The following is a 144179-nucleotide window of genomic DNA, read 5'->3' as shown; positions in this document are numbered from 1 at the left end:
CACAGTGACACATTGGCGGTGACAGAGGTCAGACGGGCTGGCCTGTTGTTTAGAAAGGGAAAATGCGGCATTGTCCTGCTGTAGTCTTCTCTGGCTGGGAGGCATGCTCTAATCAGGACGCTCCCCTTTCACTTCGGCTACAGAGGAGCGAGAGGCGGCCTGCTGTCTCCGAAGAGACCTGCCTTCACCCATCCTCTGGGACCCCTCAATGGGCTTTAGAGGCCAAATGAGGTGTAAGTCTATTAAAAGGGGGTTTGTCTGTAGATTTCAAGCCCATTGAGGGTGTTTGCCATGTCAGTCAGGTGCAGTTAATTCAAAATGCATCGACTTTACCTTCACAGAGGAAAAGTGAAAAACAATGCATTGACAGACTGAATCAAGAGGGAAAAAATTATAATTTTGGTCGCTTGTTGAAACTTGTAGCCTTGTATTTAAATGAGTAGTAGTATAATTACACACACACAAAAAACAACTGAATGAATGAGCACTTCAACGATTGTAGTCTGGACCATATGCCCTACAAAGAGATGTGGGAAAGATAGATTAAACATGCTCTGTTTATTCATATGGAGTATCGAGATGAAGAATGGTCTCCAGCAAGCGGTGCATTTTGGAGGACGCTGTCGTCACACTATTCATTATATAGGAGTGCCTGTGGGTCATCATGCTTTATCTAAATCAGGTTCTAGCCCATTTTCCCCCAATACCGCCAGGCAAGAGCCATGTGTTCTCTGATTAACCTACTTCAGGTAGAGTCTTCAAGACCTGCCCTTCCAATGCGATCTCCTTGAGAATATAGTCCTAGCGTGATCATTCTGGGTCATGTGATATAACGATGAGAACAATCTGACACTTCAGTTCATTAAATCTCAAAGACATGCAAAGAAGCTCATGGTTTGATGTGCGGATACTTCTGACAGACGAGTTTCACCAAATGTAAGTCGAATCTAAAGATCTCTATGGCAAATAAGCTGGCTTAGTGGGAGTAAATTTCCATTTTCCTTTAATTAAGAGTCTACAGATGCTGATAGTTGTTGTCAGTGTTCTCTTGGTTAGTGCCTTACATTGGGACAGATGTTCTAGCCTTGAAGCAATGATAAACAACACAGCCACGCCACTGTTTTTGTCGAGAGGCACTGAAATGCACCATAAAGCGTTGACGTGCCCCCATCCAAAGTAGACTTAAAAAACGGGTTACGTGACAAGAGGCAGCAATCTAATTCAGCCCGGGATGGACTGTCAGGGCTAATTACACGTGATTGTGAAAGTGTGCCTCAGAGCCGAAAAATTTAATTTGCTATTGATTTGCTACTTAAATGCCTCACGTCCATTCTTATCATTATTACATGGAAGCCACATTGCCAATATGCAGAGGCCCAACACATCAAAGCACAAGTCCAGGCTCAAGGTGCTTTCCTTAGCAAAGGAAAAAAACATGAAACATTGGATTAATTCCTTTATATCAACTTGCCCCCACAATATGAGACCTCAGTCTGTCAGTCATACATGTGTGGGACAAGAAAACAAGCTGATTAATATTCATGTAAATTAATTTGACTACATACACTCTGATCCTGTTTCTCAGGGACCCCTCACAACCCCGCCATACCCAATTGAGCACAGCATATATACAAAGAAAAAACGAGTTTTTAATATAAGAATATCGCATGCGGAATTCGTCCAATCAGTGACACTGACACCGGAAGTTAACCCTGGGTTAGGAATGAACAGTGTGAAACGGCAGCGTACTACGAATACCCAGGATTAATTGTTAACCTCAGGTAAATTATGAGTAATGTGAAACATCAATCAAGATAACCCAGGATTCGGTTTAATCCGGGTTTAGAATGACCCAGGGTTAACTAGTTCAAGTGTGAAAATCCCTTATACGGTAACCATGAATTTGCCAAGTAAGACATGTTCCGGATCAACATATTCTGTTGATCCTGGAACATTCCTGTCAGAAAATTTAGTAAAACCAAACCCTAACTTATCCCTAAAATCAGAGAGAATGATAGGTGAAAAAGAATGATGCAGAGGCCCTTAACCCTTGTTGTAAGCCTAAACTTGACGTAAACTTGTCCCTTAAATCGGAGTGGTTGATTTGAATGTTGTTCCAGGATCAACAAACTTGTTGTACTTGGTGAAATCACGTTATACACACACACACAAAAAAGTAAATTGTGCCTCTGTGGTGTTATCCAAACTATACAGTATGTTTCAGCTCAACACAGCAGCAGCAACACTGGCTCAACCAATAGCATGACTTTGGGTGTGGGGCAATACAACCAATGGCAGACCGGGGGAGTGTCAAGTAAACCCATTTATAAATGGTCATATTTTTTGCACCATATTCTTTTGTTTGATGATGGCGCTTGAACAACTGAAACTACTGTTAATTACACAACTGAGTTGTAAAATGAGCTTAACTAGTTTCTAAACACACTTAGATTTGCAGGTTGCTCTTAAATACTGTTAGTTCCTTCAATTCTTCATCTCGCATTGAAGACTTACTAGCTTCTTGGCAAGTTTATTACTCTTCCTAATTACCTAAACTCAACACATACTTGCTGAGGTTAAACTTGTAATAAAAAAAGGGATACTATCGCCAAAAATTGTGACGTGTTGGACTAGCATCATTGCTAGCTTGACAAGATGAGTAGTGTTAATTGTACAGCACTGGAGAGGACACAAGCAAGTATGTGAGGGGATGTGTTTTAGAGAAAAGATGAGGTGGTGGGTGACACTTGGGTGGCTGTGAATTAGAGGCATACATTGACTGGTATAAGAGCACTGGAATGATGTTCTACCAGTTATGAGCCTTAAAGATTTCCCTTCAGCAAGAATCTCCTTCCAAGTCAACTCTTACCAGGTGAAAATGTTCTTTAAAAGGGACAGTTCACCCAAAAAGTGTAATTTACTCACCCTAATGTCATTATAAACCTTAGAATGTCTTTATGTCTTCTGCAAACACAAAAGAAGATATTTTAAAGAATCCTGAAAAACAAACTGTTTTGGTGCCCATTGACTTCCATTGTAAGGACATTTCTCAAATATCATCTGTATCTTCCACAGAAAAAAGTAATACAGTCTATATATTACAGTTTGTATAAATTAATGTATTATGAATATTAATCTTAATTAATTAAACAATAGAATATTTATAAACATTAACTTAGACTAATAAATGCTATAAAAAATCATTCATTGTTAGCTCATGATGCCTAAAAATTAACATTAACTCATGTTAATGAATGAAGTCATACTTAAAATTATTTTATATAACTTAAATGATCCGTGTAAAAAAAATCAGTAAAATAAAATAAGTGTTTTTGCTAATCTGCAGACACAGCTACTACTACATGCAACATCCATTCAGGACACGTTCTTCTCTTCTAAACAGAAGCACAAAATAATATAACTACTTTTAACTTGACATGGTGTCTACTGTGGCACTCATGACAAAAAAATAGCCAGCTGAAAATAGCCAGAAGTGACAACCAAAGACATCCTGCAGCATGTAGTCCAACAACCTAACCAAAAAGAAAGAAAATGCCACTAGACGGATTTGAACTAGATGCTTTTTTCAGAAAATAGTGATTAATTTGTTTAATGAATCGGCATATGGTTTTTAAAGAAATTACAGCCTTAAAATGGTAAAATTGATCTAAAAAAGAACCTACAGAGAACAATAATGATCAATGTCCACAGAGTGTAATTAATTGTAATATGCACTATACAATGTGCATGATTTATCCACCAAAAGTAAGGCTCAAAACATTGTGCTATTTTTGTTTGTGCGTGGCTGTGTTTACCCCTGGAGACTTAGGCTGCAAGTGTAAAACCACTCCAGTCTTTGTAGCTGGGGCTGAGGTCACCAGACCAACATTGACCTTTGCAGTCCTATTTCAGTGATGGGCATTTGTCACTCTGTGGAGGCCGATGTGTGGTAATAGATTATTGACCATCGCACAAGTCTCATCTCAGCATGCGGCCAGAGCCCCGCTGTTTTCTTTATCACCAGAACGGAAGCCTGCAGCCATGAAGAGAAGCACCTAATCCACATTTTACACTTCAAATGCCGAATTACACACATAATGCAGAGTAGCTGTAACATACAGAGTACTCTGCAGAAACACGGACATCATGTAACGCTTCTTCCAGCATCACTGGAGACATCTACTTGCTGCATTTGACTAATTTAACCTCATACTCTCATCCTGGCAATGGATTTGTTATGCAAACACAGCCAACCGGTATTGTATGTTACTCAAACACAGTAAGCGATTGCAAATGTCTCATTACATTCTATTAATAAAGTAGGATTATGCTTTTTGACTAGCGTTATTTATTGTTTGATATACGAGTCATTTTCAAAAACCTAAAGAAAACAAAGAAATAAAGATGAACTCCATCATTCAGAATGTACTGAGAAAAGGCATTCATTTATTACAAATGACGCGAGAAATCAGGATTAATATTTCAGCAACATTTTTGTTTTTACATAATCTAACAAAACTTTTCAAAATGTCCACTCTCTTTTAGGAATGCATTAGTATGGAAATTTTAGCCAATAACAACAACAATAATAAATATTTTAAAGCAATAATTTATATATTGGCCTATATTCGATAATCAATCTATTTTTTGTAAGACTGATTAAAAATGGAAAATGCTCACATTAAAACTCCAGATCACTATACGCTTCAAATGACAGCAAACATCTACTATGAACCAATAAAGAAATTATAAATGTCTATATAACAAATAATCTATAACAAATAATAATAAAACAAAGAATAAAGCAAAGTGCCAGTGTTCAGTGATGAATATAAACATACATGCTCTGAAAAATCAATTTGTGTTTAAAAAACAGACAAACTAGAAATAATTGTCTATATTTATCGTTATATATATATATATATATATATATATATATATATATATATATATATATATATATATATATATATATATATATATATATATCAGCCTATTTTACCTATACCAAAAAAAACATAAAAAAAAAACATTTGTCAGTCAATACCATCTCATTTCTAGTTTTTTCAACTTCTGTAAAGGTCAAACTGTACACATGCACACTGATAACATGAAAGTGAGCTTCCGCAATCATAAAATAAGCTTTTGATGGGTTATGATGTCTGTTTTTTTATTCACTCAATTGTAACTTAGCAACAATGTTACAAGATTAACAAAAATTCTGAAAACAGCAATTCTGTGTAAATCACTCAGATTTTGTATGTAAATAAATACAACAAACAAAAAAATTAACTTACAATCTAAAAGTGACGAACTGAGGAATGAAACAGCGATGTGATGTTGTGTATTTTGTTTTTGGCGCAGCCTGGAATTTTGATTATATGATAATTCATCTCTGAGCTCCAATTTACCCCCTGCTGCACGCTTTCTATGTTGGACCATTTTGTGAACGGTCTCCCAGAATGCTAAATGAGCAACTCGTTAAAAAAAGCCTGTCTTCCAGCTAAACCACATATTTATGGACATATTTGTTAGCTTTTTGTCAACATTAAACCTTTGGGCAAATGAGTGTCCATATGTGTTATTTTATGCTCAAAGAAAAGTTCTGCTCTGAACTTTGTCTTGGAGTTCTCTCACAATTTGGGTTTGCATTGTATCTAATGACTTATAAACGGACAGTATAAACGATTATACACTGAAGGTTTTGACTTTGGCCTGGGCTTTCTATAAGTGATCCCCTGCATTGTAATGGGTTTGACGTGGGACCTGAGGTCTGCGATATGTCCCTCTCTAGAACACTGTGTAATAACTACCCGCTGTTCTGAGTCTCCGGCCCTGTCTGTCAAACAATCTGGGGACATTTAGTGTTATTTCACCACTGCTTATTTATCCACAGGAAGCCTATTAATGTCAGCAGGCTCCATCCTCTCTGAAAGATATCAAAAAGAGAGCTTGTGCCCCATTGTTTTAATATACTATATGTGCATTTGTGGCCACTAAAACAGGTCAACAACTTTCTGTGCAAGTCATATTACATACATTAAAGATTTCAAACATGGATCCCCAACGCAAATACCAATAATGTAGCGTATGACATCTAAATTTGCTCGTTTGCTTCTTCAGGGGTATTTCTGGCACTATCCCAAACATTTCTTACCCTTTAAGTGAACCGCATCCTCGACTATAGTACGCAGGTAATGGAAGACTATATTCTATTGGATGATACAATCTGCTGGCACAGAACAAAACACTTTGACTGGTTGTGGCGGCAGTGCCAACACAAAACATCATAGAATATTAACCCTTTTTGTTGTCTGGCATTAGTAGCAGATGGTGCCGCACATTGGAGCGAGATAACAGCTGTCAATTTCAAGGCACTGCCTCTAGTGGAGCAATTCTTTTTCTTTTTGTTGCCACATAGGGAGCTGGAGATCATTTTTAAAAACATAATAACCAAAACCGATACACTTCTTCAGCCTGACGAATTCCCTTCCCTGAAAAACCTCAGATGTATCAGTCAGCTGGACCGGAGGTGGTGCACTATGGGGAGAAGCCAGTAGTGGCTGCCCTAGTTGTCTTGAACATCACATAAGCCACAACTGTTCCCTTGAGTCGCCGACTCCTTTTAAATTAAAACTGAATACTCCTAATAAATTCCTCATTGTGGGTTCTCAAAGCGCAGGAAAGTTGCATTTCACCCAAGTGGCGGCTTGGGAATTGTCCTCCTAACCCACTCCCGTTCTTCTGATTTACATGAGAAAGGCACAGGGGCTCGGAGAACTGGCCCCAGAGCTGAACTGCTCCTCATTTATTCATTTCTTTACCAACATCACTCGCTTTCCATCAGGGGCTACTGAGGAAATCATAGTAGCAATTTAGATTTAGTTTAACATACTCCCGGGGAAAGAGGACAGGGAATTGCCTCTGTGTAGCGTGTCTGCTTCCCCACATTCAGCACAGGCGATATCAGTCGAAAAGGTAAGAGATCAGAGTGGTGTTCAGCCTCAGGTAAACAGAGAAAAAGCTGCTTTACAGCTAGATTTAACTCCTCAAAGTACCTCAATACCCACATAACGACTTTAAAACCGAGTGACAACGTAGTTAGGCACATTGGCTGATAGCCGATCATACACGCTACGTGGCTCAATTGCACACCTGGTTTGAGAGCGCTTCGACACACCATAGTCAATTCTAATACAAGCTCCTGAAGCAGATATTCAATCACAATGGCAAAGTTTCATGATCAAATGGAATGCATCAATTCAGCACTTGAAGGAAATCAATTTGGAATTGACCTCAGCTCTCTCATCATCCAGGGTGACATTCCCTCTTTATATGCCTGTCTGCTTTTGCACTCATCAGCACCACAGCTCAGTACTGGAGTCAGGCTGGCCTCAAGATCATGCAGAATCAGTGTTTGTTATGCAATGGCTCTCTTTCAAGACCTAGTGAGCTGCCGTGCTATCTCCTGCCAACATAGGGAGCTGCCTTTTGAGAGTGCATCCTAACTGAAATGGAACCTCAAGCGATTTGGAACGCTCTACATAAGCACATACACCCCTTAAAATACATTACATGTGCACACAGTAGATGCAACTTACCATTGAATGTATTTACATGCATGTTCTTATCCTTCTAATAAACTGAACAAGAGGAGAATATGAGTCAATGCAAGATTCCTGGTGAAACTTTGCAATACTGTACCCTAGTATGGGGTTTTTAATGCTTTATTTATTAAACATGACAACTAACATAATAAATTGAATATTCAGAGTCAGATACACAAATTATTACATTTTGACATCAGTAATGGAGAAAATCCTAATTTAAAAAAAAAAATTTTTTACCTCAGTTATCTGTTTCCTGCGTTTCCTTTGTTCCTAGTTTCCCGCCCATCATTAGTTGTCATGGACACTCATTCAGTCATCACACCTGTTCATTATTTTGTCATCATCACAGTGTATTTAATTTTTTTATTTGTTCCTCTTTGTGCCCCATTTAGTTGTCCGGTATTGTTGTGTACTACATGCTGTCAAGTTGCATTTCTTCATTTGGATTGCTTGAGTTTGTTTACATCAAGGCTGCCGACTGTACTATCAAGTCCATCCTGAATGGACTTGTCGACTATAAAGCTAAGAATGAAATGGTCTCTTCACTCCAATTGTAGTATTTTCTGCCACCATTTGACATTTTTCCACTCAAACGCTGAAACAACTGTTTTAACATAGCACAGTGTTTCCATGACTGTCCAAAGCATGTGAATATGAGGCACGCAACTGGTTGTCTTTTGCCAATGTGGGGTTAACATTGCAAAAGCTGATCTAACCCTTCTCCGGAGCAGGGTTTCATTACGCTGGGTAAAAAAGCGTTGCTATCCCTGCTTCTAAATTTCAAGTGTGAAACATTCATTTATAACCCAGGGTTATACACAGTGTGTAAATCCCTAATGAGAACAGTCTTCATCTCATGCACGTGTACACAATTCAGATGAGTCTTAACAAAAACACAATTTGTCTTAAATGTGTAAAACTTTAAAAATTAGCACCAAACTAATGCACCATTAACATGCAATATAAATGGGCAGCTCACAAGGTTTTGTACCTGCTAATATTGTAAATATTCCCAGTGATGGATTTTTTTTTTTATGTTTGAATACTAGTTACTATTAATTTGCTGAATGTTCAAGAACTTGATAAGCAATGTGACCAGACAGTACAAGAGTACAATATTATATACATACATTATCATAAGCTGACCTGGGTATAAATACTCCCTGTGCGGAGGGCTTTGGGCTACAAATATTTATTTGCTGCATAACAATGAAAAAAAATCTCTCTCTTTCTCTCGTACTTAGATGCACAGTACAGCTTAAAAGAAAAAGCATTTAATTTACATAAAAAAGGTTTTCATTTTCATAATTAGCTTACTTTACTGTTCAGATCCTCAATACATCCTCCTTAGCTCCCCCTGTTATTTATCTTAAATGGTATCCTCCCCCAGAAAGATTAATTGAAGCTGGAATAAAACAAAATGGCTCCCAGGGGGTGGACGACTGTTTGTTATTCATGTTGGTCTGAAAACGGCAACAGTAAATCCTCTAAGTTGTTGTTAAGCTGGGGTATTACCATATGTGTGCCATTTCCACAGAGTGACAGCCCCCTTGGATCAACTGGGGACTATTGATCCTACAGCACTCCATTTCAAGTTAATTGTGCTTGAAATGAGGTGCGCACTCTCGAGCATACCTTTGTTTGAAAGGTGGTTATTTATTTTTATTTGGCCGGATGTTGATATCTGGGAAACAGGAAATATTCTTTTCTCTTTCTCTTTTTTTTTTAACCGTGCAGTCCTAGAGCTGTGATTATCCTACTTCAATCTGTCAATACCTGAAATGCATCTGAAGCTCTTTGTTGCTTATCTACATCTGTAATAACATAATTGGCAAAACACTTGTCATAGCTAAACATTCACCCTCCACCAATGGCAAATTTAAAGACATTGTCCTAACTACCTCACTCATGTGTATATTAAGTTAATTAAGCATAAATAAAGAACTGATTCAACTAATTTAACTTCCAAACTTTTACTGCTTTATTCAATTTTGTGAAAGTAAATGGATCAATTAAAGCTTAAACAGCATTTTAGGAAAAACATCCCCTTACTTTGCGATGCAGTAAAAAAAGGAGAAATCATTTTCCAGCCATGAGGAACAAATAAATTGCACGTAAACCAGGCATTTCACTAAGAGGAAGATAATGTGCAGCCATTTATTGTATACCGTTTCTGGGGATTTTCCTTCTCCAGCCGAGTTAAACTTTAATTTCTGATCAGAGTATAATGTGTCTCATGCAGGTGGGTATGAGACACCACCCAGAGACTGAAAGTCAAAGCTCTATACGCTGTATAATCTCCGTCATCATTAAGACCAAAGCCGATTAACGTATGCGCCGCATGTGAGGCTGCGTACCTTTGACTCCTAACAAGGCGTACAGTAACAGGATGCAAAGAAATAAGGCAAAGTACACTCTCATTAGTTACAAAAAAGGAGGAGAGGAAAGGGGGTGGGGGTGTAGGATAAGCTCAGTTACAGAGCAAACAGTGGCACTTGCTTGGATTAGAGTCCTAAGTGGCTGGCGTTTCTTAATCCCCACTGAGAGATGGTGGTGAATAGAAGGGAAATGAGAGTGGATCTAAGAAAGAGAAATGACAAAATATGACTCGCTCCTACATGATGATCAGGGCTCGTCCTCAGGCGTCCTGAGCCCCAAAACACACTTCATTTTCCTCAGCAATTACTGCTGCTCCTCGGGTTGGCTGAAGGTATGGGGGCCGTATTTGAAACAATATTACATCTAAACAAATAAAGGGGATGTAACAGACTACATTAAATAGACAAGCATATTGAGGTAGGATTTAATTTGCATGCTAGATTATAGTGATACTGGTGGCAGAGTGGCCTCAGGGGCGGCTGCGTTATTAATAGGATCTAGTCTCTTTAAATCCATTAAGGCAATTGAGCGGACCCATATATAATCTGATTTCAAATCCACCATGAAAATGCTTAACCAGTAGCCTCTGCCCCAGGCTGGCCTTCTCGCCAGCTGAATTCCATGCCAAGCAAAGACGGGTGAGGCAAACCACCCACAGGCACAAGCCCACACAGAAAATATTCTCATTCGCATAAATGAGACAGACAGATAGATAGATAGATAGATAGATAGATAGATAGATAGATAGATAGATAGATAGATAGATAGATAGATAGATAGATAGATAGATAGATAGATAGATAGATAGATAGATAGATAGATAGATAGATAGATAGATAGATAGATAGATAGATAGATAGATAGATAGATAGATAGATAGATAGATAGATAGATTCAAAGCCTTGAATTGACAAATCCCAGAAAACTATTCAGATAGTTAAGGACAATGACCAAAAGACTTTTACTTTATCAGGTGTGAAAGGAGTAAAATAGTGAAAACGGACAAATTTTCACTAAATTAAGGTTTAGATGGCGCAAAGAAACCAATTATTAGTGAATAATGATGTCAATTTAATTTGTTCCACATATTAAAGGGATAGTTCACTTTGAAATTAAATTTTGGTATCTTTTAGCTTACCTCAAGGGCATCCAAGATGTAGGTGTCTTTTTTTCCGCAGTAGTTTCAATTTTGATATTTTTAGGTCAAACAGTTCTTGTCTATCAGTCGTATAATGCAGGTCTATGGTCACTGTCTCAAAGAGCATGCACAGAGTCCAAATTAAAACAATTCCCCATCATCCAAATTAAACAATTCCCCATCGTAAGTACACATTGATGGCCTAAGACATGAAACACTAGATGTCGCCTTAAAGACATTCGTTCCAATGAACTGCCGTAGACAAGGCAACATCTAGTGTATATATCTATGCACCAGTCTGCGTACACGTCACACACCAGGATGCGCGCGCGCCCTCAGATCACTTGGACGTGGCTGTGTATAAGAGGTAAAAACGATATAAATACTGTTCGTTTTCTCACACAAACCGCTCGTTTCGTGTCTTAGGCCATCAATGTGTACTTACGATGGGGAATTGTTTAATTTGGACGATGGAGAATTGTTTTAATTTGGACTCTGTGCATGCTCTTTGAGACAGTGACCATAGACCTGCATTATACGACTGACAGACAAGAACGGTTTGACCTAAAAATATCAAAATTGAAACTACTGCGGAAAAAAAGACACCTACATCTTGGATGCCCTTGAGGTAAGCTAAAACATACCAGAATTTAATTTCAAAGTGAACTATCCCTTTAAGCTTTTGTACAGCTTCAGCAGATTCAAAATATAGTGAAATGAGTCATATGGACCACTTTTATGGTGTCCCCCCATCTACTTTTTTGTAGTAGATAGTTTGCAGTATAAACTGCTCTTGTACAGAAAAGACCTGTGTTTAAATTTCATTAAAAACATGAGGATGAGTATCAATTTAAAAAATGGTTTGAGATACTGGAATTACAACAGGCTCTGTTGTTGCTGTCGTTCACATCCCAAAGGCAAGAGATGCAAAGCTGTGTGAGAGATGAGCAGATCTCTCCGGGCTGTGTGTGAAAGAAGGTGGAGAGGTTTCTGCTGGCAACTAAATCCCTGTTTGTGAGCTTGGTAAAACACACCGCTGGAGGCACTCAGTTCTATGCCCCCAGCACACACGGCCTGACATGGTCAGGGTCATGCCTGAGTGCCTCGGCCTGCCGTCCTTTTGCAGCCACTCTCCTCTCTCACAGCTGGGGTGGCAGGGGGATAGACAGCTAGAGAGCAGAGCTTCACACCGGCCAGCTGCACGGGGCAGGAGGATGCACCCGCTTTGGGGAAAATTCATGTTGTTTATAATTGGGGGCACAACCAGAGGGGGATGAGAGAAAGGGGAAATGAACGTCAACCAGCAAGACAGTGAACATTAATGCATTGTATATATTCAGCCTAGACCAAACTGTTTTTATTATTTATAATAATATAATATAATTTAAATGTATTATATTTTATGTTTGAATATCAAGTGAAATAAAACATTTAAATGTATTAAATATAAACACAAATATCTAATACACTATATTTATATATGTGTGTGTGTGTGTGTGTGTGTGTGTGTGTGTGTGTGTGTGTGTGTGTGTGTGTGTGTGTGTGTGTGTGTGTGTGTGTGTGTGTGTATTACAAAATATACAATTTACATAATAGTGTATCTCATTGTATTTCTCTTTATTATTATTAATCAAGTTTTTAATGTTGTTTATATGTCTATGTGGTGATTTTTAATGTGCTTTAAGACAAACCATGTACAACACCATTGGAGTATTTTCTCCTTAAAACTGCAGTGAAAAAACAGTCTCAAAACGCGGTTTGAAATCACTGGTGTTTCTGACGTCACAAACTAGGCTACCTTGTAACCAATCACGTCAACGTGCCGGTGGGCTTTCGCATATCATTAACACCGATCTAGCAGGGGAGTCTCGAGAGACGCCAGGTTATCCCGTATATATTTTTGTTGCTATGAAAAATCGAGAAGATTTATAGCTGGTGAATTGTGTATAATGATGTTATGATGAACTATATGCCTTTCTCCACTGACGGTCTGAGTTTCTGAGGATTGTTAGAAGGCAGCTGTCTGACTCTGAGGTGGCGAACGGGAACATGGTTTGTGTAGCATTAGCAACACATTATTAGCTGTTTGATAAAGTAGTCAAGCAAAAGGATAATCATATTAATTACCGTTAAGTGACATTGTAAAGACCGATACCATTGTGCAGCATTTACCTCAGTAAGCTGACATAAGTGAATCTCTGAGCTGGTCTGAGTGAGTGGAGGCGGGGCTAATTAGCATATTCAAGGTTCCGAGTATACTAAATGAAGCAAGGGTGTAAAGTTGCATTCAAGCTATTTTAATGCATGAATAATTTTGTTTTGCAAGAAAAAAACGTGTCATTTTTTGACAATATGTCATTTTGGTGATCAAAGATGAGTTTTAAGGGATAAAATGATTGACTACATCAGGACATGGATTATTTTGTTTCTTACATTTCTTACTGCAGTGCTGACTCTAAGAACTTTGCTTAAAACATTTCAATGCCCTCGTACTGTCTGTGAGTGTACAAATGACAAATAACATTTAAATCAACAAATCAATCAATAATATTAGATGGATGGATGGACGGATGGGTGGATGGATGGATGGATGGATGGATGGATGGATGGATGGATGGATGGATGGATGGATGGATGGGTGGATGGATGGATGGGTGGATGGATGGACCTAAACTTTTAACATTTTCAGATTCATGCAAAAAGTTTTCTAAAATGTCTACCAGGTGCTTCCCTCTCCAGTGACACATTTTGAACATAACAAAGGCAGTCCTAAATTACAGTCATGTTCTTTTCCTATCTGAATCTCATTATCCGATATAGCAAGAGCAAGGTTTGCTAACAGTTCATGCCTTAACACACAAGGGAGAGACAGCGCGTAACCGCATTTCAAACACAAACGCTCCCGAGTGCCATGTTGTAGCAACAGTCTCTTGAAAAATAAGAGCGGTTTTGTCTGCTTCCTGAAGGAAGCCCCCGCCAGACCCTCCCTCCTGACAGCTGACCGTGCTGCAGTTTGCCCATCACTGATTAATAAAATCTCAATTCTCCCGGCCGGCACCCAACCGGCACATACCTCGTCTGTGGATGTTGACAACAACATCACTGAGTGAACCGTTCAGCGTGGATACAATAGCATTAAGTACCGAACAAGGCTCAACGGCGAACACAAGCGCAGATTTCATTTGTAAAACACAGACCACAAAAAAAAAAAAAAAAAAAACTTAATCGGACGAGGCAATTAGCAGCGTTCTTCCTGAGGATTTTGCTTTACCCCTAACCTTTACACAACAGTTTATGTCAAAGGATTTGTCACCTCCACTGTGAGGCCGTCTTGGCTTTTCAAAAATACATAATAGGAGGAAAGAAAAGGGGGGTGGAGACTCTTCCAAGCCTCCGCTGAGGATTTGGACACTTATATAACTCCCAATTATCAAAACTTCTCCAGGCAGCCTCACAGTCCTCTGCACTGTTTATATGACTCACAAAATATCTAATACTCAACTGTGTATAATGCCACTGTGGCCACATGACTGCAGAAAAGGCTCTTGCGCTTTCTGCCCCACTGAGTCAGGCATAATAGGTGTCTTGAAGGCTCCAGGCTCAGGCCAGCAATGCTAACAAAGCCTGGGTGGCTTGCAGGGAAGAGCATGTCTTCAAGCAACTTGCCAAAAACTCATTTTCAGGAGCACTCAGGGATTTCCTCAGGATGCTTTGGTGGTGCTACTACATGGCAGGCTTTAGATATCATAGCGCATGAGGGATCTAGGGATGCATCGCATGGAAATGACCAAAATAAAAAGCTGAAAAGCATAGAATAGAATGAAAATAGACTTTTCTAAATTTCTAAAATGCGTTTTGTGTGAATTCAACACAACCTCATGGCAATTTGCAACTATTTTACATCTTAGTGAATTGGTGGCTAATTCTCATATAGATCTCATTATACGTTTTCGTACAATCTTCGTGATAAGTATGTTTAGGGGCGGACCTTAATGCATACTTTTTTTTCTAATAATTGTACATTTTTTGTACAATTAACATCGTACAAATTTACACGAAATCGCCACCTTGTAACGTTTTCCTATGAGATCAAGTTGGTGAATTCTACAAATCAGACAACATTTGCACCTACCTCTGTATTAACTTTTGATATTATTGCACATGAGGGATCTGATAGGGGTGCATCACATAGAAATGGCCAAAATAAACACTGCAAAGCTGAATTTAACTAAAGAAAGTTGTTTTTTTTTCCTACTTTTCTAAAATTTGTTTTGTGTGAATTCTACAACACCTGCCTCTATAGGTCAAATAACACAGTCCCTCTGGATTAAAAACATTCTGTGGAAATCAACAGGGAAAAAAATGAGTATTATCCTCAATAGAGACCGCCCCACCTATCGCTGACCGAATCTTTCACTTTTCCTCTCTCGATCGCTCTCTTTCCCCTTGACTCTTGCTCTCTCTCTCTTTAGGCCCACGTTAATGTACCTGTTTACCTGATGGGTGGTCTTGAGCTGGGCTCAAATAAAGCCCCTTTCCCTGCAGATCTAAGTGTAGAGTAGCTGCTAATCCGATTTCAGGAAACAACCAAGCCGCCCTCTAGCTTCCCAGCTTATTTCTACACCGCCAGGGGGAGGAGGTGAGGCGGGGGTGCGAGGGGGGTGCATCATTCAGCAAATATTCCGAGCCAGACTTTGGGACCACCTAACCTGTGGCTTTTATTGCCGACCCCGTAATGAGGAGGGGAATATTACCTTTTCACTGCCTGTGCTTTCTTAACTATGCTCTGCCCTCGTGGGGACATTACAGTGGCCAAATATAAAGCCGGGTTTCATGGAGCCCGGGCTTATCTGGCCTTAGAAAGTATGTGAGACATGCCAGTGAACAAAGGCCCGTCTCTCTGCCAGCAAGCAGGGTGAGGGGATCTCTTTCAGTGGCCACAGATTGCCCTGTGTTCCCTTAATTGACAGACCCTGGCTGGCTGGGACAAAAATGACATGCAGCTGCCCCTGGCCCAGCCTGCACAGGTAGACCACCTTTCAGCAGGGAAATTGTCTCCAATCCTCTATTCTGCATGGGGGTCCTCTAAGCCTGAAAACCATGGCTGAGAATTTATGACTGACCAAAAAGCATTCATTTCTAATAATCAAAAACAAACATAAATAAATAAAGTATAAAAACAAAATCACATAAAACTGATTTATAACTCAGTTATAAAAAAAACATTCATTTCTAATAAACATTAAAAAATGAAAATAATTTTTTTTTTTTAAATGATGCATGATTGACCAAAAAACAAAACAAACATAAAAGCTAATTTCTTTAAAAAAAAAATCAAAAATAAAATAAAATATTTTTAAATTAAAATTAAAATGATGCATGGCTGACCAAAAGCAAAACACATTCATTTATAATATCAACGATTAAAATAATAATAATAATAATACATTTAAAAAGTGTTTTTAATTTAGCATTTGGTATTTTCATGTGCACAAATAATGTGGCTGTCCAGGTCTAACTGCAATAACACAGTGACTCTATGACAATGAGGAGGAAGAGGGCTGAATGGGGCTTTCTCTATTCAAGATGAACAGATCCATCCAGACTATCCATCCTCCGGTCTAACAGCGTCTGCCCAGTTTGGGGAAAGCATGGCCTCAACTGGTCAAACACAGGCAATGCAGTTCCTTAAACAATCCCCTCTAACGCATTTACATTTATATCAAGCTATGCCTAAGCATTATTTAAAATTTCACTGGGAGATTTCTACAGTACACCTTGGTTTGTTTACTGAAAATTAAAAGAAAAAGTATTTTCACTCTTAAAACAAGAACTCCCTTTCCAAAATGCCATGAATTAATTAAATCATACATGCCATCATGCCTTAACATAATGTAGCATGTGTTTCTATTCTGCTTGGAATCAAGCCTATCTCTGCTACTGACACATTACAGGTTTCAATCCACACCTCACACAGCTCCAGAATAACACATCTTCAATGTTCACTAAACAGTGAAGAGCTGAACACATCAGCAGACAGATGACACCAGCTCACGTGTGTTTCAGCATGGGCCGGTACATGTGATCACTGACATACTGTATACGATGGCATCAGAACACGAGAGTGTCACTGCTGATCCCTGATGTACTGTCAGATGTCAACAGACCCCAGGGGCTTCTCTTTCTGCTGGGAATACCAGCGACCATACGGCATCTGTCGCTGCCGCTCAAATCGCCGAGTCTCACCCACACCACGCCAGACCTGAGCTACAACACACACACTGACGGACAGATTTAATAAGCTCTTCAGGCTCTTACAACCTTTACTTATTTTTGTTGGGTTTTTAAGATTGAAAGATTTTCCATTTCTTATAATAACCATTATAACTTTCTAAAAGCATTTTAGCATACTATTTGAAATTAGAGACAACGGACCTAGGTGTCACATGGGAAAGATCAAAAGATCTTGTGTTTAATGTCCAGTTGCACTAATCCTTGTTTTCTTTAGCAGTGATTTTGTGTGTTCATATTCATTTTTTAAAAATTGAACACACTGGTCAATAAGATTTTTTTTTTTTTATGTTTTTGAAATGGCTGATTTATTTGACCAAAAATACAGTACAACTGGAATATTGTGAAATTCTGTTACATAAAAAAAAAAAATCTATTTTAAAATGTAACTTATTTCTGTGATGTAAAAAGCTGAATATTTTTCAGTGTCATATGATCCTTAAGAAATCATTCTAATATGCTGATATGGTACTATTATTTTTCAGGATTCTGTTTTTCAGGATGAACAGAAAGTTCAAAAGAGCATAAATAGAAATCTATTTGTATCAGTGTCTTTACTGTCACTTTTGATCAATTTAATGTTTCCTTGCTGAATAAAAGTATTAATATAGATTTTTATAAGAAAGGTTAATATGCATTCTAAGGACCAGCGTATCTTTCATTAACATCTATGAGGTAAGTTTAGCATTTTTAGGTACATTTTTGTTTATAATATACTAAATTCTATTTTTCCAGAATAGTTTTTTGTCGTCTTGTGAATATTTGCAGTATTTATGAATTGTATTGTTTCATTAAAATGTTTTACTGCTTACATTTTGTTATCTTGTTAACTTATCCAAAGTGACTTGCAAATGAGGAGAAAAATCAACAAGAGTGCAACAATATGTAAGTGTTGTGACTTGTCCCAGTTAGTCTAGCACAGTACACACAGCACTTTTTTTTTTTTTTTTATAACAGAAACAGAATAAAATAGTAAGGGTTAGTATTAGAGAGTCTTTAGCCGGTTCTTGAAAATGGAGCTGCTCTACTGGAGTATGTTGTCACAAAAGGTCAATGTGAGTTCGATGAGCTGTATTTTTATTTTTATTTTTATTTTTCAGGGGCAATACTGGAAATAGCTTTTGTAGTCTTTATGATATGTGTCTATAACTGACTGTCACAAAAAAGTCTGCCATGAGAAATACTCACCGTGTAAAAGTGTGACAACCAGCCCCAGTTTCAATGCTAAAACCAAAAGTTATTTCTTTAGTTCAACACTCGACCAAATTCAACAATATTCAACACAAAAGTTCTTTGAGACAAACCATTCAAATACATGTGCATATCCTGTATATTGGGACCAGTGAGGGTAAAAAGGCCCACACAGCAGAGGTAACTCCAGATGGAGAGAGATAAAATACTCCCATCTCGGCCCTGCCTCACTGTTACCTGAGGAACACCACTGAAGTCAATAAAAGCCCTCTTGTGTCTGTCAGAGCTCTTTCACTGCTCTCTTTGATGGCCCATCACTCTACTGTTGCTCAGAGATGACCTTGATCCCACACTTACTCCACTGCTGGGGGAAGAGTCTGTAAACACTCGCTATGCAGTCCCGCTCTCAGACGCTTAACAGCCCCACACATTACAAACAGTGGTAAATAACACATGGCTTTGAATGTGAACGGCCCATTTTCTATGGTACCAGGGTGTCTGCACGGTCCCTTTGGGTGGGAGTCGTCTTTACCTGTGTCTGGATATTACAGCACCCTGATAAACACTCTGTAAATCAATAATTAACCATTTTACACAGTGGTCAGATGAGAAAACAAAACAACATATTGAATCTTGGGGTAAATGTTGTTGTTTGTTTGTGCACTTTTTAGATACATTGGCTTGCAATGACCAAAGTGCTTCTATTTTTCTTGGGAAATATTCAATAAAATCAAGTCAATTGTAAAAAAAAAAAAAAAAAAAAAAAATTTAATATAATATATATATATAAAATAAAATAATATATATATATATTACTATATTACTGCATTGTAACTATATTTATATTATTACCAGTTGGATATAAGTACATATGTCCAATACTGCATACATACAGTATACTCACATAGGAAAATATATGGGTGTAACAATTCTGTCATGCAACAATATGTATCGTGGATAGTGACAATATGTATTGGGTATAGTTCACCCAAAATGATTTTTTTTTTTTTAGTGTCATTACTACATTAAACTACCATATATAATGTTAAATATAATGTATAATAATGCAATGGGGGAATATATGTGGGTCCTGATAATGCCAAATGTCTTATGTTACCAGTAAAAAGTGGCCTACATTTATTTTAAATATATCTAGTCAGTGAAAGTGTGCAAGCATATTCATCTAAAATAATTCTGTTTTCAGCTATTCTGGTGTCACTATTGTCCTGTGCATTGGGTTATCAGCACCAAGTCCAAACTTTTCCACATCCAATGTAATATCAAATGTAGCATTTTAATCAAAAGTAAAAAAAAAAATTGTTAACCTTTTACCATATGTCTTGGAGTATCACAATAATATTGTATCATGAGTTCAGTATCGTGATATGTATCGAATCGTGACATGAGGGTATCATTATTATATTATATATATATATATATATATATATATATATATATATATATATATATATATATATATATATATATATATATATATATATATATATATATATATATATATATATATATATATAAACTATATTTATGCCCAGCTCTAATAAGGACCATAAGGAATGAAGATATTAAGATATTATAAACATCAACATCATGATTTTCTATAAAGCTGCTTTGAACGTGTATTGTGAAAAGTGCTATATATATATAAATTTGACTTGACAAATTTTTTGTTATAACAAACAAAACAAACAAAAACCGAGAATAAAATAACAAATCTAATTTGCGTCATTCAAATGACTGAGCCGTCAGCTTAAGATTTTGTCTGAGGACCATGTCTATTTTAAAATAACATGTTTTCTTTGCCTTTGTTTGTGAAAATGCTCAGGTAGGCTGAGATGGAGAGGCACAGATCTCCAGACTGAGCACTGGGTATAAATGACCTCTCCACTGGCTCCTGTGGAACACTCAAAGAAGCGAGTCTCGTCTCAAGCACATAAAATGTTATTGCGTGCTCAGTGGAGCTCTAACCAGGGCACCAACAATAGCCATCACCACTAAAGAGCTTTCTGGCTCCAGTGGGGAGCTAATGAAACTAAAAGAAAACAGCTCTAATACTGGCGCTGCTGGTACCCAAAATGGCCTTGACAATTAGGAGTCGTCTTGACTCAGAAATGTTTCAGGGCAAATTCTGCTTTAGGTATAACAAATTTTGCTTTGTAGGATGACAAATTTTCAATCCAAATGACATACTGCTGAAATAAAACTATATGAAATATTTCCAACACAAACCTGTACAGAAACTGTATTTTCACGCACAGTAAAATATTTAATACATCATGTAAAAAATGCTGGGTTGTTTCATCCCATGTTTGGGTCAAATATGGACAAACCCAAAAATTAGTTTACATTTTTTATTTACATTTTTAAACCCAATGGCTGGGCTTGTCCATACTTGGATGAAACAACCCAGTATTTTTTAGTGTGTATGTTTGATATATTTGAAGTATGATATATTTGGAAGGATTGTTATAATGAGGCAGTGATATACTATTTAATCTATAGTATGTCCATATAAATAGTAGCAATTCATATTCTTATATTTCCTTTATATTTCTATAACCCATACTTTAAACAAACAAAATATATATATATATAAAATATAAAAAAAATATAGGTGCATAATGGATTAGACATATTGAGGAAGTATATCAATTGCTGGTATTGTCAATTAATAATTCATTTTTTAAAATAAAAATAGTTTTTTTCATCATGAAAATATAAGATAGATAAAGATAGTAAAATGATTAATATATATATATATATACATATAATTCTTAAATTTAAGCTCAATCCCCTAAAGGACGCAAAACATTGAGTGTTAGCAGTGAACAAAAAGCTGAATATGCTTTAAAAAACTAATATAAGAGTCCATGTGCTTGGCTGGCATTACAATTTTCACACAAGAGCTTAAAACACAGCAAGTGTTTCACACTTCTCATTTACACTCCCAATTCACTCCAAGTTTTGTGTGATAAGCAGCAACATACTGACAGTCCATATACACTGAGCAATGTCCAAACTCAGATGCAATCCTCCAAATTTTTTACAACTTCTTCCTCAAAGAATGGTGGATTTAAACCCATTATTGAGCAGCCAGTTTTATCACGCCTTGAAATAAAAACCATGAAGCGCAAGAACTCATTCACAGTATATCTATAAGTTCAAGACTTACTATACAACAAACATCCACACTCTCATGCGTTACAGAGCGTCATTGCTGCACTCATCGCTGTAATTTCCCAACTGCTGGCCTCTGATTGCCTTTCAGCCCAGAGGTGAATATTACATGCTCACTTAACACCTGAGATCAGACAGTCTTCCCCTCCACTGGGTACTTGGCAAAGCAAAACTCTGTGAACATAGTACAAACTACACCTCATCCACATCTGTGATCAGAACAGATAAACATGTATGTTGGTGCAGCATGTCTGAGTGGAGATGTGAACCTTGCATAACTTTACATTTTATGTAGTAAAATTCTACATACCTTTAATTTCTATAGAGCTTTCAGACTATTTTATTTTAAATACAATTGTTTACACTTCTGTTCAAAGGTTTGAAGTAATATTTTTTAAAGAAAGAAATTAATCGTTTTATTTAACAAGGATGCATTAAATTGATCAAAAGTTAAATGTTAAATTCTTTTGTTCTATTTCAAATAAATGCTTGAAAAAAATGTTTCTTGAGCACTAAATCATGATCATGTGACACTTTAGACTGAAGCAATGAATAAATTATATATTAAAATATATTGCAATAGAAACAGTTACTATAAATCGCAATGATATTTCACAATGTTTCCTTTTTACTGTATATTTATACTGTATATTAGCCTTGGTGAGTATAAGAGATTTATTTTTAATCAAATTAATCACATATCAATATTTATTGAGAGAAGCCCCCAAATTAAAACAATTCATTAGGTTAATGTACCAGATTAAATAATTGAAGATAAAAGTTCATACATTGTTAGTTTTGTTTCTATACAATTCATTTCAGTTGAAAAAAAAAGTTTGGTTAACCAACTGTTGGTTTACACATACAGGTTAACAAATTTGGCATCTCGTCATTTTGCTTTATGAGGCAATATTTTTAAGATGCCATGTCAAATTAAAAGTAGTTACACTGAAAAAAAACTTTCTGTTTTTATAGCAGCATCGGGGCTGCGCTGACTGAGGACTTGAGGATTGAACCACGTATTAACATAACAACATTTCTTGAACACGTTATTTCTTATAATTAACTCACACTAAATTGACAACCCTTTATGCAATTGCCCTCTTTGACCATCAACATTTGTAAAATATTTTGAAATGAACACAAAAGAACACCAATATTAAGACTTCCATTTATGTCATTTAACTCCAGGACAAATAAGAGCAACAATCACTCCGCCTTCAATGCGAGTTGAATGCATTATAATGCAGTCAATGTGGCTGAGAGGTGTTTTGTGTATTCACAAGCAGCGCAGGACTTAACCCTGCTATAGAGGGGTGAGAATACAATAGCTAAGGCACCAGGGGTCTGAAACTATACACTTTAATAAAGTCACCAACGGCTAAATGAGGAGCTGCTATCGCACTCACGTTACCAACAACAAGGGCCGCACTATGCCTCAAGGGGTTTTGTTTTCCACAAATATGCTAAGCTAATGCAGACCCAAAAACACAGAAACCTGATCACAACTCAAGGCTAAGGTTGTTCGGGTTTTAGCTGGTGTAAAGGGGTTTTGTACAAACAACACCAAGAGCTTAGTTGTGGACTGAAGTTGTGGAACTTGAGCTTTAAAAAAAAAAAGAAGAAAATATCTCAGCACGCTAAAACATGAAACAAAGCGAGCCGCTCGGCTCCGCTCTTAGCTCTGCATCGATGGCCTTCTTGCTCCGTGTTGGCGCTGGGTGGCACGCTACCTGATGGCTATCCCCGGGCCTGTGTTTGAGCGCTAAATAAATTGTTATCTAGTGTGGTTTTTGTCATTTCTGGTTTGGTGCCAGGAACATCCCTCCCAGCCACCTGTCTTTAGATAGAGAGAAACAGAGAGGGAGAGAGAGCAGGGCGAGGGAGAGAGGCAAACTTTGGAGAGAATCTCTTTTGGGCCTCCCATTTGGACACGGGAGAGGTCGTAACCTCCCTCTTTATTTTTCCCAAGGCTGTTGGGCTAATGAAGTAACAACAAACTGGGCCGGCGGCTAATTTGGAGTGGCATTTCCTGGCCCCTCTTGGCCCACGGAGATGTGTTTCATTTTCTCTTATCAGTGCTTCAGTCATGTGGCTTTCCGCATGGACGCCCCTGTCTCCCCCCATCGCTGGCCTAATGGAAACTTCGTTAATGTCATTAATCTGCCGACTAGGACATGCACTAAACACACATCAGCCTGTTTGTACCAGAAAGCACCAGAGGGCTGTTTAGACTTGAGCTTCACACCCGAGAAATGACAATAAGAGAATTGCATCATCTTTATTTGTTTGTGCAGCAAGCCGTTTTGGGAAGATGAGTGGGTTCACGAGTCACATTTGGTGCCCTGTCTAAAGATTTCCAACGGAACGTAGTTCAACCTGTGAAAAATCCTCAGAGAAGTTCAAATACACACTAAATTAAACACATTTCATTCACAAATTTACTGCTTAAAGGGATAGTTCACCCAAAAATGAACGTTCTGTCATCCTTTATTCACCCTCATGTTGTATGGGAACACAAAAGAAGATATTGTATAGATAAATCATTTTTGTTCATATACTCTCAGAAAAAAAGTACCATTAAGGTAATAATATGTACATTTAAAGGTACTTATACCTTTTAAAGATAAATAAGGTACACAGATGTACCTTTTGTTCCTTTTTGTCTGAGAGTGTCCATTGTATGGACAACAAAAACGGAGACAATTTTCTAAATATCTTCCAGAATTGGGTGAACTATCCCTTTAACGTCGGGTCCGAGCGCTTCGCCGTCATGCCCGACTCGTGCACAAAGAGACGCTCCCTCCCCTGCCCTGGCCGTATTAAAACAGAGGGCTCGCTTAATACCACCTTAATGACGAGTCAGGTGACTCGCCGAGGCCGCTCTAATTAAGAGGCTTCATTCACACATTCCCTCAACTCCATGAATGGCCACTCTAAGACTGACATGTCATATAGTTCCATTCATCGCGAGCAAAAACACAAGGGGGAGCAGAGCTCAGCTGGGAGGGATGGGTAACCGAGGGGACATTTTCTTTTGTGTGGCTCTAAGCTTCTGGGGCCAAATGCCAGCGGGCTAACCCCTGCGCTGGCTGCCCATGTGTTTCTCCTTCCTCCCAAACGGAGTAATTAGGAAGATCTTAATGGGTTTCCAGGTTTATTAGTGGCCAAGAAAAGCTTCAAATGTCACTTTAATTAAAGGGGATTCCACAGACAGCTTGTGTGGCAATGTCAACCGCTCGAAAAAATCCTTGTTTGGGCAGGAGTAGAAGAACGGGCCAAGTCTCGAAAGCACACAAAGAAACGTGAAGTTCTAAATGGCAGCTGTCTAGACGTGTGGTCAGAGACAAAATAGATCATTTGACCTCGACCAAACATTAAACTGACAGCGATTATCTGCTTATAAATGCCACACATGCGTATACGAGTCCCTTCCTTTTCATATCAGCGGCGGCAATCCGACTCCCCAAAAACCGTCCCATTGAAAACGCGCCCTCCCAAATTATTTTGGGGGATGAATTTATTCCTGGCATATCCTATGCTCGCTCATGCAGGATATAAAATCCTAGATTATTTCTTGCTTGGTTAACCTGCATCCGGTCGCCTCGTTCACAAAACCACTCTAATGTTGCCATTAGTTATGCTTCTATGGTGGCCAAAAGATGAATCCTGAGGTCTCCACATTCAATAAATGTGTACATGAATGGTGGAGGAAGATAAAATATATCTCTGAGATAGAGAAGGGGCCAGTTCATTGCTGGAACGTCAGAGGGGGAGATAATTAATCAATATGAAAATGACATGGGCTCCACTGAAAATCAGAAGCATGTAAAAGCCTCTCTGATCTGCCTTTTTCACCTTGAGGAAGCTTCAATATTAATTATCTTGAGAGAGAGAAAAAAAAACACACATAAATGGCAGCATGGCAAGTTTTTTGCACCACAATACAACACTTCAATATCAGAAAAAGTATAATTGTAAAATATATATACATCACAAATATTTATATATCTATAATAAATACAAATATTTATTTTATTATTACTTTATTATTTAAAGATCCATCCAAAAAAAAATACCTCTAAACAAAAACTGCAAATAGGCCTAACAATAAAAACTATAAAGGTTAGTGTCAATAAAAGTGAGGCTAAAACAACTATGCCTCTTAAAACAGCTTGTAGGACAAACACACTTTAACCTTTAAGCTACAGCTGCTTTTGTGGACGGGGAAGCTAAGTTCAATAACCGGTGTTGTCTCACTGTGTTTTATAGCACAGGTGTGGAATCGTTCATACCAGGAGCCTGGAAAGGTGATCTGGTAATTGGCCATGGGAAAAAGACTGTGTGTCAAAGTATTGTCTGTGGTAGATAAGAAACAGGAACTTGCAATCAGGGCTTTATTATTAGTATCATTATTGGACAGAACATATACAAGTAAACTGCAGAACATCCCAGAGATGCAGTATAATCTTCATTCTATATTTGGATGGCAAAATCTATTATATTGTATCTTTAATTATGGGAGCACAAAGTTGGTGAAAACGTGTTAACATTTTGAAATTATCTGACACTTTCATAGTAAATACAAACAATAATAAATTCATGAAATCAGATTATGTGTACCTACAGTGTGATCTTCACAATGAGAATGAGACAAATACAAAAAAAAAAGAAAAATTACTACATCTTTGTATCATTTGAAAATAAAAACGGTGGGTTTTGAGTTGAAAGCGCCCGGCGATTTTTTTTTTGCACAAAGCGCAGAGACCAGAGACTACCGCCCGTATTTCATGCTGCGAATTGCATCTGGTGGCAGCAAAGCGAAACAGCAAGCTTTATTTTCTTCAGACAGTAATGCTAGCGTACCTTTGGCACAGAAAGCCAGCGTCTCTCATAGCTCACTCGGGGCAACTCAGTCAATGGAACAAAGTTAGAAGAATGGAATACAGTCTCTGAACAAAACACACACATTGGCGAGAGAGCGGGGCAGACCGGGGCTGGAATTCCACTCGCTGTGCAAGATGAGCAATATGGTGACAGGCAAGAGTGGCACAGGGCCCTTACACTGAAGCCAAGCATGTTTTCGTCCTGAAATAACCTGTATTTTCATAAGCAAGACAATCTTTACAGAGGGCAGGTGAACCCGGTAACCACCTGTGCATCCAACTGCAAAGGTCTGGCTGAGCTTGCCCTGAGTTCATCTGAATGTGAAAGGTGTATTTTGCCAGGACACTTCTTGTGCTGAAAAAAAATAAAAATGTTTGAACCAAAGCAGCATTTACAATGACAATAAACAAAGGAGCAAAAAATCAAATCCAATTAAAGCAACTCAAACTACTCAAATTGTGCAGCGATAGCCATGAGCTATTAATAAAGTGACTGTTAAAGTGTCAATAATAGTTGTACCAATGAAATCTTTGTCAATATCTTATTGAAGAGAAAAAATGTTCCCAACAGAAATCAGATGCCTGTTTGAGCTATAATGTAGAAATACAAAAGGCTCGTTAGAGATATCATATGAGAGATAATGAGAAAGTATAAAGTTATGTTGTGAGAAATAGTCACAATTTTTATAAATAGTTGCAATTGTGAGATATAAACTTGTATTTAAGAGAAATAATTTAGTTTCTTGTAAATATGACTATATCTCACAATTGCAAATTTATTTATGACTTTATAGCACAGTTGTGACTATCGTAATTGCAACTTTTTATCTTGTACTTGTTACTTTTTTCTAGTAATTGCAACTAACTAATGTAATTTATAGTCACATTAATAAAAAAATTAAATTACAATTTCGAAATATAAAGTTTCAACTAAGATAGTTACAATTACATTTACAAAAACAGAAATTACAATTGTAAACTTACAGTTAACTGAAAAGTTGCAAATAGTCACAACAGCGAGATATAAAGTTGTAATTACAATAGTCACAAATGTGAACGTTACATTTACAAAAAATAAATTACAATAGTGAGATATAAAGTTGCAATTACTTGAAAAAAGTAACAATTGCAAGATAAAAAGTTGCAATATGATAAATACGATAAGTGTGAAAATACTTTAATACGATAAAGTCACAACTGTGCTATAAAGTCATAATTACAATAGAAAATGTGCAATTGTGAGATATAAAGTCATAATTACAAGAAACTAAATCTGCAACTGTGAGATATAAAGACTTAAATGCAAGAATAAAGTTACTTAAAGTGATCAGTTGACAACTTAATGTGTAATTGAAATAATTGAGTTATGTGGCATTGTCAAGTTCACGTAACTTATTTTTTTCAATTACGCATGATGTTTATTTACTTAAAATGTTTAAATCAATGGGTTTCCTCAATTTTTTGTTTAAGTTAAGTCAACTGATCGCTTGCTACAGTGTAACAAAGAGTGGGCAACCTTATACAAAACTTTTTCGGTACCTAGTTACGAAAATAGGTATGCAGAGGGATGATTTCCATTCCAAGCTAAATATTCATGAATTTTTTTAAACTATCCAAAAACATTTTTAAACTCAAATAATTTCACCATACACAGCGATGGCAGCACCTTAGTATATTAATAAATGCAGATGAAGGTTGAACCTGTTTTGCTCGGGTTGCATTTTCACCTTTATTTATGGATTCCCTCCAGTGGCATAGACATCATGTTTTGACGCGGCTCTAATGTCAAGATAAGATGAAGAATCACTTCAAGGGTCTCTCTCTCTGACACAAGATAAATGGCAGTTGACCTGAAGACACCGGGAGGTGAGGAGTTTTGTGGCACTGTTTTGGTGCTGCTCTGAAAACATTTCCTGTCTGCCTTGAGACACCACACCTTTGGGCCATTTTAGTCATGAGTATATCTCATCTATGAAAACTTTCAGATAAGGCTGAATGAATGAGTGCAATGCAAGTCTATCACATCTATTATTGTTCAAATTAATGCCAGAACATAAAAATAAAAAAAATGGCGTAAATGCAACCAAAAATTAAGGATTAGGTTTAAACTTGTTGGCTTCTCCAAGTCATTACAAACACAAACAAATAATGTCAGAGCTAGTGACAAATGTCAACATTTAAGATTCAAAGCTTTCAAAAAGAGGGGAAAAAATCCTTTAATTTTGTCTCGCTCTTCAAATTTTGGTTTCAGTGACAAAAACAACATCTCCTCTCGAAACGGAATCTGAAGGAGAAAAAACGTATACGCAGGGAGTTACTCAACTGCATGAACGCATGCCCAATTCTGCTACATTATTCTCTGAGCCGCGTAAATGATCAAACCTGATGACAGTCTCAGTCTGAGGAAGAGACAGAGCCTACAAAAGGGAAAGTGACAGGCCCTTCTACAACAGATGTTTCTACCGAGGGGAGTCTACTCTCCACTGAGCAGTCTCACACATGAGAGACACCCAAAAGCTCTGGAAACAGTCCTGAAAATGTATGTTCACTGGTAAAAACGCTTCCCCCCCCCCCATACTGACTACTCACCACTGAATATTCAAGGCTTGTTCAAAAACACAGAGGGGTATTAACACATAAAAAGCAAAGTACCATTGCCAAAGTTTGTACAAAAGGCAAAAAAGAAACTGTTAAAGAGCCATCTTAAAGGGATAGATTACCCAAAAATGAAAATTCTGTCATTTACGCACCTTCATGTCATTCCAAACCTGATTTACGTTCTTTCTTCCATGGAAAACAAAAGATGTTAATTAGAAACGTTTTTCCCCCCCCCAGGAACAATCATGGTCATCATTCACTTTCATTATATGGAAAAAAGCAGCTTGAACATTCTGCTAAATCACTCTTTTTGTGGTTCACATGCAAAAGAAAGTCCTGAAGTGAGTAAATAATGAAAGAATTTTCATTTTTGGCTGAACTGTCCCTTTAAATCCCACCACACAGAGCGTTTGCCTCTATTGATCCACAATCCAGAGAAGAGCCACACTATTGACGGAAAACAAAACACATTAGAAAGGCCATTTGTCAGAAATGTTGCTCCCCAGATCTATCACAGAAAGAAAAATTTTCCCACTGTAAACGATAACACACGTCTGTTCTTCATTTCCAACAGATCAATGTTAATATGCAGGGGGTCCTGAAGATGGATTGTGGACACACTTTAACCAGTTAAGTGCCAGGGTCATATAAGAAGTATGAGCCAGAAACAAGGTCTTCATTTGATATGAAGCACTTCATACATCATAAGCCATAAGATCTGTCATATATAAACGGTATAGCATGCATACTGTATGCTCTATTCGTGTGGAGATTTTCAGAAGAAAGAGAGATGAGTTTATAGTACGACAAAGCTGACCTTTCAAATGATTTATATCATAGAACTAAACCTCTCATAGTGGTTTAAGCATGTTTGCCATAAAACTGCCATTAATGTGATAATTTCATATGAAACCTATCACACATAAAAAGCAGAAAATATGCTGTTTTGCACATGCTATGGCTGCTAAATATCATTTTAGAATCAACACATTCGGACGTGTGCTTGTTTGTGCTAAATTTACCGCAAGTTCAGTGGTCTATTCAAGCATTAAAACTCATCTACATTAGAGTAGGACGGCGTCCACGGCACAAAACCGCATTATGCCTCTTGTTCGCAGTGGGTCTTAGAGAGCAGTGGCCAGTCTGGTGCCTATTTCCTTGAGACAGGATCTAAGCAGGAGCCAGACGGGAAGGCAAGCATTGCCTTGCAGGAGTCCGGATAAGCCAGCTCTGATGGCTTGATACAGCTCCAGACCCCCAAGCCTGATACCCTGGCCACAGAAGCGGGTCTAAATAATGTTTGCCATGCCTGCAGAATACATGCTACTGTTTGACATTGAGTTTCCTGCTACTAGTCTTTCAGAACAGATAAGAGTCAGAGATCACCACCTGGAACAAACAAGTGAAAACATGCATAATAATCATTTATTATTATTAAATAAACATAAAATTGTAGTGTAGCATTTAGTCAAATGGTATATTGTCGCAGAATATAGCAAAGTTAAGTGAAAGATTGTTTAAATGAAAAATACATTAAACTACATGTTCTTCTTAAATATATATAAAAACTGAATCTAAATTCTTCCCCACTCATATAAGTGACGATGAACTTTAAAGCACAATTTCATGCAGTGTGCCTGTGCGATTCAATTCTATTCATTTATTTCACCATTTGAGGCTTAGGAGGCGAATTGCGAAAGCTTGAAAAATCTCATTAATAAAACTTGGTGGCTTCAATTACACAATAGATTTGTTAAATTTTTAACAATATCTGTGAGACGAAAAACAAAAATCTGTTGATTTGATTTTGGCACTTGGGTAATTCAATTCAAGATCATTTAATATATAATAATACACATTCACTTCAAAGTATAATAAAGTTAATAAAAAATGTGAAATCGCTGTACCTGAACTGTGAATCAAACATTAATAAAATAATTAGAGATGTGTTCCGACAGACAGCTTCTGGTATTATTGTCTAAAGTTGGGGAAAAGGTAATTAATTTGGCAGTAAATTTATTCGCACCGTGTTTGGCTCCTCTAACGAAGGAGAGGAAATTGCAAATGGAGATCGAGTCTTCCTCTATTGTGTCTGATCAAATGGAAATCTTTCTTTTTTTTAACACAATATGCATATTGTGGATCCTGGCCTTCCATTGCTGGATGACATGCTTGAGCATACCAGTAACTATGAGTGAAAACCCCTTTAATTACTTTTAATGTTTTAAATGCAAAATGTTCTAGATGTAGTTATTCATTTATAACAGATAAATAAAATAATACCAATATAAAATATTAAATAAATGAAAGTTAGAAGTTAAGATAAGCTAAAATAGATTTATACTGAAAAAAAGACGCAAAACTACACCATAATATGTCATCAAATTGCAATTTAAAGGGTGACATCTATCTATCAGTAATGACATCTATTTATCCACAGTAAATAAAAAATGTATTGACAATAACAAACATAATAAATTATATTTCATAGGAAACTTCTCTATACTAACTACCAAATTAATCTTGCAAAACTCTTAGTTTAATTTAAGATTCCTTCTAAAAAAAATAATGTATACAGACTTTCACGATACGTCTGTAAGCTCTTGATTTCTCATTTGGTTTCTGAGCGCACAGAGCAACAACCAGGTGTGTAAAACAAACATCAGGGCTGTTAATAACATTTGAACATATGTAAGCGCATTGTTTCTCATACAGAATGTTAAAGCTCTGTTACGGGATGTGCTTCATGACACAGTGGTCCCAGCAGGTTCAGTACAGGGCCTCAGTGGCCCACCTTGAGCTCAAGGGTTCTGGCACACTGGCAGATGGGACACATCGTGCCTTCAACTGGAAAATAGTTCTCTTGTGTCAGTAATGGCAAATAAGAGAATGCAGAGCAAGACTGGGCGAACTTTAACAGTGCCTCCAGCGCCAGTGAATAAAGAACTAACACGTACTGTTTTGTCGTTTTAGAAAATTGAATAACTTTGTGTATATCCATAGCTCAAACAGCATTTTCATATTAAAATAAAATAAATAAATTATACTATACAAAATAGCTCAAACTCCATTTTGGTATTAAAGAAAGTAGATAGCCTAAGTAATATTATACTGAAATAAATATTTTTTCCTAAATGTTTGCTATAATCCTCAAACAGCAAACTATTAAACTAAAAATGAAACTATTTCCTGTACAACTCCATAAATATGCATGTATTCTTTTTTTTTTTCTTTTTTACAACCGCTGCAATGTTTTTGTTCAAGTCAGATGTGAAAGTGTAACATGACTCAATGCTGCCACCTAGTGTTCACACCGCGAATCTCACCAAACATTATCTCCAAATATATATATCACAATTTATATAAATATATCACAAAAGTCATCACATTTGTTTTTATTTCAACTATTCATTACTACAATGTCTGTTAGCAAAACAATAGTTTTATATTTTCAGATGTTCCATTCACGGTTTCATGAAATGCCCTGATGACAACTTATTCCACTTGGCTTACCATTCCAAGTAAAAAAAACACATAAACGTACTGCTTTAGATAGATAGATAGATAGATAGATAGATAGATAGATAGATAGATAGATAGATAGATAGATAGATAGATAGATAGATAGATAGATAGATAGATAGATAGATAGATAGATAGATAGATAGATAGATAGATAGATAGATAGATAGATAGATAGATAGATAGATAGATAGATAGTTTTATGCAATGCCATGTCAGCATCTAAGGCTATTTTCATGGCAAAAATTTAATTAAAAAATACAAATATCATATAATACAATAAAACCAAGCAAACAAACACTACTAGTCATATTAGTCAACTTTTTTTAAATTAACATATGATAAAAAATCAAAAACCTTTTCAGGCATAATTTTACTAAATAAGTCCATATAAGTGAAATACGTACTGCTTTAATTCACCTCTAGAATATGTAACTCACATCATTATCTTACCCCATAACATAAGATTTTTTTTTTTCTATGAATAAGTCAAATGCAATTAAAATTACAAATGCATATTATCTGGTTCATATTAAAAGCTATAGCACCTATATCTATACAAGTAGGCTGTGTTTTTGTAGTCAACATCCTTAACAAGTGAAGTATTAAGCTTAAATGAACACACTGCTATATTCTTAATACAAAGTACTATACCTACAGTATACATACATAAGGAATAGGGATGGGTTTCATTTATGCATTCAGTTTGTAAGACAATTCTACATGCAACTGACCCAAGAGGGTTAAATAGAGTCCAGCCAAGATGAGACGTCCTCTCCTAGACTCATTATCAGCCTCATGTACTGTATTTCCCGTACTAATAATGAAACAGTGCAGCTGGATAAAACACACACGCGTGATGAAGTATTAATTATGCAGCGCTAAACATCTATGAAACCAATTTGTAATCAAGAGGCGTGACAGCATACACTAGTGTAATAACACTGAACCACCAGAAACCACTGGAGCTCTCTGTATCCCTTATATGTGCGCTAACAGATGCTGACCTGGCGTATGTAAGGGCATTACAACAGATCAGACACTAGAACACCAGACACTGCTTGCTATTAGAGACAGACAATAACTGACATTTTTTGATATTCATACTTTTCTAATTAATCAATATTGGTTCTCCTTAAGTAACATTCTTTGCTAAATCATTAAAAAATAGCAACCAACCATTTTTTGCCATTTCACCACTGAGCATTAAACAGAAAACAACTGCATTTCACAGGTAAATTAACTAATTCAATGTATTATTTGCATAAATTATTCAATTCACATAACAGGCATATATTATCAATGATATTTTTTGTTATTTTTATTATAGTAGTTATAGTTATTTCTTTCAACAATAAAAACAGATGTAAAAAAGAAATGAAATATGAATAACACTAATATAATAACACTAATAAAAATGTATCTAAATATTGTGCATTGATTTGCATTGCTATAGTCGAGTTTTTATTTATTATTGAAACAGATGTATATATATATATATATATATATATATATATATATATATATATATATATATATATATCCCAATTAAAACTTATAGCAAGCAATCATACTCAAGCACATTCAACAATAGAAAAACAAAACAATGCAAAACACATCCACTAATGCATCAGCAGGTAGAGTCAAGATTTGAACTCCAAGCGTAAAACTCTATTGGGACAACTCTATACACGTAATGCTAAATAATCTGTATCATACTGCAGAATAGTGTATAAAGATAATAAAATGCGTTTGAGCAAGTCTTTAAATGCAATCCAAACAGTGACACGAGGGTGTGTTTACATTAAAGCGGACGTGACGTATTAGGTTTTGAACCTGAGCGACCGCGCGCAGGGCTAACGAATTAGCTAAACATTTTACGATTTATTGCCAACTTGGCAACAGAAGTAATCAGTTTTTACGAAAAGATTTTTTTCTTTTTGTTCTTTCAGCTGTGCGATTTGATCCAAAGGTGAGACTGACATGTAAAGGCCTTTGCGCATGTTATGGGACAATGCTAGTTAGCCATCGGCTACCCCTGAGCACAGATAAACAAATAATATCGGTATCAAATGTGTCTATTTGACAGCTAATGAATGCATTATTTGTCTGCCTTATTTCTCAAATGTAAACCATAAGATTGATTCTTAAATTGTGTAATTAACGTCGGCTGCCAAAACAGTTTATTGGAATCGCTTGCAAACATGTTTTCCAACACATGATGTAACGTTAACGTTAACTTAATAATTTAGAAAAGTGCATGTAAACTGCACTGAATTTGTATCCACGTCGTATCCCGTAAAAAATCTATTTCTTCGACTATTTATGCTTTGCATAAGAAAATAGTTTGTTGCGACTTTTGCTGTATTTGAAACAAACGTTTTATGCAGACTCTTAACATTCACTTTGATTTCAGTTGTTGTGCTGTCTATTCACAAATGGAGCACAATCCCCTACACGCTGCCACAGTGTTTGTTTTCTGCGACATACTTGCCTTATATAACTTCTCATGATGTGCTTCTGTTGTCTTCTTTGTTTTATCCAATTGCAGATAGGATGGATCTCCAAAAAATCATCCACGACGCGCTGTACGACTTCATTTTGTCATATATTCCTCACGCGGATCTGAGGTGAGGGCGTGTGAGTGTTCATACGTTAGATAATTTTTTTCCCCCCTTCAATCGTGCAAATCTGTAAATAACGTATTTTTATTTTGACCAGTACGCTAGATGACGTGCTTTTGTCCTATATCACTGGGGTGCTAGAAGATTTGGGATCTCAAGAAAGTGAGGAGGAAAACTTTGATGTCGAGGTGTTTGTTGAAATGTTGGAGGCCTACATTCCTGGTTTCTCAGATATTGACAGGTTATTTTGGGCAGATGTCTTCCAAATTAAATCCTAACTGAGATTTAAAAATATATTATATTAAAAGTTTTATCATATTTGAATCGATGCCTTTTCGATTTATGTGTTTTATCATGCAGTGTCAAAGTTTGTGAGATGATGTTTAATCTGGCATCAAAGTTGGCCTCAGCCCGGGACACAGGTAATTTTCCTTTCATAAGTACATTTTTTGTATAATATTATATTGTATTTTGTCATAGCAGATTTAAAAAAAAAAAGTCCTCACACCTGAATGACTAATAGCAGGTGTGCAGGACAGTCCAGTTGCATCCCCGCAGCGCCACATGTTTCAGGACACACAAGCCAGACCACACGTCTCAGGCTGGAAGTGAAGGCGAACCATAATGGTTTACAGAGCGAGTCTTATCAAGGTGATGATACACAGGGCAACTTTTTGAGCAATGTTGCTAGGCAATGTTGCCGTCAATGGGCAACCAGATGAGACACAGGGCCCACGACCGATCTAAATTATCCAGATATAAATTTATTGACCATTTTAAATGGGAAAGTGCCCAAGCAACAATCGCTCGGCTAGATTGCCCAGCAACATTGCTCAAAAAGTTGCCCTGTGTATCATCACCTTTAGAGTCGCGCCAACTTTTTTTGCGTAATTTTCTTTTGTTTGATGTAGTTATTTTCGCATGGATTTGATTGAATTTGACATTTTTTATAGCAATACCTGAATTACTAAAAATACATGGTCTGATTGTTTATTGATATTCATTTTGATCAATATAGTTTACTAATGTAACATTATAGTGTTTTCCATTCAACTGTAGGCTATTATAAGATAATATTCACTTCATTTTCATTTTGTAACAAATACTTAAAGACAGAGTATGGCTATTTAATGTAAAAAATTCATCGCAAAGCCCATTTACTACACCCAATCTAAAAAGTAATCAAACTGTCCGACAAATGCTAAAAACGATAAAGAATGAAAACAATTTTAAGCTTTCCACAGCGTGCAAGTAATAAAATGTGAAATACATGTACATAATCGGTATTTAGTTAATATAGTTAATATATAAATAAATTGTTAACCACATAATGACAGAAACATTACAGACAACTCGCCTTATGTTTTAATAACTCCGCCCCTTCACTTCCAGCCTGAGACGTGTGGCCTGGCTTGTGTGTCCTGAAACGTGTGGCGCTGCAGCTGAATATAGACAAGAAAATATCCCCCACACTAAACTGTGATTTGTGTGTGTGTCTTTAAGAATCTGGAGTGATAAAATTAGAGGAAGGTAAATTTCCTCTCTCTGAAAGTTCTATTTTAACCCACGGAGTGTCAAGAGAGAAGTCACACAACCTCACATTACAAGCAGAGGGAGCCACAGCTCAGGTATTGGGCCTTTCAGGCACATTCATAATGTACCAGATTCTGGCAAGCTGGTTTACAAATGAATATGTGTCTGGAAATGTGTTTTCAGGTTAGTGAATCTTCGTGGGATAACCAGGAGCAGCATCTTCTCGAGATGTTTCCCAAATGCAGTGTGACTGAGGCCAGAAGTGCATTGTCTATTGCTAAAGGAGACATGGAGGAAGCTGTTCGTCTCATTATTGAGGGAGATGTCCAGCTTGCATGCCCAACGTCTCTCCACGTGAGTTCATTTGAAAAGTTCCATTCACACTGGTCATAGATAAAATGATAGACTATTTGCAAGTTATCACTTTAATTTGATTCAAGATGGATGTTTTTTATATTTTAAAGATGTTAGTGATTTTTTGTTTTTGTTTGTGTTAGTCCTTGCTGTGTTGTTATTGTTAACTAAAACTTTTGCAATTAAAAATCATGTTCATTAATTGAAATAATGCTGAAATAAAATATAACTATTAGATGAAAAACATAAACGAAAATAAAGTACCAAAATTACTGAAATAAGTAAAAATCATATAACAAAAATCTAAATATTAATAACAGGGTTCCTATGCCATATGGAAAAGTATGGAAAAAATAAAACAGATTATGGAAAAATATTTTGTTTCCAGACTATTGCCCCTATTCAGTTTTCTAAAATATAAAATTAAGAATTTCTAAAAAAAAAAATGAAAAAAAATAATTTATCATATAAGCAGAGTCTTTTCATGACAGAAGTTTAGTGATTGTCAAACACGACTGAATGAATTCAAGGCGCACATTTTCATTTCGCAAGACCTCTATTTGGATTTTCTTTACCATAAGCAAGTCTCTTTTGAACTCAAACCAGCAACAGATAAAGGAATAAACAATAATCAGACTGTACTTTGCTTTTTTTGTTGATCGTGCAACATCAAACCATATTTACAGTATCAAACCGATGTGTCAGAGGTGAATATATGCAGGTTATAAAGCGTTTTAGGTTCTTCCCATCATGTTATCACTACAAGAAAACCAATGAAAATGAAATATTTACAGATGACCGTCCTATATACCAAAAATAATGTTGTATGAACAATCTATGTTAAATATGGTCTGAAAAATCTACTGACAAGTTTGGAAATTTGAGTCTGGAAAAGAATGGAATTTTGAAATGTAAAAATGTGTATGAACCCAGTGTAAAATACTATAATAGTAAATAAACAATACTAAAATAACACAGATGCCTTTAAAATGTTATATTTTCAGGCTAACCAAGGGAAGACCATTTCTGCTGAAGTTGATCAGAAACTGAAAGCAAGCATTTTAGAAAAGTGAGTTATCTTGATCTCAGATTCTTTAACACTATTGCACAAACTTGTTATATCGGATGTCACTGCATGTAGAACAAAAAATTCTCATTTAAATGTTTGGACCCCCCCATCCCAGGTACATGCTGGTTGATAATGAAGAAGACAAGAAAGTACACAGACCAGTCACTCCAAAAGATGTGAGTTTTTGCTGTTATTTTTAGTGACTGCATTGCATAACATTGATGAATTCATGTTTTTTCTACATTCCACTTGGTCATCCACAGGCTCCTAAGAAACTGGTGCGCTATCATGGCAGTCAGGTGGTCACTACAAAGGGAGAGCGCTACCATCTAGTCAAGAAAGAAGAACCAGAAGACATGAAGAAGACTTTCGTTAGTCTCAAACCAGCACGCAAATATCGCTTTCATTGATGAAAGGCATCTTGTTGATGGACCATTCAGAGTCAACCCCTCTTGTTTTTGATATTTGTGTCTGGTTATCTGATCTGTTTTTATTGGTCCAAATGTGTGTCCACTTAAATATATGGTGCTGGAGATTTGGTTTCTCGGGAGTTTTATGGGTTTTGATGTGTGAATTTGTTGCTGTTCTGTAAAATCTCCCTGCAGGTCTCTTTTTTTCGAGCCCTTATAAGTTACTGTATTTATTTTTTTAACTACTTTTTACTAAAACATTAAGCTATAGCTAAAAACATGAAGGTGTGTCTACATTTGACTTTTTTTTTAAAGCCAAACCCTATTTTACACATCATTTCAATGAAAGTCTTTGAAATGTTCAGCTAAGTGGTTGTTTTGTTATAAAATCAGCCAATTTAGCTCATTTTCAGTGGCAGGAACATCAGTCTTTGTATTTTGCACTGTTTAATTAAAACGCAGAAATAAAAAGACTCCATATATGTTCCTGAGACTAAATAATAGCAGGGTCTGTGTGACATTTGATTTTTGGGTAACACTTTACAATAAGGTCCCATTTGTTAATATTAGTTAATATATTAACTAACAAAGAGCAATACATTTGTTACAGTATTTATTAATCTTTGTTAATGTTAGTTAATAAAAAAAAATACTGTCGTTCATGTTTGTTCATGTTAGTTCACAGTGCATTAACTAATGTTAACAAATTCAACTTTTGATTTTAGGAATGTATTAGTAAATGCTGTAGAAGTATTGTTCATTCATGTTAACTAATGAAACCTTATTGTAACGTGTTAGTGATTTTTGTTACAGCTGTCAACTGAAGGTGAATCTTCCCATACACTGGACAAGCTTTGGACAGACCGAACCTTCACCTGCATATTTACTAGTTAGTTTCGTGTAGTTCGCTGGCTTTGCATAGTTTTAGTAATGGATGTGCTTTTTGTTTACTATAAACAATTGTATTGTCATATCCATATTATCACACCAGTATTTTTCAAGATTGTTTGTTTGTGCTTGATGTTCTGTTTACATGTTGTCTATGGAATAGAACCAGTGTCAACACTACCATTCAACTCCACCATGGCCCTGAAACTTAAGTGCAGTGACTAGATTCAAATATATTAATAGTATTTTTCAAGGACTGATGATGTTTTTGAGAGTAACTAAAGAATTAATGTTTTATGAATCCTGTGTCTTTCCTCAGTTCTGTACTTAAATATGTAATTACTTCTTAAAGCTGGTTTAAAAACTTTGAAGAGCATAATGAAATTGTGTCGAAATAATGCATGACTTTTAGAGTGGGCGAATATACACATCTAAAGACAAAGGTGAGGAAAGAAAACATTTTATGTTTCATTGAAAGACTACATGAAGAACGAAGCTAACGACTTTAACCCCCAGTTTCACAGACCAGGCTTAAGCCTAGTCCTATATTAAAATGCATTTTTGCACTGATTTAGCTGAAAGCAACTTGAATGGCATATCTTAAATTATGTCAGTGACATTATTCTGTCTCAGGATGCACACCACTAATATTTTTTCTAAGGCACATTTTATAAAAGCTACTTAAATGTCCTAATTGAACTAAAACCTAATCCTGGCTTAATCTAAACCCTGTATGTGAAACCAGGCCTATGCCACTCAGAAATCAGTGATTAAAGGATCATGCAGATACTTTGAAATAACAGGTTTTGTTCTCTTAAATTTTTACATGACTAAGGTTGTCCTCTAATGCACAAAGCTACAGCTATGCTTGAACGCCTGTGCAATAACTCTTTATAGAGACAAAATACATGTCAAACACTTCAAACTAGGGCTGTCAAACAATTAATCGCATCCAAAATAAAATGTGTGTATGGTGTATAATTATTTTCTATATATAAATACACACACATGCATGTATATATTTAAGAAATATTTGCATGTATATACTGTGTATATATATTTATATTATATATAAATATTTTATATATAAATAACACATTTTTCTTAAAAATATACATGCATGTGTGTGTATTTATATATAGAAAATAATTATACACCGTACACACACATATATTATGTAAGAACAAACTTTTATTTTGGATGCGATTAATCGAGATTAATCGTTTGACGGCCCTACTTCAAACTATCTTTTAAGAATTTCTCCAGTATATTTTATTCCTTCAAGATCTTTGTAAGAACTTAAAAATGCTTGTAACAAGACAAATGTCCCCAGAGTTGATTTATTTGATATTGTTTCTGTAATTGGGATTTATATGATAGATGACTGCTAGAATTGTCAGTACACTGTTCAACATAATCAAGTTTTGGCAGTATGTAAAGTCAGCTAGAACAAGCCCATGATATACCCAAATCACAAAAACATTGCATACATTTAAAGGATTATTCTTATTCCTAAACCTACACTACCATTCAGAATTTTGGGGTCAATGTGATCTTATTTTAAGAAATTAAATTGATTGACACATTAATCAAAAGTGACAGTAAAGTCAAAGGATAATTTGTCTTTGTAAGCATTTGTCCCTCAAATGTTCTGTTGTATTATCATACGTTTTTTTTCTTATCTCGTCTTTTTTTTCTTTTCTTCATTGACGTTGTTCTGTGAAAAAGCAAAACACTAAAATAAAGGTGTAAACAAAAAGTGACAGTAAAGATATTTATAATGTTACAAAAGAATTCAGTTTCAAATAAATGCTGTTCTTTTCAATTTTCCACTAATCAAAGAGAAAATGTATCATGGTTTCCAAAAAAACCAACAGCACTGCTTTGAGCTCCGGTAATAAGAAATGTTTGAGCACCAAATCAGCATATTAGAATGATTTCTGAAGGATCATGTGACAATGAAGACTGAGTAATGATGCTGAAAATTCAGCTTTGCCATCACAGGAAAAATTACTTTTCAAAATATATTCTATTTTAAATTGTAGTAATATTTGACAAAATTATTGCATTTTTGATCATATAAATGCAGCCTTGGTGAGCATAAGTAACTTCAGAATCTTGGTGACCCCAAACTTTTGAACGGTAGTGTAGATAAAAATGTAAATCAATTTCAGCTTTTAGCGCACTCACATTAACAAAAACTATAATAATGACAATCGTAGTTGCAATTAAAAACAAACAGATCAAACCATTCAAAAACTTTTATTTCCTTACAATTCATGGAGACAGTTTACACTTGGCAAGTGTAGTTTGTTCTAAATTACAATCCTTACTGAAATGGTACCATATAATGTTACATTAAAAAAATATAACACCAAGAAACTAAAACATTTGCCTTAATGTACACATAAAAAGAACGAAAGAAAATGCATTTACAAATGCAAAAATTTAATTCAGTGAGTCGCCTACAAAATGATGAGAAATCCCTTGTTTTAAAAACATTGTGGCTGAAACATTGAAGTCATGAGATCAAATTCAAAAGCAAACACACAAAACACCATCAATGATAACATCAACAGTTTAAACCCGTCAATGAACCGATGGTAGGTTTCAAGTTGTAAATCATCCTCTGTGGATATGCTCGAGGCACTCTGCCAGTTTTACTATGCGGACTCAGAGCCACAGGAGTTAAGTCATGACATATGGCACCTTCTTTGTCCCAACATGGGACAAAACCTGACAACAGGCGCTCTGGGTGGTGTAAAAGTGCTTTACAGGCTCTGCTAATGCATTAGTCTATTTCTTTAGCATGTAATGCTGCACACGTATGGATTTAAGGACTCTTTTTAAGGAGAAATCAAATCAATCAATTTCTCACCAGTGGTTTTCTTACACCAACACAGAACTAGCAATATTGGGTCCAGTAAATGGAAGCAGACAAAAGGCGGAAGTCTTCATACTGCCATGCACTGGCATTTCAACAGTCCGAATGTACACACAAGCATATACTCAAATCCACACATACATATTAACAGACCGTCTTAGCAGCACACTAAAGAGGCTTCAGCTCAGGCCATGATCATATCTGCCCTTGATCATCATGTTCAGCAATGGACCAACCTGTTGAAAACAGAGAATAACCAATACAAAAGGTATTCTGTGAACAAATATATGCTGGAAAGAGGAAAAAGGTTATTCATTTTCTGCTCTAGTCACAGTCAAATGTAGGCATGCACAATTTGATTCAGGTTTAAAGCAGGTTAGCCACAAATATACTTGTAATTGGGTTATTGTCAAGGTCAAAATACACAGGGAATTCCTTAATGCATTATTCATATCTGAGGACCTAAAAACGGAAAAGACTATGATTGACTGTTCTACTTTTCTGTACCTCGTGTGGGTCCCCCAAGGCCTCTCCCAACATCTTCTCTATGTTCCTCATTATGGCCACCTTCTGATGAGCTTTCAAAGGGTACTCTATCCTCTTTGGAGTGGGTGTCCCCTTGAAATATTTTGTTTCATACTGGTTGATTTGTGCAAAGATATATCATGTATGTAAACTAGACAGTGCACGACTGAGATGGTTCTGCAAAAGCATACCTTGTACCAGAAGTTCACTGTGATGGTCACTCCTCCACTTAACAGGGATTCGATGTGATGCCACCTTTACAAAAGAAAAAATGCAGACATTTATTCAACATAAATAAATGTATACATTTCTGTGAAAAAGTTTAGAACCGCTAACATTTTTTTTTAAAGAAATGAACTCTTATTTAGCAAGGCCACATTCTATTTCAAATAAATGCATTAAAGAATCCTGAAAAAATGGTTTCCGTGAAAATATTAGGCAGCACAACTGTTTTCAACATTGATAATAATATGAAATGTTTCAACAACAACAAGAATATTAATAAGTAAGGGATAATCCACGGCTAGCTGTGCAGAGATAAAGTAGTGCGTAAGATTACATTTATTTGAATAAATGAATTATAGCATTTATTTGAATTAATTATCGAGAGAGGGATTCGTACCAGCGTCTTTTCAGCGTCTCTCTCTCTCTCTCTATTAACAATGAAGCTGTGAGTTTAATTACTTCAAAATAGAAATGTAACCCCTTCGTTGCTGCTGAGAATTATAATGTAGCGATTCAGTAGTTAAGTCGCACTGTGCGAGTGATGTATGTGTATGTGTGCTTCAATGAAAACATTAATATAGAACGTGATAAAACTGACTTGGAACAACCTGTGCATTAAACGGTTTTATTGCACCTTCCAGCCAATCAGAATCGAGTATTCAGACAGACCATGTTATTGTCTTGATATCGTCAAAGGCATCAGCAATATCATGGAATATCATCGATACACAATACTATTGCCTATCAGCACAACCCTAATCTCTACTTTAAAGCTATTCTAAAATGAACGAACACATAAAAAAATTCTTTCAAATAGCTTTTAGATAAAATAACATTCAATAGCAATTTATGACAGGCAATTTAGATAAGAGCGCCCTGCACGGAGGAAAGCTGAACTAAAAACAGTTCAGCTCTCAACGTAAACATTCTCAGGCACACCTGCAACTTTACCCGTAGATGAAGTCACTTATGCAAATCACATAGTACAAGACTAAAGCTTGTTGAACATTTGGAAAATTGTACAACATTCTATGTTTTTCCCCTAATTCAAATGGAGGGCCTTCTGTGACACTAGGTTAAAAGAAGAGGAGAGATGTTCACACTCATGGGCAGCCATGGGCAAAGAGTATGGACTGTAGAATTACACAGCTGGTTGGCATCATTTTGCCCTCCAGTGACTAGGGGGAGGCAAGGAGTTGGAAGAGGAAGCCGTCATGGCTGATTCACTCTCACAGACTTAAAACTAAGTCAGCAGCCCATGGAAGCAGAGGCTTGCCGAACAAACCACGCAAAACTCAAGTGTGTCATTTCTGCATCACTAACACTTCCTAACTAAAAAAATCCTAACAGCGTTTCCAAACACTCTCCCCTTCTGCCTTTGGTTGGCCAAACAGCAAACAGCATATTGGTAACTACACACTTCATAATAAAGTAATAATGGTAATCAACCTTTTCTATGTATTTGAAAACAATCTTACCAATACATTGGGATGTATAAGACATCGCCCGGTCCCACAACAGCCTCATATCCAACAGCATTTTTGAAATTAGGAAACTTGTCATAATCAGGATTTTCAAAATCAACCTATGAATGCAAAGAAAAAAATGAACATTTCGCTTATTTGTTTGTGTTATTGTTAGTCTAAAAGAGTTTAATAAAGTTTTTCAGCAAGTGGTTCTCAAACTTTTCAGGCCAAGTACAACATTTAATCTGCAATCATATATAACAGCACTATATACGGGCAAAGACTGTGGATTAAATATGTACAAATGTCAGTAAATGTTGCATTTCGTAGGGTTTGTGTTAACTTGACATCTGTTAAAAATAAAATAAAAAAAATGTTGGATTAAATCCAATGAGCAACATATTTTTCTTGATATCTCTGTTTATATGTTTAATGATTTTGTTTTCACCACCATCACTTTGCCCCACTGATGGTCATAAATATGGTGGATGAGTGGAAAATGTCATGTGACTAAAACAGATGAATACAATATTTTTTGTATTAACAAGATACAATGGCAGTGCAAAGTACAAGATGGTCTATGCAATAAAGCAGTAGACACATAAAGCTATATTAATATTGCAACAAACCATGATGTGTTTTTTTTTTTTAATATGCAAACTTGTGGAGTCATGTCACATACCAAAATTTGAGAACCATTGGTCTAGGGCGCCATCAAACATATAATACCTGACTCTGTCTGTCACATGGATGATGTACTGGGTAAGGATAAAGGCAGTCAAACTGATCCGGAGGAAAGAGGATGCATCTCTTGTGTCCTTTGATTTGTGCAAAGAAATTCTGTTGCTCATCATAGTGTGCTGGTGTCACATTGCCTGGCGTGATATTTTAAGAGGAGAAACAAAACTGATAAGACTGATATGAACTGACAATTTTAGAAAGACAAATCAACGTTTTATTTCATTTTTCTATTTTAAATAATAATCCTAAAAATTTGGATACAGAAAAAGGTGCACTGAAACTGTACCTTCCATGCCTATGAGCAGCAAATTCGAGGTCAGCGGTCCCCAGTTTCGCTTAGATTGCTGTTTGTTAATCCAGTTCCAATTGAATCCGAGGAAATCCACCACAATTTTTCGGCCTACTGTATCATTCAGTGTTTGTTGCAAGTACACTCTACAAATTAAACAACAAAGTTATTTCACATCTTAAAACGTCAAATTAAATCAAGCGATACTTTAGAATGCAATTCTATCCTCTTTAGAAGATTTTAAAAGTTGATATCTACCTGAACTTGCTTAATATTTATCTAGTAAGGTCAACAGTTTAAAGGTCTAGAACCAGAAACAAGATGATCACAAATGATATAGCAATAAAGCCACCAAAGTGGAGTATCAAATGGTCAGCGTTGGCAGAAAACCACTTGGCAGAATAAACTGCTTAGTCATACAGCCGAGCAATTTCATTTCCTCGATTGGATTTCATGCATCTCAACACTTTTCCAAAGTATCACACTTCATTCAACTGTTTATGTTATTATAAATAGCTCAAAACTTTGTAGTCAAGGTAAATTTTAAATATAAACTATACACAAATGTACACGAATATACACCTATTCAATGCTAAAGGGACGTTTTAACTGTGAAAGGATAAAGAAAGAAAGCAATATTTGTTTAATGACAAAACCAGTCATAAATCACTGTCTACACTTTTGTAGAATTTATTTTTCCTCAGCCAGCAGTTACGAACATATCATTAATGTAAATCACATTAACATACCTCTCTGCTCCACCTTGTTCTTCTGTTTGATGCATCTTGTCCACAAACTCAGAAAATTTCATCTCTAGTCGATGAGATTTGGGCACAAAGTCTTGAAAGTTTGCCATTTTCTTCTCATCATAATACAAGAACTTGTGATTTTCTGCTGTGTAAACAGAGAAGTCCCCATTTCCAATGTTCTCTTGCAAGTAGGGTATGTCCCATTTTAGAGCTGGATATACTAAACTGGTGTCTGTTAATACAACAGGTTCCTACAAGAGAAAAACGAAAACATCTTTTTTTTTTTTCTTTTTTTTTTACAAAATACATATTTAAAACAAATTCTTATAAACAACAGATCAATGAAGCGCTATTCTCAGTTTGTTGGGTGACGTGGGTTATTAGCAGTTTTATTATTTTGTAGGCACAATGACTAAACACACTTCCACACTCATGGCAACATTTAAGTGCAAATATTTAGTCTTGATCTTAAATAATGATAACAACTGCAAAGAAATACTGTCCAGGTCGTGCAGCGACCCCCGCCAACGCTCGTGGTTTATTTGACACAGAATTATACTGATGCCGCAGCATTAAAAAAAAGTGACAAGTGCTACGTGACTAGAAGAACGTACACTGTTCCAGCACGCGCGCGGGTAGGCTGCTCTCGCGCTCGGCTGCAACTACACCAGACGACCGCTAAACTAACAAACCACCATGCATCGACATCGACTTTTAGGTGTAAACTGCTATCTACTATGTACATAATATTAAATATTACTTTTATTAACTACTTATTGGACTAATGATTAAGTTAGAAATGTACCTGAACTTATTAAAATTGTGTGGTTTATATATATATATATATATATATATATATATATATATATATATATATATATATATATATATACACACACACACAATTTTAATAAGTTCAGGTACATTTCTAACTTAATCATTAGTCCAATAAGTAGTTAATAAAAGTACGGACTCGTGCACGTACGGACTCGTGCACAGCTACATTAGTCCTATGTCACTGACTCACTGTTTACACGAGACAGCCGTCAACACAACATGAACAACGTGCTTTGACTTTGACTGATCTCATTTTAACGGACTGCCACAGTAGTTCTTGGTGTACAGAGTAAGACTTTGATTATATAATAATTTATATATGGGATTTTCCATAGCCTACTTTTCCTTTCTGTTTGGTGCAAGAACCCCTCCCTAGGCCATGTAAAAAAATAAATAAAAAAAAAATCAAATTTTATATAAAATAATATGCTCTTCCTATAAATTCCTATTTAAGTCATTGGAGCAGTTGTGTTATATGGTCACAACTTGTAATATTATATAATATAGTTAAAATGTTAAGAAGTTATTTACATTTTCTGCAAAAAAGTACAGTAAACTTATCACTTTAGCAGAAATTAAATATAACGATCCGTTTTAATAATTTTCTACATTTAAAACCTAATATTCAGAATAATCTATGCAATATCTTAAGAATAAATAACTGATCAAATTTGTCCGCTTATTGGAATATGGAGTAGCTTACTGAACGTATCTCTTACCAAACTCTTCAAAGAGTTTCAGCACAACGTAAGACTTTATGTTAGACAAGGACGTTTAATAGTTCACTGCTTGATTTTGGGTAACTTAAATCATCCTTTCGTATCAGTGCACCTTGCACCCACAAAATCAGTTGCAGCTCTCCGTTCCTACATTCTGCCGCTTTCTAACGTAACTCAATGCAGGGGAAATCTGCCAACATACCTCGTTGTTGATGAGGACCTCGGCACGCGGATCCGTATGGGATAGTCGCGGTATCGGTCGGGTTGGGAAAGTATATTGTCGGAGCTGCGATTCATTCCAGCCTGGGTCGCGTAGATCCGTGAAGGAGCCGGCGGGGGCGGCAGCTCCATCGGTCTCCGCTGGGTCCGCTCCAGCCACGGTCACGGCTGCCATGTCCTCCGCCTGAGGATTGCGGTTACTTCACAATGAAGCTGCGCGAGGCTAGCCGGCACAGCCGTTGAGATGAAAGAGGAGCAGCGAGCGCGAGAACCGCTCCTGGGCTTTCACACACCCCGCCGAAGCACGAACAAACGAGCGCGACCCGAGCAGTCATACAAGCAGCGTGAAAACAGAAATACTGGTGATGTTTCCATAACACCCACCGGAAGTTTTTCAAAGTAAAAGTCGCTGAACCGTTGGACGCCGGGTGTAAATGAACCAATGAGCGAGCAATAAGGAAACGTGATACAAGAATGTCAATCATTACAAAAATCCAACTCAAAATACGGTGCTTCCAACAGTTGTTGTTCACTGATCTGATTTTTAGAACCAGAATCAAGTAAGTTAGTCCTGAAAGCTGTATGCTAATAGAAATAGAAGCTATGTTAAATGTCTTTTCATTCATATTTTACCCGTTAAAAAAATGTCTTGCTGTCCCAGCCATCTAAATAAAAAATGTTACATTAATATCTCGCGCGCGCACAGAACTAGTGGGAAAGAGAAAAATGCAGAGCTGCCAATCGAACAGTAGATGGGGATATTTGACAGCTGCTATTCGTGGTGGTCGGTCATGGGAGAGAAGAATATCCTAGATTCATTCTGGTTAGCTGGATGTGTTTCTTTTTATCTAAACAGATGCATCACATAAAGAGAAATTAAGCTACAGAAAAATACATCCAGTTGATTGAGTGAAACTTGCTGACCATTACATGACTTGGATAACTGAGAAATGTGCAAGACCAAATATGCTATTAGTCCTGGAAATAAGCCCCAAAACTTTGAATCCTGAGTTTGTTTTTGTTTTTCACAGACTGGAAGCCTTACAAAGATAATTTGGTAAAACTTATAATACTGGGTTGTTCCAGAGTGTCTGATTCTGCAGTCTGTCTAAAATATTTAAGAATATCCATAATCCCTTAAGGCTAATATTATATTTCAAACCGTTATGCAAAACACTGACTCTTTCCATCTAATTGACCTGAGGTCACCCTATATATTGAATTTACCCTCTTCAGTGTACAGGGTGAATTCAGGTCAATTAGATAGATGATTTGGAATGATGTGTAAATGATGAAAGATTTTTCATTTTGGGGTGAACTATCCATTTATAAATAGCTTTGACCAAATAACAGAAGAGTCTTTGGTATGTAAAAAAAAAAAAGAAAGAACGAAAAACGACACCAAACAGAGTTAACTTCAGTCGATTTTTACTTATACTTTTCCCTTTAGCCATCAACCATCAATCATCAATCATGGATGCTTTTCTTGTAAAATATAAAGGTAATCTCCAGAGGGCTCCAAAACTTTTTTAATTCATTGTTTCTTTTTTTATTGTCTCTGGCCTTATATCGTTCAGGGGGTTTCTAATACAGGTTATGTACAATACATTTCTGTATTCTGGTCAAATAGGTTGCATCGCTTCCGGTTCCGTTTTTTTAACGTGCTTTGTTAAATATAGAGCGGTTCCCTTTCGAGATTCGAGATTCGACAAAGAAGACTCAATTCAGCTTCCAGACAGACACGAGGCGTGCTTCTTGTGCCTGGGACCTGCCCATGCCAAGATAGCGCTTGACGGGCCCAGCTGCCAGTACTGTGAGGATATGACAGTCGAGGTGCTGTGCTCAAGGCTCTCTATCATGCTGAACGCTGTGTCTGCTGCACTTCCACTTCCTCCTCCTGCTTCTGTCGAGCCGTGGGACAGGAAGCAACGGCAGTCGCACTCAGGAGCCTCTTGAAACCACCTCATGCTGGCCCAGCACCCACGTGTGCCACAACCCTCAGAGTCTCTGCTCTCTTATGCTGAGGACAGTCTTCATCCCCTTGCAGCTCACTCCAGGATGAGGACGCTTTTCACAGTGAGGTGAGCAAATGGCCGCTCAACCTGCTGATCCTTGAGGATCCACAAAAAAGCAGTGGGGGAGCTAGACCTGAATCCCGCAGCTTGGAGTTATGAAAAAGCCGCGGGCCCTATGAGGAAGCCATCACGGCCCACCTCTGCCCTTCAGCTTCCTTCCAAACCATGTCGAACTACAACCAACATAACAGATAAGGCCTTCATTGCAGCAGGATAGGTAGCTTCCGCGCTTCATACAATGGTTTTCCAGGCCAAACTACTCAAGCAGGCCGTCCGGGTTTGCAGGAGCAGGAGGAGCTGGTGCTCTGGACAGAGATACATTCACTTCTTGCCAAACAAGCAATAGAGGTGGTCAAATTCTAGACCCAAGACCATTGCATTGCATGCTATCAAAGCACTCTTTCAGGATAACCACGATGAAGCAGATCCTCACACATGTTCAGCCTGGGGAGTGGTTCATATTGGTGGATCTAAAGGATGCTTATTTTCATGGACAGGTGTGCAGATGGCATGTCAAAAACCACTTGGAGCTGATGACAGTTTAGCCCTGCTCTATTTTCTCTTGTATGTTCCGGACCACCACCCTCTCCTCCATATGGACAACATGGCGGTGGAATATCTCAATCACCAAGGTGGTGTGCAGCCTTGCGCATTGCAGAGATTGGTGGAATACCGACTGTCCAGAGGGGGTGTAGCCCACGGGTAGTGGAGGCTGCCTCTGCATTCCTCCAGTCTGCTTACCTAACTTTTCAGTCAAAATATTTTAATATTTGTCTCGTTCCTTTCATCGTTCCTCGTGCAATGTCTCGTTCCTTTCATCGCTTCCTATCCTCCCGTCCCATCTCCATCCGCTTAGGATGGGAGGAAATGATCCCCAGAAGGCACAGGTAATCTGGAGCCTGTTCGGAGAAGCGGAGATTGATTAGTTTGCGTCGGAAGAGAACACACACTGCCCACTGTTTTTATCCTGAACATACGCTCCCTTGGAAGGGTTGCCCTGTCGAGCCGCTGGACCAGAAAGCGCAAATATGCTTTTCCTCCAGTCAGAGCTCTGCCGCTTTTGCTGAACAAGGTCAGGATGGAGATGGAGATGTTGCTTACACTGGCTTATACTTAAAGTGTATGTGGCCGCTATTGCATCATTTCATGTTCAGGTGGACCAATGCTTGGTTGTGAGGCATAAGTTAGTAACAGGATTTTTGAACCGAGTGAGGCGGTTAAACCCCCTTTTCCTTTCTATGATGCTTGTTTGGGACTTGCGGTTAGTTCTGAGGTAGTCTCACATAGCTACACCTTTAGACTGATGGCAGAAAGTCTGGACTCTATCGCAGCTTTTCTTGACCAAGGACCGCCCAAGAGGATGTTTGACTGACATGTAATGCAACCAGCCACAGTTCGTTTTGTTCCGCGTCATGTTTAGGGGCATGCCAATATAATGTTGATGTCCCTACAACAACAGACCGGCATGTATCTAATAAATGATTCATTCACTGACATTGTGCAAGTTTACTGCAACAATGGAGCCACGAACTTCATATACATTTGAAAAAACAGCATTTAGTTGATTCTGGTTAGCGGTCATTGTCACAGTTGTAAACACAACGGCTTTCTTCTTCCACGAGGGGTTTTGACGTCACAGCATTTGTTTCCATGCGGACCTGTGGAAAGCGTGTGGGAGACCTGCAAGCTTTGTCCATTAAACCCACTTGTCTGGAGTTCAGAGGGAATGACTGTGTGGTTAGGCTGAGGCCTAGGCATGTTTATGTGCCTACGATGCTTACAACGCCTTTTATGGTCCAAGTTATAACACTGCAGGCATTTGCCCCGGAGGAGTTAGTAACAGAGGACACAAAAACATTGCTGCTGTGTCCTGTACACACGTTGTGCATTTACAGTACATTAAACGCTCCAGCCTCGTTTGTCGGAGAAGCTCTTTATTTATTCTGGAGGCCGCACTAAGGATCTGCTAGTTTTAAAACAGAGACTATCTCACTAGATTGTGGAGGCGATTGCTTTGACTTACAAAGGTTAGACTTGCAATGTTAGACTTTCCCATTTGGGTTCCGGGCCCACTCCACTAGAGGCTTGCTGTCCTCGTGGGCTTGGGCAAGAGGTAGGCCCTATATCTATTCAGGACATTTGTTTGGCTGCAAGTTGGGCTTCTCATTTGCTAGGTTTTAAAACGTTTTATAACTTATTTGCTAGGTTTTATATTCAGTTATAACCTGTCTTTGATATGCTGCTGTTTGGTTTCTATTGTGACTTTTCCGTGCTTTGTCGCTGGGAAGTCACTGTAACATGACAGGATGTTACACAATCCCCATAGAGTCAGCTACAGACGCAATGTCAAGAGAAATGATCTCGATAGGAAATATCTCTGGTTACCCAACTTTTTTGTCAAAAGATTCTAAGGCAGTGATGGCCCTGCACCATGTTATATGGCATATGGCTCCACTGATCACGAGCGCTTGATCGGCATTGGTCAGTAAATATTATTCGCTCAATTCAATAGGCCTTTGTATATTCTAGGAGAAAGAAGTTTCCCCATAATGTCAGCAACTGATGCAATGTCTTGTTTCTTACATCGCTTCCTATCCTCGCGTCTCAGTCCCAACCCATTAGGAAGCAAGGGAAGGATGCAAGGAAAGAAATTGAGGATGGAGGAATCAAAGGAAATCTTATTTGTATTTTGGAAAATTCTTGATCACTCAAGCTTCACTTCAAAGCGTCATCAGCTGCACTAAGGGAAATGCCCTTTTGTGTTGTTGACATTTGGTCATTTAAAAATTCATTCTAATTTTTTAAATTTGGTAATTTAAAGCAAGATGTCCTGTTGAAATATGTGAGATGAAAGGTTTATGTAAACGGCAAAAAATGTAAATTATTGTGACATATGTGAAGGGGGAGAAGAATTTATATGTGCGTTAGGTTTTTCGACATGAAAGAATTCCGCACAGGATACATCTGTGCATCCTTGCTCATAGCTCTGCTGAAAGCTTCCTCAATCCTTGTTCCTCGCTTCTTCGCGGTGCAATTAGAGAATTGAGATGTCCTTTCTTTGATCGGTTTCTGGGCCACAGGCTGGAGGAGCGAGGAAACAAGGAAGCATCAATTTGAGTATTGAGAAGCACCCCGCAAGTGTTTAGGGTGCCATTTGGGACGGGTCCTAGCCTATATGAACTAGCAATCTTGTCAGTTGCAATAATTAGTTCAAATAATTAGCTCAAATATTTCTCAAAGTATACCTGTTAATACAAATAAATGTTTTCATGCATCTGCAAAGACAGATATTTAAAAACAACAGCAACAACAACAACAACAACTGAGCTTTCCTTGTGTGAATAGCTGACAACTTTAGGAATAGGTGTCAAATGACTGGACATGATAAAGCTTTAAATATTTTAGCTGTGATTTTGCCTTTAATCTGGAAGTCATGTGAACCAACTGGTGTACAAAACTAGGGGAATGTCAAAGGGAGAAGACAAATAGTGCTTTCCCACCCACCACCTCACTCACACCCGTGCTGACCTTAGCCACCTCTTGGTGTTCTTCCCCCAGATGTCTTAAGTCTTAAATCCTATTAGTCAAGGTTTCTCAGAGCCTTTAAATGTAATTTTCCCAATTTCTATGGATTGCTTCATCATTTAAGTGAGCTGAGAGAGTATATGCCCAAAAGTTACTCTGCTATATACATATATCATTCTTAACATATTAAAATTAAAAGAAGAAAAAAGTGCAACATTGCATAAGCTTCTTGCATAAAATCTTATATTACAATATAAAAAATTACGTATTTTTGTAATAGATCCTTAGTAGCTTAAAGGGATAGTTCACTTTGAAATTAAATTTTGGTATGTTTTAGCTTACCTCAAGGGCATCCAAGATGTAGGTGTCTTTTTTTATAGATATATACACTAGATGTCGTCTTAAAGACATTCGTTCCAATGAACTGCCGTAGACAAGGCGACATCTAGTGTATATATCTATGCACCAGTCTGCGTACACGTCACACACCAGGATGCGCGCGCGCCCTCAGATCACTTGGACGTGGCTGTGTATAAGAGGTAAAAACAATATAAATCCTGTTCGTTTTCTCACACAAACCGCTCGTTTCGTGTCTTAGGCCATCAATGTGTACTTACGATGGGGAATTGTTTAATTTGGACGATGGGGAATTGTTTTAATTTGGACTCTGTGCATGCTCTTTGAGACAGTGACCATAGACCTGCATTATACGACTGGCAGACAAGAACGGTTTGACCTAAAAATATCAAAATTTAAACTACTGCGGAAAAAAAGACACCTACATCTTGGATGCCCTTATGTAAGCTAAAACATACCAGAATTTCATTTCAAAGTGAACTATCCCTTTAATAAATGCACACATTTCTACATAAAACTTTTTCTGAGCACATCTCAGAATTCAACCAACAACCAAGCTGACATGGTACATGCCTAACATGACAAAGTCTAATCTTGTTCTCTTCCAGTGTGTCACCTCACTCTCAGCCACCTCAAACTCAAGCCCCACTGCAAATCATCCATGGCAAGGCCAACCTTCCAGTCATGACCCTGCTTTCATGTGAACAAATAAAAAACGGAAGTTTAGCAGTAGGGTTTAAGGTTGAATCAACTGGGGCTTGATTTTTCAACCATGCCTTTGGATATGCATCCAAAGTGTTCATGATTTGCATGTAATTTTTCTATATCATTTCTAAGGGGACAGATCTGAACAAAGAGACTGTAAGAGATGTAATGTAGGCATTTATAGGATGTTTTCCAGTCCTGGTTATTTTATGCTAACTTTGCTTTAATTAATTTAAAGATAAAGTGAAATTTGAATGTGAATATCAAAAAACACGTTTCAATTTAATATCTCTACAACAGGGAGTTGCTCTTATTGTGATCCAACGCTGGATACTCTTATAGGTTACGTCCGTGGATCACGGCTGAACGCGTCTTCTCCGCACTCATTTAAGTTACAAACAAACATTTTTCACCTATCGTGCGTCTACTCTACACCCGTACCACTGAAAAGACGGATTATATCCAAGACTTAAGCCATAAATTAGTATTAATATTGATAGCACCACTGGTAGCGTCGTTGTAACTTACTGTCCATCTGTTAAAATGGCGAATATATCAAATGTAAGTAGTCTACCTTTTGGTGCAGGTGAGGACACATTTGAGCTGCACGCGGTGCAGTCTGAGCTGGAAGCTGTTGAGAAACAGATCCACGACCTTTTAGTAAGAAAAGCCGAGCTGATAGACCGGCGTTTGGCTCTCGAAACATCGCGCGCCGAGGCACACAAATCAGAGATTAATGTTACTAACCCGCTGACTCCGACCTCGTCTACTCCGTGCGTTCCTCAACATCGGTCCCGAACGTCGAGGTCGCGATCAGCCATGGTCTCGTTCACTCCGGCTCCAACATGCCATCACGAAGCCTGGATTTTTCCGCAGCGGAAGTCGCGAGTCAGGTCTAGACCAAGAAAACTCTCTCCGACCCTCCCGGTTTTCGAGATATCCACACAAAACCGCTTCTCCCCTCTTCGCGAAACAGAACGCGATGCTGTGATCATCGGCGATTCCATCGTTCGACACGTACACGTTACGTTAAATAAAAGTAAGGTGCATAGTCACTGCTTTCCTGGTGCTTGTGTTTCTGAAGTCGCTGCTCACGTTCCCGAGATTCTGAACGAGCGCGTCGGAACCGTTGTCCTGCACGCGGGAGGGGCCGACATCAGACTGCGCCAGACGGAAGTTTTGAAGAAAGACTTCAGGAATCTGATCGATACGGTACGCAGCACATCGCCTGATATAACGATTATTGTGTCAGGACCGCTTCCCACGTACCGACTAGGTCATGAAAAGTTTAGTAGATTATTTGCGCTTAATGAATGGTTAATGTCATGGTGCAATGAGCAGAAACTTCTCTTTGTAAATAATTGGAATCTGTTTTGGGAGCGTCCTAGGCTTTACCGTGCTGATGGCTTACACCCAAACAGATTCGGATCGGATCTTCTGTCAGATAACATCTCCAAAATGTTAAATACCTTTTGACTAGTAAACAAAAGTCCAAATCATAGTCTCTGCTGCACCAATTTAACTGATATAAATAGTGTAGAACATTGCATAGAAACTGTGTCTATTCCTCGTTTAGTGAGATCAAATCATAAATCTACTGCAGGATCTAGAAAAAATCTAATTGTTATTAAACCAGAAAATGTTGCTATTGGTAATCAAAAACAATTTTTAAAGCTAGGTCTTCTAAACATTAGATCACTCACACCTAAGGCAGTTATTGTAAATGAAATAGTCACAGATAATAGCTTCGATGTACTTTGCCTTACTGAAACCTGGCTTAAACCAAATGATTATTTTGGTTTAAATGAGTCTACTCCTCCTGGATACTTCTATAAGCATGAGCCCCGTCTGAATGGTCGTGGCGGCGGTGTTGCAACAATCTATAGAGATTTTCTCAATGTTACTCAGAAAACGGGTTATAAGTTTATTTCATTTGAAGTACTTGTACTAAATGTTACGCTCTTAGATGATAGAAAAACATCCCTATTATCTCTAGCCTTGGCTACCGTATATAGACCGCCTGGGCCTTACGCTGATTTCCTAAAAGAGTTTGCAGATTTTCTCTCAGACCTATTAGTTAACTTCGATAAAGCATTAATTGTTGGAGACTTTAATATCCATGTAGATAATCAAAATGATGCGTTAGGGGCTGCGTTTACTGATTTATTAAACTCCTTTGGGGTCAAGCAAAACATTACCGGACCGACTCATCGATTTAATCATACACTCGATTTAATTATATCACATGGAACCGATCCAACCGATATAGATATCATTCCACAAAGTGACGATGTCACTGACCATTACATGGTAACTTGCATATTACGTACTCCTGTAATATATCATGCTGCGCCGCGTTATCGATTAGGCAGAACAATCCTTCCATCCACCATAGATAATTTTTCAAACAGCTTATCGGATCTGTCTCAGCTGCTCAGTGAACCCAAACAAACAGATGAACTTGAGGAATTAACTAGCACTATGAGCACCATTCTCTCTGGATCATTGGATATTGTTGCGCCCATTAGATTAAAAAAGGTCAGAGAGAAAAGTAAAGCACCATGGTACAACAGTACTACGCGTGTTCTAAAGAGAGAAACCCGTAATTTAGAGCGTAAATGGAAACAAACCAACTTAGAGGTCTTTAGAATCGCATGGAAAGACAGTATGTCACGTTATAAAAAGGCCCTAAAAGCGGCCAGGGCTGAGCATCTACGCAAACTAATAGAAAACAACCATAACAATCCTAAGTTCTTATTTAACACCGTGGCGAGACTAACAAATAAACAGATGTCTCCTGAACAAAGTATTCCATTACAGTTTAGTAGTAATGATTTCATGAAGTTCTTCACTGAGAAAATAGAAAACATCAGAACCACAATTGTAAACGTTCAATCCTCAATCGCGCCTTATAATTCAGCCTCAATTATCACGCCGCAAGAACAATTACAGTGCTTTTCAACTATAGAACAAAAAGAGTTAAATGAATTTATCATTTCCTCTAAAACAACAACATGTTTATTAGATCCCATACCAACTAAACTATTAAAAGAAGTGTTACCTGTAGTGGAAGAGCCTCTCCTCAATATTATTAACTCGTCTTTATCTTTAGGTCATGTTCCAAGAACATTTAAATTGGCAGTTATAAAACCTCTCATTAAGAAACCACAATTAGATCCGAATAATCTAGTAAATTATAGACCCATTTCAAATCTACCTTTTATGTCTAAAATACTAGAAAAAGTTGTGTCCGCTCAACTGGGCTCTTTCTTACAAGAAAATGACACCTATGAAAAGTTTCAGTCTGGATTCAGGCCGCATCATAGCACTGAAACTGCGCTCGTTAAAATCACAAATGATTTACTTTTAGCTTCTGACCAAGGCTGTATCTCAATATTAGTTTTACTTGATCTTAGTGCTGCGTTCGATACTATAGATCATACAATACTCTTAGATCGACTACAAAATTATACTGGTGTTCAAGGACAAGCATTAAGCTGGTTTAGATCGTATTTATCTGACCGCTACCATTTTGTTTATTTAAATGGAGAAAAATCTATCATAACTCCAGTAAACTATGGAGTGCCGCAGGGATCTGTGTTAGGCCCTCTATTATTCTCAATATATATGCTGCCACTTGGAAATATTATAAGGAAACATGGAATTAGTTTCCATTGTTATGCTGATGACACTCAAATCTATATTTCATCACGGCCAGATGAAAACGCTAAATTATCCAAATTGACAGAGTGTGTTAAAGATATAAAAGATTGGATGACGCATAATTTTCTTTTATTAAATCCAGACAAGACAGAGGTACTACTTATCGGTTCAAAAAACCACCCACAAAACCTCTCACAATACAACTTTAACATAGTAGGATGTCCTGTTACTTCATCCTCTACAGTAAAAGACCTGGGTGTTATATTAGACTGCAACCTGTCTTTTGAAAATCATATTTCATATGTTACAAGAACAGCCTTTTTCCACCTTAGAAACATTGCTAAGCTACGTAATATGCTATCAGTTTCTGACGCAGAAAAGTTAGTTCATGCATTCATGACCTCGAGACTAGATTACTGTAATGCGTTATTAGCCGGTTGTCCTGCATCCTTAATAAACAAGCTACAGTTAGTCCAAAATGCCGCCGCTAGAGTTCTAACTAGATCAAGAAAATATGATCATATAACACCGATTTTATCATCCCTACATTGGTTACCTATAAAGTCCCGTATTAATTACAAGGTATTGCTACTGACTTATAAAGCCCTAAACGGCTTAGCTCCAGTCTATTTAACCGATCTTCTATCGCCCTATAATCCATCGCGCTCTTTAAGATCACTAAATTCGAGGCTTTTGGTCATACCTAGGATATCCAGATCCACCAAAGGAGGGAGAGCATTTTCACATTTAGCACCAAAACTCTGGAATAGTCTTCCGGATACTGTTCGTTGCTCAGACTCACTCTCCCAGTTTAAAACTAGATTAAAGACGCATCTCTTCAGCCAGGCATTCATATAATACTTTTAATCCTACAGTTAAATCCGACCTCTAGTTCATAAACGCCAGAGGAGAACTGGCCCCCGACTGAGCCCGGGTTCTCCCAAGGTTTTTTTTTTTCTCCATTAGGTCACCTGATGGAGTTTTTCGGTTCCTTGCCACTGTTGCCTTTGGCTTGCTCAGTTGGGGATATTTGGGGATATTTAATTGAATTAATCAATCAACGATACTATTGATCAGCATTACCGAACGTAGACGTTCCACTAGAAACAAACATTGATGTATTGTTCTAATTTATTACTGTGAAGCTGCTTTGATACAACCTGTGTTGTGAAAAGCGCTATATAAATAAACTTGACTTGACTTGACTTGACTTATTGCCTAACCTAACAAATGGCGTGGTGTAAATTGTAGGAGGAATTCACTTCAACTCAAAATTAGCAAGGTGTCAAGGGGAGTTTTTATTTTTGATCTTGATTTTCGTGAATAAGATGTCAATGAGGTGCTTCATTGAAACCAAAGCAAAAAGGAGCACATCAGAAAAAGCTATCACCAATAAAAAAGACTGAATTTGTTTTTTTTGACAACTTTTAAAGGGCCACAGTTTTGTCTCTGTGTTTTACTGTAGGGTTGGCACTTCTACAGATGGGACGGTAGCTGGCAAGTATTTGTTTATAAACCCTACTTGTTTGGGTACAATACTTGAACTAACTTCTATTCAGCAAACAGTGTGAATCCATGCAAAGCCTTTTCCCAAAGTCCTTTTGAAGGCGACAGCCCATTGAAGGAGGAGGAGAGAGGGATTAGCGTCTTCAGCAGCAGTGCATTTCCGAGGGAGCTGATTAGCTCGCCATTCATTGTTAAATCGAGCAAAGGAAGGCCCTAGAGGACTGAAAAGAGCCAAATAGGTGGGCCTGGAATAAAACATCCACAGGAAGCCCAACACAGGCTACATGAAATTTTCCCAACATTTTTTTTTTCTCCCGAGATGGTGGCATGAAAAAGGAGATTAGCATACAAAATTAGATGCTAGATGATTTGTGGGGCGACTTGGTTCATGTTTTCCCTCTGTCTCAACAAAGTTAATTAAACTAGTCTTAAACAGTAAAGAAACATCCAGGCGCAAAAGCATTGGGAGTGCTTTGAGGATTACCGAGACAGAAAAGGAGGCATTTGTGAAGAAGAAATTGAGAGAGGCGTGAAGGAAGGAAGACTATAATTAAATCCTCTCTCTCATTGTCTCTCTGCCCCAGGGTTATGTGACATCAAGCTAAAGAATACAGAAAGAAAAGGGTTATATATGCCCAAGACAAAGAAATCATTAGGTCTGACCAACAGTCTACGGTAAATAATTTAATTTTACAATGTGTGGAACTGGGATTTACGATATGGTCTTTTTACACTTAAAATGTCATTATTATTATTATGAAGCACATTTATTTCTGAGTAAAATAAATTAGCAGAGGATGTTTTGCTACACAAACAACAAGTGGCTCAGTTAATTCAGATGCATTCATCTGACCTAAATGAATGAAAACGTTAAAAGATGACACCTATTACATCATTTTAATTATGAAAGCAAAGTAAAAAAAAAACACATAGAAAGAAACTATCATAGAAAAAACAGCACTATAGTATCTGTGCAATAAATTAACAATATACAAAGTGCTTCCTCTTATTTACAGTTCATATACAGTATCAGGGTAAATCTATCAGAATGCTAAAAACATTAGGCAAGCAATGATTCTGATGGCAGCTGGAGAAGTGGCCCGAATCGTGAATTCAAAACTCCTTTAAAAATGATCATTCCAATAAATGATCCATCAAAGTACATCACTGTTGGTGATTGAAAAGGTTATTCACAGTCTATTGTGCTATTGGTTAGATGCGGTGTTCAGTGCTATCCTACAATGTATACAGGAGTAATTTTGAATCGCTTAGGTGAAATAATACAGATCAAATATGTGTTTAAAGTATCAGCTCTGGGAGGTGTCCATTAAAGCATTCAGATGGACCTTTGAGCTCATTTCATTCTCAAGCTCAGGGTGTATTGTTGACAAAAACATCTGCTTAACTTCTAGACCTCCGCAGCGAACAGTTCAGGACATCTCTAGTGCTTCTTCTTCAACCGATAGCTTTTCCTGCGGCTGGCACTATCGTTCGTGACCCGTTTGGCCCTCTTCACACAATAGTACTTTGTGACCGTTTTGCGGCACTGCTCGCATTTTACAGCGCAACACCAGTGGAACTTGCAGTTGCAGCTGGACACGGTCTCGGCCCTGCGTTCCTCCACAGCCAGGCCGCACTCTCCGCACAGTCGCTTGCAGCTACGCTTCTCCCACTTGCTCAGATTCTTGCCCTTCCTCAAGCACTCACGGCCCTCGGTGCCCGGCAAGCCCAGAGTGCGGTTCTCCAAGCAGTAGTCGGGGGAATCCTCCAAGTGCACCAGCTCTTTACGCGAGATGGAGCTGAAGGTCTCGGCGATCGCTCCGCGGCTGGCTGCGCTGTTCCCCGCGCCACGCAGCAGGTCCACCTTCACGGCCCTGTGGTACTTCTCCTTTAGGTAGTTGCCCACCTCGCGAAACTCGGGCAACTGCAGCCAGCAGGTCTGAGTGGTGCAGCTGCCAGACACTCCATGGCACTTGCACGTCCTCTGCATGGTTCCTTTCACTGCCTGGTTGAAGAGAGGATCTCACGTTAAAGAACGCACTCATTCATGCATTCTACAGGCAAATGTTCATGTTTCAAAACATTCTAATTAGGATTGAACTCATCAGTCGAAATATACAATGCGCTCTTTATAGGCACCCTATACATCCACTTAAACAAGCAGAAGGAAACTCTGAGTTAAGAGGAAGTGGTTCAAAGTTCAAGTCTGGGGATTTCTCTTTTCTTGGTGGTCGTACAAGAATTCCTGACTTCGGCTGAAACAAACAGCTGTCCTTAAAAAAGGAACGCCTCTTTCTCATTCACTCGGCGCAAGACGCAGAATCAGGGTTTCACATCGAGCTAGATTGTTAGGCGCAGGAAAGGGGTGTATTTATTTTGCATAGCCATTGTCAACATGTTTTCTGTCATAGGCAGACCCAGTGGCAAGTCCATTGAGGAGGAAGTGAAAAAGAATTCTTTCACATTTTTTCAGTTACAATGATGCTCCAGGTGCCAATGAATTGACAAAACCTGCAGACGGGGCACAGACAGGATAAACAAAGAGCACTTGAGCCACATGGCTGTGATCCCCGTGGCTCTCTCAAGTACAACAAAGACCAACATAAATGTAAGATCCTTATTGCAAGAATAAAACTAAACACTTATTTGGGAAGCAACAGAATACAGAACCTTTGCAATGTGCGGACCCCTAGGTCGTCTAATTAAGCTTGCACCACTGATCCCAAGAATCTCAAGTTAAGGCCTCGTCATAAAGGACATTCACAGGCTGTAAATAGGCCCTTCTGGTACAGCGCACACTATTGGGAGAACGAGTGGCACCTTGCTTATGGGGCCGTGAATGAAACTCTTGGGTGGTAAGCTATCATTAGAAGCACTGAAAAATGATTCAAAAGCCACTCTGCGAGCTGTTGGTGGCCAACAGACATGCCTGAAATTTAGGCCCCAGCCAGCACAGATGACTTCATATACCTTGCGTCCTACTTCGTTGTTGTGCAGGTTCATGGCGGCTCGTGCGTCCTGTCCGGTTTCCAGTGCGTCCACAAACTGCTTGGAGATCGCCTCTCCGAATCCTACGTTATCGCTGCAGCCTCCCCATAGCCATCCCGGACCACCTGAGATGACAACAGAATGTTTTTGCTAGACTAAATTGAACATTTCTACTTATGTGACATCTAATTTTTTTAAAATTCCTTTCCTGCATTTATGGCACAAAAGTTTTCCTTAAAAACTATGAGTGGGGCCACTTATTGGAGAATTTAAGAGCAAAAATTTGAAGCTTATATATAATTATATTTATACACTTCAAAAGTAGGGGTTAGTAAGAAATTGTTTTTTTAAATCAATACCTTTATTCAGCAAGGATGCATTAAATGCTGTTCTTGTAGTGTAGAACAGTAGTGTATATATAAAAGCACTTACATTAATGGGATAGTTCACCCAAAAATTCTGGCATTCATTTCTCACCCTCGTGTCGTTCCAAACCCGTAAGACTTTCGTTCATCTTCGGAACACAAATGAAGATCTTTTAATGAAATCTGAGGCCGCTTCCTGTCCCTCCATAGACGGCTGCGCAACTGACACTTTGACGCTTCAAAAAGTTAATAAAGAAATTGTAAAACTAATCCATATGAATTAAGAGGTTTAGTCCAAATTTCTTGAAGATCACATTAAATGATGAACAAATTGAATTTAGGCTTTTATTCACAAAAACACTGATCAGCGAACATAAACAGAAGCTCAACCGAACCTGCCTGATGCGCAAGAGCAAACCTCATTGGTTCTTGCGGAAACTCAAACATTCTGCATAACACGAGAATGAACCTCATTGGTTCTCGCACGTCAAGCGAACATGCTTGATCTTCCGTTTACCACAACTGACATGCGAGTTGATGAATGTTTATATGTGAATAAAAGCCTAAATTTAATCTGTTCATCATATAAAGCGATCGTGTCTCTTCAGAAAATTCGGTCTAAACCGCTCAATTCATATGGATTAGTTTTATGATCTCTTCATGAAATTTTGAAGCGTCAAAGTGATGCGTAGCTGTCAATGGAGGGACAGAAAGCTCTCAGATTCCATCAAAACTATCTTCATTTGTGTCCGAAGATGAACAAAAGTCTTACGGGTTTGGAACAGCATCAGGTTAATTAATGACAGAATTTACATTTTTAGGTGAACTATCCCTTTAATTCTTCTGTTAAAACTTGTGTTTTATTTGAACTGTGATGTTGTTCTCATCATTTCTAGAGTTGTTTTAGGGTTTTAGCCATTAGATTCTCATGAAAACAAAGTTGTAAAACTGAATATAACTTTACAGAAAAAAAGGTTAGTAAGTGATTGTCTACATTAAAATGATGTTAACATGCTTAACCCAGAACATTGACTTTCCATCTATGTTGAGACGTAGTTTATCACCTCGCTGGCCGTTCCTGGTGTCATCACATCCGCAGTTATCAAAGTCACCGAGGCTGCAGTTCCTGGTGAGGGTATACATGACTCCAGCAGAGCTGATGGCATGGAAAAACGCTGTTTCTCTGTTTGCTGTGATTAGAAACAACACTGAAATTAATATTCTGTGCAAATGCCATTTTATTTATCTGGTCTATGAAATACAATGTTATGCTGGTCAAACACTAGTGCATGTCATTTTTACTAACATCCTGGACACCATAAATCATGATTTACTCAGATGCTCAGCATCTATCTCAGTAGGGATGGCTTTTGACTCTTATTTCCCATGCATCAAACAGAGAGTAGCGCTGTTGGTCTACTCTCATATACATGTATTGTCGGTCTGGGGTCGGCACTGGACTGCGACAGGTCCCCTCTTTGGCACTTAAGGAATGCTTAATGAAAGGAGTCTGAAGCAAACCTTTGACCCACACCCTTTGACTTGAGAGGGCGTCCATTTCACTCACTCATTCTGATGCACAATATCCCCTTGGTGGCTTTTCTACTTGCCTATTAACAGACCGGGTTTAATTGACTCAAGAATGCAGTGTTTTCAGGCACATCAACATTGGGAGACGCTTTCTGTGGTTTAAACAGGATCAATGTGTTTGTTTTAAGAGCTGTTTCTGTGATTGATACAGATGGGCTTTGAGTCACTAAACACACAGTATACATAACACACACTTGCACTTTTATTCTATTAAAATGTATGCACTTTTAAAGATCTGAAAGCACAATATATATAAAACGATCATCAACAGAGGTCATAGTTCTCACCGCTTCTGAGTCCACTGTGGGTGGAGAGCTGAAGAGCTCTCTCCGGGCAGTTCCAGCGGTCCCACGCAAACTGATACTTGCACTCTTCAATCCCACTTTGAGCTCCTGCGGCCACACTGCTGGAGTAGATCAAGTAGGCCTGAAACAATGCAAACCACACAAAAAGATTTGGGATGAAATACACACTCACTATGAAGTGGTTACAAAAAAAAACTCACTGAAACTAATGATACTTTTTTTTATTATTATTCTCAGCATGCACAATTCATATATAAATGCACCTGTATGCTAATTTATTAAATTATTATATTTAAAGGTGGCTGTGGAACAATAGTGAAATATTTACATTTAATATTTAATTCATTTAAAACTTTAATATAATTCCTAAAATTATTATTATAGATATCATGGAGTCATTTTCATGCTTTTGAATTTTTTAGATAACACTTTACAATAAGGTTTCATTTGTTTACATAAGTTAACTTTATTTTTTAACATGAACTAACACTAAACAGTTCTTCTACGGCATTTATTAATCTTAGTTAATGTTAACATTTACTAATGTATCATTAAAATAAAAAATTGTGTCTGGTAACATTAGTTAATGCACTGTGAAATAACATGAACAAACAATGAACAATTGTTATTTTATTAACCAACATTAACAAATAATTAATGCAGTAAAAAGTACATGCATCATAGTAAGTTAATTAATGCATAACAAATAAGTATTTATAGTTAAGTATTACCTAAAAATGTAAAAAGCACGAAAATGGCCTCATTGTCTATAATAATAATTATATTAAAGTTTTAAATATGTTAATGTATGAATGTAAATATTTTCCTATGGTTCCACAGTGGTTTGCTGGATATTATTTTATATATATATATATATATATATATATATATATATATATATATATATATATATATATATATATATATATAAAAGAGCACCAAAACGACACATTAGAGAAGGGTAAATGTTTTTTTTCTAATTTTTTGTTCCACAAAACTCAGAGATTGATCAGAAATGCACACAAAAAGTAAACAAAAAGGGTCTATGTGACTGTGAAACTGTGGTTCATACAATCTAATATGTCTCAAGTGGTTTAGAAGAGACAGCACCACAAGTGCTCTCACGGGCGGCTGGGTTGCTAATGATGACCACCCACCAAAGGCCCCTTCCCTTGCCACTCAGTAAAAAGTCCTCACAACTTCACATTGTGAATGAGCTGAAGTGTGTGAAAGCTATATGGTCCAGTCCACCCCAAGCAGCAAGTAATACCTAATCCACAAAGATGTTCAAGAAATACAGCACCCGTGGTGGTGTGCGAATCTTTTTAATTTGCCACTTGCTTGCATTGCAGGGTCACCGTCAAACATTAAACACCCAAATCCATAAATGATTTCGACATTTTGAAGTTTCTCTCTCCTGGTAAAGATCAGCAAAGCAGATCAAAAGATGTTGGCTTACCTTTGGGCCAGTCATCAGGAAATTATTCACTGACCTGAAAGATAGAGCAGCCTATTAAGTCAGATGACCCAAAACTTGCATATTATGTTCCCTTTGAAATTACAAGTAACACTTGTAACAAAATTTTTAAAATAAGTTTATCTAATTACAAATAGGCATACTGATCTTAAAAGTACATTTTCAAATGGAAATTGTGTATATGTATATATATAACATCACAATGTAAGTCAAAAAAGAAGAACATAGCTTCGTAGCTTCTCCTCATGCATGATAAACGAGGCTCAAAGCTTCTTTATCGCGGAACATAACAGAAAACCGATCATTTGAAATCTGTTTCACCCCGATTTTTTTAATCCAGAGATTAGCACAGCATGTAAACGTTCGATATATAAAATAAATTAATTAATCAATCGCATGCCTAAAATAAAATGAAACGCGGAACTCACCAACTGCAGCAAGACTTCATGTGAGCCATCAGGATGAAAGCGTAATAATAAAACTCCAAATGCATGAACATCCTGAGAGAGAGAGGACTGGCAGACTTATCTTCACCTTGGAAAGCAGAGGGGTCTGCAAGAGCTCTATATAACCTACATCCAGAATTCAGAGGCTGGGGGTCTCATGTGTGAGCCAAGGGGGTTCTGAAATGGAGCTCCTCTCATCCCAACAAGAGATTATCTACTTAATTAAAGATTTTCCCTTTTCTTACTCGTTCAGCCAATCAGAACTATTGTACCAGAGAGAGATTGAAATGATCAAAAGGGCACCCTGGGCTCCTCCAGGACAAATAGCTGGGAAGAGCTCCCTGTGTGCTAACAGTTGGAGTGAATTAATATGAAATCAGGATGGCATCTCTAAGGTTGTGCCTTAAAACTCAATTTCAAGAGCAGCATGAAAGGGGCTGATAGGCTACAGTATGTGGTTGATAACACTCAGGGATTACTGACATTAGCCTATCTACTGGATCAAACGACAACAGTTATTTGTAGCGTTCACAGGAATTTATAGGCTTATAAGCAAGTTAAATTCAAACTTATGAATAGAGTTTTTAGAAATCCATTTAAATGCACAGAAAGGCTGATAAATTCAATTTCAGTAAAATAGTTTAAAAAATAAATGCGCAGGACAGGGGCTAACTTTTTTTGTTTAGCCTGACTCCGTTAATCCTATATAGCCTATATATAATTATTATGTTTTAAAACGGCACATTGTTAAATGTAGCTATCCATGAGCGCGAGGAGTTTAATTAAAAGATAAACAGCTGGAATTAACATAGGCCTAGGCCTACTGAGGATAATCGACACAATTGTGTTTGCGTTTTTCAGGAGGACTTCATAACTCTTTTTAAATTGTTCTTTTACCTTTTCTCTCAGTTTAGTCCTTAGCTGACGCTTCATGACCTTTAGGTTCAGCTTCTTTGACGTCCGCGTATCTTCTCTTGTGCAAATTAGGATTAGGAAAGTTATTTGGGAGATTCCAGAGGGATGTTTTTGGATTAGGCTTTGAAAGGCTTTCATATGAAGTAAAGCGAATTTGCCACTATATTCTAAATCCACTGTTTGAATGCGAGTATTAATGTTATCAATGAATGTTAAACTAAATATATATGGCCTATTCATGATTGTAAAATGATGTTGCAATGGCCGTTTTACTTTAAATCTTATATGGATATAGGCTACATTTATTTAGGCCTAGTGGTTTTAGCATGTGCTCGCAAGTTTTTACCTTTTTCCCCATATATGAAATATAAATAAAACTACAGTAGCCTAACAACAAACAGGTTTACTATCAGTTTTCAGATTAAAATTTTAATAGGTTAACTATTTTTTTTTTTTTTACAGACATTTTCGCGCGCGCGGGTGAACGTTTCATTCATTGGATGAATCGCAATGAATAAGCTGTATTAACTTTTTTGTCTTAAAAATTACATCCATTTATCATAAATGATTAATGAATGTGCAATATGGTCGGTGTGCCAAAATAAAGTTCGTTGAGACAACATTTTCAGACATACACACATTTTATTCAATTAAGAAAAGATTAATATTGATTCATAACAAAACTCACGGTACAACTCGTAAAACTCTCCCACTTATAGAAATTTTGGTTTATGGTACATGAAACAACATTCCTTGAAAATGTGCCCATTAAGGCTCCCAGACATCAAAGGTCACTGTATAAATAATTGAGCTGTAAAATATAGCCAATTTGTGTCTTCTTCCTAAACATGGATGCATGTTTTAAATATCGCATTTGGTGAGAATATTTTTCTTATATTTGGAGAAATCTAACAACCTATCAAACATTTATGAGAAGGAATATTTGTAGGTTGTCATTCATTCATCACAGAAGAGCCAAGAAAAGAAGCCCACCCCGAATGATACATCTGATTTAAAACTTCTTTAGTTTATAACAATTCTTCTGATGCGATACATAATTTTTGCATTTTCAATTTTGAGTCTAACCCAAAATCTCCCTATTCTATAAGGCAAAGGGCAAGATACTATCTGAAGACAATTAAATATTCCAATCCTTGGATTATATAATAAGGACAAATAAATGTCCTATAATAAATATGCTAGAATAAATGCACCTTAATACATTTACCTCAACAGATACATTTCTTTCAAAATATTTTCTGGTTAAATATTTTCCACAATACTTGAAATAGTCATTTGGTGCTTCAGTGTATTTAATTAGAAAAGAGGTCACCATATTCCTGGTCACCACATTTGCCAGGAACTCTTTTACAGGACCAAAAGAGGCCATGGAAACCAGATAGAGAGCTATGCAATATGGAAAATGAAATACAAATTTCTGATGATTTGCTCATTTCACTTGAGGAAATTCCTCATTATAAACATCACTGATCTGAAGACTTTTGCATTGGCATGTAGAATCATTTATTTAAATAATAATAATGTGAATAAATATGATCAATAATGTAATCAGTAAGATGTATTTACATGTATAGGCATACTGTCAGAACTAACAAAACTATTAGAAACAGAACTTATCACTGTTGATGTGTTGCGCATACTGTTGGGTGTATCACCTAAGAAAATGTAGTGGCAATATATTGATAGCTTAACTTAATTTTACAGCTTGCATAGCTCTCTGGAATGATATTTTTTTTTTAAATCAGAACCGTAACTGCTAAGCCAGAGAAACCTATTCATGAGAGGGGCTGTAATGAGGCACATGGCTGTTTAACTAGTGAAGTACCGTCTCTTGCCTCTTGAGGCAGACTGAGACATAATTATCCTCCCAATCTATGGCCTGTACCATCTCCAAAAATAATCCCCTAAAGTCATGAAAAGGAAAGAATTCTTAAGAACACATATTAGTCCAACACACTCTAGAGCTTCTTATTTCATATGAGAGTGTACACAGATCAATCTTCATTGCACACTAAGAAATGTTGGCTTATAACTTTTTTTTGTTTGTTTTGGATATGTAATGATCAAATCAACCACTTTTGTGGCTGCCATCACCGGTGCGTTGAACGCGGGCTATGATGGTCTCATGAGTTACCCTCTTGCAATCCTTGGCCAGCCCAAAGAAGCACATAAGATCGATAAACGCTTTGGTCAGGTTCAGCCGACTGCCAAACTCACTTGTAGCATAATCATGGGGGAATGTGTGATGATAGTTGTGAAATCCTTCACCTGAAATTAAATTGCATATTTAAAAGTTTATTTAAAGTTTATAAATTCAAATAAATTCTGTTTTCTATTCATCAAAAAAAGGATCATGTACAGTGTTGGGGGTAGTTAAACATTACAAGTAACTTGAGTTACATAATCAGATTACTTTTCAAGGTAACAAGTAACACATTACTTTTAAATTCACAACAACATATCTGAGGTTCTTTTTTCAGATAAGTAACGCAAGTTAATTTGTTTTCCCGTTTATCGACCTCTACTGTACAGGCATTTGAATTTGAATTTGCATTTCCTTCAGTCTGAGGCATATTCATTTCACTTGGTGTGAAAGGACCTTTACATTTGCCAAAAACAGAACAAGCAAGCCCAGCCTAGGTGAGAAAAAGTATCTTCCCCATAAAAAGTCACGCAATTAGTAACATTTCCAGGGTTACTGCAATAATTATAATAACTTTCCCCAGCACTGATCATGTGACACTGAAGACTACAGTAATGGCTGCAGTAATGGATGTAATGGCATAAATTACATTTTAAAATACATTCAAATAGAAAACAGTTATTTTAAATAGCAATAATATTTCACAATGTTACAGTCTTTACTGTCATTTTGATTAAATAAAAGCAGCCTTGGTGAGCAGAAGAGACTTCTTAAAAACAAATATTACTGACCACCAACTTTTGAATAGTACATACTGTTGCGGTTTGGTTTACTTGTGCATTCAAATACAATATCCTGTACAATATACTTTTTTGTGTGATTGAATGTGTCTGCATGGCTTTAATAATATGAATATTACTTAATATATACTATTCATATATTTGATAAAAAAAAACATAAAGCAACTTAACTGCTTCCATGTTTTACATAGTAAAAGTAAATGTGCAAAGTGCAACAAGAAGATTTTTTAAAAGTTATTAATTAATAAATTATGAATGAATGATTGAATGAATATTAAGCTGGAAAAGAAAAGACATTGTTCTTACCAATGGCACTGAAGGCAACAAACTTGTTCTCTCTGGGATTGATGTTGTTGTCATAGGGCCTCATTCCCCACATGTGAGCTGCACTGTTGACCAGCCAGGTCGCATTAAGGACCACAGTGTATCTCAACAGACAAGGGACAAAGTAACTGTTCAAAAAACTCTCTTCCCAAAAGTACCAAGGTACAAGCGTGGGGAAGAGAAAGCACATCACCACCACAGATAACTTGTAATGCCTAGGGACAGAGAAATGTAAGATATTCAAAACAAACATTCCGATTGCTATTCTTCTACTGTATGTAACAGATTTTCTGAATTAACAACAGCTGTTAAACATCAGCTAGACCACAACACGCAGTTTGAAATGCTGACTAACCAGTTTTTCTTCCATTATCTGATCTGGCAAGACACATTCTTAAACCCTTATCAAAAAGCTTGGCACTTTTTCTGTTGTATGTCATTCAAAGTGATGGAAAGGGATATTGATTATTCCACACTAGCTAGTGCCAAATATGTGGCCTAGTTTAGATGGCCACTCCTAATAACGGGGTCACAGAGGTGTAGTGAATATTTTAAATAAAAAAAACTTTTTAGCTCATAAGAACTGACAAAACCTGGATCAAAGTACATTCACAGGTTTTCACCCAGTAAATACTGATAAAAAACTACTGTCAAGATTTACTAAGACACGCAGTGAAACATTTGCGATGAAAAGGTGTGGACAAAGGAATTTTTGGATTTGCACTCTCACGCTAATTTGCCCTTTTTAGTAAATCTGGCCCATAGTGTTCATCAATTGAACCAGTTTTGAGTTTATCCAAATATATAAACTAAAACAGAAGATTTTTAAAAGCTAAAATATAGCATAATTAAATTATATTATTATAAAAAGGAAAACGTTTTATGAAGAATGTATTTGTAATTTTTTCAGTGATAATTATGTCAATACAAAGGTAGTGTATGTACTCCACTGTTCAAAAGTTTGATGTCGGTAAGAAGACATAGTTTCTCTGTATTTATTGGATCAAAAATATATTATCTATATATAAAATATTTTAAAATGTAATTTATTCCTGTGACAATAAAGCTGAATTACTCCAGTCTTCAGTGTAACATGATGCTTCAGAAATCATTCTAATATGCTAATTTCTTGTCATTATACTTTTTAGCGCAATTTTCCACCGGAAAAATTGCGATTGTTAACTCATGATTTCTGTTCTGTGCGTCTGTGCGCACCAATCTTGCACTTCTATCTACTCCTCAACCAGACCACCTAGAGACTTCGGGTTTTCGGCATTATGTTAAGGAAGGTCTAATCTCGGGAACGCACAAAAAAAAATCCAGGAAAAGATTTACTATCTCTTAGTGTTGTGATCCCATGAGGTGAGAAAATTGCGCTAAAACACTCACCGAGTTTTTATTACTTTTTTTTTTTTTTGAATACTTTGATGAATATAAAGTTCAATAGAACAGCATTTATTTAAAATATAAACCTTGGTCTAATTCTAAAGGTCTTTACAGTCGATTTTGATCAATTTAATGACTAAAAATACAAATTTCTTTAAAAAAAATGACTGACCCCAAACTTTTGAACTTTAAGTGATAATATTTATAAAAGTAAATCGGAAGTGTCAAATTTTCTTACTGACCTTCTCTGAAACATTACAACCCAATCTGTTTTAAGGTCAGTGAGCTCCAGCTTGCGTCCTTTCTCAATAACTTCCGGGTGTTTGCGGACCAGCAACCAGCCGATGTGAGCAAAGAAGAATCCTCTGCGGGCATTGTGTGGGTCCGCATCAGTCTCAGAAAACTTGTGGTGGGCACGATGATCTCTGGCCCACTCATAGACATCATTCTAAAAGGATATAAGTATACATCAGTGGAGTACAAGTGAATGAAAGCTACAAAAAGAAAAATAAACCTATCCAGCAAGCATAAGTAGTACTTTTATCCAAAGTGACTTACAGTCCACATTTTACAGGGACAATCTCAGTTGAACGTCCTGGGGTTAATTGCTTTGCTCAAAAGGCACAATGGTGATCATTCGGCTCTTGTGGGGTTTGAACCTACTAGCCCAGATCTTTAACCACTACGCCCTACCACCTCCATCTGAGCTGCATTCACATTGCATAATTTAATGTGGAATATGGTTTTATTCACTTAAAAAATGTTTTACCTGAAAAGCCATAGAGTTTGCAACCCCTAGGAAGATTCGTAATGGCAATGAGGCTTTGTAGGACCTGTGGCTCCAAAGGCGATGGGCACCGGCGGTTATTCCAAGAGCACTTACCATGAAACACACTCCCGCTGTCACATTAAGAGAGAAAACAGAAAAGAATGTTTAAAAACACATTAGCCTGAACTACACACAGATTCTATAATGTGTAACGGTGTGCCCTTGATTCGTTCTATGAGAGGACAGAATGTCTCACTGTGTGTTGTCAGGCCAGGCTGCAAGGGATGTGGGATAACAGGCCACAGACTGTGAAGAAGGCCACACTGTTATGACCCCGCTCAATTTACAATGGAGTGCTTATTTCAACAGCAATTGTTCTTTGTTCGTCAGGGTGCAATATTATGCGTTGCTGTGATGCCAAAAATCTACACAACAGTGCAGCCCAGTTCAGATTTTGGTTGGATTTCAAGTTACTCACGGGACTGTCTCGCTATATCTCATGCACACTTCTACATAACAAATTTAGCTGAGACATAGTGGCCTGACTTTCAGTTTTGGATAAAGCATGACACATTAATGATAATATCTAAGAATAGTAATCACAACTTTAAATCTGTAACAGAATAAATTCACCTGCTTGGCACAAAAAGAAGGGGGAACCAGGGAGTGTTTTTCCATTTGACCCATTATGCATGAGCTATAGGGGTTAAAAACTATCACACATGACCACCAGCCTCCTGTGAGGTGACAGCAGACATTGTGAGGATGTATAAAAATATATGAAAGATTTACAGGACTATTCTGAGCTAAGAAAGTAAGATTGCATGTCTGATTTATCATTTGATTTATAATCAAGTTCATGTTTAATCTGACATAAAATCCACACTAATATATCAATTTCCAAAGCACTTCTATTGTACACATATAGCACAAAATAGACTTTTACTGAACATAATTGTGAAAGTAACTTTACTTTTTTTATTACCAACCTATTTGTCTTAATATAGTTTTTTTCTAGGTTTTTTCCTGATTGTATTAACAGTTTTGAATTAAATCTGTAGGCTATTCTTTGTTTAAATGAGGGTTATGTGGGGATGGTGATGGGGATGGCATTGTAGCCTACATATATTAGTACATTTGATTATCACAATAATTTAAGGCACTCAATTAAAAATATCCATATTTGCTTGTGTTAGGCTGTAGGTTGTAACAATAGCACTAACATTGCATTAGTTTAAATAATTTAGAGATAAATGTTAGATGTTTTAGCAAACAAAGATAGGAATATAATAAGCCTGAGATGCATGAAAACTCAGTTACAGATCATCTATACATCATCATTAGGCCATAGGCCATAATAGAAACGTAATAAACACAGGAACAGGTTGCTATTACAAACCGAAAAAATAAACAGTCAGTTCAATTACATAGTCAAAATAAGCGCAACATACTCACTCCATATGAGTGTTAAGAAAGAGACAGATGGAAGAAGCGTCAATCCATAAAGAGCTCCTATGTGCAATAGAGTCATTAATAAAACGTTTCTCCATACGATTTGTAGTGGTAATTTCGGGCCCTGTTTCTCCTCATAAGCATCATCATAAACATCCTCTGTCGTCGTCGTCGTTTCGGCCATTGCTTTCATGCTCGTTACAGTCTCCTGTGAAGAGAACGAATCGGTTATATTTTCACGACCGTCGGCAAAGAAGAACCATCTACAATTTCAATAAACTTACTATTATTTTAAAAGACAAATCCCTTAAACCATTCATACAATGCATACGTATTAAATTCTGCGCAAAATGGGTGTGACTTCTGTCACAAAAAAAGGCACGCGATGAGATAAACGCGCATTCACGCAGCTGTTACGCGCTTACCTTGTTTCCGATACAACTGTAAAAAAAATATCGCAATTTGATTGATGCGAGCAGGTTCTCCCGTCGAGTGAATGATTTTTTTGCGTGTCTAACCCTCTGATTTCGTTTAAAATGATGCAATTGGGCGAGGCTGAAAGGATGCCATCCAGCCCTGCCAGTTTCATTGGTTGCTCGGTTATCTGATGTTCATGATGTGGACGCCATGAACGCTGGTTTTCTGATAGCCAACACCTCTGCTGTTTAATCTCACTGTGTTATACAGATCAGGTCACAACAAAGCTTGTGCCTTTTAATGCCCACGAGTAAATTAGGAAATGCAGGTCTTTGCATTTCTAGCACAAAGATACGCTATTTCCTATCAATAGGCTATGGCTTTTTTTGCCAAAACAATGTTTTTATTACCAGCGACATAAAAATTATATGTCATGGGCATCTGTTGAGTTACAATTGCTATATGTGTACCTACATATATGTAGCCTATGCACATACATTTGCCACTGTTTCAATGTAATACTGCATATAAATAGCCTATCAGTAGCCTAAATGTGGTGACATTGAAGAACTTTAACATCCATGGAACTTTTTCATTGCACAAAATGTTCTTTATTTTGGAAAAAGTTTCAATTCTTTTAAGATCTCTTCACTGAAAGGTTCTCTGGGGAACCCAAAATGGTTGTTCTGCATCACTGTGAAAACCTGCTTTTGGAGCTGCTTTTTTGGAGTAGCCTACAGTAAACCTTACAATGCTAAAAGACAAATAGATTTGTATAACTGTGATTAAAATGCAAACATTTAAATATTCTCCAAGAATAAGAGATTATTTTGTTGCTAGTTCAGCCCTACTGGTAAACATAAGCCATTTTCCAACCTCTATGTTTCTAACATGTCGTTCCTCTAAAGAAGAGCTACTCGCGCTAAAACAGTTAAGGTTTCCTCAAGAGAGGAACTACTGATCTTTATGTGCTCTAATTTCAAAATGTACTGGTGAACACATTACTGTAATTGAATGGGATTGTATTTTGCACTCATATGATATTAACTGTGACATAGGCTACTGCACAAAACGGCTTAGCCTTGTGAATCTGGTCAAAAATCAACCATTTACATAATGTTTTCTCGATCAGTGCACTTATTATTTTGCCTAGTTCAGTAAGTGATTTTGTTGTAAGCATGCTTCATCCAAATCATCAGCCCTTCTCAGTCACACATCATTGTGCCATACTCCATGTCTAAACTAAAAGAGAAAGAGCGTGGCATGTGAAAATGGCTACGGCACATATTTGTGCTAGTCATAGGCTATGTTTTGGCTATTCTGTGGTTCAAATGTGAACTTTCAGTTAATGCTTAAGGAATGTGTCCAATTGTCACAACTTATCATACTTACCATCAGACTTCAAAAATCATGTGAGTAAATACAGGCTTGTCTTACATGTACATATTCATGTAGGCTATGTATAGCAAGCACTACACAAGATGGAGGGATGACGCAATAGTACCCCCTAGTGATAATGCAAGGGGCCTGCTAGTTTTATATATTTTTATATGAACGCTAGCACCGCTGAGATACTATTATAGTTTCTATTAATATATTGATTGATTTTTTATTTTTTTCCATTTAAATGTTTGTTAAAGTTTCAGTAAATTTTTTATTTTCATCGTTTTATTCGTTTTTTTTATGTCTACCATTTTTATTCCATTTTAAGTTATTTTAGTACATCAGGTTAAACAAAACGAAAAGGAGAAATGCTGAGCTGAAAATATATTTTAATTTATTTACAGTTTATTTTATTTCAAGTAACAAACTTTCTTCAAACTTAAACTTTTATGGTTTTAGTTCATATAACACATATAGGTTATAATAACAGTATATCTATATCTATCCATATATATATATATATATATATATATACACTGCAGTATACATTTACATACACACACATCATATATATATATATATATATATATATATATATATATATATCATGTGACAGCATAAGAGGTTATACTATATATAGACACACTATATATAGTGACATCAAGAGGTTCAGGATCTTTAGCTTTTGCAGTTTCCCAGTAAACACCGCTTCAATAGTCTCTTCGGTATGCAGGTGTGGGTTTAATATTCAAACCGAAGGTTTTCAAACTCAAAGCACTTCAGCCTCACAACAAAATAACTTAATCTTCTTTGTTTCACACAGACTTGTCTTTTCCCAGCCACACACACCTACAGCATTCTCTCACACCTTCTATTAGACCCTGCTGCCGGTCTTATTAGCTGCAGCTGGAACTGCTATCTCTGGCAGCCTGGGTTTTGTAGTCCTTAATAGGCGGCCATCTTGCTTCCCTTCCACGAGTGGTGACCTGGGAGTGGTAGTTCTTAACAAGAAGCACTCTTGCTACAGCCATCTTAGAGCAATGTATCTGCCCTCTAGATTCTAGAACACACCCTCTCATGATGCCACAATATGTAATTAAGTGTCGGCTAAATGCATTGAAAATTTTCCATAGACATTTAATGGCATAGATAAACAGACATTCACTGGAAAAGCAGCCACTCTTTTTTTTAAATTTTATTTAAACAATCACTATCGCTCAAAAACAAGCACTAGTTCACAGTGAGTAGTGTGTGGAAACAGGTCCACAGGGACAGCCAAAGTTGGGTTGAAGGCTTCACCAGTGATTTTTCTCTTAAAACCAGAACCACAGCAGAGCTCTCTAAAGTTCCTCATTGCCTCCCCATCAGGTTTGCATGATATATAGACCAGCCTTCTTATGGCTGGGTGGTTCCTTAAAGCTCTGACAACTCGATAATGTAGGCCAGCCCGGGACGGATTCACAACAGCTGTCAGTCCGCCATCAGAATTCAAAGTGGGCATCATATTTGGCAGAACAACTTCTGCTTTGCCTGAGAGAAATTCACAGTTATGAACTCTGTTTAGCGCTGCATTACACTTGGCGTCCTCGACCGCCTGCTCAATGAGCTCTATGCCAATGACTCTCTCCATCTGTGGGGATAACGAAATGCCAATGGCTCCAGTACCACAGCATACGTCCAGCAGTGTGCCCCCAACACAAGCCCGATTCAGCTCCGCAACAGTTTTGTACAAAGCTTCCGCTGCTCCCCGATTCACCTGGAAGAAAGAATCAGCAGAAATGCGGAACTTGAAGCCAAGCACCTCCTCAAAGATATGGGGCTGTCCGTACAGAAGCTGATAGGGGGATTGTTCATTACTGCAACGGGTCATTGTGCTCTCCTGGAAATAAAGAGAATCCAGCTGACAAACTGCTCCGGGACCTTGTGTGAAGTACTCCACCAGAGCAGCTTTATGGATGCCAATATCCTCAGGCCTTAGGTTTTGAGGATGGAAGTAAACAATGGCCATGGTGTGACCGGCAGAATTGGTTCTTATCGTGATTTCTCTCCAGTGGCCACCATCATGAAACAAAATGCATGGTCGGAGTGGTGAGCGGCAAATAAAATCTTCATAGTAACTTGCAACCACGCTGTGTTTTGAAGGCATGTTCAGGAGATGGTCACCATGGACACATACTATGTTACCCGTTCTTCCATTGCCTATATAAAATCCAACAGTTTTTGGATTCCCATCTACCCCTTTGTTAACAGAGAAGGTTGATTTATTGCGGTATCCATCTCTCACTGGTGAGGGTACTATGGAAAGGAGAGGGAATCTTAAGTCCTTTGAAAAAGGGAGCATTGAATCCTGAGCTAGTTGCTTTGTCATCTCAAGCAAGATTTTGTGCTGCTGCTCTTGTTTCCACTGGAGCTGCTTCTCATAATTCATTCTCCACAAAGGAGTCACAGTGTCAGCCAGTCTTTCTTCCCAGGAAAGAGTGTGCCAGTCAGCAGGTAGTTTGGGGTTCCTTTCATTTCTTCTCTTTACAGGCTTACAGCATGTATTGACAACACAGCGGCTGGTTATTAAATAACCGAAACATATTTTTGGTACAGTGACGATTTTTTTCAACACTGGCCAGGTTAAATGTAAGCGCATTGTTTCATATGCACGCGACATTGGTGCAGACTTCTAGCCTAAGTTAGTCAGTGTCAGTGAGCCCGTGGGGTCACACGCTCAAACAGTCTAGATATATTCCGTCTCGCTATTTAAACGTGTAAACAGTCTGGTAAAACAAATATTGTTCCTTCTACCTTTTTTCCATGTGCCAACTTGACAACATTTTGATACGGCGCTCTAATGACGCTACTTTGTTTACTAGTGCGCCCACTCTGCTTTCAGACCGTAACAGTCGTTTACCGGAAGTAAGTTACTACTTTTAACTTTTTTTTTAATTATTATTTTTATTTTATTATTATACTTCAACAACACAAGCAAACAAGGTACATTATCAAATCTCTAAATATAACCGCAATTGTTCAGCCTTAGGTTGAGCAGTACTACTTTTAACGATTTATTTTGTTTATTTATTTATTTTGCTATTTCATTTCATTTCATTTTTTTTATTATCTTTAAAGTATACTATAATCTGTAGCTATAATTACAGGTTCCCATCGTGACAACCTACACCGTAAAATGTGAATAAATAAATAAAAACAATAAAACAAAAAGAAATTTTAGATATAAAAAAAAACTAAAGAACAACTTTATTTTGCATTGTAAAATGTATCATTGTTTGCTTTGTAAATACAAATGTAGGCCTACAGTTTTGTCAATCTGTAGAAAAGCCGAGTAGCTACCACATAGTTTCATTTATACATGCAAGAGTGGATTATTATTATCATATCAATCATATTCATTATTATTATTATTAAGGAACAAAAATAATATTGTACAAACTTTCTTAGGAGAACAAACACATTCAAGATAAGCAGAATAAACAAAATAATGAATGAAGTAAAAGAGTTATAAATGAATGTGATTTTAAAATGTATTAAAAAACAATAAATTAACAAATGAACAAATAAATAAAATATAATGTAAAACACTGATAGTAGAGGAAAGTAGTTTAAACGTTACCAATAATTTCACCAAACATTTCTGATATTTCTTCAGAAATCTGCCAAATGTTTTATTATTGTTGTTATTAATTAAATAAAGAAAATATTTAAGAGAACTGAGCATTTTATATCAGATGGTTTTGTTGTATTTTTTTTATAGAAGTTGATATTGTAAAAGTTGTTATTATAAAACGGATAGTTCCAGTCCTTGGTTGAGCCGCGTTCGAAGCCGTTATAAATTACTCCACAAACACACGCCTGTGACCGCATTACATGAGAAGAAGGCCTACTCATGTATTACTGCGCAACTGCCGCTTGGGATTCTTTGTTTCTGCTTAGCAACCTCTTTGGGAATACATTGCTTGGCGGAGGAATAAATGTGTTATAACGTTATATGTTTTGTTGCTGGTGTTTGTTTTATGAATAAAATACATATTAAAATGAATATTTTTATGGAGTAACCGTTTTATAACTCCGCTCTGCGTCGTGCCTAACAACCCCCTATAGCTGTTCTAAATCCACTGTAAAACACGGCTTCGCGGGGTTAATTTTATCACAAGTAGGCCTAATTTAGTATTATTTATAATTTTTAGTTAAATATGCTAAAGAAAAGATTTAAGAAGTGAGTCTTTTATAGCAATTTATATTGTAACGTTTTTATTTTATCACAAGTAATTTATTATTATTATTATTATTATTATCATCATCATCATTATGTAATTTTTTTTAGTAATTTTACAATAATGGGAAACCTTAGCTTACAGAGTGGACGTTCTATCCACTAGTGAAAAACTCTTGACGTTGTTGTAAACGTCATCAAACTGCGTCTTTTGAGTCAGTAAAGAGATCAGTCATCAGTTCCGCCGTCGCAATGGAATCAAACAAGGACGAAGCGGAACGCTGCATCGAAATAGCGATCGCAGCGCTGCGAGATAATGAGCTCGACAAATCCAGACGGTTCCTCGAGAAGGCACAGAGACTGTTTCCCACGGACAAGGCGAGATGTGCGTGTAATATAAATAAGTGTATAGTGGAGATCGTAGGAGGTCTGTTAAAGGGCCACCGGAAAACCTAAAGCCTGTAGTTAGACGGTAACTAAGGCCCTGAGATCTCGATCTCTTATAACTGCGAAATAAACGCATTTTCTACTTTTAAATGAGCAAACTGTATGTTAAAAAAAACCACGAACCATATATTTTGTGCTCTTGGTTATATATCACTTCTGTTGGATATCATTATAGGCCACTATTTACATATATAGGTATTGTAATCTAACATAATATAAGGCAAATTGAAATTTAATCTTAATAATTTTAACTGATAGACAGACAGACAGACATGCGGATAGATGAATAGATAGATCGCTAGATAAACAAGACATACAGACACCAGTGCTTCTTGTTAAAATGTAAGTGCTCTTGTCCCAGCTTTACTAGAGTCTATTGCTGAGAATCGAGGACCTTCTGCAAGTGAAGAAAACTTCGGAGAACATGATGGTTTACGAAACAGAAGCCACAACGCTGAAGATCACTCCTCTGGACATGGTGCCACAGAATCTGCCAAACCATACACATCAGAGCAGCTAGATGCTGTCAAAAGGTCTGTTATTTGTTTCAGATTAGCTTAAAAGTTGAGGCTCTGGTCATTATTTCTGTGATGAAGATTTAGATTTATATGTGTGCATAGTGGTTTCATCACCTAATTACGTTCTTCCTATTATACTGTGATCTGTCTTTCCTTTGGTGCAGAATTAAGAGGTGTAAGGACTATTATGAGATTCTTGGAGTCACTAAAGAAGCCTCTGAGGAGGATCTGAAAAAATCCTACCGAAAGTTGGCTCTAAAGTTTCATCCAGATAAAAACCACGCACCCGGTGCCACTGAAGCATTTAAAGGTATAATACATTAAACTCATGCATTCAGCGTTTCTTCTCAGTATGGATAAAGTTTGCATGTGGTCTTCTCATCTGTTCTGTTTCCTGGTCTTCAACAGCTATAGGTAATGCTTACGCAGTTCTCAGTAACCCTGAAAAAAGAAGGCAGTATGACGTCTACGGTGAAGAAAAAGCCCACCCAACTCACAGGCATAGGACAAATCATAGAAATTTCGAGGCAGATATTTCTCCCGAGGACCTTTTCAATATGTTCTTTGGAGGTGGCTTTCCAACCAGTGAGTCATGTGACTTTTGAAATGTGGTATTAGAAATGCAACATGTTAGTGGTTGTGGGGGAATACATTCAAAATCCACAAATGTGTCATTGTGCCATTTCTGTTTATGTTTCTAGGTAATGTGCATGTGTACAGCAATGGCAGGATGAGGTTTGGCCATCAGCAGCGACCCGAGCGACGAGAACAACAGAGAGAAGTAAGAGTATTCCAAGTTTATAAGAGTTTTTTGTGCAGATTTTTTACTAGTAGGGAAAGATACCCCACTTAAGTACAGTGTGCATTTAGTTAGTTATTGTAACATATTTAGATATAAGTTTTCCATTTACAGAATGTTGATGCATCAGCCATTGTGCTAATAATGGAAATAAACAGAAACATTTGCTAATTTAGTAATTATTAAATGTAAAATCACCCCCCTTTAGGGGAAACTTTTGCCAAATGTATACATGACTTTTGATATCATTCCTCATAAAACATATATTTTTTTAATGTGTCATTAATATGAAATACTAAATCAACTGTTCCATTTAAAGGTGCATTGCGCAACATTTCATGTTAAAAATACCCGTTTTTCTAACCCATACATGCTTAAACAATTGCCTGATGGGCTGAATGAGCCCTTCTCTGATCACTGCGATTGCCTCTATAATCCTGTACAGTAAAATAAATAAGAGGGATTCGGGTCGGAATTTGAGACTGGGCGTGACGTCATGCGCGTTCAGTTGCAGTGTTGCAGTTTCGCTTGTCGCCAGAGGGGGCATAGTTCTGCAAAAACTCAGAGACTTGCGCAATGCACCTTTAAAATTGTGTTTCGGCAATAATTTGTAAAATTCATTTTAAAGGTACATTTATTCCATGACTTGCTTATAAACAGGCCTATGATACTTCTTTATTTGCCCATATTTTAAATGAAGATATGGTATAACAGCATCAAGGGAGGTGACAGAGATGTTACGCAAACAAAATTGCTGAGATTTTCCATAATTCTACTCCACCTTAAAATTACATAAAAACCAAGCATGTATTTCTAATTCTCCTCTGGTGTAAAAACAGGAAAATGCTAGTGGCGTAAAAGGTCAAATAAATGACATCCAATCAAATTACCTCATCTTTTGCATTCAAAACTTACTGCATCCACACAAGCAGTGTGCATATGAGCAGAGTATGCTGCCTTAGCAAATCACGCTAAATTACTGCTGTTCTCGACAGTGTACATTTGTAAAAGTGGGGTTTTAGCATTTACTAGCATTAAGAACAAATATAGACACCGACTGTGCATAGAGATCGATAGAAGACTCTTTTCAATACTCAGATATACCCTGTGTGAGTTCTTGTTTTAAATGCTGATAATGGGTTATAGCTTATACGAGCAACAATGCCAACAGTTCAACAAACAAAAATTTAATATTAAGTGATGTTCATTTTAAACACTATTGTTAGCGCTCTTTTGCAACGAAATAATAGTTCCAACAAAGCCACATCAGAACTGTTGTGCGTCTCCAACACAGCGGCGTTTCATTAGTGAGCGAATCTGCGGCTTTGAATGAATAACAACTCTTCCAATTCATAAATACTGTCAGTTGCTTTGTTAAAGGGATAGTTCACTTTGAAATAAAATTTTGGTATGTTTTAGCTTACCTCAAGGGCATCCAAGATGTAGGTGTCTTTTTTTCCGCAGTAGTTTCAATTTTGATATTTTTAGGTCAAACCGTTCTTGTCTGTCAGTCATATAATGCAGGTCTATGGTCACTGTCTCAAAGAGCATGCACAGAGTCCAAATTAAAACAATTCCCCATCATCCAAATTAAACAATTCCCCATCGTAAGTACACATTGATGGCCTAAGACACGAAACGAGCGGTTTATGTGAGAAAACGAACAGTATTTATATCGTTTTTACCTCTTATACACAGCCACGTCCAAGTGATCTGAGGGCGCGCGCGCATCCTGGTGTGTGACGTGTACGCAGACTGGTGCATAGATATATACACTAGATGTCGCCTTAAAGACATTCGTTCCAATGAACTGCCGTAGACAAGGCGACATCAAATCACTTGGACGTGGCTGTGTTACAAGAGGTATAAACGATATAAATACTGTTCGTTTTCTCACACAAACCGCTCGTTTCATGTCTTAGGCCATCAATGTGTACTTACGATGGGGAATTGTTTAATTTGGACGATGGGGAATTGTTTTAATTTGGACTCTGTGCATGCTCTTTGAGACAGTAACCATAGACCTGCATTATATGACTGACATACAAGAACGGTTTGACCTAAAAATATCAAAATTGAAACTACTGCGGAAAAAAAGACACCTACATCTTGGATGCCCTTGAGGTAAGCTAAAACATACCAGAATTTAATTTCAAAGTGAACTATCCCTTTAATGAATGAGTGATGATATGACTCATTCATTAAAACAGTGACTTGCCGCCACCTACTGGCGTGATTTAAAAGTATCACTTTTTTACCACCCCTTCATATTTCCCTATTGAATTTTTTTTATTTCAAACATTAGGCCTATCTCATAACATTTTTTGTGCCATTGTAATTGCATTCATGCCACATCTGAGCAGGATTAAATGGTGTATAAATGCATCTAGATGCAGCTTGTACCACTGCAGTGCAAAGATGGCTTTTGTTGTTCATGATTTCATTTGATTCAAATTATTGATTTAATTTAATTTAATGCTTTATTATATTAATTATATTAATGGAATTTTAAGAATTTGACATAAAACATGACATAAGTTTAATAGGGTTAGAAAAACTTTGCCTTAATGAAGGTAAAAAATGCACCTGAAAATTAATTTAAGGGGGCAGATATTGTCCCTTAATGGAAAATGTGACTGCAGGGGGGTATACAATGAGAATGTGTAATGCCCCATGGGGCATGCCACTCTAAACAGTTTGGGAACCACATGCCTAACTAATTTAATTGAATAATTACCCCATGAATTATATTAAGTATTAAATCATAAAAAAAAAATAACACTAGCAAAAACATGCCACTTGGGCTCTTTTGTCCCAATTCTAGGATTTTACCTTTTCACATCAAAATAATAACACTTTTTTTTACCCCATAAATCTAAAAATATTAATGTCCACAAATCCTACAAACATTAATGGACACAAAAACCTTTAATATTCAACATAATATAATGCCATATTTTCCAGATACACAAAATGAGATCAATTAACTTTATAAACCGTTTTGAGTGACCAAATAGCACAAATATATAGAGATGAAATGACAAAATTAAGAAGAGCATAGTGAAATATTGTGCCATCTATGGCTAAAAGAAAAAAATTACAATTGCTTACAGAATGTTACTTTGCATTAACTGAGCTGTTGTTATGCATTTAAAAGAATTATTCAGACTGATGGAATATAACGGCAGCTTTTTCATTCTGTCATGATGTAACTTTTATTTTAATAAACGATTTTCATTATCCAGGGTGGCCTTGCCTTGTTTGTACAGCTGATGCCCATACTCATTCTGATCATAGTCTCAGCTCTCAGCCAGATGATGGTTTCCAGTCCTCCATACAGCCTCAGCCACAGACCGTAAGACTAATCATTGACTGAAATGTGCATTATCTTAAACATATGATCTGGTGTGCTTGGTTTATTATTATTATTATTATTATTAGTATACACTATTATTTTAAACTGGTGTGTGACAATACTTGCTTAAAATGCTTTTTTAAAATAATTGCATGTAGTGTGCAATATTGCTGTTTGTGAATGTAAAAGGTCTGCAGAGTTTTAAAGATCAAAGTGCACAACAAATAAAGTTATTGTCTCCTAAAAGAAAGAATCGATTATGAACTGCTGAAACGATTCCTCAGCAATTCCAGTCTCAATTCCTGTTACAAATGTAACCTACTTGACCCGCTTCAAGTGGGATTCTAACTGGCATCTGTGGCATGGGAGGTATGCGCGTTATCAAGGACGCTAGAGCATGCCTCTTGAAGCCAGGGGACAGCTCTTACTAGCTTGCCACTCATCCCCTTAAACATCTCTCCCATCCGGGTCACGGCACCAAATGTAATTATAGAGGCACTTTAAATGTATATGAAGCTCTTATCCCATTGTGCATTTTGAGCTAGCTGTCAAACTACGTTATATATTGTTTGTTTTCATTTTGAAACCTCAATTTTACAGCGAAATGTTTAAAGTGAAAGCAAAAACATGTTTATTTTGAAGAATGATGGTTGTCTTGCGGGTGATGAATATCTCTGACGTTATTGTACATTCCACCTGCTTTAGATCCATGGGCCACACAAACAGGCGACACACTCCTACTCTGAAGGTGCCTTACTACGTTGGCGACCACTTCTCAGAAGAATATACGGGAATGAATCTCAAGAATGTTGAACAAAGTGTGGAGGATGACTATATATCAAACCTGAGAAACAACTGCTGGAAGGAGAAACAACAAAGTACGTGATTCATATGAAGCTGCTTAATAATACGTGATGTAAAAAGAATCTAGAAAGTAATTTTGCATAATGTTCTGAAAACCTAGACATCTGTGCTCTTGTTTGCAGAGGAAGGCTTGTTGTATCGGGCACGTTACTTTGGGGACACAGACTTGTACCAAAGAGCGCAGAAAATGGCAACACCCAGTTGCTCGAAACTTTCAGAAATACAGATTCTGTTACATGGACACTGAGTAGCAGAAAGTGAGTCGACGGTTTACTTTCCTTTTCTGAATTTTAGCTTGTTTATTGAGTGCGTTCTTATCTTACCTGTGGACTTTCTTTGACCGTCTGCGTTTGTTTCAGGAAGTGTCCTGTTGTGACGTCATTTGAAGATATTCGTGTACAGAAATGTTCTGTTCTCTTTGCTAAAACGGGACATTGCATTGCACCAGTTTAAGAGAAGCAAAGATAGCCCATCCTGGTGCCACAGGAGTTCGCTCTCATCTCTCCTTCAAAATTTTCGGAAAATTACAAGTCGTGGAAGATCTTAACATCTGTGAAGTAGTTTTAAATATGGATTTAAAAATGTAATGAATTAAGAATGAAAAATTAGATGATTTGCTGGTAGAGAGGAAAGTAAACTGCTGTTAAATGGTAATCAATGCTGCTAGCTTACTGCTTTTCCTTTTTTATTTACACCTCGTTTTTTCTTAAAGCATTTTTTCAACACCCATATTTGGGCTTTCTGAGCCAACTCTGAAATTTCTAGTAGTGTTTAAATCTGTTGATCTGACCACAGAAAGTCAAATGATTATGTCGGTGTCATTCAGCATTTAATGAATTGTTTTGCCTGTTGGATTTTTAAAAAGAATGTTTGAGATTTATGCAAATGGAAAATTAATTATTTATTAAATGGTGTCATACTATTTCTTCCATTTTAATTTTTTTTTTTTAGAAAATGTATTAACATTAATTGAACAGTGTGTTTTGCAAAGTGTAGATTTAAGGTTCTAAAGCATAATCAAGTGCCTTGCCAGCTCCAGTCTTGTTGTATACACTCCCTGCATATATGTAATATAGGAAGGAAAAACATCCCTGCTTGAAGTTAGTGCTTAGACTAATTAGCTACTGAAATTCTAATTTTCCTGGAGATTTTCTTTTTTATATACGTATATATTCTGTTCTTTCGGTTCAGTGCAACATTTTATGATTTTGTCTGTATGTATGTAATATAACATAGTTACCCAAAAGGAAATAAACAATAAGAATACATTTTCTTTTTAACAAATTTAGAGTTAAAATATAAGCATGCTTAATTTCCATACTCTAATTAGTCTGTTTGGACATACATTTCTTTTAATGTTTCTTAAATGCTCCCCAAAGGTGCATTCAACCAATCAAAAGTACATTAAAATCAGCAATGTTGTTAAATGTTTATGATATCAAATATCTGTTTTCTATTTTAATATATTTTAAAACGTAGAAAGCTGAATTTTTAGCATCATTACTCCAGTCTTCGGAAATCATTCTCATATGTTGATTTGTTGCTCGAGAAACATTTCTTCTTATTATCAATGTTATTTTCATGGAAACCGTGATACATTTTTGTTAAGATTATTTGATAAATAGAAAGTTCAAAATAACAGCATTTAATTGAAATCGATTTTTGTAACAATTTAAGTCTTTACTGTCACTTTTTTAGAGTCCTTGCTGTATGAAACTACAAGGAAAGAATTCATTTAAAAAATAAATCGTAGGCGACTCGTAGTCGACATGTCAATTTTGGAATTGCACACCAGGAGGCAGTCATGAGCTTCGCGCGCGAAATCAATAAAGAAATACACGCTATTTCCTCATCAACATCTCTGTTATGGGCATAACAATACATACAAAACAAAAAATGCACATTCAAATCATGAACTATCGTATCAAGACCTAAAAAAAGCCTTTTTAGGTCTTGATTGGGTAGTTCTACATAGGTTAATCTCCTATCTAAGCATTGATATGGATCATACAGTTATAGCCACTCAGATTTGAAATGGCAATTCCAACACTGACGTGTCGACTGCATATCCAAATCTATTTATATAGATATATAGATTTATTTATAATTGCCTTGTAATTTCATTCATACTTTCCTTGTAGCTTCATTAAGCAAGGACATCCAGGCTGACTAAAAGGCCCTGCGAGTGTCCGGACTGATGCAGGTGGGCTCAGTGTTGGTGGTCAGAGTTTCGTGAAATCATGAATTGAGCTGATTTTTATGGGCAGCACAGTGAAGGAAGGAGCAACAGAAAAATCCCTGGACTGCTTTGAGTAGTCGGTAACCATAGAAACACCATGCTTTTAGTAAAGAAGACAGACTCCTGTTTTGTCTGTGGTCACTGATGTTTAAAATCTTAGAAACCATTATTATCTCCAGAAGAACTATGAACTGATTGTGAATGCATTATGGCATGATAATGGCGCCTGACTGCAAAATTCTGGAGCATCGAGGTTTTCCTTTCTTTTTTCTGAGGGAGAGGAATGTGTTTGATTATTAATTTCAAGTCTAACCCAGTATGCCCACTGCATCTAAATAATGTGCGTCTCTGTGTGTGTCTTCATCCAAAACACTGTTCCATTTAAGATTTGATTTATTGCAGGAGAGGACGAAAAGGATCCCAGCTCCCAGAGGGGCCAGGAGAAACTCTGATGTTGGATAATTCTTGCTGAGATGTAGTGTTCTTTCATGCAGTTCCAATACGCTGCACAGCAAGTTTAGGTGTAAAGTTACACTTAAGGTTAACACAGAGATCCGAGCCACTTATCTAGTGGACCATGAGGAGGTCGCTTTCCTTCAGTGACATTATTGCACAGATGAGTAATTTATTAAAATGTCATGCCATTTACAATTTGGCCCCCTTTTTGGGGAACCTAACCCTAAATCAACTCTAAAAACCTTCTGTAAGCAAAACTGTGCAAAGATCATGTCTGCCAGTATTGCTGCATGCATTGTTTAATGCCTTCAGCGAAGATTAATTGAGCCACTTTAAAGATTATGCTGTGTGCTTCTGAGAAAGAGAATGCTGCTGACATTTTGAGTGCAGATTTATACTGGGGAGGAAGCATGAAAAAAATAACACCTTGCAATGCAGAAGTGAGGATTAAAGCTTTAAAGGCAAAGCAAAAAAAAAAAAAAAAAAAAACTAATCCAGAAAGAATGGATTATCAGATCTTATTATAACACAGCTTTTTGGAATACTCGATTCTGATAGGTCAAAAGTGCCATCCAACAATTATTTTCTAATATTCACGTCACCCATGAAAACGCTGTATAGCTTACCCAGCTAACAAGTTCACAGAACTTTAGATAACATTGTGGCAAGGTTCTCTCAAAGTTATATGAACAAAAGTTCTCCAGTTACATTAATAGAACATTCGTTCAAAGTTAAAGGCACAATATGTAACTTTTTTTGCTTTAAAATGAGCAAAAATCACTATATCTACGTTATATATTTTTTTTAGTTGTGTACTTACATTATCCTGACTGTTTCCAACAACTTTCAAACCAGGAGAAATTTTAATTTAATTTTTAGACACGGCACGTTTCTTTATTTCCGTTTTGTCGAAGGCAATTGTGTCATATCCGCGTTGTCCCTGGTTTCCGCCTATGGTTTCCGCTCGTACTGCCATGGTAACCAGAGCTATGAGCAGAGCCCTCTGATTAACCAAAGCGACTGACGCGGAGTCGCGGACAACTGTGTAGTTCGTAATGTCTATCTGCACGCTGTTGTTGTTTCGTTCAAACATCACGGACCATGGCAAGCAGACTTTGGATAAAAAAGGAGAACTAAAACGAGAATCAATATCAGCGCGGTGTTTTCGAGATGCCTAGAGCTCCCATAGTCAGTATATAAACGAGAGCTCTTCGACCGCTCCTACATGTACTTATTAAACAGGTGAGCACATTTACATAAAACTAATCAATGTTATATAGTTCAACAATGATAAAATGTTAGAATATGATCTGTATGTTATTCTAATGTTGATCTAGCTTACTGCTAGTCTCATACAGACAAACTAACATACATTTCAACACATTCAAATGCAGTTTAGTGTGCTAGTGTAATGTTAGACCAAGTGAAACAGCGCTGCGTTACCTCACAAGTTTAATTTGTCTAATAAACTGACCTGTGAGTAGTAGCTAATTCAGCGTGTAGTTCGGTAGAATGAAATGTCCATATTCCTTTTATATCCGCGGGAGCTCGCGTCGCGTGTGGAGCTGATAGCTGTCTCTTAGCAATCCCGAACTGCTTCATATCACAGTCATGATAAAAGCATCGATGTATTCAGTCATCCATAAACATTATTAGATCGGCCGGCTTGACGTTGACGACAACATCCATAATTCTTAGCATGTGTTGCGTCATCAAACTACGCCTTTGTTATTGTAAAGAGGTTAGCGACCCCTGGTGGCGAAAAATTCCATACTGTACGTTTAACTGGTCTTTAATAATGTTCTCCAAACGTTTGCACACAAATAATCTATAGCCTACATCACACACGTGTTTTTTTTTTTTTTTTGTTACTAGTTTCAGAATGCTTAGGGAACATTCAAAAGTAACAATCCCATATTGTTTGAAAAATGGAATGTTCTCTTTTTACCAAGATTTTTTTTTTTTTTTTACATTTGAAAAACTGGAACTCGTTCAGTCTTGAATGTTTAGAGAACATTCAGAAATAAATTTTCATAGCTTAATGGGAAGCTTCAAGCTTCTGGGCAACAATATACTTTAGTTTTTCTCTTGTGAAAATGACCTCAAAGAACATTATTGTAACATTGTTGCAGTCTTTTTTTCTTTTTCTTTATTGAAATAGGCTTTGCTTTCTATAACTTCATTAAAAAAAATCAATATTCATATCAATATTTCATGTCAATTGTCCTGTCAGTCAGTGCTTTCTATGTCTTATGCCGTTTTGGTGTCAATATCAGGATGCATGTTTCTAGGCACTTTACGTTTATTTGATTAGCAGACAGGATAGTGTATGTGTATATATATATATACATCTGAAAAAACTGCCACCTTGTATCAGCAAAGCCAAAATGAGACCAAAAGTGAAAGTATTATTAAAAATCACTAAAGGCAATCATAGAAGAGTATGAGAAATCTGGGCTCTTTTCAGACTCATTGCAGATGAAAGATTGAAATGAGGCAGGGTAAGTGCAGGATTTGCCTTCACTGCAGCATATCAGTTGCAGAAGTGACACTGTTCTGCAGAGCTGCATGGGATATGCTGAGAGGGGGGAAAAACTGCACCCGTCCTGATCCGTGCCGTACAACATAACCTCTAAACATTGATGTTTCTTTCTTAGAGCATGTGAGAGGAGGAGTAATCCAGAGTCAATGTGTCTCTTATGTCTTTTCCTATCTAGCTCATAGAGTACAGTAATGCGGTGCTGGCAACACCAAAACGGTTTGATTCCCGAGGAATGTGAGAACAGAGAACATGTGTGTATATATGCGCAGTTTTTTAAGAAATTAAAGAGCATTTTTCATGGAAATTTTTTTTCTTTGTGGAATTTACATATTGTATTACAATTTGTATACAAAAAAAATAAATAAAATAAATAAATATATATATATATATATATATATATATACCCCCTGCATGTTGTATGTCAAGTATGTTGAGGTTTGCATTGCTTGCCTACAGCATATGTTCTTTCATATAAATCAGGTGTCACATGTATGAATTGAAACTACAGCTAGTGACAACCATAGCCATGGTAAAAAATGAGCACTTGAAACCCCCTGTGGGGCTTTCAGGGTTGAGTTGCGCTATATGCTGACATATTCACACAGATAAACAATGTCATGTGTGCTCTGTCAATTGTCCTGTCTGTCAGTGCTTTTTATGTCACATCGTTTTGGTGTCAATATCAGGGTGCATGTTTCTTGGCACGTTAAGTTTCGTTCCGATAAAACATTGGATTTGGTCTATAATGATGCACTATATCAAACCTAAGGTGTATTAAATATCAGAATACACACTTAGAAATGGTTTCAATCCAAGGTCCTTGTTAATGTGAACTGGTTGCTTGCATTTGGTTAACCATTACTTAATATTCTGCCATTAGCAAAGAAATAATAAGATTTTCCCTAATAAAACTGAATCCCTGCTGCAAATGAAGGTGTAGCGAACCATTTTATATTTCAGGTGAAGCCAAAACAAGCTATAATTTTTTTTCAGTCTATTTAAAAAAATGCAATAAACAAAAAGTAGGAGGTATCTAAATAATCGTGCCTAAATAAATGGTTAAATTTATGGTATATGCCAGGTCTACTTAAAGAAAAAAACATTATAGTGTTGGCTAGATATCACTTGTTACTGGGGAAGAGGCAATTTAGGTTTTTATAAAGAAATATTTATTAATTTTAACATTAAATTGGTTGCATGAATGATTAAATTATTCGCTCATAAAGAGACTGGCTGAAATTAAATTAGCATAGGCTACTAGCATATATAGGCTACTATTTCTGCAACATAATATATATCATATAGTGTGCTGGTCCAAATTCAGTCAGTCACTTGTTTTGTTCATGAATGAATCGGCTTTTGAAACAAATCGGTTGAGTGAATGATTCAATAACTCAATCATAAAGACTTGGGCTGCGTCCGCATATCGCATAGTTTTCAAAGTTCGTATTTACAAGTTGGGAAGTCCTAATTTATTGTTAAATTTAAATTGTAAATAAATTGTTTGAGATTTGCATCATTTTAACTATATGGAATAGATATAGGCTAAAGAAGACTGTGATATTATCTAGCCTATTTTTATAATTTCTTCAATTTTTTTATATATTTTTTTATTAATGTGATAAATATTCAAAGTCTTGAATTGTGGTCTGAGGATCATGTAAATTACAAGGGTAGCCTACCATTATTCCTTAGACACCATTAGTCCACCATAAGTTCAAGTTACATTATTAACACAAATGTATTGATTTAATGCCTTTTTTTATTTTTTTTTATTTTTTATAAAAAAACAAAAACAAGATGAAACTTATAGTACATATAGTAATCTTGCGTTAATTTTTAAAAGGAAGTATTTTTATTTTAAAAACGATTGGCAAGGAAAAGTGGCATATTTTGTCTTATGGTTATTTTCACTTCTCGGGGCTAACTGATATCCCGAATGAGTATTTAATGTGAAACCAACTGAATTTAATGAAATTCCGAACGTGCATTTACTGACAAGCTTAATAGCAGCAGCACTTCGCGTCTTCATCTCTCTCTCTCTCTCTCTCTCTCTCTCTCTCTCTCTCTCTCTCTCTCTCTTTATAGAGGGAAGACGCATCCTGTAATCAGGTCACACTTCACTGTAGTCTCAGCATCCGTCTCTCGTCCTTTAAAACAGAGGAATCGAGACATCAGACAAAATGGTGTGGATGAATGATCTGGGATGTGTTCTCGTCCCGTTGCTGATGCTCGTACGGTTTTCCGTGCAGGTGGACGTTAAGAGCGGGAAAGAAGCTGAGAAAACGGGGAATTTCATGGAAGATGAACAGTGGCTGTCCACCATTTCCCAGTACAGTCGCAAGATCAAGCACTGGAACCGCTTCAGAGATGTGAGTTGTCTTTAAGACGATGAATGGTGACATTACATGACTCTATCTGCTTTAGCTCGTATCATTACCGATGGTTTAGATTTGTTAGGAAGTGTTAGGAATGCGGGACAGTGTTTATCCTTAGACAACATAAGTCCTTCAACATTCCCTAAGAAATCGATCTTCTTTTGAAAGCAGTTGCATTTAAGATGATGAAAGATCTTGGGAGACAGGTTAAACTGTTGGGTTCATGCTGTAAATGTAGTAAAATGCTTTAAATGAAGACTTTAGACAAATCTTTGGATGTATTTTGCATAGCCAGGTAAAATGCTCTGAAGATGCTCAAATCTTCAGTCAAACCCTAATTGGTAACAGTGTACCATCTGTTGTTGTTTGTTTAATTGACAATAGGTTTGATTACAGTATAAAGCAGATTGCATAGAGTGTCATTCATTGCCCAGCTGGTGGATGTGATGTAATAATAGGCAACTTTAATAATTGATTAGGACTTCACATGTATTCAGAGGGAGATTTATGGATTGCTCAATCTTGCAAAGGTTATGTTGTAGCATGTGTCACTGTACAGGTATGTTATTTGATCCTGTATTTAATGGTATTTCTTTATGAACATGCATAAAAATGGTCAAAAATCAATGATTATAATGAATGTGCAACACAATCAGAATTAGGTAAAGTGATGATTGATATTAGGACTTCATGTTTATTCAGTTATTTTCTGTTGAGTTCTGCTCCAAATGAAACATTAAACCGGCCAGCAGAAACTGTGATTTATCTCCATCAGTGCTTGGCTGGCAGCTATTTTTACCCTTCTAGAACTGGATTAAGTGTATAACTCCTTCAATGATTACGTAGAAAAACATCTAAGCGAACCAGGAATTTATCAAAATATGGAAATGAAAAGATTAAGTGTGAATTAGACCGGGATTATAAATAGATGGACACAGCATTTCTACATCAGTGGCTTACATTCAAACTAGGCCCTGCAGCAGACTCTGTATCCTCCAATCAATGGATATTGATCACACCATCTCACACATATGAATAGCGGAGGAGCGATGCTTGTCCGACACATGCCGCGGTTGTTTTGGTGGGAGAAAAGAAAATTAAAAGAGCTTTTAGGGGAAACAACTCAGCCCTTTTACTGTCTCTGGCTTAACCATCAAATTGAAATCCAGGTTGTTCTTGAATTGTACTTGAGGTGACACTTCAGTTGCACTGAATGGAACTGGCCCATGACATGCTGTCAGCTGTTTTGTTTGGGTTGTCATGTCATTGCACAGTTCGGGAGTCCCTTATAGTGAATGATTAATACAAATGAGTATTTTTTCCCTTTAACTTTCAATGTGTGCAAGATATGACAGAAGCAGGACCCATTGAACAAGAAGGTCAGAAGATGCACTTAGCACTGGTGCTACAGAGGTTGAAGGTTTTGTAGCACAGGCCAGACAATTGTAGCACACGTATAAAACATTACAATCTCTGAAAACAACCACCAGTAGTGCAGTTACATCACTTAAACAGGCATGTGACTGACAAAGGACATTAGTGTTTCATAAAGGGCAAACAAAATACAAACCTTAACAAGAAATGCTTTCAAGACACACATTTTATTTATGTGGAAATATGGCAGACTGCAGGGACATAACACCTCTGGATTAACATTAAGTAAATTTTTTTAATATATACCAATATCACTAATCCAAATCACAATCCAAACCACATCCATCCGTTTTGGTTGAGCACTTGAAAATACTGCTTAATTTTCGCCGGAAGACGAAAATACGCAAATTTTACTCGCTAAGATGAGGAAATGGCAGAGAGGCAACTGCATAGGAATATGATTGTTGTGCTTGTTTGTTGGGCTGCACAATTCAGCCCAAAATTTTGTTTTTATATATCGATATGACTCATAATAATACTTTTTTAAACAAAATAAGAAATATTATTACTGTAATAACACAAACAACAAACTATCACTTCACACAAACAAGCAGCTCTGTTTCACACACGCAAAACTGTATCGCACATATGGTATCGATCATTTTGTACCATGTTTGACATATATATTGAACTGTACAGCCCTGATTAGAATCAATATCAAAATGGATTTATTAATGGTTTTATATGATGGTAAACACATGCTAGTGCTTGAATTTTTTTTATTTTTTTATTTTTTTGAGATAGCAAGGATTCGCACCAGACACAGCGACAGGCCCTCTGACACAGTTCAGTACCTTTTTAACAGTCACCTGTTATCTTTGATCAGAGACAGAGATGGAACGGATGTAGATCCTGAAAGTTAATCTCTCTCTGAACTCGGCTTATTTCATTTTTAAAGTGTTGCTTGTGACAAAGGCAAATAATCCAAATTGATGTTGGCTTTCAAAGTCCTTTGAGGTTCTCACAGCAGAATAATGATATAACTCACGCGAACACTGATGAAAGCAGCAGAACATGAAAAGCCCATGACATTAATATTTCATATACATTTTGCATTCCATTTTTGGTTGATTCTATCATTTGTATTTTTTAGATAAATTAGATCATTGTAATGATATTTTATTGAGCGTTCCCTCCCCTTTAAAAAAACAAAATAAAATTTCACATGCCATTGCAACCTATGGTGAGAAACTATACCAGAACCAGACTATAATATATCGGAGCATACAGGTATATTTAGTTCCCTTTCAGTCGTTCACGTTCGACGTAGTCCCAATCAGTCGACACGTCGACTACGTCTCCGTTCCCTCCTTCGGGAACGAGGGTTGCATACGTAACCGAGACGATCTTTGTAACATTGGTAAGTTAGCTAAAAGTATAAAGCCGAGTTAAACAGTTATTATTGACCAATTTTAACATTAAGCTCATTTTTTTGTAAATTTGGTGTGCTGTCAATACAGAGAACAACGACAAAAATCGGTGTTGCCTACACCGTGTTATCCTCTTTTTAAAATTTGCACCCTGTTGACTTCAATGGGGCAAGTTTTAAACCTGCTTTTAGCCTCTTAACATCCTTGATGTGTCATTACAAGTACACAGCTAATGTGAGTGATTCCTTCTGAGTGATCACGGGTGAATCTGACTGCAGTAGATGTGAAAGATATGAATAAAAATGATGTTATTTCAGCCAGCGCACATACCTGTTTACATCCTGTTTTCGGTCAAAGTCCATAGTAATCGATTGTCGAGTTCACGCGCGTGATCATAGATAACTAAACCTATGCGGGTCCTTTTGCAAGTAACAAACAATAGGACAAATACAATAAAACAAAGATACAAAAGAAATAAGGGTAGAGTAGGTCTATTTAATGGTAGCATTCAAGTAAGAAATAATACAGAAATTGTATTAGAAATTGTTACTAAAGTAATCAAAATCTAAAGTAATGCACAGATTGACACACATTGATCCTATATTGACACACATCCGATTTCGTTTACATTCAAGTTATAACTGACTGCGTTTACGTGAATATTCGCCAATACGGGCTTTTTGACATAATTGTGTGTGTGTATTTGACCGTTGAAGTCTAATAAGTTGCAAAAGAGATCTGAATTCGAGATCACATGCTGTCTGAGAGGCAGCTTTCTGTGCGCTCTCTTTGGGGTTGGGTGTGTGATAGAGCATGAGTACTGCATTGAGACATTGGTTGACATTGACATCTGAAAACATCCTGTCTAAGGAGAATAGTTAGTTCAAGGCTACATACAGCACATTATAATTTGCTCCCATCTGGGAATCTTAGTGAAGTATGTCAGATTCTCATTTTAGCAAACTGAGTGAGGTCCATTTGAAAAGTCATTCAACATAAACGTTTTCATTTGGTTGATTGATTTATAATGCTTGATACTTTTGAGACTTCCAAAGTATAATACTTCAAGTTCTATTCACATTGAGTTTTATTTTTTAATAACAGTAGCTGCATTAGATATGATTACATTGCAATCTGATAAATTCTGACTGCTGACATAGACTAGAATCAGTACCACTTTTGTCATGCTCTCTTATCTATTTCCATACAAGTGGAAAATTAAATCTTATTTCATGCTTAGACCAAATATACTGCAAGAATGTAATAGACTGGGCAGTTTAAAATGACAAATCCCCGTTGGACACAATTATATTCACCATTGCCTTTGCCACATTAATTTTGAAGTGAGCTATATATCAGATTTTCCTAACATTATGGTCTTCATATAAACGAGATATGATAAAGAATAATTCAAGAGAGTAAAAAAATGATATAATGGATCAATTCAGTGCACATTTACTTGCTTGACTTTTTTTTGCCAATAAACATCTTGTGGAGTGATATGTTCACATTCATTATCTGGAAACACTATTCGAGTTGCTGAGAGTAAATGGCTCTGATTGCACCCCCCACACACACCAACAGTTAAAGACAGAATCCAGGAGTGAGTCTGTTATCTATTCTACTGAAAGTAAACAACCAAATACAGTGGCTGGCAAACCCACTCTTTCTCTCCCCCCCTTCACAATGTAGAAGAAGCTCATTAAAAATCAGTGCTTTCCCTCATTCCAGAACGCTGTGTCGGCTTGCACCTGTTATTCCACCACTACATTTTTAATGAGGAAAAATGTTTCGAGCCTACACTGAAAATGGTTTTCCATTTAACCATTCATTGCCATTTCATTTAGAGTGCATTTTCTTTTTCATTCAGGGTGGGTGGAGGAAGCCTGGTCTTTGTGATTGCTTTAGATGTGTCTTTTTCTTCATTTATGAAATTTTCTCTGTGGATTAAATGTTGAATGCATTAGTCTCTTTTTTAGACAGAACTCTGTCGAAGGCTTCGTTTGGCACCGCTAAGCAAGTTTGTGTTTGTCGCTGATGAACGTAGTTTAAAATAGCCTGGCAGTATGCAAATGCATCGCTATTTGGCTGTCAAATTGTCAGTGAGTGATCTCATCTGACTAGCCGAATGGATGTGCATCTGCAGAGAACCTCAGCGCTGGCCCGTCACAGCTCCAGTCCATCAAGATTACTCTTGGAGGTGGGAATGTCCTCACAACTGCCAGAGATAGCATATGGTCCATAACTACGGATAATGCAGTTTAAGATGATACACCCAAATACCCCATTAAGCTCTCAGCCATGATAAATCAGCATTCAGGGCTCTCAAATGCAAAACATTACGCTTTTTTTGGAACTCAGTCGATGCATGTTTATGCACATCTGTAACCCTGGACCACAAAACCAGTCACATGGGTCAATTTTTTTTAAATTGAGATTTATACATCATCTGAAAGCTGAATAAATACGCTTTCCATTGATGTATGATTTGTTATGATATGACCGTGATACAACTATTTGAAAATCTGGAATCTGAGGATGCAAAAGAATCGAAACATTGAGAAAAACGCCTTTAAAGTTCTCCATTTATGTTCGCGATTGTGCTGCATTCACTCACAAAAATAAATGTTTTATATATTTGCGGTAGGAAATTTACAAATTATCTTCATGGAACATGATCTTTAATGATTTTTGGCATAAAAGAAAAATCTGTAATTTTGACCCATACAATGTATTGTTGGCTATGGCCACAAATATACCAGTGCGACATGTAACTGGTTTTGTGATCCAGGGTCACAGGTTGTCAACAGGCTGGATTGTCTGAGGAGGAGGTTGGGGCCTGCGGGACGGGGGAAATTGAGTGCGGTAGAATGGCTGTTGAGAAAAGCGAGTGAGGGCATTGCTGCAGAGTGTCTTGGCTATAGGCCAGGAGTGTAGGTGGGCTTTAATTGAGTGGTGAGAAACTGGCCTTTCATCATTCTGTTCCTGGGGTCTGGGCCTTTCTTGCTGAATTAGACTTTTTATCTGGAAAGTGCAGGTGCCGTGAGTGGCATACCCAGGCTAATTTTCGGAGGCTTTGGTCCAGTTTGAGGCATGAAATGGCTCTTTTAACATGTCTTTTTCCTTCCAATATGTGCAAAGGAATGAGTGCTATCTTACATTTCTGTCACCCTCTTGGCTGTTTCCTGCAGCCCCTGGGAGTTTGGGTACCAAACACTGTGTTCTCTGAAGATCAAGCTGACTTACTAAAACCACAGAATTATAAAAGGCTTTTGCTCTGGGCATCCAGTTACAAATACAACAATGACAGTGTTATGTTTGCCCCCTAAGACTGCTCATCATTGATGAAGGTGGCATTTTTTTTTTTTAAATGTCCAGTTTAATTGACTCCATTTAAGTTCATTTTGCCTCCAGCGGTAATGAGGAAGGATTAAGCCTAAAGAGCTCCATAAATGTATGGAGGTAATATGAACTGTCAAGCCTGTATTCCCCTATAACCCCCAGCATTCGAGTCCTTCATTTCTTCCGTTCTCAAGCAGAGGAAGCCTTATTGACTGCTTCTAGTGTCAGGTTTGCTCATTTAAAGGCAGCACTTGCCTGCGCTGTTTTGTTCTCCCTCACTTTCAGAGCTGTCAGTTGGTTCCTTACAATCGGTTGGAGTGTTATTGACGCTGAAGAGGGCAGAAGATTGAACATTACTGACTTGCAGTTTTTCTGGGCACATTGGAGATAATTTGACACTCTAATTTGCATTGAGAAAAATCAAAATTTTCGTCTAATGTGTGTTATATAATTTCTGCACTGCCTATCTGCATGCTATTGGTCTGACTACCATAGTTCTGCCCCAAACTATTAAAAATTTAATTTAATATATACAACAGCTAGTTCCAGTCCTCGATTTTGATTTTCCGAGTGCCGTTACAAAAATACTAATACAGACCAACATCTTATGAGTGAATCTATTCACAAAATAAGGTGAATAGATTCACTCATAAGATGAAAATCTAAATCGAGGACTGGAACTAGTGATTATATACAGTGCTATGCATAAGTTTAGACACCCATGCTAAAGTTGACTAAAAAGAGGAATAAAAAATCATCTTTTGGAAATTGAACTTAATGCCTTAATTAAAAAAATTAGGAAAAATCCAACCTTTAAGGACACCAATTTTCTTTGTGAATGAATAATGTATCATAAATAAATAAATGTTCTTCCTTAAAATACAGGGTGCATAAGTTTGGACACCCCTATGTTAAATTCCCATAGAGGCAGGTAGATTTTTATTTTTAAAGGCCAGTTACTTCATGGATCCCGGATACTATGCATCCTGATAAAGTTCCCTTGGCCTTTAGAATTAAAATAGCCCAACATCATCACATAGCCTTCACCATACCTAGAGTTTGGCATGGTTTTATTTCAGTTTGCCTAATAGCTAGTTTGATTTGCATTGAGAGATAATCTTATGGAAAGTACTCCATGCCAATCTCTTGGTATGGTGAAGGCTATGTGATGATGTGGGGCTATTTTAATTCCAAAGGCCAAGGGAACTTTATCAGGATGCATAGTATCCTGGATCCATGAAGTAACTGGCCTTTAAAAATTTAAATCTGCCTGCATTATGGGAATTTAACATAGGGGTGTCCAAACTTATGCACCCTGTATTTCAAGGAAGAACATTTATTTATTTACGATACATTATTCATTCACAAAGAAAATTGGTGTCCTTAAAGGTTGGATTTTTCCTAATTTTTTTAATTAAGGCATTAAGTTCAATTTCCAAAAGATGATTTTTTATTCCTCTTTTTAGTCAACTTTAGCATTGGTGTCTAAACTTATGCATAGCACTGTATATTAAATTACATTCACCTCAATAGAACACCAAGGATGATAACTATAACTATATAACTATTCACCCTATTTTGCAAAGCGAAGTTAGCTGTTTTCTGTGAATGTGTAAGACTTTTGATTCATTAGCCGCTTTAAGTTAATAACTAGAAGAACAACAAAGTGAAGTAAATGGTAAAACTATTTATGCTATGTTAATGTTATGTTAATACATTCAAATATTATGGAAAGAAATACCAGTTTGCAATATCAAGCAGTATAAAGAGCTGTTTTGTACAGCTAAAAATAATTGGAAGTGGATAACACCAGAAGTCTTGCACACACAAGTTATAATATTAGTCTGATGTTAAAAATAAGGTGAATAGGGTCATGCGCTCAACTGATTTGTTCAAAATTACAGATCATTCATTTAGGAATGAAACAGGTGACTGTCCTTAGTAAGTCAATGAATCATTCACTCAACCGATTCGTTCAAACACTCTGAAATGAATGTATGTTCACTCGTAACTACAACAGTTAATTTGACTGTGGCTTAAATTGGAATTGTGTCTGAATTAAGGCCCGTTCACACCAAGGATGATCACTATAACTATATATTTTTAATAATCGTTCTAATCAGAATCCCCCTTCTTTATAAGAGCTTAAGCTTTTAATGCGTCAGACAACATAACTCAAGAGTGCGCATATAATAAGCAGAATGTTATCATGAGTCGATGTGAACGAACACTAATATAGTTATCGTTGTAGTTATCTTAATAGCTACCGTTGCCTTTACTCCAGTAGTACAGAGTACCTGAAAACCATACTTAAGTAAAAGTAGACATACCTTACAGCAAAAATGACTCAATTACAAGTTACCAATTCCAATACCACGATTAAAAGTCTGCACCGGCTAAACATTTCTAAAATATCTACACCAGATGCGAGTGGCGTGATGTGACAAAAGACAATAGAACCCATTATAATCAGTGGTGTTGTATACACTGGATGCAGCGCAGTGCGACGCGACACACCAAATCCGTGACAATAAACTGATGCCTCGTCCTATTAATGACATACTCCAGTCCAAGCACTCGCGATACTTCTCATAGGAAGGACAAATGGATTTGCAACACGCTCACTCAGGGCGTGTCCAAATCCACTTTTGCTTAATGTGGTCGGCACGCTCGGCGCATGGTTTAAGAGGGTTGTCCCTATTCTCTTAAAGCTACAATATGTAAGTTTTTTCGCCGCTAGGGGTCACTAACCTCTTTACAATAACAAAGGCGTAGATTGATGACGCAGTGAATAAGCGGAGTTATAGAACTTGTCGTCATGCTGATGGATCTAATAATGTTTATTGGAAATACTTTTTATGGATGAGTGAATACATTCATGTTTTTTAACATTGCTGTGGTATGAACCAGGTCGCAATTGCTAATGAGAGACAGATATAAGCGCCACACGCGACTCCCATGGATATTAAGGAATGAGGACATTTCATTCTACTGAACTACCCGCAAGTGCTGAATTACTACTCAAACTGGTCAGTTTATGTAACAAATTAAAATTGTGAGGTAACGCTGCGCTGTTTCACTTGGTCTACTAAATCATATCATACTAAACTGCATTTGAGTGTGTTGAAAATTATAATGTTATTCTATGTGTTAGTTTGTTGGCTGTATGAGATTAGTAGTAAGCTTGATCAACATTAGAAAAACATACTGATCATATTCTAACATTTCATCATTTTGAGCTATGTAAAATTCATTCGTTTTATGTACATTTGCTCACCTGTCTGATAAATAAGCAAGAGCGGTGTCTCTGTCAAGTCGTGAAGCTCTGTCAAGTCGAAGTTTGTCGCGGACCCGGAGCTCTCGGCATCTCGAAAACGCCACGCCGATATTGATCCTCGTTTTATTTCTCCTTTTGTCCCAAAGTCTGCTTGCCATGGTCCATAATGTTTGGACGAATACATTACTCATTGAACTAATTGCATTACATTAATTGTAATGCAATTAGTTAATACAATTAATACTCATTACAAATGTAGGCTATATCTGAGTAAAGAGTACATATACTTATTTAAAAATGTAGTCAAGTAGGAAATGTTGCTAAAATCTTTGATACTCAAAGTACAAAGTAACCATAAAGATTCTGTACAGCTGCTAATTACATTTTCTCAAATACTTTACACCACACTTTACTCAATATTATCTGTTGTTTAATACTTGAGCACTTCATTTTGTTCCAGCCTGGGGCACAAGTTGGCAAACTATGATTTATCATCATAAGTTATGTGTAAATTGCTGAAATTGTTAAAATTATAATGTGATCTCATTGTCCATCTGTGTGTTATCCATTATAGAGTATTACAGTGCTGCGGATCTGCTGGGCATTTGTGCTAGATGGATCACTTCATCTGTTTACAATGAGTCAGGCGTCACAAAGTCAAATTGTTAAATGTCTCGTGCATCAAAGTGCACATGGTAACCTCTTATGTGTCTCAATAAAGATAACTAATAAAAGTCATCATGAAGCATTCACCCACCCTCAGTTATATGTTTTCACTTAAATGCATGAGTCAGTGACAAATACTCTTAGGGCATTCTCACTGAGAAATCAGCACTCTCTTTGGAGTTCTTTCCTGGAGGATCTGCCTGCCGCTCTACAAAAACCCTTACAGAATGGCAGGCCAGAGTTTTTTCTACACGTGGAAAGCAAGGATGTTCACAGTCAAGAGAGAAGGGGGGGGGGGGCCAGCGATGGGCTGTTAGCAAAGCTTTTGATGTTCCAGTGTGCGGTTAATCTGAAAAGCCCAGTCGGAAAAGGCCCTATGCATAAATCAAGTGGGAGGCTTGTACTTGCCTGTCAGCTATAGCCATGGTGTGACAGTGAAAACATAGTTTGGAAGCTTCCGATATAATACAGTATCTGTTTTTCCCTTGATTTTTTTAGCTTGTGGAACACGACCGATTAGATTCAGAGTCAAAGGAATAGATGTGTGGGCCCTCAGCTTCATGCACTGCCTGGGGTGTTTATGAACTGTAAGGAGCCTGTGTGATTGCCAGCAACACTGGGATGTGATGAATATGTGGGTGTGAGGCCATTGTGAGGTCCATCCGGCTTTAATCAATTAAGGAAGGCTGCTTCTCTGTGCGCCTCCAACAAGGAGTCGTTTTGAGCATTCCAAACTTGTCAAAGCAAATCTCTAGTATGTGTGGAAACAGAAAAGGCAAAATAGAGACAGCCAAACTTGAATCCCCTTAAGGTTACAAGGCATGACATGAAATTAAAGAGACAACAAGGTGAGAGGTCACACGCTGAAAGCAGGTTGCCAGGCAAAATAGTGACAAAGGCTGGCTCCTTTTTCAGTCACATGATGAAGATTGTTGTTCAGAAGTGCTTCAGCTCATTGAGGGTATAATTTATTACTTATTGTATCATGTAATATTTATTCTGTTTGCTGTGGGACTCAAAAGGCATTTTAACCAGGATAGTCCTATGCTATGACTAACAACAGAACCATACAATACACCAAAAATGCAACATAAATTCACAAAAGTAATACATTTTATTTGTGCGCTGTAATCCAGATCTTTAGAATCCATACGATTGTGAGGAACAGACCCAAATTCGAGCCTTTATTCTGCGATCTTCATCCCTATTCTCAGCAGCGACATTAAACGTCAAATCCCACACTCCTTATAAATAAGTAAAAAATGCTGCCTCAATAAGCTTTACGACATGTTTTATGGCAGTCAAACGCTTATGGGCTACCCTCTGCTTCGTCACAGATTGCAAAATGCCGTGTTTTGGGAGATGTGTGTTTGAATGTGAAATGTGCGCTTTCTCATAATGGATCAGGATTTTCAGCTAATAATAACGCTATGATAAAGGTATAGCGGAGGATTTTTTACTTCCGGGTGGATCACCTATACTATTGGTCCTCCTAATTGTCAATCATTCTGGTGAATCAATCAAACTTTTCAAAAAGTGGAGAGGGCGGGTCTTATCTAAAATTCGGAAAGATCCTCCGCTATACCTTTAACATAGCTTAATGTATTAAGACAGCGTGATTAAAACATAAAATTCAGTGAACTTATTGATGATGCATATTATATATAGACAATCAGATGAGCCCATAACATGAACATAACCCACTAAATTGCATGTAAAGGGGTTTCTTTATAATAGTTTCTGTGGTAAAATACTTAACTTGAAACTGTTGCATTCAGATTCTGGGTTCATTTTCTTGCCACATAGTATGCTTCATTATAAAGTGTATACTGAGTTTGGTCCTCCATTATCATTGTTTTAATAAATTACGCATTTTCTTTATAATGGTTTGCTGTGGGATAACACTTAACGTGCATAATATCAAATGCATCATCAATAAGGTGCATACTGAATTTGGTCTTTTAACATCATAACTATATTAGTACTTAGTAAAAAGCTGATTAAAATAACAGTCGGACATTGGAGGGAGGCATTGTTTTGCCTTCCAGGTGGGCGTTCATATAAGGTTGACATCACGTGAAAAATATGAATTGAAAGGTAAATACATTGGATTTGTGTTCCCTGATGCCTTTATGCCGTGTTTATGTCGCAGATGTTTTCATGGCAGCAGCAACAGAGGAGCCCAATAGTGCATATGGCATGTAACTGTCAAGTATGAGTGAAAAAGACAGATCCAGTTCACCCGCCAACTGCTGCTTGAACACGCACACCCATGCATGTGTGTATCACTTTTTATCTTCTTCTCATGTGCCAATCAAATGCTTGTATGTCATACAAACAAACAAGCACAGGTGTTATCAGCGCCTCCAAATCGAAGATGAATTTACAGAGTGCATTTTCAGACATGCCCGATAACATTTCAGACATATGAGGAATAAAAGAGCTGTCAGTCAACACAGGAGGGGTTGATGCGTTCAGTGGTGTTTTTGATGAGACCAAGATCCTCTGAGGGATGGTGCTGGCAGCCTTCACTCAAGGCAGGCCAAATATGAGCTGACTCCGGATACAGGAGAAGCTCATCTGTGGATGACTGCTTCCTAGATTGTCTCTCAAGTACTGCTCACTCTAAAATGTCTTTATACTTTTAAAGACAACAAATTGTTGGGTTTACGCATCCACATGTGGTCAAATTTTGGATGACATTTGAGCTGTTAATATAATGATTCATAATATTAACGTCCTTCGTTAAGGAAAGTATGTAATTTCCCCCTCTGTATCTTCCCTTCTTCTATTCGATAGTGAGACAGATAGCCTCACCCCAAACGCAAACCATAGGTTGAGCCACTGTTACTTGTTGTTTTTGCATATAGAATGCAAGAGTCGGGTTCTGGAATGAAAATCCCATTCATTTACTCTATAGGGGAATTAATTTTGAGCAACAACTTATAAACCTTTAAAGACAAACTTACTGTCAGCTACAAAGTTGTTAATCAGTGGTATATGGTTTTGTTGAAGCTATCAGTCCTCAGTATTTCAACTTATTGTTTAAATAATCACATTCAAGAGTGGAATTCCTGATGAAAAACTACATTATGATTCTGCAGATAAATTAAAGTACTTAAATAGTTGTATGCAATGCATATTGTTAGGGGATATACAGTTAAAGACCCAAGGATCAGATATGATTAAGACCTGGGGCCTCATTTATAAAACTTTGCGTAGGATTTGCGTCAGAAGTGGCGTACGGATGAAACATAGGATGTGCGTACGCACAGAAATATTCTGATTTATAAAACCGTGCGCACGCAGATCCTACGCAGTTTTCCCTTAATAAATCACAATCAATTCTAAATGTAGCGCAGCTTTTGCGGCTTCATGTCACGCCCATAGTTACCCATAAATAGTCCGTGAAACGCCCACAAGTTAATATTCATCGATTGCGAAATCATGGCAAATACAGAGAGGAAAACCAAGAAACGTAACTTCACTCAATGTGAAGTAGAAATTATCGTTGGCGAGGTGGAAAAGAGGAGTAAAATGTTGTTTGGAGGGCACAGTGTGGGCATTACTAATGCCAAAAAGGCACTTGGGTGGCAAAAGGTTGCAGACGCCGTTAATGCTGTAGCCTCACAACCTCGGACCGTGGCCGAAATAAAAAATAAATGGTCGCGTCATTACACATTGTGATGGCCTCATGGCATTTTATTACCATCCATTTGATTGCATCTGACAAGCTACAGATGTGTTATGAGGATGAATTGCATAACATGCCAATATTATTGCAGAACATATTTCACTTTTCTTTTTGCAAATGTGTTAATTTGCATTTCTGTTGTAATCTTCGTTTGATTTTGTTTGTTTTAGGCCTACACTGCAGATCGATCAAACGGGTGTTCGTGTAGGCTGTTAATTGTAAGACTTGCTTTGTGAAGTCTTCATCTCATTTATGAGAAGCAGTATTGCCATTTCTTTTACACAGCGGTCTACACTTTCACACACTTTCACGTGTTTCTTCCATCTGCCGACGGTGTCGCCATTTCTCATTTCACCCGGTTTTGTGCGTACGCCTGGGTCAGAGTTTGCTTGAAGGACCGCACATTTTCCCGTCAAGTTTGCTTTTTATAAATACCAATTATTGCATAGAGAGCGGCGTACGCCTTCTTTTGTGCGTACGCAATGTTTATATGAGGCCCCAGGAGTTAGAAGTGCAGTCAATTTAATACAAGAGTCAGAATTATAATAAATTAAAGAATTGTTTTACTGAAGATAGTTTGCAGTTCCATCAGGCAGAAGTCAGCTTCAAGACTCGCAAGGAGTTTGCAGGCCATGCTCTGCATTTACAAAGATCACAGCAGTTATGCCCTTCACCAAGGTCTAAGCTACGTTATTACTTCAGGTTGAATGATTCTGAATGGCTAAGAAATAGATAAACATAGTAAATTTACCACACATGGACTGTAGGCAGTAGCACATATCCATGTACGGCTGCCACCAGGACCCTGAGTTAGGAACCAGTGGCCCCCCGAGGTCACAAATGTGTGTCTAGGCACCAGCATGTCGAAGAAAACAAGTCAGTCAATCTCCAATAATGCCACTTGTTCCTTAACCTGTTACCAAGAATACTAACACACACACACACACACACACACACACACACACACACACACACACACACACACACACACACACACACACACACACACACACACACACACACACACACACACACACACACACACACACACACACACAGCTTCTTCAAGGTTGGATTTGGTCGGGCTCTAACTATAAACTAGCCTGGAAATCCAGACCTAAATCTGAAAGATTAAAGGGTTAGTTCACCCAAAAAAGAAAATTCTGTCAGTAATTACTCACCCTCATGTTGTTCAAACCCCGTAAGACCTTCGTTTATCTTCGGAACACAAATTAAGATATTTTTGATTAAATCTGAGAGCTGATCACTCCTCCACAGGCTTCTAAGTGATTGAAACTTGCTGGCCCAGAAAAGTTATTACAGAGATCGTTAATATAGTCCAAGTGACTACAGTGGCTCAATCTTAAATTTATCAAGCGACGAGAATACTTTTTGTGCGCAAAAACAAACAAAAATAACGACTTTATTCTACTATTCATTTCCTTCTCTCTGAGCCTCGAGTTAGTTTACGTAGTTTTTTTGCGTAGCGCGTCTGTGTTGCACATCACCACGTATGCTCACTATTGGTCGACGCTTGTCATGTGTGTGATGAGTGATGACGTGCAACACAGACACGCTACGCAAAAACACTACGAGGCCCAGAGAGAAGGAAATGAATAGTAGAATAAAGTCGTTATTTTTGTTTGTTTTTGCGCACAAAATGTATTCTCGTCGCTTGATAAATTTAAGATTGAGCCACTGTAGTCACTTGGACTATATTAACGATCTCTTTAATAACTTTTCTGGGCCAGCAAGTTTCAGTCCCTTAGAAGCCTATGGAGGAGTGAGACAGCTCTCAGATTTAATCAAAAAATATCTTAATTTGTGTTCCGAAGATAAACGAAGGTCTTACGGGGTTGGAACAACATGAGGGTGAGTAATTACTGACAGAATTTTCATTTTTGGGTGAACTAACCCTTTCATGGTCTGGCGTCGACTAATGAAAATCACCTAGCTCCTGGGGCGGCACCAAGCGTGCATTTGAAAATCTCACTGCACGCAATTGGATAACACTACGACCAATCACAACAATAAACCCCAGCTACCAGCGGAGCTAACTGGTAGATTATACTCTTACCGTATCCGGTCGGCAAAACAGCAAAAACGTCCTTCTTGCAAGGGAACGATTCGAGCGGCGTCTTCTGTTCCTGTTTTAGATAAAAAGCCAAGTCTAACTCATTCATTATAGCAGCCAAAGCCGTTTCAAACAACTGGTATTCATCCATAGCCATCTTGCAATGTTTACTAATGACTAATGGCCTCTGGCCCGCCTATATCAGATAACCCAATGTGATTGGTGCAGCAAGAATCGAGGGGCATATTTAATGAGCATCATTACTCGACACCAGAGTAACTCGCTGAGCAAATTCAACTTGTGCTCTCGCGAGAACTCCAGGGTAACTATAAACAGGAGACTCTTCCCAAATCATCCAGATAACATGTTCTTTCTCTCAGTGAGAGGACACTCTAATATAGAACAGTAAAGTAAATGTTTTAACTAAGAAATGGCCCCTTAAACTATTGGTTCCAATGACCCTTGTGACCTTTAGTTGTCATGGTGAGCTAGAAGAACAGATATATGTTTAAACACATGTTGAAGACCTTTCTCAAACAAAACAAGTCTATTTTTTTATCTCTGGAAGCCGGGCTAAATGAGCAAGCATGTTACTGTATTCCTGGCCAGACCCTCAGTCACCTCTCAGATATTGAATACAGACATTAGAGAATACATGAAAAGATCATTTCAGTTATCACACTGGCAACTTCTATAACTAAGTAAAATCTCATAAGCTTAGAGAAGTCATTCAACTCATGTGATATTTATAAGGTAAAATATTGATTAATACCTTGATTATAATCACTCATTAGATATACATTGAAGCAGCTGTGGATTCCAGAATCCTCTCCCTTCAATATTTTGCAATATATTGTCTCTATATAAATAAAAAACATCTTTAATATATATATTTTTTTAAATCAGATTACTTCGTGGGATTGTATTCTTTCCCTCATTTTCCCACCTTTGTCAGATTTTCAAATATATTTTTGCTTCAAATAAAGTTTAAGTTCATAGCTGGTTGTTTTGGTTCATGGTTTACAACTATATGGGAAAAATACTTTTGGAACCAAGGCTGCTGAAAAGTGGCACACTGTTGCACTCTATAAGCTAGAAGAGTTCTCAAGTTTTTTAAGCTTTTAAGAAATTTCGATGATGGTGATGTGTTGTGATGATGGTTACATAAAATTAGATGACGATGATATGTTGTGGCAATATTTATGTTAGCCGTGGCAATATTTCTCTGCTCTGATTCATCCTTGCATCTTTTCAGCGAGGGGGAACACATTGATGTGACAGAATTTTCCACATACTTCACGCTCACTGAGTGTACAACTCTCTTCTCTCAAAAATGCATATCTAAAGAATTTAGGGTGTGTTTCGAATGGGTGGTTCCTTCAATTTCCATTAACTAAAGATACAAAATATATTCAAGAGGTTTTACCACTCTGTTCATCAGATGTTACTGATTATGGACATCTAATGTCTCAGTACACCACACAGTATTTCCTTTGTAGGCAGCATAAACAGACTTAAATTATTAAATAAATTTAGCCATAATGTATTTCATCAAAAACCCTATTAAATAATTGTGTAACTTCTATTTAATGAAAATGCAATTTTTTTTAATAGTCTACACTTCAGGAGTGATAAATTGTATGTATTGCCACTTGACATATGAACATTTGCTACAGTACAGAAAAGTTATTTATTGCGATGTTTTAGCTGACAAAGCCAAATCCAATCAATATGCCATTTCTCTTCCTGTTTACACCTACAACTGCAAAGATAAATGACTGCTGATGACACTAATAAGCTTGTGAACTTTACAAAAAAGGTTGTTATTATTATTAGTCAGGGTGTTGAAAGTGTTATGAGCACCATGTGTATAATTATCTTAAAGCAACTGCCTCTTTTAAAAGGACACATGTGGGAATATCATGGAATATCACAGCAAATAGATGTTTTTTTAGCAGTCGGATCCTGTCTTTTTTTCTTGATGGCTGCTCCTTAGAGATGCATCGCTCTCCTCTAACTGTCTCCTTCTCTTTTGTCTTTGATTCATCCTTCTCACATTTCACCAGGAAGTGGAGGTCAGTAGTGCTGTATCATGACTTTGCTTGTGTTTGATGTCTCTTTTAAATTGCTTAATCTAATATTCTCCATCAAAGCCGTAACCTACTTTTTATGCAGTCTAAGTTGCTTATGCATGTTTGCTTGACAATTCATTCAAGCTTTCACCTTTTTTTGTCTTGTTTATCTTCAAGTTCCATCCCTCCTTTTTCCATTAGTGCTTTTCCACTGCATTTCACAATTAAAACATCTTAGTATTGTACGTTTAAGTTTGGTTAATGATAGATACACAGTGATTGAAGTATTATTTTTGACTAAAGGCTTAAAGTTCATTCTATGCAGCACATTTGACTGTTTGATTTCTTTGTTTCTGTCAGGATGATTACATCAGATCATGGGATGAAAATCAAAGCTCAAATGAAAGTAAGTCATATTTAATATTACTAATAGCATCACATTATTACATTTTATGGAGCGGTCTTTAAGCCATTCAATTTAAGTGCCCAAATCACATGACGTGCCAAACAATGGCCTAGTTTATTTTTAAATGGAGCTTCATTTTACATTAGGTTAAATGTTCCGACTAGATTTGCATTCGTGTCATTTATTGAGGAATTAATGCTAGTTTTGTATTTTGTTTCTGTGTAAATAAAGAATGCATTTTCATGATGCTCTGCATTCAGCATGCATATAATTTGAGGAGAGAAGAAAGAGCATTCAGTATGCAAATATTACATTGATGATTAGAACACTTAGCAAATTTCAAACTTTAGATTTTCAAAGTTTATTTAAAATTTGTTTTGTTTGAAAATGGTCTCGAATTGTCTTTTTGCATTTTTAGCTCTTTGGTCTGAATTAATTCAGTCAGAAATGTAATATTTAGTGTTTTAAACCAAATCCCTAACAGTGTCGTGCAACCATTGTAATTATTATTCAATGGTGCGGTTAGTCTTGACTGTAGTCTGCGTATGTTTGTCACAGCAGACAGCCCTACTTTTCTTCCTGGCTGCCAAACACTAATTGCTTACACAAGAGATGAGGTCATCTCCTCGTTGTGCTGGTGTAGAGAGACTGCCCGGACACATTTGAACATTATGACTTGATTTTTCAGTTGAAGCGAAGTCCTCAGAATGGAGGAGTCCATTAGCAAATATCTCAGGATGTAATTAATGGATAATTGCTAGTTCCACAGAAGACCCAGTAAGAGCCCCGGAGGCTTGATTTAGCACTGACTGACACTGGCTTTGTTCCTTCAAAGCACAAATCCACTTAAGCTTCATATGTCCAAGAACAGAGGTCCATGAACCCGATGGTCCGTTTTTTGAGTTGGCACTAAAGCTACTTGTGCGGCCGTCTCTACACCCACTTCACATCTTTTGTTTGAAACTCATTAATTGTAGTCATTCTCTGTGACAATTTGGGAATTATTGTCAGATCATTTTGTCAAAGGTTAGAGAGCAACATAAAATGCTAAATACTATTTAACAGTTTGTATTTGTGCTATTATTGATTTGACACTTTCAAACCAAACCCAACTAAATGTATTAATCACATACAGTATATAAGGGTCCGTACGCTGTAATAATAAAAAATTCAGTAGAAATATGGAACTAAGGTATTATCCTATTAAGTTTACAGAGATTTCCTTTAAACTCTAAAAATACACAATGCAATGCTTAATTCAAAATACGGATAAAACCTGTGAAAAATCAATATGAAAAAGAATTTTTTCTTAGAATGTACACACATTAGGTATATGCACTCATAATTGTATTTTTTTTATGGATTAAATAGAAGCCATTCATCTTGCCGCATTGAACACATTTTGTCTCCTTTATGAGATAATTAATGAGACAGTGGTAAAAGAGGTTTGTCCCAGCCCTCAATGCCCCAATAAATGTTTCCATTTAAAACGCATTCAATGCATGCACCAGTCCAATATAGACCAATAAGAGAAAAACAAGGAACAGCTCACTCGTGTCAGAATCACTTTTATTTAGTAAAGAACTGCTGTTTGAAGTGATTTTAAAAGTAAAAAGAAATCTGTTTAAAATATTTTAAAGAGATTTTTCTGGCCAACCAGTTTTAAGAGTGTTAAAATACACCCCTTTTGTGGAATGATAGAAATTATATTAGATAAATCTGCAGTGTAGAAGAAATGTCGAACAGTAACAATTATTTACTTTACGTTTGCATTTAATTGGCCTTGTAAGATTTTATTTATAGTCTGGTATTTCACGAGCATCTGCTCTCCATGTTTCGATTTTCAGGCAGCAGACAGCTAACAGATACCAAAGCAACCGAAATTCCCAAAGAGCCTTATTTACACTGGCTTATTTGAAGGTGGCGGTGGTCCTTACCTTTTTAATGAGGAGCAAATTTGCATTTTACAAGTTATCAACACAGCGGTTGTCACACAACTTTCAGGATAAATCTATGAATGTATCTATTGTGACTATTGTTTTTTCTCAAAACACCATGTGATGATGTCAGTCGTGTCTTTTTACTATACAGACCAAACATTTTTTTAATTATTGTGGGATAAAAAATAAAGTCATTGTGAGATATAAAGTCACATTGTGAGATAAACAAGCTCAGTCGGGAGATATATATTCAAAACTATCTTTTTTACATTCTTTTTTTACTCCAATGTGGATACAGGCTTCCATATTTGACATACATATACACTACACATACACTACCATTCAAAAGTCTGGGGTCGGTAAGATTTATTAAAATGTTTTTGAAAGAAGTCTCTTATGCTCACCAAAACTACACTAAAACTGTAATATTGTGATGGCAAAGCTGAATTTTCAGCATCATTACTCCAATCTTCAGTGTCACATGATCTTTCAGAAATCATTCTAATATGCTGATTTGCTGCTCAAGAAATCTTTCTTATTATCTATGTTGTAAAACAGTTTTATAATTTCATGAAAACCTATTTTTTCCCCCAGAATTATTTAGAAGTTTGAAAGAACAGCATTTATTTGAAATATAAATCTTTTGTAACATTATAAATGTCTTTACTGTCACTTTTGATCAATTAAATTTATCCTTGCTGCATAAAGGTATTCATTTCTTGAGAAAAAAAAATTGTACGAATCTCAAAATTTTGAACGGTAGTTTACTTATTTATTTTTTCATCCTGATTTTTATCTCAAGGTGAAACTTTCACAGCATCACATCTTATTATCTATGTCTGATACATAATGTTATGATCTCATATGAGCTGCACACATCCTGTACAATGCATGTGCATTAATAGGTCAACAAAGTGTTGCCGGTATACGTGGACAGATTTATCACAAGCAGATGTTTTTTTTTTTAGTTCAGTTCATGTTCCCAGTGTGTGTGTACCTGTGAAAAGAGCATCTCAGCAGTCTGTTGAGTCATCCTGTATGTGAATTAATAGACCATCGAGTGGATACAACGCTTTAGTTCATTAAAAAGAGATGGAGGTGTCTTTATTTAATCTGCGTGCGTGTTTTATTTATCAGCGTGATTGCATTTTCCCTTTCCCGTGTTCACTGTGTATCGCGTCCTTATCTCCGTGAACCTTTCCTCGCGAGTTGATCTGATATGCTCAGCGTTAAGTGTCTCTGGCTGCTGATGTATATTAGCTGCATTAGCTCAGGCACTGGCTGGGCTTGATATTGAGTCAGTAGCTCCTTACTTCTACTCTGCGATTGTAATGATCACATTAAATGCGGCCCAGTGTAACGACGGATGAGAGAGACGATGCGGCGGTGACTGGACTCTCTAAGCTGGATTTGGCATTGCTTACACATGGAGGCCTTCATAGTATGTTTTAAAGGGACAAGCTCACTGGGCCACTGCTCATAAGAAATATTTACGAAGAGAGGGGTTGATAATGGAGAGACACAGAGAGAGTTCTCTGTGTTTTTTTTGTGTTTTTTTACTGATATGAGCAGCTAATCAGTCCTCACTCTGGAGTTGGACTGTTGCTATAGCAACATTATCGTTCTTGTGTTCTCTTTAATCTGCTTGAGCCTTTTGTGATAAAGTGAGGCTTACTGATCAACCTTGTGCCTTTGTGTATAGATTGCAATAATCTATCAGTCTTGAAATATTGTTTCTCAGGCAGTCAGGGGGGTTTTATATGTAGTATGTAGAGATAAGGTATAGGATGTAATTATGATGGCTTACGAAAGAACATAAAATAACATTCTCTGTCTAAGGTAATGCTGCTGTAGCGTAGAGAGTTTTGCGTTTGAATTTGAGTTATGCTATTTTTTGATTCACTTTTTTTCTTTTGCATCATTCTCCATCATAAATCAATGGATGCTTGTCATGGTATGTTTCCTTTAGTGTAAATAAGGGCTTGACTAGGGATTCATAGTGGAATTGCATAGAGTTTTTTAGTTGCGATAGAGATGAAAATGACTAATTAAATTAATAAAATGAAATAAAAATAAGTATTTTTTAAAAGGAATCTATCATATTTTTCCTGCTGCTTATTTATGTTCAGGTTGTGGTGGCAGTATTTAATAAAATGTGTAAAGTAATTTTTAAAAACACTAAACTTATATGCAAAAGTCAATTAAATAATTATTAAATATTATATGTATTATTGAAATTAAATATATAATTAATAATTGAAACAATTCAATATATAAATTCAATAATATTGAAACAATGCAATATTAAAATCTCAAGAAGGATTGGACTACATAGTATATTATTGGGTAAATCTCTCGCCCTTGCAGATGTGGACACCACTAAAGATCCCTGCCAGAAGGTGAAATGCAGCCGACATAAGGTGTGTGTTGCCCAGGGCTACCAGCGTGCCGTGTGCGTCAACCGCAAGAAGCTGGAGCACAGGTGAGCCTCTCAGATATACAGGACTCTCTCTTCATGCGCATTAACTATAATACAGGATAGTGTTTGTTTTTTGAGGGTATGAATCAAAGAAGCTTGGTGCCATGCTAAGGCACCGTGCAGAATGCAACTGTCCAGTCTAGCTTTTCATTACTCAGACTCAAAACTTCATATCATGAAGAATCAAGTCTCTGAGCCTTTAGGGTACATATGATTGGCTCAAAACAACCAGATCTGAGTGCTTATGAGCAAATATTGCTGTTCAGAAAGAAGTCTTAAAGGAACAGCAACAAAGAAGGAGAAAGGGTTGAAAATGGTAATTTTAAGTGCCAAAAAAAAAAAATTCCACAAAATTTCCACAAGGGTTCACACAGAATGTTCACTCGCTTGTTAGGAGGTCATATTTTGACACTGGTGAAATAATAGCAATTTAAGACTGTTTTGGTGCAAAAAAGAAAGAAAAAGAAAACTTGATTTTAACTAAATTAACTTAACCGTAGGGAAAATGAAATCATTACAAATGCTTTAAAAAATATGTTCACTCACTTGTGAGGAGAAAGTCATATTCTGGTGTAGGTGAAATAAGAGCAGTTTAATAAAGCAGCCATGTGTTGTCTGATGGCACATTGTGAGGTATACAGATTTAGTCCCTGGGTGTTTTTTTTTTTTTTTTTTTTTTTACAAACTAAACATGTTCCTGAGGCCATTCCTTAGCGGTTGGTTCTCTTTGTTCCATACATCTAACTTCAGATAACATTCTTGTAACCTTAAATTAAAAACGTGCCACTGATGCAATGTCTTCTGCGTGAAAGGGGTCATGACATGAAAAATGTAACATATAACTTTATAACATATAACATAATGTAACTTTTGACATATATGTTGTCTTTGTACCATTAAAATATCCTGCAAGTTTCATAGCTTAAAAACCATCCTCATTATAAACAAAGCATTTAATTATTCAAGCTAGTTTTGATATTGTTGCGGGATCTGTGACGTCTCGGCAAATACATTTGCATATGACTGCCTATAAGTGAATAGTTACTAACATCAACAAATTATATATATCATCACACCATAGGGGGGCGCCCACTGGCATTCAATCACTTAACGGCTGTCATTTGCTTACACTGGATGTGAGCATCACATCAGTATCCCGTTGATACTGTTTCCTATGCAATGACGTCACGCCCACGGACCCCTGGCTAAACGTCTGCTGCTTATGGCACACTTAACTGGTAACACATCAGGATTTTCGAAGTCATCATCTGATTGGTTGAATTCTACAGGATGTCCGGGAGACGTGTCGCATTCCTTAACGGTCCGCCTGGAAACAAAGATGTCGTGACGCCAAACCCCCTCATGGAAGAAGAACGGCGTTGTGTTTACAACTGTGACAATGAGCGCTTATCAGGATCAATTAAATGCTGTATAATCAAAAGTCTCTTTAAAATACGTCTAATAATTCTACACACCAGTCTGTTATTGTAGGGACATCGACGTTACATCTTCATGCCCCTAAACAAGATGTGAAACAAAACGGACTGTGATTGGTTGTTTTACATGTCAGTCAGACGGCCTCTGGGCGGTCCTTGGCCAATGAAAAGCTGCGATAGAGTCCAGACCTTCTGCCATCAGTCTGGCTACGCGAGACTAGCCGTTTAGTGACAAAAACGGAAAATCCCTAAAAACGGATAAGGGTCAGCAGGGTTAGAATGAGGGTTGAAAATAAACTTTTTCCGCAAATTTGTTTTTTTGTGCAAAAAACGTTAACATTATAAGTGAACCTCAAGGAGCATATTTAAATAATATGACCCCTTTAAAGTGACAAATACCCAAGCCCAAGTTTATATTTCATATTGATGATTGATGTTAATATTGATTCTATGTTCTTTTTGACCAATGTGTTATAGGTTGAAGCAGCAGGTCATAAGACAGGAGGAGAGTAACTGTAAGGCTTGCCCAGTGTCCTCCTCTAGTCCTGTTTGTGGCTCTGATGGACACAACTACGCCTCTCAGGTATTTCACACTACATTCAATTTCCTTTAATTGTATTCAAATAAACTGAACTGCAGAGAAATTGATCATATAGATATGATACATTTCTCTAGTTCAGCTTATTTTAATACATTTGGATTTGTTGCAGGTTTTTTTTGCTTGTTCAGACTTTTCTCTCATTAGATTTTTGTTGAGTGGACTTGAAAAAAAATAAGTAATTCCTACCAGGGATCAGTTTTGCTTTGTTAAATCTTTAAAAGAGAAACAAACTATTGTGTCTGACAATAGATTAAAACAATAAATCATAATTAATGTTTTTTAGTTCCATTAGTTCCTTTCAATCCAGCATTTGTATAAATTATGATATATTTCTGTTGCAGTTGATATTTCATACTTGTTAAGCACAAGACCACATATATCTTTCTTTAATTTTGTTAAACGTTCCATCTGAATTCATTTATAAAGAAATATGCCGCTAGGTCTTTCCTGGAGAAAGTTTATTCACGAATGCCCCAAAAACTGTTTTCCCGAGAGCACATGTGAAAGACAAACATGACGTGTCTCATTAAAGGGAAGGAAAGTATGTTGTCTTTAGTGAATCATTGTAATAATGGGCTCTTTAATGTTTTTTAATTATAATGATAAATAATATCCAATATAAAATAATATCAATATAATGCAAAATATTGGTCACAAATATTTTTTCATTTGACTGAATTACAGCATTTTTACAATCACTATGACACATTTCTCTGTACTTAGGTCACTTTTTCAACACTCTTTACACTTTTCAGCTCGGCACAGCTGTATATATCATATCCAAAATGCATACATGTCTCAAATCAAGTCATTCTTCAATACCACTAGCAAAAGTTGTCACCCATCATTATTTTTTAATTCATATGACCTCATAATCTTTACAGTTACAATCGCTAGGACACATTTCTAAATACCTGGGTCACTTTTTCAAAACTCTTCTAACCAACTTTCATCTTGGCAGTTGGCACAGCAGATAATTTCACATCCAAATTAAGTTAAACAGTGTTGAAAAGAGTATGTAAATGTGCAAATTGGTCTGTATGTACATAGAGTTTTGATACAGAGTGGATACATTTATGTAGTTGTTGTGGAGTTACATTGATTCATCTCATTGAATTGCATGTACCGTCATGTTTAACTTTTACACAAGTTGACACAGTTCCCTGAGGTCTTTATAAGACAGCTGTGACATTTTTTGGTCAAATAGTGTTCTGTGCTCGTCTGTGCAGCCAACGACAGAACAGTTTGCATGCTTTGCTCTAACTTTTGCCATTGCGTCAGAACTGGTTACACTGTTGTCGCTTGCGAAAACCAAATGGTGGCGCCGTGGGTGGAAACGTGCAGATTAAGGGGCGGTAATATAATAAGATCCCCTTCCTACGTCAAAAGGGGAGCGAAGTCCGGCTTATTTTTTGACAGAGAAAGGCTTACAAAAACAAAGTTACTGGGTTGGTAGATGCACCAGGGACCCGATTATAGCACTTAAACACGGAAAAAGTCAGATTTTCATGATATGTTCCCTTTAAGTTTAACGGTTTTAAAAAAAGTATGTAATTGGCAAATTGGCCTGTAGGTACAAAGAATTTTGGTGGTGGTTGTGTTTGAGTGAGAAAAGAATTTATGTAATTTGAAAGATGTAGTCAACGAATGCATTTTGTACCAAAGTAGTGGAAAAATATCCACAGTTTAGTCCACTTAAATTGGTGTTGTGCTCACTATGTGAAGGGCTTTGAAAAAGTGACCTAAGTACTGATAAATGTGTCCTAGCGATTGTTAAAAAAAAAGAAAAAAAGTTTTAATAAAGGGATTCTATAATCCTTTCATTACCCTGCATCTTATGTTTCCATGGTTTTAAACAATGAATGCCTATGACATTATTTCTATTCTTGTTATTCTGTGCAAGTCAAAAATCATATTTTTTATATATTATATTCTGTGTGACTCATAGATCAATCTGCTTGCACAATATGGATAATAGTCTCTATTATACATTGTACAGTGGCCCTTGGCATCCTTAAAAATCAAAGAAGAATTATCAGAAGGGATTCTGGGTAGGCCTACTTGCGGATGAAAGAACCGTTTTGTTGAATTATGTATTATCTCTATTATCTATTTCTGACCTTGTAAGGGGATAAATGAAGGTTGACATCATCTTATTTTAATGGAGATGTCTAGCTGAACCAGCGATTTTTAGTCGTCTGTAGATATAATTGTTCTCCATCTGGGCTTACGATTCATGCCACTGAACTTGAGCATGTGACACTGGACAAGTGGTTTGGTTATAATGCTTATTCTTTGTGTGTGAATCAGTGCAAACTGGAGCAGCAGGCTTGTATCACTGGAAAGGAGTTGAAAGTAAGATGTGCTGGTCTCTGCCCCTGCACCACCACCGTGGCTCCCGCTACAGACGTGGACAGCAAACACGGTATCTGCCCTCAACACACTTCCAAAAGTTAAAGGGATAAGTCAGACAAGAATCATTTACCCACCCTCATGTCGTTCCAATCCCGTAGGAATTTTCTTCTTCTTTGAAAAATAAAAAAATACATTTTAAAAATGTATCAGTGTTTTAGTGCATACAATGAAAGTTAATGGGACCACTTTCATTAAAAGAGTTAATGTTTCACTAAAACAGTTGAAATATTCTTCAAAATATCTTTTTTTTGTGTGTGTGTTCCACAAAAGAAAGTCACACAGGTTTGGATAAAATTGAGGCTGAGTAAATGATGCCATTATTTTTTGGATGAACTATCCCTTTAAGATGCTCTTATGAAGAAACACCTTCTGAAGTTCAATGAAGCACACTTTTTTTGATCATTTTTTTGTTGTTGTTGATTATAATGAATGATTTTATGCTGAGAGTGCTTCAGATGCTATTTGTCTCTTTCACATCCCTTGATTCTGCAGCTCTCGCTCTAACAAAGGCTTTATTGATTTATCAACAGACTATGCTGTTCTCTTTCTTTGCTGCTTGCTTTTGTGAATTTCTGCTGACTTTGATTATGTCGGATTTATGCCTGCAGTCTCCGGAGGCTTTTCTCGTCAAATTCAGAAGGGCAAAAGCAGGACGATTGGTTCTTTACTCTTCAATACCGACGTCTGCCAACACTCCCTTATCTCCTTTCACTGTCTCAATCTCTCTTCTTCTCTGTCCACAGAGAGTTGCACAGGACAGGACCTGGCAGATCTGGGAGATCGCCTGCGGGACTGGTTCCAACTGCTCCAAGGCAACGGCAAGCAGAACAGCTCAGGGAATCCTGTAGCCAGCTCTGCATCAAGTGAGGCTCTAACGTCCATGTATATCACAGAAAGCAGCCTCCTATACACACACAATACCACAAATGCTGTACATTTACATTTATATATTGTGTTTTCTATAGTACTTTTAAGCATGGACCTATGATAATTGGCACGAACAAAACTGCTGCATTAAATTTTCATAAGGACCAGCAGATTCAGAGCTATTATGTGTTGAAATGTGTCCTATCCTGATGGCAAAATAACACCAGCAGCATTTTATCCTCTCGGAAAGCAGTTTTGCTGAATTGTGAAATGGTGACCATTTGCACCTACTTCACTTTAAAATGGACATTTAATGGCAGAAAAATGACCAGATCCACCATACGCCTCATCAGTTCTCCAACTAGCTATGCCTCTTTTGTTTGCAATATCATTATTTGCTTCTGATTTATTTGGGGGGGAAAAAACCTCTCTGTTTATGCCCATGGCTTCCATTAGAGTGATTTACAATCTTATCAGCAACATTTGAACAGCAATTTTGCTTTTAGAAGACGTTGATTGAATTTTTACAGCTAATCTGATGCAATCAGGTGTTCTGGGAGAGATGGCAAAGTGAGGAAGTATTACAGTGTATAAGCTAATATTTCTGTGTTCAAATATACTGTGTGATTGTCTGTGCACAGTTGTGGACCGGACTCTTGTTGCAACCTGTAAGGACTCTATTGGCTGGATGTTCTCTAAGCTGGACACGAATAATGACCTGTATCTGGACCAAGCTGAGCTGGCTGCCATTAATCTGGACAAGTATGAAGTGTGCATACGGCCCTTCTTCAACTCCTGTGATTCCTACCACGATGGCAAAGTCTCCACAGCTGAGTGGTGCCTCTGCTTTTGGAGAGAAAGTGAGTTTTCAGTATCTCTACATGATTGAACCTGGCCTCACTAACGTTTTTAAAAAACATAATGAAATATTCTATATGGATGTATTTATATACACTATACACTCCCAAAAAAATATTTGGGAATATTTTTGTATGTTTTTGAAGAACGACTTTTATGCAAAAATACAGTAAAGAGAGTAATATTCTGAAATATTATTACAATTTAAAATAAACATATTTTAAAGTGTAACTTATTCCTGTGATGACAAAGCAGAATTTTCAGCATCATTACTCCAGTCTTCAGTCAGTGTCACATGATCCTTCAGAAATCATTTTAATTTGCTGATTTGATGATCTAGGAACATTGCTGATTATTATCAGTTTTGTACTGCAAAAGACCTGCATTTATTTTATTTATATATATATATATATATATATATATATATATATATATATATATATATATATATATATATATATATATATATATTCCAAATGTCTTTACTGTCACTTTTGCATCCTTGCTGAATAAAAGTATTAATTTCTTAAAAAAAAAAAATTACTTTTGAAAAGTAGTGTTTGTCCTTTTAAAAATATGCATTGTTTGTGATGATAATCAAACAATTGTAATTAAATCACACTGTTGATAAAAATAAAATAAAAAGATCACCATAAAATATTATCAGTGCAATATTTATAAAAAGTCTACAATTTGTTCTTGTTTTTTTTAATCCTAATCAACAGTGTCGACCCCAACTAAAATTAGATAACATTTTAGAAAAACTTATATTAATGAATGTGATATAACTGTAAAACTATTTTCATCCAAAGGCAAAAACTCTTACTAAACCAAAACACTGTAAAAAGTAACACTGAAAAATATATATATATATGTTTTGTAACTTCAAACATCACACATTCAACTTTTAAAATCAGCTCTAACTGGGATTGGAGTCTTGGCATTGCACATGTGTGCCCCGCATCCCGCTGGTCAATGCCACGGTCCACAGTTTGCTCTGCTCGGTTATATCAGCGTGACAGAAGGGGGACACATGGCCGAACATCAGTGCCAGCACTAGTCAGTGTTTCAGCGTGTTCAACACTGCTTCAGAGAGTTGGGGTTTCAAATCTGTAATGGTGTTTAAATTGGATTCGAGGGCCATATTTGGTTTCCATTACAAAAGACCAGAAGAAATATTGCATACAAAGACTGGACTGGTCGCAGAGAGCGTTTATTTGACATCAGCACGCACTGGTCTGGCGTTAAAGATAAAGAAGACACTAGTCAGTGGAGGCAGGGATTTGGAAAAATCCGTCTATCTGTTTGCCGAGAGTTTTGCAGACTCATGCCACTAACTCATTCAGTTTGCACTGGATTAAGTTTAATTGGTTTTCTAAATATAATCAAACATTAAAAGGGGGAGGGGTGACCATATGTTTGGATTATTGAAATCCAAATCTTTCATTTCCTCTACAAACAGCCCTTTTGGATAAAAAAGGAGAGAGAGCTGGAGAGAGCGTAAATTGACCTTTAGTTGTTTGTGGCATGCGGGGAGAGTGATTTGGAGTATTCATTTGATGAGATGCATAAGTCTGGAGGAATTGCTATTCAGTGTTTGTTGCTAGGGTGACTGACAGTCAGTGTGTGTGTGTGTGTGTGTGTGTATTAGCAGGGGAGAGCGTAGGTCTGTTTGCATGCGCATGTGTTTATCTGCAACATGTTCTACATATTAATGAGACTCATCAGTGTGTGTGTTTGTGTGTTCTTTTGTTTTCGGAATTCCTGTGTGTGTGTGTGTGTGTGTGTGTGTGTGTGTGTGTGTGTGTGTGTGTGTGTGTGTGCTTAAGCCATGGAGCATGGCAAGCTTCTTGACACAAACAGACATATGCTCCACAATGCATCTCGCTGGAGGGGCAGAGAGCTGTATCTTAGCAGTATCTTAACACACAAACACACACACACACACACTAGACCAACCTGGCTCTTTTTTGATGTGATTCTGCTCACGATATGTGGCTGGGCACTCTCAACTCTCCTGGGGAGGGCATAGTTGCTTTTGGCCTGTCATACTTTGTCTTCCCCTTGTATTTCCCCCGGTGGATAGGGAATGGCTATTGCAGAGGGAAAAACAACATCAGTGTTGGTTGTTGACAACCTGCTCAGCCTCAAACTCTCTGGGACTAAAATCAGACAGGCAGTCAGACGAAAACCCGCTGCATTTTTTAGACTTGACCGGCATGGCCTTCACATACAGCTGTGAAACATGATAGCTCTGAAGCATTGGGAAATATTCCAATATGTAATGCACTGATTTATTTATTAAAGGAAACGTTCTGTCATTGTTTAGTCGCCCTCGTGTCATTCCAGAAACTGTTTGACTTTTTTTCTTATGTGGAACACAAAAGAAGACGTTTGGCAGAATGTCTAAGCTGCTCTTTTCCATGCAATGGATGTGAATGGGGACTGGATCTGTCAGGCTCCAAAAATGATATAAAAACACCATAAAAGTGATTCGTAAAACTCAATCGCTACTTTCCAAGTCTTCTGGATCGATACAATGCTCCATACAATGTAATAATATTGTAATTGTTGTTTTAAAAATGTTTAAACTGACATTTTTGAGTATGTCACTCGCTTGGCAAAAAAACAAACAAAAACATGCTTTGAGAGTCCACACATTCACTGTGTGATAAAGTCTATTAGAATAATAAAAATAGAATAATAAGAGTTGTCTCCAAGCAACACAGAGTGGTGTTTCATTACCGAATTAGTTTTTGAATTAATTTTTTAAGTGAATGAATAAATAACCCATTCATAAAGACATCACTTGCTTGGTTTCTGAATGAATCAGCCATTTCAAAGCTGAACAAAATATTTGAATGAATGATTCAAACATTAAGACACATTAAAGGATTTAAAAAATATATAATATAATCTTTTAATAATTTTATATTTTAGTACTACATTTTTTTATTTTTTAAAACTTATTATTTTATTTGGATTGGATTTAATTGAAAATCAATTTAGCGGGGCAAATATCACCTCTTGATGTACAAGTTAATTTTAATAAAAGTCTCTGCTGTGAATTAAACACCACACAGAAAATGAAAATCTTCTAGAGTCAGCTGTTCACGACAGGCCTAAAGCATCCAATATAACAGCACAAAACACATTCAGCAAATATCATCTAATTATCAGCAAAATCCCAGAAAATATCAAGATATGATTTTTTGTCAAATCGCGTATCCCTACTTGATAACCCTTTCATTGAATGGAATACAGCAGCTTGGACGTTATGCCAAATAACTCCTTTTGTGTTCCTCAGAAGAATGTAATTGTAGTTTTGAATGAGTAAATGATGGCAGAATTTTCATTTTTTAGGAAAATGTTTCTCTAATCTATTGTAAGAAGGTTGTACATTTCTCCTCAAGGCGTTAAGGAGAAAATTACAATATAGAAATATTCTAGAACAAGTGTTCATTTTGTTCAGAACACACTCAAAGCAAGTTCTGTTACTCAAAAATTCAGATCCTCTTTCTTTCATGAATTACATTGCCATAAAACTACAGATTAGAACTATCTATTGTGCCACTTCTAAAATGCGGGTGTGTTTGGGTGCGATTTGATTGTGCGTCTGCATTGAGAACAGCCCTGGTGTGATGCCTCCTCGTTTGGGAGTTGGTGAGGGAGCTCGTGTGAAGCGTTTGTCTGGAGGAGATTAGCGCCGGCTCTTCCCTAAAGGCACTGATTGTTTTTCTTCCACAGAGCCTCCCTGCCTGGCTGAGCTAGAGCGAATCCAAGTGCAAGAAGGAGCCAAGAAGAAACCGGGTAAGAATGAACGTTCCGCTGAGACTCTCTGTACTATCTTGGGAAGAACAAATTAAGGTGTGAAGGAAAGCAACAAAGGGAGAACCAGAGAACGAGGTTATATAGAATGTGTACAACTGGAAGAAAAAAGAATGGAAGAGAGAAGTAAAAAGCGAGGTAGTGGTGACTCTAGAGGAGTTTCATTTAACAGATGACAAGCACAAGGCTAGGATTAGCCCCTAATCAGGTGCGCGGATTAGAGCGGAGCTCATGGCTGTGGGCAGTGCTGCATGTTTGGCTGCAGAGCTTTCAGGACTCTCCAAGGACGTGCTGCAGATGCTACAGCCAATCTGATGCAGTCAAAATGCAAACGTCCCCCGATGCTTGAGAACAAACAGTTATGTATACTATACGACCAAAGAGTTTCGACATTATTCTGAAAAATTAACACGTTTAACTCGTTCATCATCATTACATTCATTATTAAATATGACCCTGGACCACAAAACCAGTCACATGGGTACATTTTTTGAGATAGAGATTCATATTTTTTTTTATGATATGACAATATTTGGCCGAGATCTTGAAATCTGGAATCTGATGGTGCTAAAGAATCGAAACATTGAGAAAATTGCCTTTAAAGTTCTCCATTTATGTTCATGATTGTGCTGCATTCACTCACAAAAATAAATGTTTTATATATTTACGGTAGGAAATGTACAAAATATCCTCATGGAACATATTTTCTTAATATCCTAATGATTTTTGGCATTAAAGAAAAATCAATAATTTTGACCCATACAATGTATTGTTGGCTATTGCCACAAATATACCTGTGCGACTTGTGACTGGTTTTGTGATCCAGGGTCACAAATAACAAAATGGACTTTTTAAGTCAAAACAAGTCTATAATCACTATTTTCATAAATTGAAAACACAATTGCATATAAAGATGGCAGTCATAGAATTGACTTAAAATGTTGGATGAATTAAAAAAATGCTTTAGAAATCATTGGTGAATAATTTTCTTCCTTTTTAAATAGCATATTTTGAGAGAACTATACATGTGTCCATTGTGATGCAAGACATTGGTAAATATTCCAGAGGTTCATAGCACCACTTTCGCCAGCCTTGTTTAATTTGTTGTCATAAATATAAAACACAATGACATAAAAAGAGGACAGTCATGCAGAATTATGGGTGAGCGTTAAAGGAAAAGCTTAACCTAGAAAGCTCAACCTCTGTTTAACCCTCTAAATGCATTGATTATTACATCACAAAGAAAAATGCAATTAATGTTTTTAACTAAAACAATATATACAATAAACTATACATACACATTCTGAAGTACATGGTCATGACTTTCTACAGCCAAATTTAATTTATGTTCTCATAAATAAATAACACAAAAACATAAAAGAGGACAGTCAAGTTGAATTATGGGTAAGGGTCAATCGAATCCCCCGTGGGGGTTAGGATGTAGCGTCACACCCAGAATGGTTAAAACTGGCTTATATAGATTTATCCCCTAGTACACACAGCGCATCAGAGGGTTAAATCCTGCATTTGATTGCTAAATAGATCATGATGATTATGTGGACATATAGTTATTACTCCATGCAGCTGGTTTTTATCGTGCATCATGATTCGAGACACTGCAGACAGAAACTCAGCAGCCCTCAACCCTCGCCAAGGTTACATTTTATGCATTACAATGAGCAGTGTCACTTGAGTCTGTCACATGATTTACAGCAATATGCAAACTAGTTTGCAATGTCACTCGTGATGCAACGCTTGTTTTATACTCAATGCATGTAGGATATGAAAATGAATGTTAAACACGACCGTTGCTTCTCAAAATGTGCGTGTTTGTGTGTTTCTCTCCCTTTTTGTCATTTCAGATACATACATTCCCAGCTGTGACGAGGACGGCTTTTACAGGAGACTGCAGTGTGACAAGAGCAGAGGGGAGTGCTGGTGTGTGGACCAGCATGGAGGAGAGTTAATGGGCTCCAGAATCCATGGCAACCCCGACTGTGGTGAGCACGAGCACAACACACACACACACACACACACACACACACACACACACACACACACACATACACAGAGGACAATGCTCCTTCTGTAGCTACAGGGCTTAGGACTTAGATCCACCAAAATCATCAGTCACCCATCTGACAGGAGATCAAGTGCTACATTCATTAGGCCAGGTTCATTTCCATTCCAAAAGAGCAGTTGTCTCGCCGAAATAAAGGTCCGTAAGATTAATTACTACTGGCTGCGACAGACCTGCAGGTGATAAGAACAAATCCCCTGACTGGACATAAAATAGCGATTAAAAAGCCCAACGTCAAAGTCACACCTCCTGTTTGTTTATTGTCCTCGCGCCAAGTCTGTATTGTTTAGCCTTTGTCGTGCATAAATCGCTCAGTTTGCCTCGCAATGTGATATAGGCAGTTTTTTATGTAACATTTTCATTTTCCAGACGAGGTGGCCACGTACTCGGGCGATTTTGGCAGCGGGCTCGGATGGGAAGACGAAGAGGAAAAGGAGGCTGAGGAGAACGGCGAGGAGGCTGAGGAGGAGGAAGGGGAGGTGGGGGAGGTTGATGACGGCGGATACATTTGGTAGAACGAAACGCGATTCTCGCCTTGTTCGACATAGCTTTCTGTGGCCCATTTCTACAGAGGCAGCTCTATCTTCTGACATTAAATGGTGGACACTGGAGGGTCGGTCATCTTTATACTGCACTCCAAACAGCTTTGACTTGGGGAGGGAGGGGGAGGGGTGTCTTGGTTAGTGTTAGCTGTAGTGAGATTACGGTATTGGGAACGAGTTTTCAATTATTGGGCTTATGAATACTTGTGAAACATCATATTTTTGTTGTAAGTGCAAGAGTTTTCTCCTGAATCAGTCTCTAGCATCTGCAAACACGAGCTCAGAATTAGGCGCTTGATAGGTGTGATGTGATGCGTTCTTATGCAAGTCTAATAAATACATACTTTCATCACTATACGTTCGGAAATGATACCTGTTAAGTCTAAAGCGTTTAAGGTACGACTTTATAAAGTATGTATATAAAGATAAACAGGCTTCAGGGTCTAACCTGCTTCATTAGATCTTCTGTCGACCATCAGCAACTGCTTTCCTTGAACACTGAGTTTGCTGCTAATGTTTTTGCTGTTAGAGTTTATGTAAATTGTTTCAGATATGTCCTCCAACTGGTTTAGAGCATATTAACACAGATAACTATAAAGACAAAGAGACGAAAACACCAAAAAACTCAGTTAGCTTAGCTCAAAAAGCTAAGACTGTTACTCTCTTCTGGCTCAAACAGTCTGTATTATTTTTATGCTACCTTGAAGTAGATAAATAGTCGTAATGTCTTTTAAAATAAAGTAGCATTCGTCAATGTATTTGAAGAGCTATTTCTCTACACTCACAAACTAAAACCGATTTTAGGCTACTTGCCAGAAATACACAATGCACTTCTACAAGACGACCCTTGTCCTAAAGGCACTTTTTTTCTCCCTGTCTTTTGTGTCATAATCCACCGAAACCAGAGATGGCAAAGCATTATATTTTCATATAAATTACATCTCAATGCAGTAGCTTTATCCCTCACCCCGACGTCAAATCATTGTTTTCTTTAAAATGGACAGTAATAAATCCTGAGATATGTGCGTTCTGGTTTCATATGTCTGTCATAATAGAATTTGCTTATACTCCACTAGGTCAGGCTGTAATACGGTACTTCTGATGCAACACGGCTATTATAACAAGGCAGTGTATGGATGAGCAGGAGAGGCAGGAATGAATTTTCAAAATTGCAATCTGACATATTCTCTCTCATACACCCAAAGGGACCAATCTGTCTTTGCAGATGTCTTCTAATCAGATCTTCCCGTCATTTGCAGTGAAAGATGTGTTGGCTGTAATGTTCCTAGGTGTAAATCTGGTGCTGCAGGGATTTATAATCAAGGTCTGAATCTTATAATATACGACTAAAGTTAAAATACATGAGTCTGGCAGTATAAAATACCTAAGGCATCAGTTTTTAGGGTGAAAATGCTGTGGAATCAAAGCAGCTAGCTGGAATTGCAAAATGTATATGAATTACAGGCTTGATTTGGTATGATAACTCACCCAGATGTGATCTCTGAGCTCCGCATAGCCACAGAAAATGCATTTGATATGGTAACATCCCCGACGTAAACACATTCATCAGTGTACCGCGGCGTCTACAGAAGAATATAAATCCTCCGAATGTCATTGAGACGAATCTTGGCGATATTTAAATTACTTGTGGATTATCATAGCATAGGCAATACCACCTTGCTGGTGTGATGGAGTGGAAAGACGGCCAGCTCATTAAAAGTCAATAGTGAATGTCCTGATGTCTTACTCAGCAGTGTACAGGAGTCTGCTAACAGTGATGTTATACCACTTGCACTAGTGTATGATTGTATTGTACTGTACATGCCATTATTATTGTAAATACTTGGATTTTACTGATTAGAAAACATATTTACGCTGAGTTGCAGTATATTTGCATTTAGTTGCATGTTTCTTTGTCCAAGTGTGTCATCTTTCTTGCCTGAATATGATTAAAGGCACTGGGCCCAAAGTGCTGTTCCTTTGTTCTCCTAATTACTCCCAAGACTCTGCAACGTGCTAATTTTCATGTGATACTGGAGACACAAGAAAACAAATCTTTTCAACCCACTTTTAAACATTTTTTTTGACAAGTGCAATTTATTATAACTATCCCAAAAATACCCCAAAAAAGCTGGTTCTCAAGACACAAGGGGGTTCAAAAAAGGAATATCAACTTTAATAGAAGGCAAGATATAAACATGTCTAACAAATATTCATTCATTTGTCATTAAGAGAATCAAACCTTCTTTGACACACATTTTATATGATCCAGTGCAGCATCTTGCTTAAATCAGCCTAAAATGGTTAGAAAGCCCTGGTTTCTAACTATTTTACTGGAACTCTACTTCTATAATAATTATTTTTAATAACTCATTGTTATTAGTGATCTAGTGCAGCACCCTTCTTGGTATCAACCTAAAATGGTTTAAAACCAGTGCTCAGTTTATTTTTTGACAGGATTTCTTCCACTTATATTGATCAGTCATTACGTTCACTTGCAAGTATCTAAAAAAAGGATTAAAAATAAATCTAAGGGGTGCAGGAATTTTTGTGTAATCTTAAAGAAATCAATCGTTTTATAAATTGTTTCATATTAAAAGCTCAAATAAGAACCTGAGAAATACACCCTTTTAATGTGTCAATCAATACACAGGTTTGTCATATTATCGCTTTAGAATTTTTCCTATTTTCAGCAACTTTACAACACACAAAGGTTCATTTTACTAGTGATTCTCAAGCATCTTTTCCATTTGCAAAAATCTGACTGATCAAAGCTTGCTTTGAATGCTCTGTAGTCTCCATATCTTTCTGACACCATTTTCTGCACTGTCCAAGACCTTAAAAACAGCAGCATCTCCAGTTTGATCAAAACGTCTCAGCAGAGGTTCCAGAACGGTCACTGGGATGCTGAAGTTCAGGTGGGGATACGTCACTTTCGCTGTGAAGTCTCTTGTGTTGCTGGACACGATACCTAATATTTAGAGGGGTACGATAAAATAAAACAAATGAGATTGAATCTGCCTGTGAAAGCTTGATTTAGTCAGTGTCACGGTCAGCAGATGAAGAGATGGAATGCTCTGCCTCTGACTTTATGGTAAAAAAAAATAAAGCTTAATTGGTCTTATGCTGCCCCCTTCTGGTTAGAGAAGGCATAGTATATTTCATATATATCCACTGAAGACTGGATTTGTTCTGAACAACAACTGGTTGATGTACTGAGATTTTCCATGAATTCCTAACCATTTAAAATTATATGTATGATATAAGTATTACCTAACAATTCCCCAGTGGCAGACCGAACCACAGCGCCACCACTGGCTCCAGACTGCACTGCGCATGTCGTCTGCAGCATCACAGGCTGAGACTGATGGGTAATGACTCTGGATAAGATCCCTGAGGTCAACGAGGGGCCACAGCGGCTCCCTAAAGCTCCATAACCCACGACAACTACATCCTCACCTGAATAAACACAGAACATGGAGTCAGGTGCTGCACTGGGACAAAGTATGCAAATGTAAACAATGTTTTTGTTGTAGCTGTTATAAGATATAACAAATGTATATTAATAATACTATAAACTTAATTGTAATGTTATAATACATTTAAATGTATTTTACTCATGAGGACGACAAACAATTTGAGATTTGAATTTATCTCAGTCATTTTAGTTCACCATGCAATAAATCATAATTATAACAAAAGGGCGTAATTTGTCACAATTTTGACTGTTTATGTAAAATTTGTTATGGTAACACTTTACAATATGGTTTCATTAGTTAACGTATTAACTAACAATGAACAAAACATTTGTTACAGTATTTATTAATCTTTGTTAATGTTAGTTAATAAAAATATATTCGTTCAATGTTTGATTATGTTGGTTCACAGTGCATTAACTAATATTAACAAACACAACTTTTGATTTTTATAATGTATTAGTAAATGTTGAAATTAACATTAATTTAGATGAATAAATGCTGTAGAATATTGCTCATTCTTAATTCATCTTAACTAAAGTAGTTAACTAATGAAACCTTATTGTAAAGTGTTACCATTGTTATTATGCCATTCTTTTTATGTCAAGTTCAATGTTTTATCTCTTGTATTCCATATGTATGTCACTTATGACTTATGAGTTTGTCATGATTATGATTATCAAAGCATGATTTTTTTTTCTTGTGTGGTGGAAATTGGCTTCCATAGTTAAGATTGTTATTGCATGAAAAAGACTGGGATTAAATATAAAATGCACTTATAGTGTCAAATTTCACATTGATTGTTTTTTTTTATGTAAAATACTGGGGTTAAATATAAAATATACATGTAGTGTCAAATATCACATTGATACAAATGGAACACTATTTTTATTACGTTGGTGGCATCCACAAAAACAAAACAATTCGGGCTAAATATGATTTTCAATAAAACAGGTATGCACAGCATTACCTGGGTGAAAGTATGTGGTAAACTGCGGTTTTACTGAGTCAGCGAGGGATTCCTGAAGCTCCACTAGAGCGATATCATAGGGAGATGATGGTGCTGATGAATACAACACCTTACCACTTACTGCATGAAATCTGAGGTGGAAAGTAAATCACTTGGTTATTACAAATATGACAATACCAATAACATGTAGCTTATTTAACAAAGATCAATTAACAAAATAGGCCTCATAACAATGAATATGCATGAATTCTAAGGCCATTACCTTCCTCCAAAGTTGACTCTGACTGTAAGAACAGACTTTTCATTCACTACATGTCTGCAGGTCAGAACCAGATTCTGGTTTAGCAGAACACCAGAACCCCACAGAAGGCCGGACTCAATCAGTGCCACTCCAGGGTAAAATTTAGAACCTGACCGCCGGGTTGCAGCTTGAATAGCTTGAATAGAGCCAGTTGTTAACTGTGATGACTTTTCTGTCAGAGACTCCTGCATGGCACCAGCCTGTATGATGTTTTTCAGAATGAGGTGAACAGAGCACACAAGTGTCAGTCCAATCCATTCATCGGATTTCCAGCACAGTGGTGAAACGATCAAACCCACGAGGTAAGATCTACCTCCTTTGCTAATAAACACACCGCCTCCTTCGGTGCCAGGCAAGCAGCGGGCATCGGTCAGGATCAGTGCATTCTCCTCTCCTGCCAGATTGCTAACTATACCTTTACTAATTGAGTTCATAAAGAGGTCTGGACAGAGACCACCAAATGGAGACCCACATGCGATAACATGACATCCCTTTTTAAGAGTGCCACTCTTCACCCATGGAATCATTTCTTTACAGGTGCATGTGGACGAACTGGGCACTTTTAGGAGTGCAAACCATGTTAAAAATCTGGAGTCTTTAAGGACTTCTTTATCTAAGCTACCGCTATAAAAGCCCCACTTTTCAGCCCCCTTGAAGATTTTGTTAAAAGCATCTTGAAACTCCACGCAATTGATCATCATTAACAATTGGGCTTTTTGACGGCTCGTGTTGCGTCTCTCCATTGCACACGATTGGTTGGCGCAAAAGTGAATGTAATCTACATACACTTTTGTCTCTTTAGTGAAACTTTCAGAATGCAATATCTTCGTGTCTTTCTTCGTGGATTGTCTATCGGTTATAAAGCGTGAAAACAGCATGCCACTACAGACTACAAATCCAGACTGGTAATTTAGAAATACTCCACTACAGCTCATTGCTTCATTCTGAGATCCAGATGTGAGGTCGAGGGGAGTCTCGGATACTGTGACAACACAACATGCCTCTTCCACAGTCTTCATTTTCAAAAGCTAGATATTTAAAACAGTATTAAACTGACACAATATAAAAGGTCAGAGTTTTATGCTAATAGTAGATGGGTTTTTGTATCTGAGTTCAAGATACAATGACAACCACGGTGCTGGCAGTCGGATTACAAAAATAAAAACATTCTAACAAACACATTTTGCAACAAAAGCAACTGGTTAGTGTTGCAACATTAATGTCTAGGGAGTTGATAATGTAATAATTGTTATATTAGCTTATCGCCGACTTGATATTGTTGCATGAGCCTTCCATCTGCAACGCTTCCTGGTATGATTCATTGGCGTGATCACGTGGTGGATAGCGTGCCCTCCTCCCAGCAAACACAGAACGTTCCCCTAACGTTCCCTTTTGGTTCCCATTTGGTTATTTTTTTGGGAACCAAACAAGAACGTTCTGGGAACGTTCCCTGTAGGTTATTTTTAGGATCTATGTTTATAACATTAAGGGAACGTTCCCAGAACGTTCCCTGTAGGTTATTTTTAGGTCTAAATTTATAACCTAAAGAGAACGTTCTGGGAACGTTCCCTGCAGGTTGTTATTTAATAACCTAAAGAGAACCTTCCCAGAACGTTCCCTGCAGGTTATTTTTTGGTTTAATTTTTATAACCTAAAGAGAACCTTCCCAGAACGTTCCCTGCAGGTTATTTTTAGGTTTAATTTTTATAACCTAAAGAGAACCTTCCCAGAACGTTTCCTGCAGGTTATTTTTAGGTTTTATTTTTATAAAATAAAGAGAACCTTCCCAGAACGTTCCCTGTGGGTTATTTTTAGGTTTATTTTTTATAACCTAAAGAGAACCTTCCCAGAACGTTCCCTGTAGGTTATTTTTAGGTTTAATTTTTATAACCTAAAGAGAACCTTCCCAGAACGTTCCCTGTAGGTTATCTTTAGGTTTAATTTTTATAACCTAAAGAGAACCTTCCCAGAACGTTTCCTTGCAGGTTTTAGGTTTTATTTTTATAACCTAAAGAGAACGTTCTGAGAACGTTCTCTGCAGGTTATTATTTTAATATCACTTACTATTAACAGGCAGATTCAACTGACAAGTCGTCAGTACGGTCCCCTAAGGTTATAAGACAACCAACAACGTTCAGATCTATTCGCAATAACTTTTTATTAATGACATTTTAAATTATGTTATATATTTTAATTCTATATGTTAAATGCTGCGTGACTTTGAAGTGTTTTAATGCGCATGCGCGTGATCAAACACTGGAGCACGTGCGCTGCGCGAGAGCAGATGGAAACGTCATCGACAACTGACAAACAACAAAACTCCCGTCTCTCGCGTTGGTTTCACTGCTTTCAGGTAAGTTTAGACAACAAAATCTCACAAATAATACACACAAACGCCCCTGACACATTTCTTACGTGTAATTGACACGCTTCTGTTAAATATTTATTTAAAAAAAATGGTTTTATGTCTTTGAAAAAGTCCGTTAGCATCTATGCTAGCTAACCGTTTTCAAAAGACAACGTTAGGCCTAAGTTACGTTAAGTTGAGGTCTTATTTATGAAAGTTTGGGTTTTTAAACACATATTTAGTGTAGATAACAGTTTTTGATAGTTTTGCTGGTAATTTGTCAATGGGAAGTAAGCTAATTTATTTAGGCTAACCTAAAATAATGCACTGTATTGTTAACTTAATCAGTGACGTCACTTACCAATATTGCTAAAATGTGATTTCAGAATAGCGAGAGAAAAAATAAAACTCTACAACAAGGGGTGAGTTATTGTTTAATCATGATGATAATTCCATATGCATTTATTTCACAATATATTATCTTAAGATTTGTATTTATCTTTTATGCATTTCACCTCTGTTCTAGCTTGGTTCCTTGTAATAAACCTATCACATGTAATATTTTTGGCTCTGTGACAAACAGCATGTTATGTTCCTAGATCATCATGCTGTGATGGCCTGCTGCACTCCCTGTCCAAGAAAATCTCTATGAACCATATGACTAGTAAGCAAAACCACCTCAAACATACAGTGCACTGCTGTTCAAAGGTTTGGGGTCTGTAAGATTTATGCTTTTGAAATAAGTCTCACATTTTAAAATCATTAACCCCAAGTTTTTTCAGTGAGATTGTCCTTGAGAAGCCTGTAAGCTAAATAATCAGCTAAATAATAGGCGACTAATACAATATTATAATGGTCATAGTTATAATAATTCATTTAACTATTATGATAACATGATATCCTGATGATTACTATATTTTATTTTATTTCTTTAGGTCTGTTTTGAATTATGTTGGCCAATGAGACTGACACCATACTGTCCAACTCAAAGGTATTTATGTATTTTTTTTATTGATCAATACTGAAATTCTTTGTACTTTTAAATGCGGTTCAGGGGGTCGACAACTTTAGGCAGTTATTTTTCACAGATTTATTTATTTAATGTTTATTTGACAGGGACAAATGCATAGAACATTGCTTTATAAAAAATACAAAGTAGATGCCATGCATACAGGTTTATAGCCATGACTAATTTGCAACCCCTTGATATCTTGGGCAGCTGTGGCTCATACTCTTAGCCTTTAAAAATGTTTGAATTGATATCCCCAATGCAATATCAGGGGGTAAATATATCAGTAGAGTTCTTAAAGTTATGGCTTTGCTCTTGTTACCAGATGAGATAAAATCCCTATTGTTTGGCCCTGTATTCTTCAGGACAAGACCTTGATGCCATCCACAGTCAGTAGATGAAGAAGGTGAGTTTAGCCGAATTAAGTTCTCTTTCACTTTTTTTTTACAGACACGTGCACGCAAAATGAAGTCAAAATGGCGAGTTTCCTCTTGTCTTGTGTTTTAAACAGAAAGAAAACGGATGCGTGTCGTTTATATTAGTTCTGCGCATTTGTCTTAAAGGGACAGCAGCCTAATGTACCCGCAGCTGTTTGTGTCGCCAATGGTGATCAAACATCAAAAGAGAAAATGACTTGTAGCTTTAGCAAAGATACATTAATTTTATAGTTATTTTATTTTTACACTGAAGACTTATTTTACATTTTGATAAATCAATTTCTGTACCTGATAAGTTAGATTTAACTGAAAAACATAATGCACTGCTTATTTCAACTGTGTTTTTCTTCTATTGTATTTATCTATGCTTGTTATCTATTGTAATTTTCTATGCAGGTTCACTCTTCTACAAAATCCCCCCAATAGGGGTTATGCGGAGCGCCCAGCGGTTGAACCGGAAAGAGGTCTAAGCATTTCCGCTTTTCACTTCCGTACACATCTGCAGCGGTAGGTGATCTCTGAGTTTACTGTTAATTTTTGCTTATTACACTAAAATTCTTACTTCTGTTTTAATTAAAATGTCACAAAGGCTAAAATATCAGAAAAGGGAACATCCGAACAGCAGTTTTTGTTGTGTGCCGGTCTGCTCTATGTTGGGGAAAATGAGTAGTACAAATAGGTTCTGTACTCATAAAGTGACGTCAACATCAGCAGTAGCATTCGCCGTCAGGCAAGTGTTATTTAAATAAACTCCTGATGTACTTACAAACTTTCCAATGCCTCGTTTATTGAGTACAGAACCTATTTGTACTACTGTAGTAGTTTGGTACCATTCTGGGCATTATTAGTGGGGTAATTTACCAGATACAAACCTGGAGCCGTTAGCGCATGCACTAAACCATACGGCTGATATCTCTAAATAAACTCTAAATTTTTCAATATCGTGCAGCACTAATATTGAGCATATCTTAAAGGGGTGGTTCGGGATTTTTGACATCGGACCTCATTTTTAAGTCAGCCTGGTTGTTATTCATCAGTGGAGACATTTTTTTTTTTTAATTATCCAGTCCTTATATTTGGATAGTTAGCCGATGCTAGGCTAGCGCGAGTTAATGGTAGATGTTAGCCAGCCATTAAAAACCGTTTTACCCACTTCACAGTGCACCAAACGCAAATCAATTATAACACTAGACTATCGATGTATATGTCCGTTGAGAGAATAATGTTAGAAATCAAACTTACCTTTCATCACATTGCATTAGTTATAATTTGTTCCCTGTAATCATAAGCCTTGTCTACAGCAGCAGCGGAGTGATATTGATTACCTAGGCAACCGAGTGAGCCGGTACACACATGTACTACACACACTGTAGTGCGCGTCTGTTCTGTGTTTACTTTTCGCCGCATTACTAACTGGAGCAAAGTAAAATTCCGCAGCTGCTGAGAAACTAGTTCCTTTGGGATCATTGAGATGAAAGGTAAGTTTGATTTCTAACATTATTCTCTCAACGAACATTTGCATCGATAGTTTGGTGTTATAATTGATTTGCGTTTGGTGCACTGTGGAGTGGGTAAAACTGTTTTTAATGGCTGGCTAACGCATCTACCATTGACTCGCGCTAGCCTAGCATCGGCTAACTATCCAAATATAAGGACTGGATAATTTTTTTAAAAAAATGTCTCCACTGATGAATAACAACCAGGCTGACTTAACATTGAGGTCCGATGTCAAAAATCCCGAACCACCCCTTTAAAGTGAACCTGGAATGATAATTTGTGATACCAGATGAGATGTATGTATGATAGATTTTGAACTGTACTATTTTTTTTATTTCAGGTTCCAGCGGAAGGCATCAAGGCATCAGACGTTGGCCTGGACAGATGCACCTGTAAACTACACCGACCTTTGCTTTTGCATGGATGGCTGATTATTACCATGTTCTGTGAGGGTTTCATTATAGCAAAACTGAGCACCTGTGACAGTGGAATTTGTAGGTGTAAAGTCACAGAGATTAAAAAAAAAAAATTGATAGCAGTTTCAAACTTTTTTTCACTTTCTTTCTCATAAACAACACAGCAGTTACAGGTTTTCAAATTCTTCATTGGAGGTGAGACTTATACATAAAAGGTAAAGCGAATTCGCAGGTCAGAGTTCACTAGACTTAAATATTATTTTCTCTGTTTTTTATTTGACTTCAGAGAGAGAGGCTTAATGGGTATCCTTACCCCTATATAAAACATTCCTTTTTTGATTTGTAGTCTGAAATAATAAATAGTGCAATATAAATAAATGCAATGTAGTGTTTTGAAATATATACATTTTTCTATACACATTGATGCTGAAATATCTGAATAAATACATGATACCAGCAGCGCTCGTGCTCTCATATCTCCTACAGCTTGTGACACACAATCCCACCTCACTCTTTTCATTTGCTCCGGATGAATATTAATGCCATTACAGGGCTTGAATTTTGGCATGGGATTGTGTGTCCATGTAACACGTTGTCTTTTTATTTTCTTGTTAAATTTGCAGATGGTGTTGGGAGTTTAAATGTTTTGAGCGGTGTGAAGATTGGCACATTCATGTATATTGTATATAAATAAATACTTTTTCAACTTTTTAGCCAAAGTTATAGGCTACAGTTTGCAAAAGATAGTTTTAATTAAAATGTTTGTGCAGTTTTATTTATTGAAATATTTTCATGTTTGAAATATTAAATGTAAATTACTGTTCCTGAATACATTTTGCTAACGCTGTTTTTAATGACTTATTTTAGGTTGATAATTAAACAATGAATCAACAAAAACATGGATTGTGTGCTGATTTATTTATTTAATACAAACTGATTGATTTACTTATTAATGATAGTTTCTGTAAATTCAATTTATTGTAATAATATATTCATAGGATTCTTAAGTGTTTGAACAATAAACAATGTAGAATATGTTTGTAGACCTATAATTTGTGTACAGGCATATCAGGATGTGTAGACGTTAGGAGAACGTTCCGAGAACCTTCCGGGAACGTTCTGGGAACCTTTCGGCAACGTTCCGGGAACGTTCCCCTAACCTTCCGGGAACGTTACGAGAACCTTGCGGGAACGTTCTGGGAACCTTTCGGCAACGTTCCGGGAACGTTCCCCTAACCTATAGGGAACGTTCTATTAACGTAAAGAAAACTTTCCTGGCTAACCAATAGGGAACGTTCTTGGGAACGTTCTGGGAACGTTCTGGGAACCAAAAACTAACGTTCCCAGAACGTTCCCAGAACGTTAAATTGTTAGCTGGGCTATTGGTTTATCCACGTCCAACTCTTTCGAACAATTCGTTTATTTGGTGTCACTCTTACTAAAACTTAGATGTAATTCAGAGGTGGACAGTAATAAAGTATTGACGTGATTGAAAAACGTGATTGAATTTTCGCAGGTGACAAACAGCTAATCACTCTTGTAGGGTCACGTGCCGTGAAGTTCAGCGATTTCCCATAATTTTAACAATGCAGTTAACAACGCAGTGCGTGCATCCATGGCAAATAAGTATTTCTGTTTTGCTGTTTGTTAAAGGTCCCGTTCTATGCCCCTTTTCACAAGATGTAAAATAAGTCTCTGATGTCCCCAGAGTGTGTATGTGAAGTTTGAGCTCAAAATAACCAACAGATCATTTTTTACAGCATGTTTAAATTGACATTTTTTGGGGCTCAGAAAAACGAGCCGTTTCAGTGTGTGCCCTTTAAATGCAAATGAGCTGCTGCTGGACGACACAGGGGGCGGAGCTTCATGAGCTCGCGCTCAGTCTGTCAGGAAAAATTCATCTCACGGAATGATGATAATATCAGAAACTCTCAGTAACGGTGTTCATTTCGAGTCGGACAATAATGCCTACAGAGTCAGAGTGCTGTAGATGAAACAGGTATGGTTTAGTAGTTTAATTACGGTTATTATAACGTATTTGTCATCTGCTTGTAGGCTATGTATCCATTATTTATTAATAGCCTACAAGTCTGCTGTCTGAATGATGATCAAACATATACTGATGAGTTTAATAAAGTTTATTGAACATCACACAAAAGATGAAGCGTCAGTTTTACTTCAGAAAATAAGAGCTGAGTAAACACAGTAGGCTAAGTTATAAGAAGTGCGCAAGTAGCCAGTAGAGTTGAGGGAGCATTCCTGTGGGCGGAGGTTAGTCAAGAAACGGTTCTGGTGACATCACTAATGCAGGATGTAGAGGGGTGTAGTCCAATCGAGCCGTTTTTTGTAGTCAACTTCTGTTAAATAAAATATCTCGCTTGGCATTGAACTTTGAGCTTTATAATTTTACAGATATTATTTATGCTCTAACAGCAACATTACACACTAACTAAAGTTTGAAACATGGAATCGCATGCAACGGGACCTTTAAAGCAGTATTGCTGTCAGGTAGTTATACAGCTATGGTTGTGTTGTGTAGCTGGGTTTTAAACCAGGTTGGATTTTTATAGACCACTTGATTTAAATGTGCATGAATGGATACACATAGGTGTACTTCTTTTGTTGAGGTGGTAGGAGTGTTAAATAAATAAAAAGATGATTATGGCTGGGTTTTTTTTTTTTTTTTTTGTCGATTCAGTTGTTTAATTTCTATAGGTTTTATAACATTCTAAAAGCTTTTAATTCCACACTAACTGGTAACTGGTAGGTGTATTCACTAGGTTGCTTCAGAGGCATAAGGTACTGTAAGTATTACAACAATGCAAAAATAATAAAACTATGCATTGACATTTACTTTTGATACTTTTTAAAAACGAGTACTTCTGTACTTTTACTTAAGTAAAAATCGGTCTTTGCAACTTACATTTACATTTAGTCATTTAGCAGATGCTTTTGTCCAAAGCGACTTACAATTTAGGACTAAATTAAGCGAGTCATTGTGAAGAGGCAAAAACAACGCAAGAAGTGCTCAAAATACGAAGTTCAGGCATTGTTCAGAGTAGCAAGCCCGATAAGGGAGGATTAAAGTAAAAGGAAATATATATTTTTTGTATTTTTTTTATGAGGTGTTTTAAATGCTTACGGCAGAGATGGGTTTTCATCTGTCTTTTGAATGTTGTCAGGGATTCTGCATTCTGGATGAGGGTGGGGAGAGCATTCCACCAGCATGGAACCGTGAATGAGAATGTTCTGGAAAGTGTTTTTGTGGCTCTCTGTGATGGAACCACGAGACGTCGCTCGTTGACCGAACGTAGGCTTCTGGTAGGGATGTAGACTCGTAGGAGTGAGTGAAAGTAGGAGGGAGCTGAGCCTGTGATAGATCTGAAAGCAAGAGTCAATGCCTTGAACTTGATGCAAGTCTTTGCCAGGTTGAGCTGCAGGTGATGTTGCTTCATCCATGAAGTGTCCGCCAGACAACTTGAGATCTGGGCAGCTACTGTGGGATCATCTGGTTGAAATGAGAGGAAGAGCTGTGTGTCATCAGCATAGCAATGGTAAGAGAAACCATGTGCCT

The 144179-nt window shown here is 37.0% G+C and overlaps 8 protein-coding genes across 12 annotated transcripts; 3 read left to right on the top strand and 5 right to left on the bottom strand.

Annotated features, from left to right (window-relative positions):
• The first annotated feature begins 34572 nt into the window (after positions 1-34572).
• On the top strand, positions 34573-40482 carry cuedc2 (CUE domain containing 2). Of its 2 annotated transcripts, XM_081351178.1 has the most exons (9): positions 34573-34782; positions 35362-35440; positions 35532-35675; positions 35795-35856; positions 36938-37062; positions 37151-37321; positions 38326-38390; positions 38506-38566; positions 38654-40482. In XM_081351178.1, exons 2-9 carry the CDS (start codon positions 35367-35369, stop codon positions 38798-38800), a joined length of 849 nt encoding a protein of 282 aa, XP_081207304.1. In that variant the 5' UTR covers positions 34573-34782; positions 35362-35366; the 3' UTR covers positions 38801-40482. The 2 variants fall into 2 exon arrangements, with proteins under 2 accessions (XP_081207304.1, XP_081207305.1); XM_081351179.1 differs by lacking the exon at positions 35532-35675 and having other exon boundaries at positions 34602-34782.
• Positions 40483-41934: 1452 nt separating this feature from the next.
• hif1an (hypoxia inducible factor 1 subunit alpha inhibitor) lies at positions 41935-48750 on the bottom strand. Its single transcript, XM_081350841.1, has 8 exons — positions 48326-48750; positions 46568-46818; positions 45816-45964; positions 45518-45663; positions 44801-44907; positions 43289-43352; positions 43080-43190; positions 41935-42808 (listed from the first exon to the last, which is right to left on the bottom strand). Exons 1-8 carry the CDS (start codon positions 48515-48517, stop codon positions 42752-42754), a joined length of 1077 nt encoding a protein of 358 aa, XP_081206967.1. The 5' UTR covers positions 48518-48750; the 3' UTR covers positions 41935-42751.
• A 12864-nt stretch (positions 48751-61614) lies between these two features.
• Positions 61615-67397, bottom strand: wnt8b (wingless-type MMTV integration site family, member 8b; the record flags this gene model as incomplete). Its single annotated transcript, XM_081350190.1, has 6 exons — positions 61615-62178; positions 63144-63286; positions 64591-64716; positions 65404-65542; positions 66881-66914; positions 67327-67397. The coding sequence occupies 6 exons, from the start codon at positions 67395-67397 to the stop codon at positions 61615-61617; spliced, it is 1077 nt and encodes a 358-aa protein (XP_081206316.1).
• A 1484-nt stretch (positions 67398-68881) lies between these two features.
• On the bottom strand, positions 68882-75897 carry scdb (stearoyl-CoA desaturase b). Of its 2 annotated transcripts, none has more exons than XM_081350836.1 (6): positions 75580-75897; positions 75158-75362; positions 73703-73833; positions 73176-73381; positions 71530-71762; positions 68882-70548 (listed from the first exon to the last, which is right to left on the bottom strand). In XM_081350836.1, exons 2-6 carry the CDS (start codon positions 75345-75347, stop codon positions 70349-70351), a joined length of 960 nt encoding a protein of 319 aa, XP_081206962.1. In that variant the 5' UTR covers positions 75348-75362; positions 75580-75897; the 3' UTR covers positions 68882-70348. The 2 variants fall into 2 exon arrangements, with proteins under 2 accessions (XP_081206962.1, XP_081206963.1); XM_081350837.1 differs by having other exon boundaries at positions 75439-75683.
• A 1751-nt stretch (positions 75898-77648) lies between these two features.
• On the bottom strand, positions 77649-79808 carry trmt2b (tRNA methyltransferase 2 homolog B). Its single transcript, XM_081351945.1, has one exon. The coding sequence runs from the start codon at positions 79611-79613 to the stop codon at positions 78165-78167; it is 1449 nt and encodes a 482-aa protein (XP_081208071.1). The 5' UTR covers positions 79614-79808; the 3' UTR covers positions 77649-78164.
• Positions 79809-81375: 1567 nt separating this feature from the next.
• Positions 81376-88078, top strand: dnajb12a (DnaJ heat shock protein family (Hsp40) member B12a). 2 transcript variants are annotated; one of them, XM_081351944.1, is made up of 9 exons: positions 81376-81558; positions 81982-82153; positions 82303-82448; positions 82547-82723; positions 82840-82919; positions 86183-86292; positions 86998-87170; positions 87279-87413; positions 87520-88078. In XM_081351944.1, the coding sequence occupies exons 1-8, from the start codon at positions 81426-81428 to the stop codon at positions 87401-87403; spliced, it is 1116 nt and encodes a 371-aa protein (XP_081208070.1). In that variant the 5' UTR covers positions 81376-81425; the 3' UTR covers positions 87404-87413; positions 87520-88078. The 2 variants fall into 2 exon arrangements, with proteins under 2 accessions (XP_081208070.1, XP_081208069.1); XM_081351943.1 differs by having other exon boundaries at positions 81384-81558; positions 87516-88078.
• Positions 88079-94576: 6498 nt separating this feature from the next.
• On the top strand, positions 94577-130125 carry spock2 (SPARC (osteonectin), cwcv and kazal like domains proteoglycan 2; the record flags this gene model as incomplete). The annotated part of the gene is made up of 10 exons (XM_081350268.1): positions 94577-94765; positions 113061-113106; positions 117414-117528; positions 119439-119544; positions 121873-121987; positions 122721-122840; positions 123486-123704; positions 127450-127512; positions 129393-129530; positions 129980-130125. The coding sequence occupies 10 exons, from the start codon at positions 94577-94579 to the stop codon at positions 130123-130125; spliced, it is 1257 nt and encodes a 418-aa protein (XP_081206394.1).
• A 2099-nt stretch (positions 130126-132224) lies between these two features.
• Positions 132225-136300, bottom strand: tysnd1 (trypsin like peroxisomal matrix peptidase 1). Of its 2 annotated transcripts, XM_081350412.1 has the most exons (5): positions 135213-136267; positions 134861-135099; positions 134599-134729; positions 133426-133611; positions 132238-133123 (listed from the first exon to the last, which is right to left on the bottom strand). In XM_081350412.1, exons 1-5 carry the CDS (start codon positions 135264-135266, stop codon positions 132921-132923), a joined length of 813 nt encoding a protein of 270 aa, XP_081206538.1. In that variant the 5' UTR covers positions 135267-136267; the 3' UTR covers positions 132238-132920. The 2 variants fall into 2 exon arrangements, with proteins under 2 accessions (XP_081206537.1, XP_081206538.1); XM_081350411.1 differs by having other exon boundaries at positions 132225-133123; positions 134861-136300.
• Between the last annotated feature and the right edge of the window lie 7879 nt (positions 136301-144179).

Source organism: Scardinius erythrophthalmus, assembly GCF_964197995.2.
Source record: "Scardinius erythrophthalmus genome assembly, chromosome: 21".
Taxonomy (NCBI): Eukaryota; Metazoa; Chordata; class Actinopteri; order Cypriniformes; family Leuciscidae; genus Scardinius; species Scardinius erythrophthalmus.
This window is presented reverse-complemented; position numbering and strand designations above follow the sequence as displayed.

Coding starts and splice junctions, on each gene's coding strand:
- scdb (XM_081350837.1), bottom strand. CDS start 75,483: ATGCATTGTATGAATGGTTTAAGGGATTTGTCTTTTAAAATAATA. Junction 75,363..75,438: donor ATTTGTCTTTTAAAATAATA/GTAAGTTTATTG, acceptor TTCTCTTCACAG/GAGACTGTAACGAGCATGAA. Junction 71,763..73,175: donor GTTGTAATGTTTCAGAGAAG/GTCAGTAAGAAA, acceptor CTCTGTCCCTAG/GCATTACAAGTTATCTGTGG.
- dnajb12a (XM_081351944.1), top strand. CDS start 81,426: ATGGAATCAAACAAGGACGAAGCGGAACGCTGCATCGAAATAGCGATC. Junction 82,154..82,302: donor CAGCTAGATGCTGTCAAAAG/GTCTGTTATTTG, acceptor CCTTTGGTGCAG/AATTAAGAGGTGTAAGGACT. Junction 86,293..86,997: donor TACAGCCTCAGCCACAGACC/GTAAGACTAATC, acceptor CACCTGCTTTAG/ATCCATGGGCCACACAAACA.
- tysnd1 (XM_081350411.1), bottom strand. CDS start 135,918: ATGAAGACTGTGGAAGAGGCATGTTGTGTTGTCACAGTATCCGAGACT. Junction 134,730..134,860: donor AGAGTCAACTTTGGAGGAAG/GTAATGGCCTTA, acceptor TTTCCACCTCAG/ATTTCATGCAGTAAGTGGTA. Junction 133,612..134,598: donor TACCACATACTTTCACCCAG/GTAATGCTGTGC, acceptor GTGTTTATTCAG/GTGAGGATGTAGTTGTCGTG.
- hif1an (XM_081350841.1), bottom strand. CDS start 48,517: ATGGCAGCCGTGACCGTGGCTGGAGCGGACCCAGCGGAGACCGATGGA. Junction 45,965..46,567: donor GAACAAGGTGGAGCAGAGAG/GTATGTTAATGT, acceptor TTTAATTTGTAG/AGTGTACTTGCAACAAACAC. Junction 42,809..43,079: donor CCTTGGGGGACCCACACGAG/GTACAGAAAAGT, acceptor TGTTTTCAACAG/GTTGGTCCATTGCTGAACAT.
- trmt2b (XM_081351945.1), bottom strand. CDS start 79,613: ATGTCGCGTGCATATGAAACAATGCGCTTACATTTAACCTGGCCAGTG.
- cuedc2 (XM_081351178.1), top strand. CDS start 35,367: ATGGATCTCCAAAAAATCATCCACGACGCGCTGTACGACTTCATTTTG. Junction 35,857..36,937: donor GGCCTCAGCCCGGGACACAG/GTAATTTTCCTT, acceptor TGTGTCTTTAAG/AATCTGGAGTGATAAAATTA. Junction 38,567..38,653: donor GACCAGTCACTCCAAAAGAT/GTGAGTTTTTGC, acceptor GGTCATCCACAG/GCTCCTAAGAAACTGGTGCG.